Here is a 144,179-nt window from a genome sequence, read left to right as displayed (position 1 = left end):
ACGCATATGTAAGCATATATAGATTTTTTAAAAGAAATAGATAGGATTTAAATACATGTTGTAGTTTTGTGAAACATATATGAAAATGGACTTGCCTAAATAATTTAATTGTACTACCTCTGTAAACATGTACTACCTCCGTCCCATTAAATGTGTCTTATTTTGAATTTTCAAAGTCTTTATTTATAAACTTTGACTTTAATTATATATTTTTGTGTTATATAAAACTTGATGAAAATTAACCCGATAAAAACACTTGTAAAACACCCTCAAATCATATAACTTTCATCAAGTATTATCTAACACAAACAAAATTATTTAAGGTCAAAGTTTACAAATAAAGACTTTGAAAGTTCAAAATATTTAAAAAATCTCAGTACATCATGTTGTGTTATTTTACTTTCATCTACATTGTGATATAAATGTGTTGTATTTGTTCTCTTAATATTAAACTTGTAGGTGACAAGACAATGATCAAGAAGCGATTCATGATTCTCTCGGAAGAGTTTCTAAAGGAAAATCCCAACATGTGCGAGTACATGAGTCCGTCTTTGAATACTCGTCAAGACTTGTTAATCACTGCCGTCCCAAAGCTCGGCGAGGAAGCTGCTATCAAAGCCATCAAGGAGTGGGGAGTCTCAAGATCTAAGATCACTCATCTCATCTTTTGCACCACCTCAGGAATCGACATGCCTGGTGCTGACTTGCAACTGACCAAGCTACTTGGTCTTTCCCCTTTGGTTAATCGACTCATGATATACCAACAGGTAGTGGTGTGCATGGATCGGTTCTGGTCAGTTAAAAAAAAACGTTCAGTTTCACTTTTTGTTTTTTTTTAATGGGCCTAAAAATGGGTTCGTTTTCAGTTTTATATTTTGGCTTGTAATATTTGGGCCTAAAAAATGGCTCAAAATATCTTTGAGCATAAAGTTTTTGGCCTATTGATAACCACCTATTAATAAATGAAGCTGGACATAAAAGTTTAGGTAAAAATTAATAAATCTGTAACATAAAACCAATAACAAACATTCAAACATGAAACAAGTTCCATGCAGTTCAGTTTTAGGCTATTAGTTTGGGCCAGTTATTTCGGTTCAATTTTACTAAATTTTAAGTATCGGTTTTGGTTAATCAGTTTTTTCTCGCCCCTATCAACAGGGTTGTTCAGCAGGGGGCACGGCCCTTCGTCTAGCCAAGGACATTGCCGAAAACAACAAGGGTTCACGTGTTCTTGTAGTCTGCTCAGATAGCATGGCTTCAATTTTCTGCGGACCGAATGAGAACCACATTGATTCTTTGGTCGGTCAAGCACTTTTTGGAGATGGAGCGGCTGCAATCATCGTGGGTTCAGACCTGGATTTATCGACTGAACATCCATTGTTTGAGATTGTGGCTGCAAATCAAACAATCATACCGGACACTGAGATGGCTATGAACTTACACTTGAGGGAAGAAGGGCTCACTTTTCACTTGCACAAGGATGTACCCAAGATGATCTCCGAGAATATAGAGAGTGTGTTAAAGCGTGCGGTTTCTCCACTTGGTTTAAGTGACTGGAACTCATTGTTTTGGATAGTTCATCCAGGTGGTAGAGCCATACTCGACAACGTGGAGCTAAAGCTTAAACTCGATAAGGTCAAGTTGAGGGCTAGTAGGCATGTGCTAAGTGAATATGGAAACTTGACTAGTGCATGTGTGTTGTTCATCATCAATGAGATGAGAAACAAATCTGTGGAGGATGGAAAAAGTACGACTGGTGAAGGGTTAGATTGGGGTGTTTTGTTTGGATTTGGCCCGGGTTTGACAATCGAAACGGTTGTTCTTCGTAGCCAACCGGTTACTATTCCTGTTGCCACCATAACAAATGGTGCAAAATAACCATTTAATCATCCAACTTTTGTTGATAAGAAATAGCGGTTGTATAAGAATGTTGTGTGGTATGTTTCATAAAGTAAACTGTCTTGCAAATGGGGTTTGATTAACAAGACTTAAATGATGTACCAACAAGATGCATAATAATTACTAAGTAATGTAACTGGTTTGATTAATGCCATTTAATAGTTTTATTTCTCTCTTATAACTTTCCTTTCTTATTATATATAAAAACTATATATGTGGTTTTGTTTTTTTTTTTTTTCTAACATTCCAATATAAATTTAATCGAAACTGAGTTATACTTGAACGTTCGTTTGTGTTCATTTCTATTCATGTTTATGTTCATTTGTGTTCATGAACGTGTGTTTTTGTCTGGTACCTAAAATTAACGTGTTGCCCAGAATGATCTTTGATCTCTAGATCGCAAATGATAAACGTAACTTTATTGAATACTGAATGTTGAATACAATGGAATTTACATGAACATGAATGAGATCTACAAATGAAAATCTAAAGGCCTATTTATACTAATCTAATGGGTACGAGTGTAGAGACATGTCCCTTCGTGAATAGACATCTCCTTTGAATGAACGGTTGTGATCACATATGAAGAGATGCGTCTTTTCCTTCTTAATCACAGCCACTAATTGAATAGATGTGTCTCTTGGTGGTGCCCCTTGAAGCCATCGATCAAAGAGAGGCAACCCTAGGGGTTTCACACCCTTTGGGGTGGAAGTTACAAATTTCTGAAATGTCATAAACAGCCCCTGAACTTTGTAACCGCCATGTAACCGCCATATAACTAACTTTATACTAATAACTAATAAACCCTTGTACTTGAAGGATGTGTAGAGATTAAGGATTTCATTCACCCCCCTAATCTTGAACATCCTTGAGTTGTTGCAGATCTTGAACTCCGAGCAGTTCTCGCATTGTAGCAAACTTGACCCTTGCTAGTGCCTTCGTTAGTATGTCTGCCCGTTGTAGTTCTCCACTTATGTGCTCCACAGTGATATCTTCGTTCTCCACGCATTCTCTTATGAAATGATAGCGTGTATCAATGTGCTTGCTTCTTCCATGAAAGACTGGATTTCTCATGAGTGCTATTGCAGAAACATTATCCACCCTGAGTCTTATCTTCTCTTCCTTCCAGCCTGTAATTTCACTTAATAGTCTTTTAAGCCATAGTGCTTGGCATGCTGCTGCAGTGGCTGCCATGAATTCTGATTCACATGATGATAATGCCACTGTCTGTTGCTTCTGTGTACACCAGGTTATAGGTGATTCTCCAAAGTAGAATACCAGACCAGTTGTTCCTTTTCCTTTGTCTGTATTAACTCCAAAACTGCTATCACTATAACCTGTGATCTTACATCCTCCTTGATTCTTGTATATGATTCCATGCTCTTTAGTTCCTTTGATATAACGTAGTATTTGCTTCACTGCTTTCAAGTGCTGCTCATTTGGTTCTTGCATGAATCTACTAAGCAGACTAACTAGGTAACATAGATCTGGTCTTGTATGCAATAAGTACCTGAGAGAACCTATCAGGCTTCTGTAATGTGTTGCATCTACTAGATCTCCTTCTTCAGTCTTCGTTAATTGTGTTCCTGGATTCATGGGAATCTTTGTGTCGTTGCAGGATAACATATCAGCGTCTTTGAGTATCTTGTTGATATAGCCTGTCTGCTTGATGGCTATCTCACCCCCTGCTTGGATGACTTCTATTCCCAAATAATATGCTAGCAATCCTAGATCGCTCATATCAAACTTTTTCTTCATCTGAGATTTGAAAACATCTATCTCCTTCCTTGATGTTCCAGTGACTATCAAATCATCAACATAGACTCCAACTATCAGCGTAGAAGTCTCACTCGTCCTTGTATAGATTGCATTCTCTAAAGTGCACTTCTTGAAGTTAAGTGACTTTAGGGTTTGATCTAACTTCGTATTCCAAGCTCTTGGTGCTTGTCTCAATCCATACAGTGCTTTTGATAGTCTATAAACCTTTCCTTCATCTCATGGCTTTACAAATCCTTCTGGTTGTAATACATAGACCTCCTCCTTGAGATCTCCGTGTAAGAATGCAGACTTCACGTCTAAATGATGTACCTCCCAACCTTGATATGCTGCTAAAGCCAACATTAGTCGAACTGTCTCTATGCGTGCTACTGGTGCAAAGACTTCGTCAAAGTCTATTCCGTGTTGCTGAACATATCCTTTTGCAACCAGCCTTGCTTTGTGTCTGACCACGTTTCCGTTTGCATCTTTCTTAGTCTTGAATACCCACTTTAAACCTATTGCCTTGTGATCTCTTGGCAACTCTGTCAATCTCCAAGTGTTATTCTTGTTTATCGAGTCTAACCCGGCCTTCATTGCTTCAATCCATTTTCTATCACTAGATGCTTCCTTGTAATTCCTTGGTTCTTCTTCAGCAAGTAATAATTCTTGTGGATCTACTTGAATTTCCTCTGTCTCTTCATACAGTTCTACGGGACTTCTCAGTTTTACTGGAGTGTCACTAATACTCTCTGATGTACTTTCAGATGTAGATGGACCTCTACTTGATAATCTGCTTGAACTTCCTGCTGAGTTCTGATTGTACGAATGTGCTGGCGGGGTTTCATAGGAGTCTTGTTCTTCTGTCTGACCTACTCCTGAATCTTCATGATGTGGCCCGCTACTACCAGGACTTGGTTCATTTTCTTCTAACTCTGGTGGGTTGTTATCTTCTTGAATGACAAAGTTTGTCCATTCGGGATTCCCTGAATCTACCGTCTCCATATAAGTACTCCAGTTCCATGATTGACCTTCCATGAACTTTACATCTCTACTGACACATATCTTGTTCTTTGTCGGATCATATAATCTGTATGCCTTTGATCCTTCTTCTATTCCAAGGTAAACCATAGGTGCACTTCTATCATCTAACTTCTTTTGTTGAAGTGGTAATACCTTAGCATATGTTGTGCAACCAAAAACCTTTAAGTGTTCCAGATTCGGCTTTCTTCCTTTCAATGCTTCATACGGGGTCTTGTTTACCAAAGCCTTCGTTGGAATCCGGTTTAATACATATAACGTATGTCTTATTGCTTCTCCCCAGAAATTTTGTGGCATGTGCATTGCCTTTAACATACTTCGAGTAGTTGACAACATCGTCCTGTTTCTTCTTTCCACTACTCCGTTTTGTTGTGGGGAATATGACGCTGTAAGTTGTCTCGCTATGCCATTGTCCTTGCAATACTTGTTGAATTCAGCGGACGTGAATTCTCCTCCTCTGTCCGTCCTTAGCATTTTTAACTTGGTTTGAGTTTCTGTCTCCACCTTTTCTTTGAGCTGCTTGAAAGTTTCGAATGCTTGATCCTTGGAAGTTAGTAGATATGCCCACATGTAGCGAGTACAGTCGTCTACAAGTAGAAATATATACTTCTTCCCAGCATGTGTTAGTGTGGATATAGGACCATACAAATCTCCATAGACTAAATCCAGAGGGCTTAAAGATCTGAATTTCGCCTGGTTTGGAAATGGTGTCCTACTATGTTTTCCTAATAAGCATGCGTTACATACTTGATTGGCATGACTTATTTGAGAAACTCCATGTACCAAGTTCTTTCGAGTCATTTCCTTAATAGCATCGAAGTGTAAATGGCCTAACCTTGCGTGCCATAACCATGCTAAATCTTCTGTGTTTGAGAGCAGGCAGATTGGCCTTCCAATCTTCAACTTTACTTTATACAACCTGTTCCTCATTCTCCTGGCTCGCATTAGTAACTTTCTATTTATGTCGCGGACTGTTAGTAAGTCTCCATCCATTACTACTTTGCACCCGATTTCTGTAAGTTGTCTGAGGCTCAATATGATGCTTTTCAGACTTGGAATGTAGTATACTTGAGAAACAATCTTCTGGTCTTGGTTCAGACATTCCAGCAGTATTGAACCTTTGCCTTTAATTTCTACGTGCGACCCGTCTCCGAACCGAACTTGCCCTGTCACCTTTTCATCTAATTCTCTGAAGTGACTTCGCACTCCTATCATGTGGTTGTTGGCCCCGTTGTCTAAATACCATAGACTTTGTGAAAGCACCGGATCGATGACGAACATCAAACATTGCACTTGATTCAAGACATGAAGAACAAAATATGAACAAGATAGAAATATGTAGAAGATGAATCTCTTTATTGATGAATCAGTCATCACAGATTACACAAACCAAAGGAGTATACATCATCTACAAGCTGGTTTAGATCACAAAGATCTAAACCTAGCTTTCTCTCACTAACACATAGTCTCCATCTCTCTCTAGAATACACACAGTGATGGAGAATAGAATGGGATCTTGTGAGAGGTGCACCAAGCACTCAAGGGTTTCCCTAATCTACACAATACACACATATATATAGGCTAGGGACTAAACCCGGACAAAACACATTGTCCAGGATACAAAACAATACAATAATCTGAAACACTAGAAAGTCGTCCGGAATGCCTTCAGCAATTCTGATAATCTTCATAATCATTGACTTTAACTTGGACTTCTGCTTTGGTTGACACAGAACTGATAAGCGACAGTTACCCGGCAGGAACTGCACTTACAGTCTCCCCCTTAACTGTTGCATCAGTTCTGTGTGGCATCGATAATCTTCAATCACCGGATACTGCACTTACAGACTCCCCCTTGACTGATGATATCATGCATGCTTTCAACTTTAGTGAGACTTGATCTTTTAGGTAGAGCACAGCGATCTTCAACCCTTCTAATTAAAGACTTGCTGACGATCACTTAAATGGCCGCTTTGAGAAACCCGAAGAATCCGACATCAAACACTGCAGATCCTCCCCCTCAAACTACTCCCGAATCAAGTTAACGCTAACCGGCCTACAACCACATGTAGGAATATCGCTAGATACATTAATCTTCAAACTTAACCGGTAGAAGAACGAAACGTCGGATTTCCAATGCCTAACATCAAAAACTTCAAATTCCGCAAAGACATGAAGTTTGGTTCGATAAGTTAATAACAAACCAGACTTTGAAAATGTACATCCACCATCTTGATCAAGGTCTTCAACTGAGTGTCTGAGATCATTTCATATCGAATCTTCAAGATCCAATCTCGTATCTTCATAAATCCAACAATTACCCGATGACTTTCCTCTCTGATCTCCCCCTCAATGTAAGAACCCCTATTTCGAGAATCCGATCAGTCACCAACTTGGAAGAGGTACCAAGAAGACTAATCTTCTCTACTCTAACCGGCATACGATAAAGGCATGACCTTCAACTACTTGCCAAACGAACAATTTGCTTCATCACGTCAACACTTGATTGAACCTCGAACAAACTTGACAAAACTCAATCATACACTAGCTCTAACTTGCTTCATGTTATAAACACTTCGCCACCGGTAAGATTAACACTAAGTTAATTTCAAAGATAGTAAACATGAACTTGTTTCGATGTAGCACCACGAGCTTTATATTTACGAAGAAAATAGGAAATTTTTACTCCCCCTTTTTCTTTGTAAACTATACAAAAGTCCAACCAAGTCTTATTCTCTTCACCTCCTCACTTGATCCGGACAACATAAGTACCATAAAACTTTTCGATAATCCGAAACCGACTTCAAGTTTCCAAACTACACATAATTCTGACTCTTAGTTAGTTATCCGGTACCTTCGGAATAACTAGAAAAACTCGGAACATGCACAACTCGAAACTCCCGAACAACACAAACTTCTAAATTTAGCTAAAAATCCGGTACCCCAGTTAACCCGGAATTCTTAGCAAATTTGGAACCCGTAAAACCCAGAAGCTCTTGAAACCTTGGATCAGATCATCAGAACAGTATGTAAAATACAAAGGAATTCGAAACAAGCAAAGAAATAAAGGAAACTCTGAAGAAACAGATGTGTCAGTTGGCAAAACTCGGAACAATTAACACATATATCAAAACTCGGCCTATATATCAAAAGTCGGACTCGTGATTGAAGTTGTTGATTCAAAAACCTCGGAACAGAACACAGCTGGTTAAAAACTCGGAAACACAGTAGACTCAGAATAATTAACATGGTTTCAAAACTCGGACTCTCGTACAAAACTCGGAACAACTAGTCGGAGTAATTATTCTGAGTAAAAAAAATCGGACTGTTGTTGAACTGTTTGAACCTCGGAACAGAATAAATAAAGGTCAAAACTCGGAAACATGAAGAAACAGATGTGTCAGTTGGCAAAACTCGGACGTGTTTAACACTAAGAAAAACTCGGACAGGAATAAAGGAAAACTCGGATCTGGTAAAAGTTTCTAGACACAAACTCGGACCTAGGGATCTAGACTTAAACTCGGATCTTCTAATAAAATATCTAAAATTCGGACAGGATTTTAAAACTTCGGACCTAAAATGGGATGTTAAAAATCGGACCTAATTGAAGAAATGGAAAACTCAGACATTAAAAAAAAAACTCAGACATTAAAAACTCAAACATTGAAAAACTCAGAAGGTTTTTTTTATGCATTTCTTGAATCAAGTTTTAAAACTCAGACTACAATGAAGTTTTAAAACTCAGACTCACAAAGTTTTAAAACTCAGACTACTGAAGTTTTAAAACTCGGACTCACACAGGGTTATGGAAACTCAGACCTAATAAGAGGAGACTTAAACTCGGAGTCTAAAGAAACTCGGATAAACAAGATAACTTGAAACTCGGACCTAATAAAAAAGTTAAAATTCGGACAGTATTCAAAAATCGGAGAGAAGCTAAATATCGGACAGGATCTAAAAATCGGACAGTAGCTAAAAGTCGGACAGGAGTTGAAAATATGAAACTTAGAACAAGTAAGAGTTTCTCAACCTCGGATCCAGTAACCAATCTCCGGACTATCTCCCCAGTGTGACTTCACACTGGTTCACCAAAAACCCCGGAAACACAAACACAGAGTTTTAAACTCAGACAATCTTTTTTTTTGGATCAAAACCATAGATCTCCAAAAACCCAGCAGTTCTCTCCAACACAGCTCGAATATCTTCATATCTGGACCAAAATCTTCACGTCTTCAAGATGTTTGGCGGAAACAAACATAAATCAAGAGCAATGGTGATTCGGAAGGCGGTTAGACCATTCCGAATCGGTAACCATGCTCTGATACCACTGTTAAAGCATTTGATCGATGACGAACATCAAACATTGCACTTGATTCAAGACATGAAGAACAAAATATGAACAAGATAGAAATATGTAGAAGATGAATCTCTTTATTGATGAATCAGTCATCACAGATTACACAAACCAAAGGAGTATACATCATCTACAAGCTGGTTTAGATCACAAAGATCTAAACCTAGCTTTCTCTCACTAACACATAGTCTCCCCCTCTCTCTCTCTCTACAATACACACAGTGATGGAGAATAGAATGGGATCTTGTGAGAGGTGCACCAAGCACTCAAGGGTTTCCCTAATCTACACAATACACACATATATATAGGCTAGGGACTAAACCCGGACAAAACACATTGTCCGGGATACAAAACAATACAATAATCCGAAACACTAGAAAGTCATCCGGAATGCCTTCAGCAATTCTGATAATCTTCATTATCATTGACTTTAACTTGGACTTCTGCTTTGGTTGACACGGAACTGATAAGCAACAGTTACCCGGCAGGAACTGCACTTACAGACTTTCATCTTCTGAGGCGTAACTTGCTGGTTCTATGCGTTCTTCGTTTAGTAGACCCCTTTCTTGAACAACGTTTTCTTCTTGTATTGCCGTTAGCAATACGGGTGCTTCGTCTTCCTCGACAAGATTTGAATGCTCTTGTACAACATCTTTCTCGGGACAGTCTTTCTTGAAGTGTCCATACTTCTGACACTTGTAGCACTGGATCTTACTTATGTCTGTTTGGTTTCTTCCAAAATTCCTCCAATTCTTAGACCTTCCACCTCTAGGTCTATACGAAGATCCTTCGTTCTTAGTGCTTTGCCTGTCTTTATTGTCTCGCCAGTTTCCGCGCGATTGGTTGAACCTGCCACGCCCGCGGTTTCCAAACTGTCTTCCTCTGCCTGAGTTGTTGTCGTGATGTGTAAACATCAACTTGTCTTGACTTTCTCCTGGGCTTCCTTTCTTTTGCTTAAGTCTTTCTTCTGACGTTTTTAACCTTCCGACCGCTTCTTCTAGCGTCATTGTTTCTAGATCGGAGTACTGTTCCATCGAGGCGACAATCTGAGTAAACTTATCTGGCACTGCATTTAGGAGTTTGCGTACCAGAGTCGGTTGACTCAGTGTTGTCCCTAATTCGCTTACCCGGGTAACTACACTGTTTATCTTTGCGGTGAAAGGAGTCTATAGTGTCATCTTCCCTCATTTGCATTAACTCGAATTCTGATAAAAGTGTATGCCACCGAGCCTTCTGTACCCGATCAACACCAACGTGTCTAGTCTTGAGATTTTCCCAAATTTCCTTTGCAGTTTTACAACTTACAACTTGCAATACAACATCCTCCGGTATTGCTTGGAACAGATAAGCAATTGTTGCCTTATCTTTCTTAACATCCGTTTGCGTATTTTCTGCCGGTTCAATCGTTTCCCAAAGTCCATTCGCTTCCAAAATCGTTTTGATGCGAATTGCCCAAACCGTATAGTTTGTTGCTGTAAGGCCCACTTTTGGTTCTAGTAAAATAACGACCATAGGACACTAGAAACATAGATTTTTAAAAGCGTCCAATCTTTTCGTAATTAAACATAAAGATATTAATAATATTTGTACGCTATTTTAACAAAAATTGGGCATGACCCGTCCGTAAGACGAGTGTATCCCTGTATTAACCATCATCAAACAACAAGTTTACGACCCGTTCGACTAGACACGACTAAAAACCATACCAAGTGTTAACAAGTGTAACTACTAACAATGTCATACAAAAACAAGCAATTGACCCAAAACATTAATACATAATAGCGGAAGCGCGTGATGATCTAAAAGTGTGCATGTGCTCGCTCCAATTTGCCAAGTCACCTACATTGAGGATTTACCTACATTTGACATAACAAATAGGTTAGTATTTCGCCACTAACAATTTTCGGTAATAAACCCATTTATTTCTTTCTCGGATAAGCATCATTCATTTACTTCGCTAACCGTTAAACGGTTCCTTACATGCTTGTCTCAAATAGAGGCTAAGCATACTTTACTTAACATACCCGTTAGGAACGGATACTAGCATCATTACATCATTTTCATTCGATTTGTTCATAATGAACAATCATAGTCATTTCATTCTTACATCATACTCCAATCCGAGAAAGACGGATCGAGTAGACTTTCGTCCAGTGCATACATAACTTCCCATACCCGGTTCAACGAAAAGTACCGGATATGATGCGTTAACTTTCGTAACTTCTTCATTCCTCACAATCCGTTATGACGGATCTTACTTTTACTTTCGAAAAATCATAGAATTCAAGTCTCACAATTTTAACATAACAACACAATTCGATTAAGATTATTATGCATATATATCATAATAGAAATAGGGTGTACACTAACATACCTCGATCTTGTGAACTTTCCAATTTCCTAGTGTTGGAACCTTCTTCTTTCACGCCTATAACAACACATTCATTCGTTTATTTAGTACAACTAAATCTCATTCATTCACCTTCCAAATTGTACATATTATTCTTTTAAGCATTTCCTCAAACACTTGGTGGGCATCATATTTTCTAGTATTATGTACAAGTATACAAAGCATGAATTCCTACTAGTTTATCTTATAATTCATCAACAATCAATCCATGTACATAACCTTCTTTTATCCTACATAAATCTTCTAAGATTCAAGCATTACTACATCATCATATTTCAAGATTCCACATGATTATAGCTACTTTGATCATCCTATTCATACCACAATTTCACAAAGTGGGTTTTTACCAAAATCTTTCAAATAACCTAAAAATCAACATGATTCTTGTCCTAGAAGGTAACCCTAACTCAGATTTCTCACATTTAGAGATAAAAATTCGAGATTGGGTTGAACCCCTCATTCTACAAATCATGATTTCAGAAAATTAAACTTACCACTTCAATAATCGAGTTTAGATGAGTGTAATTTCGAGTTTATGCAGTTGATTATCTTCAATTCTCCTATCCAATTGATTGAATTTAGTAAACAAGGGTTTCACCCTTGTTTCCCCCTGCTTGTTCGACCCCAGGCACGCATAGATGTGTGATTTTGGGGTTTCCTTCCTTCTAATATCCTTACTTAACAGTTTGACATGTTTAACCCCCATAGAATTTCATTTATTTCATTAAACACTTACCACCCTTTAACTAGCTTTTGTAACATTTTACTAACTTAGTTAATTCTTTTAATTATTTGAACTTAGTTTCATGTTATCCTATTTTGGGGTGTTATAGTTGCTTTCAAAATAGGACACTGTAATTGGGAAAGAGAACTTCCTTCCTTTTGAATTATGACTTGTGAATTTGGTCCAGTTGTTCCTGACATGTCTTCTGACCGAACAATCTTCACTTTCAAAAAACTTTATCTTTCTTGGTTTCTACAAACCTCTAATCCTTAACCCCCGCGTATAACCCAAGGCGTAACAAACAATCAATCTAATTCGCACTAAACCCCGGAATCAAAACCCTAGATTCCTAACCCCTGGTTCGACCCTGAACCGAAAATAAAAATAACTTGTGAATTGATAAAGAATAATAAAACCTGATCGCGAATTCCCTGCGATGCCTTAGAGCCTGATGCTCTGATACCAATTGTTGCCCAGAACGATCTTTGATCTCTAGATCGCAAATGATAAACGTAACTTTATTGAATACTGAATGTTGAATACAATGGAATTTACATGAACATGAATGAGATCTACAAATGAAAATCTAAAGGCCTATTTATACTAATCTAATGGGTACGAGTGTAGAGACATGTCCCTTCGTGAATAGACATGTCCTTTGAATGAATGGTTGTGATCACATATGAAGAGATGCGTCTTTTCCTTCTTAATCACAGCCACTAATTGAATAGATGTGTCTCTTGGTGGTGCCCCTTGAAGCCATCGATCAAAGAGAGGCAGCCCTAGGGGTTTCGCACCCTTTGGAGTGGAAGTTACAAACTTCTGAAATGTCATAAACAGCCCCTGAACTTTGTAACTGCCATGTAACCGCCATATAACTAACTTTATACTAATAACTAATAAACCCTTGTACTTGAAGGATGTGTAGAGATTAAGGATTTGATAACTAACTTACACGTTTATTTCCTTAGTGAACGAACACAAGCAGAAACTCTCAATCCGTAAGTGTTCATGCTTGTGAACACATTCCTTAATGAATGATTCGTGTTCGTTCGGTTCATTTGTGGCCGTAGTTATAACAACAATAAAGGAGAGATTGTATTGTGGATTTGTGGTGTTGAAGTGAAGCAGGAATATGGAAGGTGGAAGTATCAGGTGAGGGAGAAGTATCCTAGCCAATTATTTTTTATCCCATACATACATACACACATTTATGCTTTACATCTTGATTCTCTTAGATCGAGTTTAACAACCCTTCTCCATACCCCACCCTATCAGCCCAAACCCTCCCCTTTAATGTCTTCCACTCTTTACCCCCCTCATTGTCCTACAACACATCTCTTTCTATCCTTCTACTCCTCTCTGGCTTCTTTCACAACAGCCTCAAAACAAAACCCAAGAGATTACAAGTGTTCATTATGGTCATCCAAGCTCACACAACCAACCATACTATCATTTCATGTTAGTTTCAACTGCATTTTTTGAAGTTTTGCAAGCTTAAATCAACCAAAACTAAACACTTATGATCTTGACAGCAACATAAGCCACTCTTGGTGTGAAGTCTCTTGAAGTTGTTCATCTAGCAGCAATGCAACATCCAAGTTTCGGACCGTTTGGTAAGCCAAAAACCGCTCAAAAACCCTCATTTTCTAACTTAAATAATCACATACATGTGTGATTTATGTTCAACCATGTTTCTAGGTTATTTTGGAGTTGTCACAGAAAAGGAGGCTGGTCTCTAAGCTGCAACCCGCAACTCTTTTGCAAGGAGGTATAAAACTTAAATCGTTACTCCGTTGATACATAACCTAATAACCATTTTAACTAGTTTAAATGAAAGATCCATGAAGTTTTAGACATATAAACTAAAGATCATGTTTTACAGAATAACAAGGTTAAAATAACGTAAAACTCTTAGAAAGTTTCAAAGGTTTAAACCATAGTCGGTTATAAACCAAAACCGACAATGTATTAAAACTCATATTTCTGAAAATTATGTAATAACCCACTGGTGTTAACTTGACCTTATTAGTTGGATGTGCAACCCGTTAAAACTGCTAGAATTTCGTTATGACGCGTGCGTAGTAACAAGGCTTACCAAAACCGAACCCGAACATCTAAATATTGCGTTACTCGTTATGATTTTCACGTAACAATTTGGGGATTTTACACCCAAAAAAGGTATTTCAGATCTGTAAATATTTATTAAATTTCAGGTAATTAAATTACATTTTTTGCGGTTATTCGACATGTTTACAAAGTACTAGGACTAGAACCACCAAGTTAAAGTAGAGCGTCAAGACTGATTTTGAACTTAAAAGTATTTACACGACATATAAATATAAAACCTTAACGATTCTTCAAAGCTCAATCACACACGTAGGATAACATTACCCTAGTATCAAATACTTAAGCTATGCTAATTATTGGGATTACATGGTTGATTGCATGCATGGTGTAATAGTAAGTTCACAACTTTGGCACATAGTATACGTGTACGAGAACACATGTGAGTTTTGCGGGCCCTTTATATTTGTAACAACTCTCAAAAAAGGATCTAGAACGACTCGTAATTCGAAACCCCGAACGCACGCCAACAAAAAAACCAAAACAAAAAGGGTTAAAAAGGGATTACAAGTGTTCATTATAGTGATCCAAGCTCACAATACCAACCATACTATCATTTCAGGTAAGTTTCAACTACATTTTTGAAGTTTTGCAACCTTAAATCAACCAAAACTAAAAAGAGTTAAAAAAGAAACTGTGGCACATAGTTTGCGAGACGCGACAGGACCTTTGAGGACCTTCGCGTGGTGTGACGGTGGCAGATTCATTGAAGGCCACGTGGAGCCACGTGGCAGGTCTACGTGGATGAGACAGCACACCTAACCCCTAGCTTGCACCCTCGCGTGTCACGACGAGGAAGACTTGGGTTGTCGGGTGGCGCTTCTGTGCCAGATTTCATCTGGATAAAGATGGTCTCTTCGCGTGACGCGACCAGATCAACCGAAGCCGTCGTATAGCGGGACGTCGTCATTTTTTAGATACAAATAGAGGGGGTTATAGACATTGATCACATTGCACAAAAAGTTTTCGAAAATTTGATCGCTGCAACATTTGTTTCTCTATTCCCGAACCTCCATCTCGATTCCTGTTGACGAAATCCTAATCACTGAAACAATACCTTGTCCGATTGATCGGAAACCCTAGAAACCGAAAGTAAGAAAAGTTAACAATAGGGTGTGGAGATTCCGCTTAAATCAGATTCCGACTAGAAAAAATTTATGTAACAAAGGTATTGACATTCATAGCATTTTGTTCTGATTTTTTTCATTTTACCTTTATGTTTATTCGCACATGTTTGGATTAATAACATTGGCGGAATATAATTATGTACTTCGACTTTTACATTTATGTTTAGTCAACTAAAGTTTTTTTTTTTTTTTTTTTTTTTTTTTTTTTTTTTTTTTTTTTTTTTTTTTTTGTATCATGAACGGCTTGAGCCTGCTTAGATTTATAATTTCGGTGCAACTAATCATTTTTATGGTTTTTCGGTTTTGTCTCAATTACCCACAACGATTAAGAGTAGATATTATTTTTTTTTCCTTTTTGTATTTTACCTTTATGTTTATTAGCACGTGTTTGGATTAGTAACTTCAAGGAAATATAATTATGCAATTCAACTTTTATGTTTATGCACTTTTTTGGTGTCCTAAACAAATTTTGTTTAGATTCGTAACTTCAGCGGAATATAATTAGGCAATTCGACAACCCGACGATGAAGAAGAGTAGATATTTAATATTTCTTTGTAATTTACCTTTATGTTTATTTGTACATGCTTGGACCGATAACTAACTTTGGCAGAATATAATTGTGCACTTCGACTACCTATTGACAACAAAGAGTATATATTTATTTTCTATTTATTTTACATTTATGTTTAGTTTAATAAAGTACTTTTTTGATATCGTAAACGGCTTTCACAAGCGGTTGGAATGGTAACTCCGGCGAAATATAGGGGTTTCTAACTTTTTTTCCCCGTTTATATATGTTTATATGTAAATAAAGTAGTATACAGGTTTTCCAATGCATCGCATGAAGAAAATTTTTTGTTGATTATAGGTTAGATTGCAAATATGCATGTACAAATCCTCGTCATTTCATGCGGGCCAAACACCTAGTCGATATATAAAATTTATGAGTGAATCACAGAGATAAACATTGTTATTTTGATAACTGAGGTGAGGATCAAATAGAAAGTTTGGTTTGAGTAGAAAGTATAGGAATCAGTAATAGAAGAGACATGTGGCAAATAACAAAAAAAAAACATAGGGAATGACATTTTAGTCAACTACAAATTAGTTTTATATAACCCTAGATCTAAAAGAAAACTCATTTCTAAAAAAACCCAGTACGTCTTTCTCTCATCTCACCCCACACCATCACCACCACCGCCCACCGCCACCACTCCATCATCCACTGCCACAACAACCGTCACCCTATGTACCCTCACCACTCTGTCACCGTCCACATATCCCAACCCCAACCCCAACCCCAACCGTAACCCTAACCTAGCCCTAGATCTCTCAATCCAAATTCAAAATGAACACATCCACCTACATAAAAAGGTTAACAGAATGCCATCGGTGGAAAATAAAGCATGAGTATACCACAGTGAATTTTGTTTTGTACCACAGTGAAAAATAAAGCATTCTAGTGTATTGCATTTTTTAATTATGTTTTATAACACAATGAAAAAACACATTCTTTTGTATTTTCAGTCCATTTCGTTTTAAAAAAAACACATTTATTGTGTTTTTACTTCATTGCGTTTTAGGAAAAACACATTTTTATGTGTTTTTAGTTTATTGCGTTTTAGAAAAAAAAAACATGTTTTTAGCCCATTGTATTTTAGAAAAAAAACACACACACATTTTTTGTGTTTTTAGTCCATTGTGTTTTAGAAAAAAAAACCACATTTTTTCTGGTTTTTTCCATTGCGTTTTAGGAAAATACACATTTTTTGTGTTTTTGTCCCTTACGTTTTAGGAAAATACACATTTTTTTTGTTTTTAGTCGATTGCGTTTTACGCATCTGGGTTTATGATTTTTTTTCAAAGTATAGCAATAGTATACTCGTTTTAAAGATAAAAAATTCTCGTTTTTATGGTACAATTTTTATAAAAAAAAAAAACAATGTCGTATGAAAAAATTATTAACGTTTTAAAAACGAGGGGAAATTGGAGTAGAGAGAAACTATTGATTTGGATAGACTTGAATACCCCTAAACAAACTCACGCGTGTTCAATTCTTGTTTAATTTCACACATTTAATCGAAGCCCTTGATTAATTAATAGATAGTTAAGATTGCTTATTAACCTTCTTATCCAAATATACTTTCTAGTATATGTTGACCCTTGATAACCATATTTTGTCAACTTTTAGTTTGGGTCTATTCATGTAGGTCAAATATTCACATGTTTTTCAATGGGGCACCTGATTATGGATTTTTTGGTGGGTTAATCAGGTAAGGCAAAATTGATTTTCATTTGAAAGAATCTGATGGAACATTATTCAGATCAATTTGTTAGAAGTAATATTATTTAAAGATGAAGATTCAAGGTTCTAACATTGAACTTCTTAGTTTTAAATAAAATAGATCATCATACTACATTAATATATTTATAACATTTTATAAGATTATCTATATAACGTATACGGGCTCGAACGGACTTGTTGGGCTTTGGCCCAGCCCCTATTAGGCCTGGTAAATCGATGTCGTTCTAAATATATATATACACACACACACGATATAGACTACCAATGTTGAACGATGCTATATTCATGTATGTTACTCCTAGAGTTCCTATTTGTAGATCTATTTTTGTAGACTCCAAATAACAACTTGATCTATACATTAAAACAAATGCTATATTCATGTATGGTTACTCCTAGAGTTCCTATATATAGATCTACTTTTCGTTACTTCAAATAACAACTAGCATTTGTTTCAATAATATGCAGATCAAGTTAGACGAATATGGCATCGTTTCAGAAGATCGTAGATGTTGAAACAATCAGAGAGACCCAACGAGCACGAGGTCTAGCCACCATTCTTGCCATTGGCACCGCAACTCCTTACAATTGTATTTATCAAGCTGATTACCCTGACTATTATTTCCGCGTTACTAAAAGCGAGCATATGATTAATCTGAAAGAGAAGTTTAAACGTATTTGTAAGAATTTACTCTTACTAATCATGCAATTGTAGTTCATCCATAACATCGAATACGTCTCATAGTTTAACACAATATAAAACTAGTAGGTGACAAAACGATGATCAAGAAGCGATTCATGTTCCTAACGGAAGAGTTTCTGAAGGAAAATCCCAACATGTGTGAGTACATGAGTCCGTCTCTGAACACTCGCCAAGACTTGTTGATCACCGCAATCCCAAAGCTCGGCAAGGAAGCCGCCACCAAAGCCATCGAAGAGTGGGGAGTCTCAAAATCTAAGATCACCCATCTCATCTTTAGCACCACCTCGGGAATCGACATGCCTGGTGCTGACTTTCAACTCACCAAGTTACTTGGTCTCTCCCCTTTAGTCAATCGGCTAATGATATACCAACAGGTAGGAGGGTGTACATGGTATGTTTGGGTCGGTTTTGGGCTCAAACTGAACCAAAATTGAATATGAGTTGGTTTTCATTTTTAACTTACATATGGGCTTGAAATGTTTGGTCCTAAAAAATGGCCCAAAATAACGAATTTGGGCATAAAACTTTTGTCCTAAGTTTTCTGATAACCACCTATTAATGAAGACTGGCCTAAAATTTTGGTCCATAAATCCAAGAACAAACATGTAACCAAGTTTGTGCGGTTTGGATTGGTTTGGTTTGGTTTCGAAGCAAGACATAACCGAAACTGAACCATAATATTTGGTTATCAAAGAAAAAAAATATACCGTCAGTTATTAGAACTTAGGTTGGTTAATAAGTTTCTTTTTGTTTCGGTTCGGTTAATCTGTTTATATTGCTCACCCTTACCAAAAGGGTTGTTCGGCAGGGGGCACAGCACATCGTCTAGCCAAGGACATTGCCGAAAACAATAAGAGTTCACGCATCCTTGTTGTCTGCTCTGATAGCATGGCTTCAATTTTCCGTGGACCTAGTGAGGACCACATTGATTCTTTAGTGGGTCAAGCTCCTTTTAGAGATGGAGCGGCTGCAATCATCGTGGGTTCAGACCCGGATTTATCGACTGAACATCCATTGTTTGAGATTGTGTCTGCAAATCAAACAATTATACCAGACACTGAGATGGCTATGAAGTTACACTTGAGGGAAGAAGGGCTCACATTCCACTTGCACAAGGATGTACCCAAGATGATCTTTGAGAATATAGAGAGCGCGTTAAAGCGGGCCGTTTCTCCACTTGGTCTAAGTGATTGGAACTCGCTGTTTTGGATAGTTCATCCTGGTGGTAGAGCCATACTCGATAACGTGGAATTAAAGCTTGAACTAGATAAGGAGAAGTTGAGGGCTAGTAGGCATGTGCTAAGTGAATATGGAAACTTGAATAGTGCATGTGTGTTGTTCATCATCAATGAGATAAGAAATAAATCTTTGGAAATTGGAAAATGTACAACCGGTGAAGGTTTAGATTGGGGTGTTTTGTTTGGATTTGGCCCGGGTTTAACAATCGAAACGATTGTTCTTCGTAGCCAACCGGTGACTACTCCCATTGCCGCTATAACGAATGGTGCAAAATAGCTAGTTAATCATCCAACTGTTATTGATAAGAAATAGCGGTTAATGTAAGAATGTTGTCCGGTATGTTGACATATAATAAACGGTCTTGCAAATCTGGTTTGATTAACAGGACTTAAATAAATCTTTGTATTCTTGTGTGTTCATATTTCTTGTAGTGACCCAAAAGAACACTATGTTGACCGGTTCTGTTTTAAACATAATGGAAAACATGAAAACATACCTGATTGCATCAGTACAGGCCAGCAGAGAATCCAGATGTAGTCGCAGCATTAGGTTTGACATGATTGTCAGCTTGATCTGGTTCCTCCTTAGGGTGCAATCTAATGATGGTGATAAGAGAAACCGATAAAGGGTAATCGGTTGGGAGAAAGAGGTTGATTGATGTTATGAGAGTAATCAAGTTGTCTAACCTTGAAACCTCTACATTAGTCTCCTTATATAAGCACCCAGGAGGAAACCCTAATTAGTTAATAAGGGTAATTAGGCCCATCAACAATTACCAACTAATTATATAATAGGATTGTTATATATTTTGATCCATATAATGTAAATGATTATAATGGCTACTAGATTAAATATAATATAAAATATTTAATCTTACATTCTCCCACTTAGCCGAGTAATCATTTACTATGAGCGTTAGATAAGCCTGATCAGGAGTTAACACTCATTTTAGCCTTAAACAAGTACTATAGCAGAGAAATACAGCCGTTGAATCATTATGCGACTCAGGACCCCCATTAATCATACTATAGCCTTAATTTAAAACCTAATCGTCATGATCAAAATACGCATAAGCCCTTTGTTTGATTTGTAACTATATTTGTCTATATGCCATTATGTCGACTTAACATATTCTTAGAGACGTACAAAATCAAACTAGTGAGGAAAATTAACTAATACTTAGACATTCATAGTACGATATGCAATTGCGCATGGCCATTAATTAATACCCGTCTATGAGCTCTCTTAATAAGACTTATGGGTAATAGCCCTTCAGTTATAGGATCCTTAAGCATATCATGAATGTATTCGATACAAACTTAGTTTCCTCAATTCGTTCATAAACGAATAATTAATTGCGTATCGAAATTTTAATGCAGCACCTCTTGAACTGTTACTGTTCAAGGAGTTATGGTAGCTGACTTTATCACACTAATTCTTCAAAAACATTATATGGAGTTAATAAACTTATGAGTCCACTGATAAATTTCTAACAACATTTAATGACTATATTATGTCGTTATAACTTAGGTTGTTATTATCAGTTTATTATGACTCCTCTATGAGATAGATTTTGTCTGCTGACATAAGGACATACCCGAAATTACATTTTTGTCATCTTTGAATATCACAAAGTTAGAGTAATAAACCGGTTTTTAGTTCTCACTTTTCTTCAAATTTTAGCCTCTCGTTTCTTTAAAGATATTGTAATACTCCATTAGATGCTTCACATTAATCTAGACATATCTAGTGTGTTGCAATGTGAGTAATATCTAAACGAGTATAGACTTAAGCTTACATAAGGCTTCTAATTAATGAAGCATAGATAAATAATCTCATTTACCATATTATCCTCTGAAGGAGAGCAATATTGTTACATATGTAAGGACCCATTTAATGTTAAACTTATGGAACGATACTATTATCCCATTGGGTCTATCTCGGTATGTTATGATATCAATTACGTAAGAGATATCTCTGAGATCTATTATATCAAAGTTTGTGTCAACAATGCTTTGACTTATGTAACATATACTTGTCAAAAGAATATCATCTATATAGACAAGTTTATCTTAGTTGCTCCCACTCATCTTGAGGTAGGTACATTAATCCACTTGATTGTTGATGAAAATAATTACGTTAAGATTTCATCACATTATGATGTTTGCATTAACCCATACATGGATTTTATTGGCTTACAAATAAAGTGTTCTTTAACCTTCAGTTTGGAACTTTCAGGTTGTTTTATGAACATGTAAATATGTCAACCATTTGTTAAGGAAAATTTTATTTAATGTTCATCTAATGTAGCTTTAAACTATTATAAGCTACTAGAACAGTGATGATCCTCAAAGAAAACTTTGATAATTTATCTCTTCCTAAGTATAACCTTTGACAATCAATCATGCTTCTTAGTGTCTTAACGCTTATTTCAGGATTTGGTTTAGTTATGAACACTCTTAGGTAATTCAATCAAATCCCAAACGTTATACGAACATATAAAATCAGTTTACTAGAAAACTGTTTTATTCCATTTAGAAGATTGACTGACACTAATGGCTTAATTAGAAGAGATAGGATCAGTAAACATTTCCAAAATCCATTTCAACTTCATAGGGAGGTTATGTAATCATCAAAGTTAGTAGGCTTTTAAACCTAGATGACCTCCTGAATTGATTATTGGGTTTTAAAAGTTTCAGCTTTATGGATTAGCTCTTGGTTAGGTTGCTATCATTTTCAGGATTCTAAGTTTGTAAGAGTTGGTGCAGTATGGTGTACAAGAGGTGTCATCGGAGTTAAATTTGGAGTGAACTTTAGTAATGACACTCTTCCCCCCGCCTCTTGTATTCCTTGCAAGTCATAATAAGGACTTTGACTTCTCCCACTAACCTTAGAAATCTTTAGGAACTCAGCATGCTTAGGGTCAATATTTAACGACCAACAAAATCTAATAGAGAAAACAAATTAATGACGTTAGTCGTTGTGATCTCTCTTGTTGAGGATTACGTTAGTTTAGGTAAGAAATCTAAGTGTGCCCACAATTAAGCAACAATGAAACTTTTGTAAGAGTAGCATTAGATTTTAATGAGACAAGTTATGATAGAACAGTGTCAAGATGGAGCAGTGTCTTGTAAAAAGAGGTGTAAATTGAGGTAATGTGAAATTTTCACTCCCCCACCTCTTGCAACTTAAGACACTTAATGCTCCCACTGATCTTTAATATCTCTAGAATGCTACAAGAGAAGTTTCAATGTGCTACGTGACGTAGGAACCTATCATATATACATTAGACTTTATTTGATTTCTTTAATGTCCAGATATCATAAGAAAACTTAGGGACACTTTTAATAGAAATCTTATTAAGTATATATATGAATAGATTTCTTCTAAGACCGTGTGCCATATGTGACAAAATTTAGATACAAGTTGATAGCCTGTTAAATGATAAATGAATTATGTCTGAATATTCCATTTGGAATAAGTTCCACGAATGTCAATGAATGACTTATCATGGACCCATGCTTATTCCTTAAGCCAAGTAATATTTAGGGCTGTAACGTCATGATTTAAAATCACTTAAAATGAGATTAAATGAATGATCATCCTCATTAACCATGTCATGATTTCTCATGAATTTTGGTCGTAATGGATGGAATTTATAAGTCTCATTTTCCTTTTGTCAAATTCTCATTTACATGATGACAAAAGTTGTGAAAAAATAAGGTATCATCTAGTTTCATCTTAGTAATGTTTCTACCCAGATATCTAGAACAAATAAGAAGAGAGTTTAAGATAAGTGTGACTTTATGTTGACTATGCAAACCTCACAATCTTCATAACGTTGCTTAATTATGATACTATATTCTGATTAATCTTCAGAACATATAAGGTATCGAAAAGCGTTGTTGGAAGACTGTTCATTATGGTTCTTATAGTCTTAACATTTAATTATGTCACTAACTCTCATGTTAGTTATTTGTCGAGTTCTGGTAAGGAAACGTATGGAACTAGAGTCAACTAATCATGTGTTAATTGGAATATTAAAATTATCAGACTTAAATATCATTAGTAAGTTACTATCTAATTAGTTTATCCAACTGTTCTTTAGAATAATGGATAGTCTCGTTGCTTATGCCTATTCTAATGACATAATTATACAGTGAGATTTTCCCTTGAATAACCTTAACGTTGGGATTAGCACTTGTAATTTGTCTATGGACCTTAGAACAATCCTCTCTTAAGGTTTTAGTGGTTGTAAGGTGAATAACATCTTACTTTCCAGTTTCAAACATTTATTTCTATGTACATATGTTGCTTATCAACACACTCGTTATACTTTGGTATTTTTGAGTGTTATAGTTGATTTATAAGGCATCAAATTGTACAAGTGAAAATCTTAGTATGTAATGTACTGGAAAAATGTACTCATTTCCATGCGTAAGCCCTTAACTTTATGGGTCATGGTATTGTACATTATTATGTATTCACATATACCACTTAGCTTATAGTTTAGAACTTTAAATGAAGGCATGCATATTAGGAATTCTTGTGATTATTCCACAATTATAGATTAGTCTTAGGAAAGACTTAATCTGGAATAACCTTTTAGTGATAGCACTTATGTTAAAGAGTTCTTGATTATCATAAGAGACATCATGTTCGATTTATCCTATTCATCATGCTCTACTTTTATTCTGTAGTGCTTTATCAGAAGAGAGCAATAGGATCATTGCGTCTTAAGAGATAATCAAGGATTTAATTTAGGAGCTAATTCTTATAGAAACTTTAAATAAAGCAAAACATATTAGATTTAGTAATTAGAGTGGATGAGATATAGATTTATAGAAGAAAACTATAGTGAGTAAAATTATGGGTACTAAGAATAAGGCAGACGAAATGATCATAAAAATTAATTGAGGATCATTAGTATAAGGATCATTATGTGAAGAGGTTGTGATATGTCTATTACTAACATCAAAATAATAGACTACTTAAAGTTCTACTTAAACGAAAACAAAACAGCTTTGGCCAGAAGTGTAATCATTTAAGCATGTGTGCAAAGTGGTTGTAACAAATCAGCTTTGGCCAGAAATTGAGACAATCACTTTAGTTATGCACTTGTTAAGTATGCCATCTATGAAGGAATTAAAACAGCTTTGGCCAGATATTAAGACATTCATGTTTATGATGCACACTTAACATAGCTTCCGTAATACTTGAACGATAAGTAGATGCATCAAATCAGCTTTGGCCAGAAGTGATACATCAGAAGCTCATTCAAGTTAAGCCATTTTGGTTTTGTAAAACATTATTTGATCCTCATTAATTAACTAAGTAATTACAAAAACCAATCATTTAATAGCAAACCACCTGTTAGCGCGGTGAGTGCGCAGGGGAACAGCGTGCCCCTAGCTAAATTTTAGTTCATATTAACTGCTTAATAAAGTAATAGGATTTTGAATAAGTCTTGAAATTTTATGAACACTCAAGATTTCGGATGATCTCGGATGATTTCGGATTGTTTCGGATGTGTCCAAGACGCATGATTATCTCTTGGATTCATCCGAAATGGTGAAGCTTAGTCCGAAATGATCCGTGACACTAAGTCCGAGATGGTCCGAAATGATCAGGCAGTTAATGAACCGTGATGGATGAAACTTAGTCCGTAATGCTCCGTAATCCTTAGTTCGAAATGATCCATAATGATCAAACAGATATTGATTCGTGATGGACGCTTTGTCCGAAATGATCTGTAATGATCCGGAATGATCATCCAAAATGCCTATCCGTAATGTGTTCCACAAGCTACAAAATCCCTAATTTAAGCAGTTATTAATTGATAAGGTTCAAATCCGAAATCTTAGGGATTATGGGATTAAGTTTCCTGTTTAAATATTCTTTATATTTATCTGTTTATTTCGAAAATTATATCCATTAATAAAATAACAGATTTCGAAAATTCTAATTAGATAAAATAAATCAAAACAGGAATAAACACCCAATAATCCTAAATTCATTTCAAAAGTAAGGGAATTTTCGAACTTTCCTAATGAACATGTGATGAACCCTAAAACAAAATTTAATCACTTTATCCGAAATCTGGAAATTTATTAATCAATTTCTTGAAAAAATTATGATTTCGGAACAGTAAAGTTTGATGAATAAATAATCCGAGATGATCCGGTATGGAGGATTCTAATCCGGAATGGCATCTCGGGTAAAAAAGTTTGAAGTTGTTCTTCCGTGATGCATCCGTAATGGATCCGTGATGATCCGTAATGGATCCGTGATAAAATTAATTGAAGGTATTCATCAGTGATGTATCCGTAATGGATCCGTAATGATCCATAATGATCTGTAATGATCAAAGATGATCCGTAATGATCCGAGATGCATTCGAGATGATGAAAACCCAGATCCGTAATCATTCGTGACGATCCGTAATGATCCGTAATGATGATTTCGGATGGCAAAAAACGGAATTTTATTAAAGTTTTCAAAACTGTTTTTCCTGTTTTATTCCAGATTTACGGATACAAAACAGAACCGACTAATCAACATACGCTCTGATACCACATGTTGACCGGTTCTGTTTTAAACATAATGGAAAACATGAAAACATACCTGATTGCATCAGTACAGGCCAGCAGAGAATCCAGATGTAGTCGCAGCATTAGGTTCGACATGATTGTCAGCTTGATCTGGTTCCTCCTTAGGGTGCAATCTAATGATGGTGATAAGAGAAACCGATAAAGGGTAATCGGTTGGGAGAAAGAGGTTGATTGATGTTATGAGAGTAATCAAGTTGTCTAACCTTGAAACCTCTACATTAGTCTCCTTATATAAGCACCCAGGAGGAAACCCTAATTAGTTAATAAGGGTAATTAGGCCCATCAACAATTACCAACTAATTATATAATAGGATTGTTATATATTTTGATCCATATAATGTAAATGATTATAATGGCTACTAGATTAAATATAATATAAAATATTTAATCTTACACACTATGCCCATAAAAGGCTCAAAAGGGTTATGGCCTTCCGCTGATCAAAAAATGGAGATGAAGATAATTTCAGTAGGAATGGAAGTGTCTGTATATATGATTCAGAAAGGAGCTAACCTGGTATAATATTGATTGTACTCTTTAAGATAAATCAGTTTTGTTGCAACTGTATGAAATTAACCAACTATTGCTAGGCCAATAAAGAATTGAACAGAGACGGAAGGGGTTTGTTCGTGTTTATTCGCTTAACTCTGATCAAAAAATGAATTAACACGAACAATTCAACCAACGGATTTTTTGATAGGGTTCATTAATTAAGAATATAAACGTGTGTGTCTGCTTATGTTTGTTCGTTGATATTATAAAGAAATATAAACGAAGATAAGTGAACATTAACAAACACAAAAAACCATAAATGAATGTAAACAAACTCCAATAAAAATAAAAACCTAAATCCTATGAGTATCTCATGTAAAACCTAAATCCTATATTTGTGCAAAATTGCAGGAATTGACCTTTAACTATCGAAATTGCAGCTTCTTATCATGTGGTGTCATTTGCGTTAACCAAGTTATTTTTTTATGTTAACTTTTAACAGGTGCCACTCACAGGAGGATATAATGGTCATTTTCACTTAAGAGTATAAAGGACATCCAGTGTAATTTTCTAGTTAAAGGAAAACGTCTGTAATTTTGCTCAAACTTAAAGAACGTAAAATGCAATTTACCCTAGTGAAAATCACCAAACTAGAAATGACTTTGAAATTAACATAGACATAGATTTAAACTCCCCGAACCGAGGATCTCAATTGTTGGATTTACTCTTCAGCAAGTAGTTCATAATAGTAATATTCAATCATACACAACGGAAAACATTTAACTCTTTACAAACCAGAGTAAATAAAACAATGTCTTATAGCATTAAAGCGGTATCATATATAGGATGTAGTCATCAGCGGGGAGCCTTGCCTCGAATCAGCTATCACCTGCTCAATTAACCTGATGTGAATACTAAAAGTCAGTTATGCTGAGTGAGTTCTAGTTTAAATAAGGTAACTATAACTTTAACGAGCATTAAACACACAATGCATATAAAGAACATTACATAACTTATCACACGTACAATCGTAGCATTCTACACGATCATGGCATTCTTTAAAAATCATGAACACGTTTGAATTATGCATGCAGCCTATACTATACGTAGTTGTACAACCATCGGCAAGCAACAAATGCACACTGCTCATGCCCTACCGATAGCCTTCACTACCGTGTCATAACATACCATTAGTCATAACTAACGTCCTAATGCATATCATTAGGCATAGCTAACTTCCCATATCGTGCCGTTAGTCATAGCTAACGTTACATATTATTGTTACGCATATCCACATCATTGGTCAAGACTAATGCTAGTCAAAATCTAATCACATACTCGTACCATTAGACTTAGATAATGTTCTGTTGATGCAGATTTTGTGTCCGATGCTTGTCGAATAGATTAGTTATTATTTTACGCTGAATTTGTAATAGTTAGTGAAACGGTCTATCGAACGTGTATAGACCCGCTCGTTTGAAGTGGTCAAATGAGAGGGTTATTCGGTTGACCGTGTGTGTTTGCAAGACAAGGGGTGTGACTATAAATAGAAAACCCTTGCCATTTGCAACACAAGAGAGTTAGAGGAGGTTTGAGACCTCACCGGGGGAGATCACCACTTGGTCTCTCCCCGGATGTATACTCCTTTGGTATTAGTTCGGTTGTCTTGTAACCGGGCCGATTTGTAATGTTATACTACCGGATTAATACAAAGTTGTTTGTTTATCATCTCTAATCTCTTCCGTCTTTGAACATAATCACAAGAATCACGGTTTCGGTCCCGAAACCCGGTCCTACAATTGGTATCAGAGCCATGGTGCCCGATTTAGTAAATCTAACCGTTTACTAAGTCACATGTGCTCTAGATCTGTGATTTTTGTGCTTTTTGTTCAAGATGTAAAAATGGTGAAAATCAAGAAAAACCCAGATCTGACCCGAATGGATGGGTCTGACCTTACACGAAATGCATCAGAGGGTTATGTATTATGTTTTACACCATGTCTTTCAAGTTTTCATCATCAAATGTGTGATTTTCGTCAAATCTGGAAAACTAACAGTGGCTGTGTTCTTGATGTTCTTGGTGGCTTCATACCCCAAAAGATGAAAAAGATCCAGTTGTTGTATCGAAGGATCATCAGTGTATCGAAGGGTCATCTTGAGGTTTTCGAAGGATCATCTTTTTTTTCGAAGGATCATCCTCAGATTTCGAAGGATCATAGAGATCAGACAGATTTTAAGGATCGAAAGATATATCTTTCGTTCTTGGCACGAAACAGATTTCGAAGGATCCAGATGTTGTGTATCGAAGGATCCAGCATGTTTCGAAGAAATTTGTTAACCGAAGGATCCAGATGTTGTGTATCGAAGGATCCAGCATGTTTCGAAGAAATTTGTTAACCGAAGGATCCAGATGTTGTGTACCGAAGAAATTTCGAAGGATCCAGATGTTTCGAAGGATCCAGATGTATCGAAGGATCCAGCATGTATCTTCTGTACCGAAGGACCTAGATCAGACAGATTGTTGGGGTTGCTCATTTATTTCACTTGGAGTCGGGTCGGGTGTTCGCGAAGATTATTTGACCGGGCTTCCAAATCTCAACATCAAATTCGTACGAATTTGGAAGCGCGCGGGATGATGCGGCATGATGAAAACAGGAGATGATGAAAACTTGATTTTTGAAAAATGTGGGGTAGTCACGGTTACCGATGAAAATGTCAAAAATGGTGACGTGACTACTATGGGCCAAAAACAAAAACGGTATGTTCACTTCCGCACGTCAATATTTATGATTGTTATCGGTTATTCGTAAATGTTCGAAAGCATTTTGTTTATTGTCATATTCTCGCATTTGAAAACGAACGTATGAACCTGGAATGTCAATACCGGTCCTAACGAGTTCACAAAGTCTTTGGAGGGATACAAGTCGGATCCTACGGGGTACTAGGCGAAATTTCTTTATCCACTAGAATATGCAACGAAGAAATCTTTTTGTTTATTGTCATATTCTCGCATTTGGTAACGAATGAATGAACCTAGAATGTCAATACCGGTCCTAACGAGTTCACAAATTCTTTGGAGGGATACAAGTCGGATCCTACGGGGTACCAGGGGACGTTCTTATTCAACTAGAATATGCAAAGAAGAAAGTCATTTTCGTGATTTTTCAAACAACCGAGAACATTCAATGAAGATTGATGACAGTTCCGCTCAGTGGAGGGAATTGGTGAACATTTGAAGATAAATTCTACTCAGTGGAGAGAATTTGTTATGTGAAATTGACGACAGTTTCTTTGAAGTGGAAAGAATCTGTTAAGGTTTAGAGATTTTACCAAAGAAATGGGGGGATAAAAATTTTCATATGTTGAATTTCTTCGGTAAATTTCTAAACGCAATCACAGGTGGTAGAGTTTGTGATTTTCTAGTGATACAAACGGTTCTGCGTGGAATGTTTTGCACAGACACATATTTGAGGATTTTAATTAATTCTCCAGCCAGCGTGAAGAGTTTTGCACGGAAACATACAGGTATCTAAAGTCGACAGTAGTTTCAAAGCGCTGTTTACTGAAGACCTGGGGGAATCTTCATGAAAGTTGATAGTTCAAGGCTGAAGACCTGCAGGATTCGGTTTTGGGTTTGATGTTTCTTTGGGATTTTACAGGGATCTGGGGGTAACTCAATTCGTTGAGTTTGCAAACGATGTACTTGGTCAAGCTGACTTCCTGAGTACTGATGCTGAAGATCCGTAGTGCATTACGTGGTCAACTTCACAAAGGCGAGACAATGAGATCTGGATGTAGTTCAACTAAGCGTGCCATTTGGTTGAGCTTGCAAGGGATACACTTGGTCTAGCTGACTTTCCTGAGTGTTGATGCTGAAGATTAAAGTGCATTACTTGGTCGATTCCACAAAGACGGTTTACAGAAGACAGTTCACCAGAAATCTCTATCAATGTAGTATGCTTGAAGATCAAGACTTGATGCAGTTTTTAAAGAATGGAACCCTTATCAAATGCCGGTTGGAGTATTGGAAGATCAGCGGAAGATCGGTCAATTGAGCCTTTTGAGGAAATTGCACAACACCCAACACGGATACGCGTACTTTGAGGGGGAAATATTATACAAGGAGCATCAAGATACTACTTACCTGGATCATCGGTCAAGGGGGAATTTGTTAACACAGAGAAGATGAATACTTGACTGAAGATCGATTGCAGTTGCATTTTCAGCATTCGACAGCAACGGACAAGGGGGAATTTGTTGATGCAGATTTTGTGTCCGATGCTTGTCGAATAGATTAGTTATTATTTTACGCTGAATTTGTAATAGTTAGTGAAACGGTCTATCGAACGTGTATAGACCCGCTCGTTTGAAGTGGTCAAATGAGAGGGTTATTCGGTTGACCGTGTGTGTTTGCAAGACAAGGGGTGTGACTATAAATAGAAAACCCTTGCCATTTGCAACACAAGAGAGTTAGAGGAGGTTTGAGACCTCACCGGGAGAGATCACCACTTGGTCTCTCCCCGGATGTATACTCCTTTGGTATTAGTTCGGTTGTCTTGTAACCGGGCCGATTTGTAATGTTATACTACCGGATTAATACAAAGTTGTTTGTTTATCATCTCTAATCTCTTCCGTCTTTGAACATAATCACAAGAATCACGGTTTCGGTCCCGAAACCCGGTCCTACATGTTCATCATTTCCATAACGTTAACCTTTTCAAAACGTTACCCTTTGAAAACGTTCAACTTTCGACAGATTCGTAAATGAATAGTTTATACTTTAATCCTTTAGTATTTAACATATTACTATATCCTGCCTTCAGAACCCACGAGCATGTCATAATTGTAGTTCAGAGAATGTTAACCTTAGACATGTCCCCTCGTCACCTCTGGGTCCATAAGTAATATTATAACTTCCTTTATGAAAACATGCTTTACTTTAATAAACATAAACATTGTTTAAACATATGCTTTGATTTGAAAACTTTAAAGAGTATGCACACTGCCCCAAAACAGTAAAATAAAGAGGGGTCTAGTCGTCTAGAAACTCACTTGTTGGTAATGCTAAGTGAATACTCTAAGTTGTAATGGTAACCATAACCCTTCCGAACCCCCAAATAGTCAACTCAAATCTATACAAGGTTTCAAATGTGAAATGGTTACTAAAACTATGAGCATAAACTTACTCCAAGCGCACACGTAGTGCATTAGTGAGCTTTCATGCGTATACTTTGATCCATGAGCATACGTACTTTCATAAGTGAACTGTCATGGGTATATTTTGGTTTACTGTATACTCTCATAAGTAAATAGTCATGTATATATACTTTTGTCATGCGCAGGGGCGCAGGATATGAGGGGCCGGGGGGTGCCCGACCCCCCGAATTTTTTGCGGAGTAGTGTTACGTATCTATTTTTCGTATAGAAATTTTTAGGTTTATACGTTTTCGCCCCCCCCCCCCCCCCGGTTTAAAAAAAATAGGTATATATTTTTTTCGACCCCCCGATTTAAAAAAAAAAAATTGGTATATACGTTTTCGACCCCTCCGGTTTTATAAAAAAAATATTTATATAACCTAAATAAAATTATTTATATAGCCCATTATAACTTGGATTGTATGTTTATTACTTAGCCCATTAATGATAAGCCCAAAAAAATTACCCAATGTAAAAGAGATTGGGACTTGGGACAGGGGCGGATGTATAGTGTATCAAGGGGTAGCCTCCGCTACCGCTTGGTCGGAAAATTTTTTACATTTTTAGTGTAAACTTTGGAAAAATTTGACGTTTTTTCGATTTCGTTACCGCTTATTTATAAAACGTTCCCGCTTGGTCGGAATCCTAGATCCGCCACTGACTTGGGAGTTAAAAGCTGTTGCTGCTAACCGGTCAAAAAAAAAAACAAATTGTTGCTTGCTTGCTGCTAACTGGGGACGAGGAGAACAGAAGAAACAAAACGCAGGTGCGGCTTCAACTCTTGCTTGCTTCGTTCGACTAATCGACTTTGAGGAGACGAGGTTGGGCTGCTCTAAACGATTAATCGTCTTCAACTCTTCAAGGTATGTGTTTTTTATCTTTAGGTTTAAATTAGGGCTTAATTTATGTGATTTAGGTTTAAATTAGGGATGAAATTGGACCAATTTTTTGCCATAAACTTGTTGAAATTAGGGATTTAGGGGTGAAATTAGGCTGTAACCATGCTAGATATTAGAGTTCGATGCTAGATATTAGAAAAAGAAAATGCCTTGTTGATGGTTAATTAGGCTGTAACAGGCTGTAACTTGTTGAAATTAAGGATTTAACTTGTGTTGTTGACTTGTTTCTTGTTAGATTACGCTATGGGGAAAAGCAAAATCATAACTTCTTTTTTTAAAAGAAAGAATGAAGAACAAGTTGATGGAAACAATGAGATTAAACGGCAAAAAGCTTCAACAAGCGAACCGGTTAATGAACCGAATAATAATGAACCGGTTAATGAAGCGAATAATGAACCGGTTAATGAAGCGAATAACGAACCGGTTAATGAAGCGAATCAAAACATTCAACAAGAGCATCATGATATTCCTTAAAATCCGATTAACATTAATGAAGTGGATGTTAGTAGTCTAGAAAGAGATCCCGCTAAGCGACTTGGAATGTGGAAATATCCGGTTAATATAAGGGAGCAAGTAAGACTAGCTTATATATCATTAGGAGTGTATCAAATAAAGCTTGATGAGTATAAGCCGAGAGGTCCAAAGAACAACCTTCGTAGATTTAGATATGCTTGGTTTGATATGTTCCCTAATTGGTTAGAGTATTCTCCGACGAAACACAAGGCTTATTGTTTCCTTTGTTATTTATATAGTGATAAACCGAATGAGAGCCACGGTCATAGTGCGTTTACTAGTGAAGGATTTGACAATTGGAAAAAAGTTAATGATGGGGATAAATGTCCATTGTTGAACATTCAATCTTCAACTCATAAAAAAAGCTTTTCTATTATATACGAACTTGTTGAATCAAAAAGCACACCTTGAAACTTTCATAGAAACGCAAAGTGAAGAGACAATTAGGAAGAACCGGTTAAGATTAAAAACCACAATTGGTGTAGTTCGTTGGTTGACATACCAAGCTTGTGCCTTACGAGGACATGATGAATCTTCCACTTCTAAAAATCAAGGTAACTTTCGTGAATTGCTAAAACTTTTAGCCTATTATAATGATGATGTTGCAAAGGTTTTGGAAAATGCTCCATTTAATTGCAAGTATACATCTTCCGATATTCAACAAGAAATTCTTAGTATCATGGCAAATAAAGTCCGTAACCATATACGTAGTGAAGTGGGGGATTCATGGTTTTGTGTCATGGTTGATGAGTCACGGGATGAGTCAAAAAAAGAGCAAATGGCGATAGTTTTAAGATTTGTTGATGTTGAAGGGGTGATACAGGAGAACTATAATTCTTCATCCAGGAGAACCGGCCACCGGGTACCCACCTTCATCTTCTTTTTAATGTTTTCGTGTCTTTGTTCAATTGTTTGTTAAACAACGTTTACGTTTTAATGTTTGAGAACGTATTTTATTTGATATTAATATTTGACCCGATCTGACCCGAATCGAATCACCGACGTCCGACCCAAACATAGAATTTTTTTTTAGGTCCGGTACCTTCCCCCCCCCCCCCCCCCGAACATTTTTTTCAAGCTTCGCCACTGGTCATGCGTACACTTTCTTAAGGGAACTATCATAAGAATACTTTGGTCATGCATACACTTTCATAAGTGAAATGTCATAAGAATAATTTTTTCATGCGTACACTTTCATACTTGAACTGTCATGAGAATACCTTAGTCATGCGTACACTTTCAAAAGTGTTCTTTCATGGGAATACTTTCCACCTACTTTTTCTCAAGAAAAATCCTAGATCTGGGTTGTTGATGTTTGTTGTGATTCTTGACCCGAAACAAGATTCCAACTATATGAATCCTTATGGTCCGATTTACACCATGAAGGTGTTCGCATGCAAAACCACTCATTAAATCACAAGCTTTATTTGGTTTTTATACAAAAATCAAACTCATCTTTACAACCCTTAAAACCATCTTAAAAGAGGTTAGATTCTTACCTTTGAGCTTCTAAAATCGAGCCCCAATGATCCTTTTGTATTCCTTTCGATTGAAAACCTAATTTCGGCTCAACGCTGATTTCTCTCTCTAGATTTCCAAGTGAGGAGGTGGTTATGGAGGCTGATGTGTTTTAAAACACATACATTTATCCTATGTATCTTGTACACTTTTAATAGTTTTAGTGTCATTTATATAAGATTTATAAGCTAGTTTATTCCAATGTTATTTTTCCCTTTGGCATAATCTCAATACGATTACAAACTAATGGTAGGTAGACGAGCAACAAGCTGCGCCGCTACTCCTTTCTGAATAGCAAACCCTACCCTGCTAAACACAAAATTCTGCCCTTTAACATGTGCGGTGTTACTGCTTACCACCTGTTGAACCCGCTTAAGGAACCACACCGCGTCAGGGGCGAGAGCGCCAAATGTATCGAAAGCGAACGGGACGAACACGTGCTGATTCTCGATGCAAGCTTTTTCGTGTTTAGCTACTTTGCCCGCCTCTGCCTTGGTAATCGCATGTCCCGCCACAAACCCGTGGTCCCTTAACCCAACGAGGGAGGACACACCTGTCAAATCGACACACGCGTGTTTCCCTCCTTCCCATCCAAAAACAAGAATGTCCGCGGGCCGTAGCGTAGATCTCCCTTCTAATGGATCAGTCAAGAAGTTCACCGGAGCTTCCTTTTTTGCCGAGATACCTGCTCGCTTAAGGACATCATACAGCACATCTCGAACTAAATCATGTCGATACTTAAAGCCCGGTAATTCTTTGCAATGTACTGCATGCTCCCCAAAAGAATCCAAGCAACACTTCCGACATACAGGACACGGGTCATCAGCCGGGAACAGGGGTATCATTAAACGGTACTTGAGCCGACATACATTGCCAGTATCATTAGCTTGTATTTGATTAACTTTGTGTATGTGTAGGTCCCAGTACGTAAAAGGAGCAAAAACAAGGAAAAATAACTGTGAAACAAGTAGTCGTGAGCAAGTAATGGACTCTAGGGACTAAAAAAACTCTAAAAATTTATTTTATTGGCGTGTCCAAGAGAGAATGGCATAAGCTATCGGGACACACCAAGGGGAGTTTGAGTTTGACTTTGTTTAGGATTTGTTGACCGATTATTTTGTCTTATTTGATAGCTAGGTGTGTTGCGAGGCAAGAAAGAAGCCTCATCGCGACACGCCAAGGACCTATTTGACGGCCATTATGAATTCTCACCTATTTAAACTCGTTTTTCAACCTTTAGCTGCACTTAATGCTATTTAAACTTGTTTTCCGCCACTGAGAGAAATAGAGTAGATACATAAATTCAAGAGAGTTAGAGAAGAAAGATGAAAGTCAATGCTAGATTAATATTAGATTATTGAAAATTGTTTGTTAACATGTTTAGGGAATATGAATATCGATTTATCAGAACTTGTTGCTAGATTAATTTAAATAGCACTTAATGCTATTTAAATTTGTTTTCCGCCACTGAGAGAAATAGAGTAGATACATAAATTCAAGAGAGTTAGAGAAGAAAGATGAAAGTCAATGCTAGATTAATATTAGATTATTGAAAATTGTTTGTTAACATGTTTAGGGAATATGAATATCATTGAACAATTTTTCTGAACTTGTTGCTAGATTAATTGTTAGATTATTGAATTAAATATTCAGCCAAAAGTGGTTAATGCGTGTCATAAGAATAATAATCAAAGGAGTTTTTTGCCTTGTAACAGAAAGTTTACGGGGTGTTGAAATAATATTGCTAAATTGATTTTTAAATTAAAATTAAATGGAAAAGCCATCAATCAGGTGATTATAGGAAAAGTGGGGAACGGGGGAAGATTCGTTTTTGGTTAGACACATGGATGGGGGATCTTCCATTCGTGGAAAGATGGCCACATCTGTTTGTTCTGGAGTCTAATAAATCTTGCAGAATTTCGAAGAGATTAGGACCGAACCCAGATACGGGAGAATATTGTTGGAGTTGGGTTAGAATTCCCGAATCTGATATTGAGCGAAAAGAGTGGAAGGATTGCCTAGAAGCTATCAACACGATGAGACTATCAAATGATAAGGATACTTGGATCTGGAACATTGATAAAAAGGGTGGTTTCTTGGTGAAGTCGGTGAAGAAGGTGTTTATTTTTTATAGGGGAAACAATCATCTTCCCTATTTCGAATGGAGCAAATGGGCGCCTATCAAATGCAATATTATGGCTTGGAGAGGTAATCTGGATCGTCTGGCTACGAGAGTCAATCTGAGAAAAAGGAACGTGGATTTAGCTTCGGTGTTATGTCCTTTTTGTGACGAATATGACGAAACGGTGGAACATTTGTTTACTGCTTGTTCGATAGCGATTAGAGTTTGGGTGGAATTCAGTACTTGGTGCAACATACCACCGATATTCGCTTTCGATTTTAAAAATCTGATGGAAATCCATAAGTCTAATCAAGGAGATAAAAATATGAAAAAGATTTTACGGGGATTGGTTATTATTTCGTGTTGGTGCATATGGAAGGCTAGGAAAGAATTGGTGTTCAACCAAATTAGGAGAAATTCTCAAGAGATTATGATATATATCAAATCGAGAGGTTTTGGGTGGCTAAAAAATAGATCTTCATGTAACTATTTAAGTTGGAGGGAATGGTGTAAATATCTCATGTATATGTTGTAATTTGGCCCTTTGCCCGTTTGGGTCGGGGGCGTTGTTGTGTATTGGCCTTTTGCCCGTTTGGGTCGGAGGTTGGTTTTTTATGAAGTTTTATTTTCAATATATATATATATATATATATATATATATATATATATCCAGCGAAACCAACCCCCCCCCCTCCCTCCCCACTCATGAAAAAAAAATTCTTAGATTCGCCACTGCCATACGTGATTATGTACTTGTTACGTAATTACGTAACACTACGTGATTACGTCCTCTCACTTCTTGATTAGATGGACGATTACACTATTGGCTTGAATAATTTTATGGCTTCCTAGCCCTCTGTATACGATCCAATGCCTACATAAAATTTATTAATCTTGGAATCTTTAAAAAAACATTACAATAATCAGATTCAGATGTACTTAACAAAAAGGAAATGATCAATTTCCCCGTGAAACATGCATGACATATTATATTACATTATGATTAGAAACAAGTTACATTACATTACTCCAAAGTTAAATGGTTGCACAAAGTGGAAAATATACTTTCAGAACATGCAAATCAAATGCATGTGGCCAGCAATTAGTCGAGTACACTTTGACAGCAAATAGAGAATAGTTCGGTGCTTGTGCATAATACTTAGGGTGGAAGGGGCACCATTCGGTGACCCCTTCGGTGAGTGTTTTTCCCGAACAGTGAAATGCCGCCACCTTGTTTTCGGTGAGTGTGTTTGTTTTTGAACGGTGACTAGTCACCGACAGGGGCGGACCTATCCATAATGGTGGGTGGGCGGCCGCACCCCTTGAAAAAAAATTTTAAGTGCTAATTTTCGTAAAAAATCGTAACCGCACCCCTTGAAAATTTTCAACCGCCCTCATTAAAAAAAATATTATGAATTTATAAAAAAAATTAAACACTAATTATTATGAATATATAAGTATATAAGACAATTTATATAATTATTATTTAACCACTTATTCACTTTACTTAACCAAATCTACAATCTAATTTTATTAATCTGATTACCCAACCCAAAGATTTAGCCTTTTTTATTAATTGTTTTTTGTTGTTTTATGTGGTGATTAGGAGAAAATATAGATTTATAAAAGTTTTATCTTTTTTATGTTTTTTGATGTTTTTTTTAGTTGTTCTAGACTTGTAGTTAATTATTTTATTGTTTTATTTTAATCTTTGTTTGTTTATATGATTACTAATCAACATTTAAAACTAGGGCTTAAATGTTTGAAATTTAAAATTGAAAATTATGGACTATGATATTGGTTGAACATGATTATTTATTTTGTTTAAGTGTTTAGTGTTGTTTTATAAACTTATGGAGCAATTATATGTGATAAGAACCATGAGAAGAGAAGGTATGGCGCGTTTTCTCAGGAGGAAAAGAGTTGGACCACTTTTTTTTGTTTGATTCTTCTAATTATATATAAATCTAATTTGCAACACATCTATGCATTATGGTTTGTACCATAGTGCTTAGTGACTTGTATCCACTAAAGACAAACTTGTCTTTCATTTAAACACTATAGATAATTTTGCGAATTAACACGACGCAACGTGCGTGTGTGGTTAAACGTTTTTACGTCGTCTATTTTTTTCCCGTTTGACAGGTTCATCGTAACGCTCGGGGTCCTAAATCAACTTAGTTATTTTTATGTATTTTACGTTTCGGTTTAATTTCTTCGCATTAACACAATGACAAATTTTTATTTCATTTAAATACTATAAATAATTTTGCGAGTTAACACGACGCAACGTGTGTGTGTGGTTAAACGTTTTTACATTGTCTATTTTTTTTCCGTTTGACATGTTCATCGTAACGCTCGGGTCCTAGATCGACTTAGTTATTTCTTTATATGTTTTACGTTTCGGTTTAATTTCTTAGCATTAACACGTTGCAACTTCAGTGTTAGAGGTCGTTGATAATAGTGTGGCATTGGTGTTCGCCCCCGCCGCAACGCGGGGGTTGCTTAATACTAGTTAAAGACCAAATTATGCCTTAGATAAGTTTTTTTTTTTTTATTTAATGATTAGGATAAATAGAAATAGGTAGGGTTTGAACTTTGATGGATTTTTGTTGTTACTTTACTTACTTGTGATGGTTTTTTATTTTGTTTATTGTTTTACTTAAAACTTTATTTGTTAATGTGATAGGAAGTTAGGAAATAGGATTTGATTGTTTCAAACCTGAAATTGACCCAACCCGACCCACGGAACTTTGTTTATTTATGTTTACTTGTTTTACATGACCCGACCCGACCCGACCCGATCCGACCCGCTATGAACCGAATTTTTTTATGTAGCTAGGGACCTAAAATTTTTAATTTTTTTCCGCACCCCCAGAAAAATTGCTGGGTCCGCCACTGGTCACCGACGAAAGAGAGGAGAGAGAGTGGGTTCCAACCAATCACACATTTATTTAGTTTTTTATTTTTTTTAAAGAAAAACTTGTTTTGGTGAAACACCCCTAGTGATTGAATGCAAAATGGAGAGTGAAGAATAGAGTTGACATGACATGAGATTATTGGCTATGAGAAAAGTTCATCACTGCCCATTTAAAGAGAACCCCTTCCACCCTTAATTAACTAGTGATACATATACATATATACGCGTATATTAATTTAAAAAATCGCAATAACCACGTAAATACGTACTCAAGCATGCAACTGAGCTATATTAGAGATTAAAAAAAAGTTAGATCACAGACATAACTTTTATATATTGTGCACGGTTCGGTTATTAGCATTATCCGTAACCATAACCGAAGTCATCGGTTAATCAGTTCGGTTAATTCGGTTAATTTGTTGGTTTTCGGTTCGGTTCGGTTAATTTTCGGTTAATAACCAATTCAAACAAGGGCTAATTTTTTTTGCTTAGAAATACATGTAATGGAGGTATAAATACATGAAATAGATGTATAAATACATGAAATGGATGTATAAATAAATGGAATGGAGGTATAAATGCATAAATAGATGTTTAAATAAATGAAATGAAGGTATAAATAAATGAAATGAATGCATAAATAAATGAAATAGAGGTATTATTACATGAAATGAAAGTATAAAACATGAAATACATGAAATAGAGGTATAAAAGCTAGAAATATAAAAAAATAAATGATTCGGTTCGGTTCGGTTAATTTCGGTTAATCGATGGTAAAAAAAATATCTGTTAACCGACTTTCGGTTAATTCGGTTTCGGTTAATTTCGGTTCGGTTTTGTCGGTTTTCGGTTCGGTTTCGGTTAACGGTTAATGGTTCGGTTATTGCACATCTATAAATTTTTCCTAATTTTCTAATTATTGGTAGAGTAAGGGTGGTCATCACTTGTAAAAATTTCATCACTTACAACATTCAATCAAGTTCCGCTATATCATCAACCATTATTCCATCACTCACAACTTTTGTTATTTTTTTTAAATTATAAATTAACAATAAAACACTAAAATTATAAATTATAAATTTCATTTAAATTAAAGGGGAATTGGCCTGTAATAATCCCACCTAGACCTTATTGGCCATTAATAATCCCACCTCAGAATATTCCCCCCACCAGTCTCACATTTCACCTATTTTTCCTACAATGGTCCCCCATTAAAAAAACTTAACGGAGTTAAGCTTTTTTCCAAATTACAAACAGATTTTTTAGGGCTTTGGATCAGAACGACGATACGAGTCCATTGATGTAAAACTTGCCTCGAAACGGTGCTCAAAGTGACTTGATTTTGGTTAATTGGAAATTTAAACACCCGAATTGAAGCGCCGTTTTCATCGTTTGGAGCACCGTTTCGGGGCAAATTTTACATCAATGGACTCGTATCGTCGTTCTAATCAAAAGCCCTAAAAAATATGTTTGTAATTTGGAAAAAAGCTTAACCCCGTTAAGTTTTTTTAACGAGGGACCATTGTAGGAAAAATAGGTGAAAGGTGGGACTGTTGTGGGGAATATTCTGAGGTGGGATTATTAATGGCCAATAAGGTCTAGGTGGGATTATTACAAGCCAATTTCCCTAAATTAAAACATACTAGCTCAATATTTTAGACTACAATTTAAAAAAAAAACATACATAAAGAAACTCTACTCCTTGTTCGAATTAGGAAATTCCAAACCTAAAGAACCTACTAGTTCGATTAAATCATATCTCAACCGAAAGTGAGTTTCTTCATCACGCAACTGTTGTTGAATATTTTCGGGAACGTGAAGTTGTGTAGGAGGATCCGGCACCCAATCTGGAGATATTGCACGTCCGTCTTGTTTGATTAACATATTGTGCAATATGATACATGCATATACTATGCTATGTATTGATTTCTTGTTCATCGCACGAACCGGTCAGCTTAGAATGCCCCATCTACCCTTTAAAACACCAAAAGTCCTCTCAACATCTTTTCTTGCCGATTCGTGCAACTTTTTGAACGCCTTTTCTTTAGCCTCGACAAGAAACGAAGGAGCTTTCACAAAAACAGACCATGATGGGTAGATACCATCCACAAGAAGAAAGCCTCGTCTATAATATCGTCCATTAAAATAGAATGGACAGAAGGGTGTGGTACCATCCGTTACGGTTTGGAACAACGGCAATGTGTGCAAAACATTGATGTCGTTGTTTGAACCAGGAACACCAAAATATGAATGCCAAAACCATAAATCATTCGACAACACCGCTTCAAGTATGATGGTTGGTCTTTTGGCGTCACCCCTAACATACGCCCCTCGCAACTCTCTTGAACAATTTCTCCACTCGATATGTGTACAATCGATGCTACCGAGCATCCCAGGAAAATGCCATCTAGCCTCATGTGCGGCGTAAATACGTGAGATGTCGTGTCTCGTCGGTTTACGTAATAACTCTTTACCATACAATTTAATGACCGCATTACAAAAAAAATTGTAGACATTCACGCGAAGTTCTATCCGACATACCTAGGTATTCATCAAATTGATCAGGAGGGTTACCTGTCGCTAGTTGGCGAATGGCGGACGTGCATTTTTGTATCGGCGTGAAACTTGGTTTGCCCCTCGCGTCGTAACTTTCTTGAAACCATTCTTCAGTTGCTTCGATGTCTCTAACAATCTTTAAAAATAATTCTTTTGGTAAACGAAACTGATCTCTAAACGTTTCGGCATTGTAGACCGGATTCTCCACCAAATAATCGTTCATTAACACTTCGTTGGCATGTACCCGACCACGATCCACCATTTTCTTCTTTGGGCGGTTCGAACTTCCTTCAAGATCGTTATACACCGACACGAAAAATTTAAGCGTCTCATTGTCGGAAGACGATTGGCTATTGCTATCGTTGTCCATCGGAAACATCTAATCCATAGGAAAATCCATTTGTGAAATGGTATAAAAATTGTAAAATGTGTGATATGTGTTTGTGTTTTGTTGTGAGTGAAATGGTTAAAAATTGTAAAGTATATATAGATTGTTTTAGGTTTTTTATTTTATTAAAATAACGTTCCAAAAAACGGTCAAAAGGTGCAACGGTCGAATTTTAAATTGTTCAACGCATCAAATTTATGACGCGATTAAAGATCCACGCGTGAAATATATGGGGTTTGTTAAGTTTCACGAGTGAAACTTTTTTATAACGTGCAAACTTGTAACCACCCCGGGTGGCCTTATATACGTGTATATGTAACCTTTTAAAACTCAGTAACCTTCTTTTAAAACAGAGTTAAATGCCATTCCCAAACCACAGTAGAGATGGGCATAATAACTGGTTCCAAACCCAACCCGGTAGACCTGACCTGGAACCGGTTTCGGTTCCTAGCCGCTTTATTGAAGAGACGGTTCCGGGTTGAAAAAAACCCGTAGATTCTTACCCGGTTAGACTTTTTATAAAAAAAAATTGGTCCGCACCCAGTTCCTACCCAGAACCGGTTCCTCCGTAACCAATTCCGACCCGGTGCATTAAATTCTTGATGATGTTACCGTTAGAATCGATACCTAACTGTTTCAACCAAGCTTTTCATACAACACTAAGTTTTTATTAAAACCGGTTGCATTACATGATAACATTTATTTAACATAAAACACACTAAATCCTACATTACATAAGACACTAAACATTCGAAGAACCGGTTTTGGATGCTTCACCGGCTTCATTTTTCTTCGTCTTTGTAACCAAACAATGACGATCAGTGTGTTTTTTTTTTAACGCCGACTTGGCCGTAGCCTTCATAAACTTGCCGCAAGCTTTGCACCGTGCCATCTCGTGGCTATCGCTCATTAAGCACAAATCAAAGTGCTTCCAAACTTGAGGGTTTCTCTTGGTTTCCAAAACCATAACAACCTCATCGTTGCATGCCATGACGAGCTTTGAAGATATAGATTACAAGGTGTATGTTATGTATTTTTGGAGTAGGTGTAAGTTATGTTTGAAGGTGTAAGTTATATATATATATATATATATATATATAGTAGAAACCGATTTTAATGGCTGTAAATCGATTTCTAACGGCATTATAGCCGTTGGAATCGGTTCCAATAGGTGTTGCAGCTTTTTTCTGTGAATTACCCGAAGAAGCCGGTTCTTCCGAGGAACCGCTTACAACCCTACCCGGAATCGGTTAGTATCGGTTCCAGTAATTATGGTCTAAAATTGGGTAGGAACTGGAATCGGTTCCTACAAAAATCGGTTTCATTCACACTCATTCAAGAACCGGGTACGGTTAGGAACCGGTTTCGGGTATAAAAAAACCGATATGCCCATCTCTAAACCACAGGGACTAAAATGGCATTTAACTCTTTAAAAAATTTAAAGCCCAATAACCTTTTTAAACAAATAGCCCATCTAATTATCTAAACCCACTTAAAAATAAAACTTAAGTAACATGTGTATATCCACTTAAAAAATAAAAGTTAAGTAACATGTATATATATATATATATATATATCAGTTCCTATTTAAAGGTCTGTTTTACAACATGACGCATAGGGCATCCAAAATCTCAAGTACGAACCTTAGAAATCTGTACAGTTATGTCATAGATAAATCACACTTATGAGCCATATGTAATACCTCATTCCCAATCGTGTATTAGATTTTATTGATGTTATTGCACATGTAATTGCATGTGACACGCGACTAGCGTTGAGTACTTCATTTTCACGTAGCATTAGAATATGTCTTTCCGATGGTAGTTAGTTGACAAATGTTTAATATCTACGTGACCTTGACCTCTCTTGTCATCTATCATTGTTGCATATTAGTATCAATAATGATAGTCTAATCCTCTGAGATACCAAACATATTTAAACATAGGGTCTGATCCTCCTCAGACCCTACCTTAGCTTTGCTACTGATGGGATTTACTGAGTATGATGATGATGATGTGTGTGTATCACAAAAACCTATATTTTATGTGTGTGTGTGTGTGTGGAGAGAGAGAGAGAAGGAGGAAAGACCACCAAATCAAAATCGGATATAATTTCACTGAAGTAATTTGGAGGTGTTTGTGATCACATGAGTATCGTTTGTTGATCGTGGTTGGCTTGTAGTGATTGAATGAGCTACTAGGTGCATTTCAGATGTTCATCCATATTACACAAAACGAGAGTAGTTCACAACTTCGTGCCACTATAGTCTAATTAGGATTGGTGTATGAATTAATTCTCATGAGAGACTCGTTGTCATCTACATTATTTTTTGGGTCGTTATGCTAGACCAAAAATCGCACTTTTGTCTCCATGTTCTCAACTTTGCTAAAGACAACACACGTATGCATACAACATACCTTTCTAACATTAAATTTTTTAATAATATGAGTAAAATGCCTAGATAGTCCTTGTGGTTTTGTAACGTAACACCTATAGTCCTTAACTTTTGGAAATTACAACGGTGCTCCCTGTGGTTTACTTTTTGTTACTCAGATGGTCCCTGGAGTGCATAGGGGTTAGTTTTCTCCGTTAAATCCATCTGAAATTACTTATTTACCCCTTTCTTTTATTAAAATATAAAAAAAATCACATACAAAACACACACACTCTGTGCATAACCCATAACATCAGATCCCTTTTTCTCTGATCTCAAACACACACCGCACCATTACCACCATTCACTCCGAACCACCCCACCGTTCACTCCGAGCCACCGCTACAAGAACCCTTTCCGGCAATGTGCAGACGCAATTTGTAGGTTGTTTGTTGACCGGTGATTTCAGACGGGATCTGCAAATTGTTGGCCGGAGATATTTGTTGACTGTAGTTTGCAGGTTTGACCGTAGTTTGCAGGTTTGTGATTTCGGATTAATGAGGATTGTAGTTTGCAGGTTTAGAAAAAGGAAGATTGTATTAAAGTAACTTGGATTCAGGTAGTACTTTAATGGGTTAACTTTGATTTGAACACGACTAAGCCTGAGATCTTGTTGGATCGACACTCCGAAAATGTTAATTTCACGAAAAAGGAAGTCAAATTATGTCCAAACTCCGACAATGAAGGTGGGGTCAAAGGTGAAGGAGGGGATAGAGGTGGGGTTGTTATGGTGGGCCGCACTTTACTTAGAGAGAGATATAGAGATAGAGAGAGTCAGGGTGTGTTTTGTATGTGATTTTTTATATTTTAATAAAAGCAAGGGGTAAAATAAGTAATTTCAGATGGACATAACGGAGAAAACTAACCCCCATCCACTCCAGGGACCATCTGAGTAACAAAAAGTAAACCACAGGGAGCACCAATGTAATTTCCAAAAGTTATGGACTATAGGTGTTACTTTACAAAACCACAGGGACTATCCGGACATTTTACTCATAATAATATAGTGATCACTTCTAACATATGACACAACATCCGCAACACAATAAGCTCATTTGTAAAAACATACCGAAAAGCAAAAGAACTTGGTTGGAAAGACAAAAAATAATGAATTTACTCAGGTTCTCTTGTTAAAATAGGTTGGTACACAAAACTAGTAAAGTGATTATTTTCAGCTTTTTTCTCTCTAAGTTCTTCCTTGTAGAGAAAATGATTACAACAAAGCTTTGTTGTGTCACACCCCGACCACGTAAAACAACAAAACGTGGCAGAAACGTCGGGGAGTGTTGTAACAGAATCATTGTTTCACAACCATGGAATAAATAATTTTGTTTTATTGAATAAATGAACTCATTGTTTTAATACAATCAAATAAGTACAACTATTATCTTCCAAGTTTTAAAGTCGCTAAGGCACGAGTCCATCCTATGTGTAGCATGTATCAACAATCATCACAAAGCAGCACCTGAAACATGTGTAAAAATAGGTACGTCAGCATAAGAATGCCTGTGAGATACATAGGTTTTTTTTTTTTTTTTTGATTTTAGGATTCATGACTTATAAGTTTAAAGAAAATGTTTTAAGAAAAGTGGTCATGATCCTTGAAAAAGGTTTTCTTTTATAAATCATTTGTAAGAAATCAGATGATATAAAATAATAATACATAGGAAATTGAATAAGTAAATAGAATAAGTTTGTATAAAAATATATTGTTTGAAAAACAATATTTTGATAAAAAGATTCGTAGTATATATAAAAGTATACTTTGGTTTTAAGAAAGTCGAATAAGTAATATATTAAAATATATTTCAGTTTCAAAACCGTTAACCCAAGTGTACTAAATAACGCCACGGTATGTAAAGTGATGAAAACACTTATATATAAGAAGTACCAGCGGCCTATCTACCATGTTTTCATCATGTTACACCCGTCCCGTTATCTAAACACTAACCAAAAGCCAGTCATTAAGTAAATAGTATATTAACCATACTTTAGTTGGTAAAATAAATAAGTTTTCAGTAGTATATCAAAAGTATACTTTGGATTTACAAATAACATATTAAACTATGTTTTGGTTTGAAAATAACATATTAAAACTATGCTTTGGATTATGAGAATAACATATCAAACTATGTTTTAATGAATAACAAAATATATGTTGGTTTTTGTACAATATCCCATATGAGAGCATATCAAACTATACTTTTGGGAGTATAACTCAATACAAAAATAATGTGATTTATGAATTCATTCAGACCTAGTGCATCAAAATACACCTTTGAGACTATAGAAATACCACAAAGGCAATCCCTATTTAGATGGAGCAACAAATTGGTTTCAGACATTCCATGACAACAGGAATGGGGTGTCAAATCCTATAGCGCTATATCATACTACCAACCGGTCTGGTGAACAAAAATAAGTACTATTCCAACAATTAATTTTATAATCTTTGAAAAATTAGTGTTTAAACCACAAATAATCATTCAGTTTGTCAAAAGATATGTATAATCAATTATACTTTGAAATCATGAAAATAACAGATAGGTACACATGCTTCACCCCAAAACAGTTGAAAACAGTAAAAGAGGGGACTATGTACTCACACATGAGATTGCTTAGAAGTCCTAGGATAACCACCAAGCAAAGCTAGAAGATCACGGAATCAAACGGCACCTATATAGGTATCTACATTAATAAACGGACCTATCGGAGGATCGGGTAGTACGAGGGTTCGTAAACCAAATAAGTGTGGGAACTTATGTAATATGGTTTAACAAAGCCTACATACTAAAACGAAACCTATCCTAAGTGCCTTTGACCCGTTACGACCCGTTTAGATAGCTTATGCTACTTTAATGCGTCGTTCGCGTAAAACGCGTTCGGAAAGCTTAACTAGTCCTATGACAAGTAAGATATGCCTTAGCATGCTTAATATTGTTGCTAAATCAGTTTAGATGTCAAAAATTATGTTACATAGGTTTAAAATGAATTTTGGCGCAAAAAGGGTATTTTGGTAATTTTCCTAAGGCATAAGAACTACTTATCATACAACTACTTAAACGATGTGATCATAAGGTATAACCTCGAAAGGTTATTCCCTATACAACTATGGTCACCTAATATGTTTGTTTGGATCCTAAAGATCGACCAAATGGGTCGGGTTCGTAAGCATAAGCGATTGTTTAGATCGCTTACCTTTACGACCCTAGACAAGCACAATTCTAAAAGCGACGAGCTAAACATGCTAGAACATGTTTAGTAAGGTTAGAAAACAGGATTTGGTATTAGAACAAACGGTTTTAATACCCTAGAGTAGTTTGGTTACAAAATACGCAAGAAAACGTACTTTGGCCGAAACTACGACTCGTCACTGAGCCTAGATAACGTGGTAATCAGTAGGTATAGTCACTAGGGACTATAACCATCGTGATTACGCTCAAGTTATGAAGTTCAAACGAACTTCGCGTTGACCATAAACTGGTCAATGCATAAAGTCAAACACAGTTTGACTTTAACGCTAAAACGAATGGAAAACGCGAAAGAATACTTACAGAAGGTCCCCGCAAGATTGATTTCCGAGTATTTCTCAGGTATGAAGTGTTAATCACTCCAACTTAGAGAAAATCTCAGAATCAAGTGGGTTTTGAATGAAATTGGGTGGGGTATTTATAGGCATGGCACAACCGTTAGGATCGTTCATCGAAAAACGTGCTTTGATCTAGGCCGTCCACATGGGCCCATTGTTTTGAAAAACCATTTGAGCCCATAGATTCAATCCCCTGATTTGAAAATACCATTTGCAATGGGTTTTGAAGTGTATAACTGCTGTTAACAGCTATAAAAATGAGTTTCCGCATCTGGAGGGGCCTCGCGTGACGCCAAGGGGGCTAGGTGTCACGCTAAGGTCCTTCTGATCAGCAACAGTTTCCAAAGTTTCCATTTCAGTCCCCGTTGTGTATTAAGGCCATTTCCGACATTTTTAAGGCTCGTTAAGTCAACTTTAAGGCCCTAAAATGATGCCTAAACATTGTGGACATGAAACATGCTCAAAAATATACCGGATGTCGGTTCGTTTGGTCGTACGATCGCGATGTTCGCTTAATTACGACGGAATGCGCATAAGCGCGAAAGACGATCCAAATTGCGCGACGAATGGATTTTTCTCATGCCAAACACTAAAATATAATATTTTAATGCTTACATAAATTTTTGGATGTCCGGAAGTATTCAGAACGTAAGTTATGCGCGAAAATGCAAACTTATGCACTTTTTGACGCTTTTAGTCCCTGAATGAGCATAAAGTTTATTTTAGCACACCGAACCCCTCAAAGCCTATTTCTAAGATATGTAAAGGATATTTAAGGTGTGTTTAACTTATGGCCATGTTCCGGAATGTACGTTACAGTTCATATTGGCATACTTTCGCAGTTTGTCAATTTTAGTCCCTGTAAGCGAATAAACTTGATTTTGCCATACCAAAGCCTTCAAAACTTATTTCTAAGTTATGGAAAGGTTATTTAAGGTATTTTAAGCATAAATTGATGTTCCGGAGTATTTGTCACGTTAAACTGATTGCGTTTACGCACCAATTTGCATATAATTCTCCAGAAAGCGATTTAAAGCTTGAAATCGAATAAGAGTTGATATGTGTAAGCGATACACATATTTTTACAAATCCCAAGTATGAAATACAATATTTCATTGATTTGGTATTTGTTTGATGATTGAAGCGACACAGATGTCACATGTTGTGCCGCCAAGGTCATAACATGTTAATGTTTGTCACTAAGTTTTCCTAAGGTTAAAACACTGTGTAAAGGTTATCAACTTAACGCTATACTATATTGTTTGGCCTTCAAAAACATGTTTGACATGATATTTTTAGAAGGATAAAATGAAGGAATCGTGAGGTGTGATAAGGTATTTCTAAGGAAGATGTAACACCCCAAAAATGACTTTTAGACATACAAGCTAAATTAATTAAAGGTCTAACCTAGTAAATGTAAATGTTACAAAATACTAGTAAGATAATGAGAAAGCCTAAATTAAATAACAATACAAACTAGAAGGGCCACATGTGGAAAATAACAAAAGGAAGGGATTAAAAGAAATCAAAACCCAAACCACACTCCTGGTGTGTGCGCTGGGTTCGAACAACACAGGGGAACAAGGAGAAAACCCTTGTTCTTGCTAAATTCAGCAAATTGACAAAGGATTTCAAAGATAATTGGTTGCATGATTCAAAAATTCGATCATCTAAACACACATAGTGAAGTGGCGTGAAGGAAGAAAGCTCAAGTGCTAGGAAAACGGATAACGCACAAGATCGAGGTATGTTGTACTCCGACATAAATTATTAATTGTTCTATGTTTTGTTTAAAAGTTAGGCTTTACCATCATTAGTGTAAAAATGAAGTAGATAGCCTAACTCGTGCAAACGGGTTATTGGGAATGAATGTTTATGAACGGATAGTAGTATAGTCGGCTTGTTTTGAACAAACCGAGAAAATGAATGTTATTACGAAAGGTAAAGTATGAAATTAAATCCGTTACAACGGATTAATGGAGATGAATGAAATGATGATGTAATGGAAGTATTCGGTTCGTTATAAACGTTCCGGATGGATGATTATGTATGCTTACAAATGTCCGTTACGACGGATTAAGGAATGGTATGTTTTATCTCAATTATGAGATGGTATGTTTTAACCCGTTTCATCGGGAAAGAAAGCGTATGTATGAAATGAAAGTATGGATCGATTCAGTTGAATTATTAGTCACGAGTTAATGTAACTAACAAAATTTATTTATATGTTGATGTAGGTAAATCCTCAACTTAGGCGATTTGACGACTTGGAGCGAACACACGCACAAACCATGACCATTATGCGCTTCCGCTATTTGTTTTAAAGCTATGGGTCGAAAATACTTTGTTATGAATAACCTTGTTAGTAGCTAGACTTTTAAAACATGATGTTTTGGTTTTCGGTCATGTCTTTTGAACGGGTCGTAGACTTTATTGTAATGATGTTGGTTAAAACAGGGATACGCTCGTCATATGGACGAGTCATGCCCAAATTTTGTTAGATTTGCATATAAATGTCGTTAATATTTTTACTTTCAAATGTTGAAAGAATGGACGTATTTAAAAGTTCAAATCTCTAAGGTCTTTTGGTCGCCATTTGGTTACGTTGGTAAAGCGGACCTTACAGAAGACTAGAAAAATAGCATGTCCTCATTGTAATAGTTGTAGATTGACATTATTTTAGGTGTTGTTTGTTTTTAAGAGGTAAAATGTCTGCAGTCTGCTGACCACATCTGCAAACATCTGAAGAAGAAGATGTGGACCAAACCTCTCCAGTCTGCAAAAAGAAGACTGTATTTTTTTAACGTATGCAGACTTCTAAAATAAACTGGTGGTGGTGTACAGATGGTGGTGGTGGTGCTGGACGGTGATGGTGGTAGACGATGGTGGTGGGTGGTGGACGGTGGTGGTGGTGATGGACGGTAGTGGGTGGTGGAGGTGGTGGACTGGTGGTGATGGACGGTGGTGGGTGGTGGACGGTGGTGGTGAACGGTGATGGTGGTGGTGATGGACGGTGGTGGCAGGGGGTGGTTTTTAACCCTCTACAGACCTTAGAAGATTTTAGAAGTGGTTGGGCCAAGTCTGCACCAAGAAGAGCTCACGCAGACTTTTTTAATGAAACGTCTTCGGAAAAACAAACAGTCTGCGCGTGACAAAGTCTGCGCATGACAAAGTCTGCACGTGACAATGTCTGTGTGTGGTCTGTGCGGCGCAGACAGAAAAGCCTACGCAGAGCTTTTAAAAAAAAAACAAACAGCAACTTAATGTTGGGTCATGAGGTGTAATAAGATGTTTTTAACAATGACATAATAAAGATTAATTTCTCAACAACGAGTACATTAACAAATATAATCATTTATAAACATTATATTTCTTAGGGTACACAGGGTGGGTGGGTGATGGCGTGGCACGCGTGATGGGGATGGAAATGGTGATGAGTATCACGTTGGTGTTTAAGTTGTGATTGGGTGTTACGAGTGTGAGAACTATTACAAATGTGATAGAGTGAAATGTAATGGAATGAAGTATCAAATGGTAATTCAGTGTGATAGTGTGATGGAATGTGTTTGAATGAGGTGTCAAAATACTTTTTTTTTGTTTTTAACAACAGTTTAATAATTAGGTTATTGGATTAATCCTAACTTTCACCCATTGGCCGACATTAATCCAAACTTAAAAAACTCCCCCGGACAATCCCAACTTGTAAGAATTTGGCCCCATCGATCCTTTTTCTAACCGTGTTATAACCCAGTTAGTTTTTTGCTAACGTAGCACAAACCTAGTTATTGGCTTATGTGGTTGCTTATGTGGCACAAACCTAGTTATTTGATTTTAATAATCCTAATTTTCACCATCACCATCAACATCCACCACCACCACAACTATCAACAGCCACCACCATCAGCTGCCATGGTGGTGGTGGCAGCTTATGGTGGTGGTTGTTGATGGTAGTGGTATGCTGGTGGTTGTTGTTGTTGATGATGGTGGTGGTGGTGGTTGTTCTTGTTGTTGATGGTGATAGTGGTGATTATTGATGCTGGCGGTTGTTGATGGTGGTGGTTGTGGTGGTGGTGGGTGATAGTGGTGGTGGTGTTAGCGGCTAATGGTGGTGGTTGTTGTTGGTGGTGGCGGCTGATGGTGGCTATTGTAGATGGTGGTGATTGTTGATGGTGGTGGTGGTAGTGGTGGTGAAAGTTAGGAATACTAATATCTAATAACTAGGTTTGTGTCACATAAGCTGCCACATCAACCAATAACTAAGTTTGTGTCATGTAAACGGTCACATCAGCAAAAAAAACTAATTGGGTTATAACTCAATTAAAAAAGAATCAATGAAGAATAAATTCTTACAACTTGAGATTGTTAAAGGAAATATTTTAAGTGGGAATAATGTTGGCAATAACCCTTGATAAAAAAATTTTATGTAAGTAGCATAATCTGTAAGAAGTAAAACAAAAGTTCAAAACAAATATGGTGGATGATGATGGGCGGTGTTTGTGACGTAGGCTGAGAGAAGGAATGGAATTGAAAAAAACAGGGGGAATGGATGGAATGAATTTGAGGGAATGGAATGACTTATGTAATGGGTGATTCCATTACGCTGACCAACCAAACCCACTTTTTTTCATTCCCTCGTAATAGTTCATTCCATTCCACCTCTCATATTCCTGCATACCAAACACTACCTAAAACTTTTTTATGTTTTTGTGTTTTTATGTTGAGATGATGATTTTATCTTTTACATGTTCCTAGGATTTCACCAACCAACAACCAAAGACTGGATTATTTAAATCGATTCAAACTTAAACTATTAGTTCAAACTACTAAACAAATAATCTCGTCAAATAAAAATAAGTAATTCATGTTCATAAATTTGTCTAATTGGCCGGTTACAGCATAAATTCAAAAAACCCACGTGGGTCAACGATTCCATGTTTACAAACATTACATCAAACGAGCAAAACATTAAAAAGACCAAGAAAAATCAGCTTTTGAACTCTCAATGTCCCCACGTACCGTCCACTCACCTACTCTTCCACATTCCTTCCCACACATTCTCCCTCTTCAAATGCACCTATATATATACATACATACACATGCACAAATACATACACATCTAAGTACTTGCCACAAACATTTAAATCACAACCACTAGTTTTAAGCCAAAAACAAAAACACATTATTTTTCTTCCAATGGCTGCCGCTTCAGCTTCTCTACAATCAATCCCATCATCTGTCAAGCTGTCATGCACCACCCGCGCCACTAGTGTCACAGCTAGTAACTGTCTGTCATTCAAAAACTCAATTAACCCAGTTTTCTCTCAGAAACTAGCCACCACTTCCAAGGCTTCGGATAGCCGAAGAGGATTTAGCGTCAAGAGTCAAAGCAACCCGACGGAGTCTTCGAGACCTAGTAAGTAACAACCTCGTGTTTTTTTAAGATTTTAGGAAATGACTTTTCGGGTTTTAACTTTTTAATCTTATTCGATGTTGTTTTGTGTTTTTTTTACTTTGTAGCGAAAGTTCATCAGCTGTGTGTGTATGAGATCAACGAAAGAGACCGTGGAAGCCCTGCGTATCTTCGATTGGGTCAAAAACCCGTGAATTCCCTCGGTGATCTTGTTCCGTTTACCAATAAAGTATGGTCTCACTCTCTTTTTAATTTTGTTTTACATTCTCCATTCAACTTGTCACATCAGTACCAATTCTCCATTTACACGCTAAAACACACGCACACAAAAAAAACTATCAGTTTGATCAATGTGTACCATAAAGTAAATTACCAAAACAACTAAAAGTATACGATTTTGTTAGCTTGGTACCAGTATCATTGAAAACAATGTTTTAAAATCCGGTTTTTATACCGTACCAGATTTGACTTAGAAACGGTTTAACTGAGTGTATCGGGCGGTTCAACCGGGTGTATCGGGCGGTTTAACGGGTTCTACCGAACAGTTGAAACAGTACAACCGACTGGTTTGACCGGTTTTTAAAACATTCATTGAAAATACTTAAAAGTCTTGAAACCTAAAGGTACTTAAACCAAAAACATAAAAAACGAATACCAGTACCAGTGGTACCAGCACTCATGGTGTCCCCTGTTCTTTCGGTATCAGTTTGGTATAGTACGGTACCATACATAAACAAGAAAAGTATTCATCCCAGTTTAGTAAAACGAATGCCAGTACCAGTACCGATAATGTTCGATATATTTTTTTATTTATTTATATTTCTTTTCATGTGCAGGTATATAGTGCGGATCTTCAAACAAGACTGGGGATCACCGCCGGAATATGCATTCTGATCAAGAACATGCCGGAGAAGAAAGGTGACCGGTACGAAGCTATTTACAGCTTTCATCTAGGAGACTACGGGCAAATATCGGTACAGGGTGCATATGTGACGACGGAGGACACTTATCTTTCCGTCACCGGCGGTACCGGAATCTTCGCCGGAGCGTACGGTCAAGTCAAGTTGCAGCAGCTGGTGTTCCCCTTTAAGTTGTTTTATACTTTTTACTTGCAAGGTTTGTCTGCTGATTTGCCGTCGGAGTTGTTGGTGACTCCGGTTCCGCCGTCTCCGGCGGTGGAGGCGTCGCCGGCGGCGAAAGCGGTGGAGGTTGGGGCTACTGGTCCAAACTATTCTGATTAAAGTGATTAGTTGTACCTTTGGCTTTATGAGTTGTACCTTGGTGGTAGGTAGTGTTTGTGAGTTGTACTTTTGGCTATGTAGTTTGTACTTTGAGGGGTAAAGTTGGAAAATTAAAGCATTGAATGAGCCAATGAGGTCCATGTATTGAGAGTAGCTTTATAACTTTTTTGGTCATAAATAATGAAAATAATAATATTTGTTGGATTGATAGGGTGTACGACTTTTAATAGAAAATCTTGAAAGTGTTGTCAACTTTTAATAGAAAATCATGAAAGTGTTTGCTTTTCTTTTTTTTATAATGACTAGAGGGAAGGCTCGTGCGATGCACGGCATGATCGTCATTTAAGTGTCATTCGTTGTGTTGTGTATTTAGGAAAAGTGTTTATGTAAGGGTAAAACATAATTAGCCAAAAGACAATGTAAGTGAAACCATACAAAATGTGATAAGAGTTTGGACCATAAACTGGCTTCACAAAATTCGAGACGTGCATAGCACAAGAAAATCGGCAAGTCTAAAAAAACACATTAAAGAGGAATACTCAAAGTAGTTCACAAAGCCTCCTTTTTTATTCAATGCTCAACTAAATCTTCCGTTGCTAATGCATGACCATGCAACCGTCGTTCCCATTAGCTACCCACCGAACCATCTGAATCAGAATCTTCATAATTAGGGCTGTGAAAAGAAGGGAAATGTTAGGCCGAACGTTAATGTTGACCATCTATGTATTTCCATTATTTTGCACTAAAAATTGAAAGAATGTAACTATGTTCAAGTAAATCGCCATGTATGAACTACAGTTCAAACTCATTGAAAATCAATTAATTCCATTTAGCTATCCAAACGGAATAAACATATCAAGTCGGAAAGCACATATCAAAAAACGATGGTGTCACTACAGCCATAAAGAAGTAAACATAATGTTTGTAGCATATATTATTGATATTTGAACAGTTTCTAAAACACAATACAAATGAACAGGTAGCTACGTGGTTTATGGAATTTCGTAATTCAAAAGTATGTATACAAACTTACATGTACTTGCTGACTGTTTCTTTGAGCTTAACCGGCGTTGGAATTGTCATCACCCCTTTACCCTTCGTAGTCATAGGAGTAGGAGTGGTAGATCCAACGGATTGATAGTTGGGTTCGTCTAGGAGCACACGTTTGCAGTTGAAACTCTCAAAGGCCCCATGATGGTAGTATGTGGATGTATCAACTTGGATGGTTCGGGCGGTGCCTATAAGTGAATGTAAGCAGTTTGGGAGCGTCGAGATGTTACCGTTACAGGTCCGTATCATGACTGGTGTGAAGCTGTCCTGGTTGATTGCGGAAGAAACGGTGTAGATGTGCGAGAGACCCGATTCCACATTCAGTATAGACTGGGCAGTGGTGTTTGTTAGAAGTTGTGCAGTGTCATCGAAGCACACGATGACCACGTTAGCCGTGGAATCGACCACATCAAGTTGAAGATGGAATCTGTTGGTAATTTTTTTTTATTCAGATGTGGAAATGTGTAAAGAGGTTTGCCAAAGTACATAACTATAGAATACCAAAGACGAACCTTGCGCGAGGAATCATAACTGGGTTTTCACAGCCTTCACACCACAACTCCCCGTGTTCATGCGATATACCTTTCATGCATTTCCCTCCTCCACACGTAAGTTTGAACCACTCTTCGCTATTACGTACGCCTTTAATCACAACACGGCAGTTGAACTCAACATTCTGCATGGATTAGAAGAAATACGTTCAATGTATGGATAATAATAATAATGGGGGAAACATTCGAAATTTTAGAAAGTGTTTATACCGCGTGTTTCTTATTTTCTCGCCCATGGGTTAATATCTCTTCAACAGTTGCCAGACTTGCTGGACAGTTAGCAAGAGTAGTAGTTTTCTTCATGATTGCAGGGGTCTTTTGGATATTCAGCCACACGTTGTATAATGAAAGGTAGGATGCTTGAATATGGTTGTGAATTTATAGAAACATCATAAGCAGCCTCTTGGGATGACCTATGGCAGTTTTCATTTGAATGGAAGTTAAAAAGCAAAGATGTTACAATATCTGAAATGATAACCATTAATAATAATTTGATGTTATGGAAGTTGAATATGAGGAGTCTATACATATATAAAACTATATTATTAAATCTATATATAAATCTATAAATCTATATTAGTTTATATAAATATACCCTATATGCAGAAAATATATATAGATATATACATATATATACACGTATATAATTAGATATGCATACCATACTAACACCAAGCTCGTATGATATATAACCGGCTGGAGCGAGCCAACAAACAGTAGATAATGGTCTGATGAATCCGAAATCATAAGGACCGAAACATTTCCAACCAATTAAATTCTGAACGGGAAAAGACAGGATGTATAAGATGGTTCAAAACTGACCGTGTGAAAATACGCCAAAGCCTACTAAGACGAAGCACAATTCGAAGAGTTGAAGTAACAATAGCAGCAGCTCCTTGAGTCCCTGTCATATTCGTGTCAATATGCAGAAAATATATATAGATATATACATATATATACACGTATATAATTAGATATGCATACCATACTAACACCAAGCTCGTATGATATATAACCGGCTGGAGCGAGCCAACAAACAGTAGATAATGGTCTGATGAATCCGAAATCATAAGGACCGAAACATTTCCAACCAATTAAATTCTGAACGGGAAAAGACAGGATGTATAAGATGGTTCAAAACTGACCGTGTGAAAATACGCCAAAGCCTACTAAGACGAAGCACAATTCGAAGAGTTGAAGTAACAATAGCAGCAGCTCCTTGAGTCCCTGTCATATTCGTGTCAATATGCAGAAAATATATATAGATATATACATATATATACACGTATATAATTAGATATGCATACCATACTAACACCAAGCTCGTATGATATATAACCGGCTGGAGCGAGCCAACAAACAGTAGATAATGGTCTGATGAATCCGAAATCATAAGGACCGAAACATTTCCAACCAATTAAATTCTGAACGGGAAAAGACAGGATGTATAAGATGGTTCAAAACTGACCGTGTGAAAATACGCCAAAGCCTACTAAGACGTAGCACAATTCGAAGAGTTGAAGTAACAATAGCAGCAGCTCCTTGAGTCCCTGTCATATTCGTGTCAATTCTCTATATAATCTTCAGCATGTCGGAGTCAATTGGTGGTAATATTGAACTAAGCACTATAAGCTTTATAAAACGCTGATGTGGAAGTGTGTAACGACCTTTTGAGGTTCCACAGTGGCACTATGTTGACCAGCCAATCTGATTGAAACAATAGTAGGCATGAAAGCGTATGACCCCCCCTCCCCCCTACAAAATGACAGATTGCAAACGTGTCAAAATACGTGTTTGTGTCAATACTGATAAGTTGAGGTTATGGAAGTTGAGTATCAGGAGCGCATACATTTATAAATGAACATCATTAAATATATATAAAGTTATAAATTTATATCAATGTATATACATATCCCCTGTATGAAGAGAATATATATACATACATACACATATTTAGATATGCATACGAAGGTAAAACCAAGCTCTCATGATGTATAACCGTTTAGAGATGCCAATGAAACTGTAGGATGTGGTCGCATAAGTCTGAATCTATAAAACAGAAACATTTCCAGCCAATTAAGTTCTTAATTGTAAAAGATAGAATATGTAAGATGATGCAAAACTAACCGTGTGTCATTACGCCAAAACCAAGTAAAACGAAGCACAATTTGTAGAGCTGAAGTAACAATATCAGTAGTTTCGTAAGCCCCTCTCATAGTCCTCTAAATTTTCTATATAAGCATCAACATGTGGGAGTTAGTTGGATGTAATATTGAGCGAAACACCATAAGTTTTATAAAAGGTTGATGTGCAAGGTTGTAACCACTTTTTGAGGTTCCACGGTGTCGCTATATTGACCTGTCATAATGATTTAAACAGTAGCAGGCACGAAAGACTATGACACCCCCCATCCACAAAACGACAGATGGGAACCGTCTCGAAATACGTGTTTGTGTCAATGTTTTCAAACCAGCTACAATCAACAGTTTTTGGAGCAGCGTTGTTTTTCCAGCCTAAAATAGACAAATAAACCAACCATCCCATGTCCCTGAATAAAATTAAGATAAGCTAAGAAATATCAAAGAGTAGGAGATTTCAAAATGTAGTGGAAGGTGTAAACACTTACATTCCCACCACTTGTGCCACAAAAGTAGCTGGTGCGCTATCGTTATTGGCAGGCTATGTAGAATGTAGTTGTCAGGTGGCGTGTTTGGAGCGTAGCAAAAAAAAAGTGTTTAGGACATGCATTGCTTACTATGTTGGGTTAACGGCAATATAGATGATAAAAGCTGCTTGCCATAATCTAAGGCAAGCCAATGTCAACACACATAGTACCCTGCAAAATCTTAAGGAAGCATGTAAAACAAATTTTTTTACGCATAATTAGCAGCAATCTATATACATATCCCCTATATGCAGAAAGTATATATATATAGACGCACGTATTTGTATATGCATACCTAGGGCATGCCTACCTAGGGCAAATCAAGTTCATACAATCCAACCTCAACACATTTAGCAACCTTCAGGGTCAACGGAGTCGCTATATTGACCACCCAAAATGATTGAAATAGTTGCGGCCACGAAAGCGTATGCCACCCCCCCCCCCAATGACAATTGGCAACCGTGGCTCAATATGCGTTTGCGTAAATGTGTCCAAACCAGCAACAAACAACAGTTTTTGAATCATCGGTGCCTTTTCCACCTAAAATATAAAAAAAACCCAATCAGCACATGCATCGGAATAAGATCAACAAACCAAAAACAAAGAAATTAAAAAGACTATTAGTTTTCAAAATTTGCAAGAAGCTATAAAGAATTACATTCCTACGACCTGTGGCGCATGAATAGTTGTTGCGGTGGCGTTACTGGAAGAATACGGGGATAGTTTGTCGTTGGAGGGCAGATGCGTAATACTCAACGTGGTATGTACATAGTTGTTGTGGCTGGGGCAGAACAAAAAGAAAATATGGGTTTAGGGTGTGTATAAATTATTATGTTGGAGTAACAGCAATAAAGGCGATAAAAGTTTCTTGGTGGTCTAAAAGATTACGGTATGCCAAGTATTGTTTATTGTGCCTCATCTGATGGCGCCAAATTGTTAAATGTCTCTTTATAAACGATGTTTCTGGTATGGTTTTTCATGCTACCGTTGTCGTCTCCGACGATGACAATCTTTAAACCTTCAGGTGTCGTAACCCTTGAAAGCGCGACATATAGCTGGCCATGGCTGAACACAGGGCGAGGCAAATACAGACCAACGACTTTTAATGATTGGCCTTGACTTTTATTAATGGTCATTGCATAGCATGGTTTTACTGGGAACTGGCGTCTTTTCATAATAAATGGCCATTTTGATTTCGTCGATGAAAGGGTTATTCTCGGTATTAATGCAGTATCTCCACGATTAGACCCAGTAAGTATTCTAGCCTTGATAACAAATTTACCAAGGTCTGTTATAATAAGGCGGGTGCCATTACATAATCCTTGTGAGGGGTTCACATTTCTTAAAAGCATGATAGGGAGGCCTTCTTTTAAATGCAAAGCGTGTGGAGGCATACCTGACAATGGCAAATAATTAAAGAATTTAACTGGGTACATTTTTTTTGTCTGCAAATAATTTTTTATGCCAGGTGAGGGAGAGGGGGGGGGTTACCTGGGAATGTCAAAGAGTTTAGAATTCAGACGGATAGAGTTGTTCCTGTTCTAATACATCTGTGGACGCGCGACATATCTCATCAGAACTCTTGTAGATCTTTGTGTTTCGTCTCAGTTGTGAAAACATGTAATCATTGATTTCGTCAGCATCTATATTGCGCGGGGTTAGTATTGCTCTTTCACACAAATAAGCGTCATCAACCTGCCTTTCTGTAAACGACGGGAAGACAGCGTTAACAATCGATTCCACAGGAAGACCAGAACCAGGTACGATGAACCTGGTGGGTATCTCGATCCAGGTAGGCTCATCCTCCCCTTCTTTGGTCTTTGAGGGAACAATTCCATCGCCGATTTCTAATAACCATTTGTTGAAAAGTTGCCTATCCATGTCTAGCACACCTGCTGAGGTGTATTCGTTGACACGCATACTGCGGTGGAGTCTGAAGAGTTTACAACTTTTCCACAGGTACGATTTATTTATGCATGCCTGAACAACATCTTCTCTTTTTCCTTTTGGGATGACGGGCAGGATTTGTCTGAAATCACCACCAAGTAAAACAGGCATGCCACCAAAAATGCGTTCCCTGTTTGCGTGGGCAGGAAACCCCAAGATATCTCTAAGTGTTTTATCAAGCGCTTCAAAAGCATATTTTTGCATCATTGGTGCCTCGTCCCAGATGATTAACCTTACCTCTTGTAATAGGTGTGCCAAATGGGTATTTTGTTTGATGGCACACGTGCTATTTTGAAGCAATTCTAAAGGGATAGCGAAGCGGCTATGAGCTGTCCGACCACCGGGTAACAGAAGGGACGCGATACCTGATGTGTAGAGAAAGATAAAGTGAGTAAAAAATAGAGTTGCGTACGTGACCACAAACATCATGTTGCATAAGAATAATAATACAACATTCCAGAACTATTTTTTTACCTGAAGATGCAACCGCAAGGGCAATCATGCCCATAGATCTTAAGCGTGACAGAATGGCTTTGTACAGGAACGTCTTGCCTGTCCCACCCGGACAATACACGAAATAGAACCCGCCTTTTCGAGTGGTAACAGATTCAATGACTGTGTCGTATATGGCCGTCTGTTCCGTGTTCAGTGATGCATATAATCGATCGTGTTCGTCTGTTATCTTTTTTTTATTGTAACTCAACTCTTCCCTAATTAGACGATTATCCATCTTATCGAGGAGCGACGTATCTGGCTGAGGCATATCTGTGAAATCCGATAACGATTTTCCATTTTTCTCTAATAGTTCATTTAGTTCGATCAGGCAGTAGTTCTTAAGTTGGTCGTCAGATAAATGTAACCCTGGGAACATGAAAAGCCTACGTTTTTGGTACAAAATATCATCAGATAGTATCTCCCAATTTTCTTCCCAGAGTTGCGCCGGACGATTCACTTCGCAAAACAACAACATGGTAACAAACAATTCCCGTAGTTGGGAACCGGACGCCCATAATTTAGCCTCTGACAGGGCGTCATTCCACTCCTTGTCATCATTAAGCAAGCCATACGCATAGCAGGCTTCTTTGAACGTTGCATATACGACTCCGTCGACCGTTTTTATTTCTTCAAAACTTCGAGGCCCTCTCACAATCCCCAACAACATTCTTAGATAATACTTTGGCCCAGCTGCTGGATTGCAATACACAATCCGCCCAATGGCTGTCCGTTCCAACCGCGTTTTCCAAACCTTGTTATCCTCTTGCCACACATACCTTGTCGGTATCTCGGCGTACGTTAACTTTCTTGCCGCTTCATCTCTGTTGTTTAGCGCGAACCATTGGGTGAACATCGTGTCTCGTATCCCGTCCCGGTTTAACAATGCCGGTAAGCTGTCTGAATCACGTAACGTGAGCAGATGTTGATCAGGTGTATGGAACGTTAGTTTCATGACGGATGGGAATGAGTAATGTATAGGAAATGCAAGCATCCTCCACACAGCTTCACATGGTGATAAGTACCGGCAATCCAGATAGTTTTTAATCTCATCAACCTTAACAATCTGTTGTGTACCCTTTTCACCGTTATTGCCAATGTTTTCCTGAACAACCATTGTAGCCCTGTCTGGCCCCTTGTTCAAGTATTTAAACAGGTATTTTATCGCTCGGGATTGGTTGCACCATTCGACATTGATGTGAGATTCGTACTTTAAGAGGAGGTAGCGGTTGTATGGGACGACAAACCGGTTATCAAGCTTCGTTTTGCCCTTCTTAAAGAAGATCTTGGTATCTCGTCGGCAATAAACCGGGTAACCGTCTTCGTCAATTGTTGTTTCTCGGTAAAATGGTTTCGGAAAGTGTTTCATGCATTTTCCATCTGCTGTACATGGAGCACTGCGCGCATCGTTTCCACATGGGCCATGCAACATGTAATCTGTTACGGCCTTATAGCCGGATGGATCGTCCATTTCCGATGGGATCTCTGCAGAAATCAAATCATCTATGCCAGCCGGTGTGCGTGACTCGGCAGAATGTTCAAGCCACAACAAAAGGTGCGCGTGCGGTAGGCCTCGTTTCTGAAACTCAATTGTATAAACAGCTGTATACAACCAAGGGAACAAATATTGAAGTCAGCAAGGGGAAAAGGGGAAAATTAGAAAGTTTTTAAAGGTTAGTATTTGTGGGAGAATTGATACCAAAAGAAAGAGGCGAGGTATTACAAATTGTACCTGCTTCGCAGCTACCAAAGATTTGTTTCTTCATAATATCTTCAATCAAGGAGGTAAGCTTTAGTTTAAAAACGCGTGATACAACATCTGCACGATCATGAGACTTTTGGCCAGGTATGAGAGATACCATGTCATCGATTTCAGGCCATTTTGGGTTAGCTGTAAATGTTACAAATAGGTCGGGGTTCCCAAAAGTGCGGCATAGAGCCATGGCGTCTTGGTAATTTTGGATCATATATCTTGGACTGCCCGTAAAGGTTGCCGGTAAAACTATACGTTGGCCGATAGCCTTGGCATTTGTATCCCCACGCGTCACAGCGTCACAAACATTATGATAGAGTTCAACACGCAGTTCGTTTTGGTTATTCCTCATCCAGCGCAATCTTTGTTCTTCGATAGCTGCGTATGAGTCAACTAAGTATTGTTGGAATAGACGACCGCCTCTTAACAGGGTGGTGCCTTCGGTATTGCGATAATGGATTCTGTAGCAGTAGTATTCCCGCATTGTGACACATTGTCGTTTAGTGGCTCGGCGTCCTGTGTTGTCATGGTAGTGTATTCGTTCGTGGAACCCGGTCTCTCCGTACGGGAACAACAACGGATATTGCAAAGGCATGTAAAGTTGATGTAATTCCGATATGCGTTGAAGCGCGCCGTGCTTTGGGCTAACGATAACATCACGTGGTTCAGGGTTGTCCCCAAAGTCGTTTGTGATAAGAACAGCAACTTCAGACACATTAGGGCGGTTGTATTGTGGATTGTTTATTATCTGGCCAAGTAAGCGTAGATGACAATTGTTTCTTTCATTTTGAGTGCACCAGTCACGTGCCATGCGGAAGGCGTTAGCCAAAGGACTGTGGGTGTCTAACATTCTGATTAGGGACGCAACAATTGCTTCGTCACATGTGTCGTGACAATGGGTCTGGCCAAACAAAGCAGTTATACGGTTTTTAACTTCGTTTTGCGTGTCGTAGAAATACAGCTGAGCATATCTTGGTTGCTCACCTTCAACTGGCAACATGGAGCCTATTCGATGGTAGTTCTGCCCACTTATTCGGAAGGTGTATAGGCTTCGACCACTGTTTATAGCATGATCAATTCATGTAACTCTAATACGTTTCCAAATCTGATTTTACGTTGTTCATTGGTATTATTCTGTTGGAATATGCATGATTCTGAGCAAACATTTATAGAACCCTTTTACAGTGTTTGGAAGTTATTTGTGACTTTAACGATGTAACAAAAGGGCTGGGTAAACATATTTGGGAGCGTGTGTTCCGAGGTGGCATATTATGATCCTATTTGGACTATACCATCCCTTTTTAAGCGGAGTATCTTGATGCGATGCAAATGCGTGTTATTATTGTTTTAAGAATTTCAGAGAGGCTGATCAGGCGTGAAAATAACATATATTGCACAATAGTAAAGCAACACAGTTTTCGCGTGGGCACAAGTTATATATTTTGCAACATTATTTGGATCCATAAAAGGGAAAGTCATAAGAGCGCAAACAATTGAAGAAAAACAGAAATGACCACCGCCATGTCAGTGAGAGCCCTTCTTAGCATCCCCACTATTGTCAACCACACCTGTAACACGTGTAGGATCAACGGACACCCCCTCATCATCGTCATCTGATTCTTCAAGGTAGCTGCAAAGAAAGATGGGAACGTATGGATTGGTGCAAAGTTCTAACATGTAAACATTTGAAACCGGGGACAATTAGCAGGTGGAACTTACAGTTTTCTAAGCTTGCGTCCAGATCCGGGTGTCGGAGGCGGGAGGCTCGAACCACGCTTTGGGGAGTCAGATGGCAGGGAACCCAAATCCGACGCCACACACTTAGAGTTTCCATCTGTATCATCCAAACCAGGGCCGACAATCTTCGCACAATTGAAGCTTTCATATTCTCCATAACGGTAGTATGTGTGGCTCTTTATCTCGAAAGTGTGTTTTGTTCCAATAAGGGATTCGAGGGCGGAGGGTAATAGGGGAGCATCTAGAGAAGTATCCTGCATACCAAGTACAAACCAGAAAAGTTATCGCAACAATTTCCCACACGCTTCAAAATCAGCTTGTAATGAGGAGTGCGCATACATTTAGCTGCTCTTCTACTAAGGATTTTGCGGTCCTCTTGACCAACTGCTCAGCAACCTCATCAAAGAGGGTGACAACGGTGCTCATCGTTCCATCAGTTACATCCGCTTGAATCCGAAACCTAGCACGGTAAAGTAGATCAATAATAATGGCAGAACGGGGACAAAATTGTTTGGTGGCGAAGGTAGAAGGGTATCATATCACCCTGGACAACAAAGAATCATCACATCATATTGGTAGGGGAACAAACCCATGAAGTTAGGCATGAGATGTTGAAGCGTATACCTCGTCCTTGGATAGTCAACCTTCGATTTGCACGCTTTGCAAATGAAGTAACCGCCCTCTCTTGTTAGTCCCCTACGACATTGGCTACCGGAACACGCGAAAAGATACCAGCTGTTCTTGGTTCTAATAGAGGTAATCTCGACGACGTTCCGGAAAAGAATGGCCTACAACGAACAAAAACACAAGTAGGCATATGGGCAGGTTGTGTTGGCGAGGATAATCCCTATTTCCATACAATTGATAGATTAGGCAGTTCTGTTTAGTAGGAGGTCAGTTTAAAAAATAAGGACCCCAGGTGTTTTTTTTTTATTTTTTTGTGACAAAAAGCTGGAGAAATGAGATCGGTATGGTCCCAACGGTGATGGGTCACAATGGTGGTGGGGTGGCGTTATCGGTAGCGGTGGTGGTAATTATCGGACTCTGAAGCATACGTTAAGTATGTTTTTTTAATTTTAAACAGAATAATGGTTGCCTGAACATACTCTGGGCACTGGTCATTTTCTTATGTTTTAATCTAAGAATGGCGAACGTAGAATGATTTATTCATTATCTTATACTAACTTTTAAAACAGTAAAAGATTTTAAAAAATAAAGCAGGATATGGGTGTTTATTATATTACATTTAACAAAAGCTGGTATGAACGAATGGTTTTAATGCAGAGTGTGTGTAGTAGTTTAGTAATCATTCCCCCGAACAAACAAAGCGAGAACCACCAGTTTGTCGTTACCATAACATCAACATACCCTTCCTCAAACATATAATTCTGAACCTATGGAAGATGTCTTGTTTAATTTAAATTGTCACTTTCAAACAAACATTATGGTGGGTTGAAGCTCATAAAGTGGGTTAATCTTTTATTTTAGTTTCTTGGTAGCTGTCGAAGTTTTTTTTTTTAGAAAAGAGTTTGAGGAGTCTGCTGGGTAAAGTTCTGGGTTGCTGGTTGAAGTGGTCTAACGGGAGAGACGTATGTAAACAGTTAGTTGGAGTGAATACCTTTTTCTTGGATTTGTCAGCACGAACTCTGTCCACAAGCTCTTGTAGAGTTCCAACACTTACAACTTCCTCGGTGACTGGATCGCTAGTATCTCCCATAGGAACACAGCTGGAAAGCATAGCTTCATATTCAGCAAGAGCAACAAACGGGGCGAAAATAGATAATTAAAGTGCGTGCGACAAAGGGTGTAACAGTACCTCACAGACGACTTAAACGTCTGCAGTGCGGGAACCTCGGATGAATCAATAAGAATAGTTGACGATGAACTGGACAAACCAAGGACACCTGCAATATCTTAAGGTAGGTGAAGTTTTTTAAAGTAATGCGCATCATAATTTACGTGTCGGAAAACAAACGTACCCAGGTAAAACTTTGCGCTCATGGAAGTCAGGATTAGACAATAGACAGCCGGGTTTTCGGCCTTCTTCTTAAGCATAACATCACCGAGATCACCCCACAGTGTTACTCTAACTCGGCGATTGCTGGGTGAATTTTGAAAAGGTCAAAAAGACAGAGGGTTAGGTTACTGAAAAAGAAAGAACAAACAGGGGATAAGGATTAGGTACATACCGTTCGTTGTTTAGATTGAACTCAACCGCGCGTGCACCCGATGATTTCACAGACTGCGGCCCCACCTCAGTAACATATCCGATAACATCTGTAGTGTAATGAATATTCGTCTGAATTATAAATATGTCTAATAGCCTAACTGAGCCAATGTGGAGCCAAATTCGCCGGAGTAAACTAATTTATTCGGTGTAGGTAGCTGATTGAACCATTCGGGGTTAAAGGATTCTGAATTTATATGCTATCTTACATGTATATTTAACAAAAACCTAGAATGCAGCGTTTATTCGGTGTAGCTACCCAATTAGTTTACCCAGTTGGTTAAATATACATGTAAAATAGCATATATAACAGGGTACTTTTGATATTATATACATATAAATTCGGATGAGTTAACTAATTGATTCGGTTTAGTATGTATATTTGACATGTATATTTAACCAAACCCGGATAAATTAGTTTACGGTTTTTTAGGAATTCCAACCAACAGGAGACATATTTATCGCTATATTGGTCATGTTTGCGGAACCCGGTTTCTGAATTTATACTGAAACACGGCTAGGGGCTGAACTGAAAACCGGATTCACCATTCGTTCAGTCATTTCTCTTAGCCTGTTATAGTAGACTGCAAACTAAATAAAAGCTCAGTTTCATACTATGTGGGGTTAGTACTGTTTTTTGAGCCTGATTTCCCCCCCAAAACCGTTACACCAGCATCAGGAGAGTAAACATACCTACAAAGTACTTGCCCTCTGTTGGTTCGAGCTCCTCAAACGGCGTAAGTAAAAACGGGTAGCGCGTAAATGAACTACCGCCATCCTCAACCTTTTTAACTACCGTGGAGCCATTTAACCCGATAACAAAGGGGTTGTCTTTCAGAATCCGGTATTGATCGGTACGTTGGACTACAAAACCCTTGAGTAAATATACCCCACCCTCTTTTAGCTTGTCAAAGAAGTAATGTGCAATGTTATTCCGGGCGGTACAATGCATGACACCTCCCTGCGTAAACCAAACAGTAGACTTTCAATAACGATGAAGCTCGTAAAAGGGAAAGGGTATGGGGGGTAAAAGGGTGATAGTTACCTTTACATCACTGACAACATAATCAGTGCTCATGAAGCGGCCATTGACACTTGTGACGTCCCACTTTCTACAAACCATCACCGTGATGGGGCCGGTAGTCCCCTCACGGAGGTCAGCAAGGACCAATTGTTTGGCAACACCAAGTTCTGATGTATTAACATTGAGAGAGCTAGACATGACAGCAGTTTAACAACTCTGAATATGGGTGAACAACAATAGGGAGAGTGGAGGTCATATAATAGAAAGTAAGACCATTCACCTTCTTAGGAAGAAGTTGGGTAATTATTATCAATGCAATTAAATCCTACCATAAATCGACCCATTGAATGTTCATGCAAATGTGGTATATAAAAGGCCTCATTAATCAATATCCCTAGCTAAAACCCTAACCAATTTTTTTTTTACCAATTTTGACACATTTAGCAACCTTGAGGGTTCCTTACTGTCCCTTGACTAAGGCAGCAGACAAAAGGGTTGTATGCCTCAACTTTAAAACACCGAAGCACCCAACCTGGTGAATATCACGGCAGGTTTAAATGATAAGACAAAAAAAACTTTGAGAAGGGTAAAAATGGAAATCAGCACCCGAAGATTGTCGAACAATCAAATATCCAACAATGTCGTACGCTTGCAAGACCAAGGAAAAAGGTTGAATGCTTCAATTTTGAAAGGCCGACATCCCCAACCTGATCAACATCATACTATATTAGGCTGATTCTTTATTAAAACTAACACCAATTAACAAATATCAGATCATTTAAACAGTGTATGCAGTAAAAGTGTATATTATCTTGGAACTCATATTCTGAATTGACTAATTTCAATCTGCTAACTAAATGTTACTGTTCGTTTGAAGGTTCGTCACGAAGCACTTCATGTGCTATCCATTGAGGCTGCAAAAGACATAACTAAAATCAGTTTTTTTTTTACCCAGTCTTCACACTTCATGCAAATACCCAAAGAGAATAAAACCAAATATAAAACCCTCAAATTAACCCAACTAATTTCTTCACTACATATCCAAAAGACCAAAACTAAAATTTGAAGTGAACATGTAAGATCAAACGAATTCTAAAAGTACCATTTTTAAACGAAACGCACCATCGTCAGTGGTTTAGGGTTCAGTGTCGTCACATTCAAGCGCCCATCACTGCCGTCGAGTACCGCCTTCGCACACATCAGCGACTTCATTGCCGTCGGAGTTTAAGACAGTGAAACACTACCTTCAACCTAAACCAAACCAAATATAAAACCCTCAAATTAACCCAACTAATTTGTTCACCACACATTCAAAAGACCAAAACTAAAATTTGAAGTGAACATGTAAGATCAAACGAATTCAGAAAGTGCCATTTTTAAACGAAACGCACCATCATCAGTGGTTTAGGGTTCAGTGTCGCTACATTCAAGCGCCCTTCACTACCGTCGACTAACTAAACAACATACAAAAGAGTTAGACTTTGAAATGACATACAAAGTTTATTGAAAGAACCAACCTTGAACATCGTACTGAAGTGATCATTGCGAAATAACACACAAAGCTCGCGATCTTTTATACCGTCTATCAAGCAATATAAGCTGCAAACGATGCAATAATCGAAGATATCAGAACTTTGTTTTAACAGAAATATATAACGCGCTGAATGAGAAATACATAGTTACATACCCATGCACAGTTAAGTGACTCGCATTGTTGTCGAGAAAGTTTTTTATCAGTTCCCCTTGTCTTGCAGTAATTCCAACCTCATCTTCATTCTCGTTAGATGATGAAGTTTAAGAACCGGATATCATTTCCGTCATCTCTATCACTGATCCACGAACGATATTAACTGCAGATGAGCTTGCTTCATTTGACGTTGATTCACCGAAAGTTACCCAAACACCATCGCGCCTGATCCTTGATCCGCTACACTCACCACCCGACGTATCTGTTTCTTTCACTACTTCATCACTTTCATGATTCTCAGGATCTCTAGTATTCATAGAAAGAGTTCTCATATTTCGAATTTGTAGATCCGTAAGATCCTCCATCAGCGTATCATACGACTTTGAGCAATGGCATTTGAAGTTTCGATATCCTGCCACCAATGTAAAGACAAAATTTATTTATATTCATGTTGATTGTTAAACATGTTCTTATTGCATATACAGATTTACATGCTTAAACGGATATACCTGTGGATCTATAATCCAACCGTGATATACGGGAATGTCTACCTTCAACCTAAATGAAACCAAATATAAAAACCCTCAAACTAACCCAACTAATTTACCAAATATAAAAACCGCAAATTAACCCAACTAATTTCTTCACTACATATTCAAAAGACCAAAACTAAAATTTGAAATGAACATGTAAGATCAAACGAATTCTGAAAGTACCATTTTTTAAACGAAACGCACCATCGACAGTGGTTTAGGGTTCAGTGTCGCCACATTCAAGCGCCCATCACTACCGTCGAGTACCGCCTTCGCACACATCAGCGACTTCATTGCCGTCGGAGATTAAGGCAGTGAAACACTACCTTCAACCTAAATCAAACCCAATTTAAAACCCTCAAATTAACCCAACTAATTTCTTCCCTACACATTCAAAAGACCAAAACTATAATTTGAAGCGAACATGTAAGATCAAACGAATTCAGAAAATACCATTTTAAAACGAAACGCACCATCGTCAGTGGTTTAGGGTTCAGTGTCGCCACATTCAACCGCCCATCACTACCGTCGAGTACCACCTCCGCACACATCAGCAACGTCATTGCCGACGGAGATTAAGGAACTGAGGCAAACGGAGAGTAGGGTTTCAAAAACTCGAACCGTGAGAAAGACAGATGATGCAAGATTGAGGATTTCCCTTAGAATTCGTCGAGCAGGGGTTTGTTTGCGGAAGATGGATTCTCCATCTTCAAAAGTCGAAGTGTGTGATGCCAGTTTGGGGATTTCCCTGAAAATTCGTCGAGGATTGAGATAACCCTAATTAAAGGGGATAACGGGGATGGAGGGTGATATTGTTTTTGTATTATATTATTGTAATGAATTGTATTTTAAAAATTGCATTTAAAACATTCATAAATTAGGTTTTAAAATAGAAGATGTAACTAAATTTTAGATTATATATAGATAAACCAGATGACTCTCACGTTACGCATTTGGAGCGACATATCGTATTGCGATACTTATTTTTAGTAGTTTTTGTATTTATATAATATTTATTGTAGAATCATTGGGATAGATATACATAAAAAGCGAAGTAATTAGGTAACCAATTTCATTGTGTTATGCATGGTTTTATTGGTTCGGTTATTGTCCTCAATCGAAGCCGAAACCAAAGTCATCGGTTAGTCCATTTTATTAACCAATCGGTTTTCAGTAATCACTTCGGTTTATTCGGTTAGATTGACAGCATTTGGTTTGGTTCATTTAATTATAGTTAATAACAAAAATCAAACTTGAGCTAAAACTTTTGATTAGAAATTTGTAAAATTGAGGTATAAATACATGAAATGAAAGTATAAATATATAAATGGGGATATAAAATATGAAATATGTGAACTTATGAATGATTCGTCTCGGTTCAGCTAATTTTGGTTAAACGAGAGTACAAACAATTGATAACCGGTTTTTGGTTAGTTTTGTTTTCAGTTCTTAGTTAATTCAGTTTTTAGTTGATTTCGATTCACTTTCGTCCGTTTTCGGTTTGGTTTAGGTTTAGGTTATTGCTCACCGATAACTAGTTTTGATTAATAATCAATAGGTGCGCACGCCACGCAATGCAACGGGAAACACAGACATTGGCACTATGTGATGGTTCGGTTTGTTAGATTATTATTCTCAACCGAAATCGAGGTCATCAATTAGTCTATTTTATTAACTAATCCGTTTTCAGTTAAACGGTTTAGTTTATTCACTCAGATTGACGGTTTTTGGTTTGAATCCTTATGAGTTTCAATCACACCATGTGCAACTTTCTCAAATTCAAATCATAGATTAGGAAATAAAACACTACATCTTAGATGTGCCTTGATCTTGAATGTAATAGTGATCCTATATATACATATACATAGGTTACAAAAGGTTAGCAATTTCATAAGACCGATATGAAACGCATCAAAAGGCCTCACACGTACAAAGGTCATCAGCGGTTACAATAGACCGATAAAAGTCATGAAAGTAACATAGAATTTGCTCCTAACATCAACAAAATGAGCAATCATTTCACACCGAACACGTCCCCTAGTTTTTGTAGTATTTCCTAAACCGCGACCTGCGCAATAACACCACAAAGATGTTTAGCAACTACTAAACATGTCCTCAAAAAAATGTAACACTTTATTTTATCGCATTAATGAGGATTTTCTAAAAACAGTCAGCTAAATCAAATTGCGCCTTTTAGAGGGGGGGGGGAGGGGAAATAGAAAAACAACAGTGTAAACTATCATAAATTATTAGAGGAAAAAAAAAACTTGGTCAAGATAGGCACTCTAGATGCATCTAGACATTTATATGCTTTAAAAAATGTGTTTTATTTATCCATCAATAAACGCATTAGCAAGGCGTTGATCTATGTATAACTAAAAGTCGCATCTCCCACATCTCTTTTACGTATCACTCTTTTAATCAAGTAACTGTATATAATATTGACCCACGTGTACATGAAGCGCATCAAGGCCGTAAGGCGTTTTATACATCGCCTTGCACATGAGGCGCACTTCTAAAAACCGAGATATGAATGTAACCTTCATATAGTGGTCTATAAAATATAACATTAATTATTATTAAGTATTAAGTATTTATTTAGTATTTATTAAAAAGTGTGGTATGATGAATAGTAATGTTAAGTTTTTAATTTTAAATATTTACACCTACACCCACTCAACTTTGTAAAATGTCATTTTAACCCCCCCCCCCCCCTTAAGTTTCTAAAGTTTCCAGTTTACTCTATACTTTCATTCTCAAACTAAAAAAGACTAATTTTTTACGTGCTTGTTTTTATACATGTGTCGATATAAATTCAAGTTGGTTTACGTTTTGACGTAAATTTTTTCGGATACGAGTCTGCTTAAATATAATACATTTTCATGTTTTTATGTACATTTTTAGTTGGTCTACATTTTGATGTAAATTTTGTTCAAAAACGATTCGGGTCAACTGTAATACGCTTTTATTCAACGGTATAAATTCGAGTTAACGTACATTACTAGTTTAAATAAAAAAGAGTAAGAGTTACCTCATGACATTTATATGTTTTTCAATCAAATCCATTTGTTCATCATCATACTCAAACCATTTGTCAGCTGCTTCAACTGTATGATCCCCACTTCCTATATCTGAATATTGAGTAGCAATAGCAGTTATAAGTAATGACAATATAGGCATTACAAGCAAGGTTTAAAAAAACAGAAACGAGTTTCGAGGCGTTTTCCCTTCGCCTCACGAGGCGTAAGCCTTGAGGCGAACCGAGGCGTAAGTCGAGGCGGAATTAAAAATGTAAATATAAAATTGTATATCTTATAAAATAATAATACTAACTAAATTCAGCATCAAATTCATCAAAATCATCAAAAACACACATAAAAAAAAAATAAATTGCGTGAAATTGACATAAAAAGTCAAAAACATCAAAAACAATTATCAGAAACCTCTGAGGCGCAGCCTTTTTAGCGCCTCAGCCTCTTTAAGGCGCATGTACACTAGAAACCCCCTGAGGCGCCTCAGAGTCGTTTTTTGGGCGTTTAGCCTTGAGGCGCGTCTCGAGCCGCACGCCTCAGCCGTTTTTTAAAACCATGATTACAAGTTTTAAAATCCAATTAAAACTTTAACGAATTACATTTAGAGCTCACCTTGAAGAATACCAGGCTTCTCAGAACACCCTTTTAGCCTCCAGTACACATGCCCTTTGTTGTCTCTGAAAACCGGCTCAGTTCTTACGGCATCAGGCCTCTCTTTATCTTCATAATCACAAAATAATTAAATTATATAATCAACAAATTTTAAGGTTTTTGGGCATTGGGTCTAAATGGGATGAGATAGAAGTTTATTTTATTTTTTATTTTTTTTGAATTTAAAGATTTTACTTTTGGTATATAAGTGTATCCAAAGTTTAATAGTACGGAATTGTGCCTCACGAGGCGTACGCCTGGAGACAAACTGAGGCATAAGCCTGAGGCGGAATTAAAAAATAAATATGAAAATTATATCTTATAAAAAAATAAAATACTAACTAAATTCATCATCAGACTCGTCAAAAAACACATAGAAAGGACACGAAATGTTTAAAATTGACACAAAAATTGAAAACAGACATCAAAACTAGGCCTGGCATAGCGTGTATACCCGTACACGATAAAACACGACACGATACACGAAATCCCATACACGAACACGGCACGATAACTTATCGTGTCCTTTTTTTCAAACACGAACACGACACGATATACATGAAAATTACCTGTTAATACCTGTTAACACGACTGTTCGACTGTTATAAACGAAAATTACCTGTTAATACCTGTTAACACGAACAAAAACACGAACACGACATGCCATCTGAGAGTTACAGATGGAGTTTAGGGTTTTATTTTTTTTAATTTAATGAGGAATGAAAATAGAAAAGAATTAAGGAACCCACACGTACATGGCTGATGAGTTTTATTTAATGTAATTTCTTATCGTTTACTAACGGGTTTTAACAGGTAAACAGGTATTTAACCTGTTTATACACGAAAATTAACAGGTAATCTCGTGTCTACCTGTTTGGTACACCATGCCTGTTAAGGCCATACACGATACCTGTTAACTTCGTGTAGGTTCGTGTCGTGTATTCGTGTAAAATCGCCAGCCCTAATCAAACCCCCTTGAGGCGCAGCTTTTCTTAGCTCCTCAGCCCTACGAGGCGCAGGTACAAAAAAACCCCAGAGGCACCGCCTCAGACTCGTTTTTTGGGCGCCTTGCCTTGAGGCGCACGCCTCAACCGTTTTTTTTAAACTGCAAGTGTATCAACCCGCCTACATTGGTTATACTGTTGAATCAGAAAAGTCAGAACTCACCTAATGGGACCAGTTTTTCACTTGCAAGTATCTCAGCATGTGCTTCAGCTGCTTTATCTTTGATCTTAGAAACAATAGCATCATGTTCCTTTATAGTTAGAGGAACACCTTCTTTCGCTGTTATTGCTTTTGCAATATCATCCTGCATTTTCTGCTTCAGACTCTTCTCCTATAAATAAATAAATAAGTTACTGTTAATAATAATATGCCACAACAACAACAACAATAATAATAATAATATAGGTATCATAATAATTAGGGCTGCAAACGAACCAAACGTTCGGCGAACAGTTTGTGAACCGTTCGGCAGGAAGTTCGTTTGTGTTCGTATGTTTATTAAACAAACGAACACGAACAAGAAATTTCGTTCGTTTAGTTAAACGAACAAGCATGAAAAGAGGTCGTGTTTGTTCGTTTATGTTCGTGAACGTTCGGTAACGTGTTCGTTTGTGTTCGATACTTCATTAGTGTTTTTAGTTTTTATATTTATTTAAATACTTCAAAATTCCGACAGATTAAATATCTAATAAGTGTCGGTGTATTATATATTCTGTTCATGAATGATTGTCTGTGTTCGTTTGTTTCCATTTGTGTTCATGAACATTAGTTTGTGCTCATTTGTGTTCGTCAACATTCGTTTCGTTCGTTGCCTAAAATTAACAAACAAACAAACACAAACGAACACGAAAAAGTTCATTTCCTTAACAAACGAACACAAACATAAAATCTCGTTCGATAAGTGTTCGTGAACAGTTCGCGGACACATATATTTCTTAACAAACGAACACGAACAAGGCCTTGTTCATGTTCGTTCGGTTCGTTTACAGCCCTAATAATAATCATCATCAACTTACATAAAACAACCAAAGCAAAATAAAGAGTCATCTATACCTTATCTTTTGCAACAGAAAGTTTATCCTTTGCTTCCTTTCTCTTTTCGGAAAACATGGCATTTTGTTCATCAATCCAATTTCTTATTTTTCTGTTGAATATGTTTAAGCATTAATTTACTAAATAAAAATAGAGTTAATTGCCATTTTAGTCCCTGTGGTTTGGGCCATTTTGCCAGTTTAGTCCAAAGGTTTCATTTTTAACATCTGGATCCAAAAAGGTTTCATCGTTGCCATTTTGGTCCAACTGACTTAACTCCATCCATATCTGTTAAAGCTGCCAAGGGCATTTTTGTCAGATATGGATGGAGTTAAGTTAGTTTGACCAAAATGAAATGACAAAAATGCCCTTGGCAGCTTTAACAGATATGGATGGAGTTAAGTCAGTTGGACCAAAATGGCAACGATTAAATCTTTTTGGATCCAGATGTTAAAAATGAAACCTTTGGACTAAACTGGCAAAATGGCCCAAACCACAGGGACTAAAATGGCAATTTACTCATAAAAATAACTTAACATAATACTTTTAAACATAAAAAAAAGTGTAAAATAATCTTACTCGGTTCCAAGAACCTCATCACACAGGAAAACTAAGAGCCTTAGCTTCGTCGACGAGTCCAAATCGTCATATCCACCAGCTAACATGTCTATAAAGTCAACATCCTTTGACTTTGATTTAGCAATGCAGGTTTTAAGATCTTTCAACCATGAATCGTTGCCTTGAGTCATATCCGATGATCTGGAAGATTATGCATGTATATAAATATAAATGATGTAAATATTTACAGAAGCATACAAAATAGGTAATCATAGTTGTCGATGGCGAATAACGACAAATAGCGACAAGGCACCTATAGGTTACGTAGCGAATAGCGACGGCTATTTTATAAATAGCGATTACACTAGAAAAAGAATTTTGAAATTTTTTATATGTATATTACATCAAAATACCCTTGTATATATGCTATTTTACATCTATATTTAACAAAAACCTATAAATCCAGTTATTTTATAGCCATATCTAATTGATATTAACATCAAAAAAAAAAAACTAACTGTCGCTAAGTTCGCTATTTATCGCTAAGACCCATATAGCGACACTTGGTCGCATGGCCACATAGTGCGCTATAGTGGTCGCAATAGCCGCTTTAACAACTATGTAGGTAATAGCAGTAAAGTCTATACTCTGATTCCGATTCAGATTCAGATTCCGGTTTCTCTTGTATAACAGACAGCAACTGGATATGAAACTGGCTTACGGAAGTAAATTTCCCACGCCGTGTACTTCGCCCTTTGATTAGGTCTCGCAATACCGCTTCTGCCTGCCCTTTTTTCACATCAAGAATCTGTAAAAATGGAATTTATAATATAATGCATCGAGTAAATTTCGGAAGACACTTAGAGGTTAAAATTTATGTTAAATCAAATGAGCCGAAAGTATAAAATTACCTTTCCGAAAGTAGCAATGAATTCCAACAATTGCAGTGCATTGCCAGCGTCTTCTTTCGGAAGGTCAACCCCGGCTATATTGACCAACTCATTTCCTGTTACCAAAGGAATAACAACTTCAAACAAGTCTAACGCCTTTTTTTCAACTTTTAAACATTGATTATCGTCTAAACGCTCTTTAACTACGTTTTCTGGTTGTTGACCACCATTGACCTTTGAAAGTAGATTAGTAAACACGTCTCCTCGAACACTCGCGTTTGACCCTTTTGACTTCAGTTTCTTTTGCTTCTTATTTGGGGTATGGTTAGTCTCGGTCACTGAAACATCATTAACTTCAGACCCTTTTCGCTTCGTTTTCTTTGGTTTCTCGTTAACAGTAGATGAGACAGAAACCGGAGGATTTGTGTTTAGTCTTGTCTTGCCATCAAACAGATTTTCTTTCCCCGGTTTCTTGTAGTTACTAACGTTTTGAGCACCTTTTGCAACGATCAAATCTGAAACCGATGAAAATCCGCTTGCCTTTGCCATTCGTGTAGCTATACCAGTGGGCTGTTGACCGCACTTTTTCCTGTTTGTTTAAACGCCTCTTAGATTTCATGGTAATCGCAACAGACGTAAAAAAACAAAGGAAATGTGGTCCCGATACTTACATACAGATGCTGCAATTGCAGACACCTTTGCACTTCGGACAATCCCATTTGTCCAATAACGACACGTCTTCAACTTTCTCACCGTACCTAAACAAAGATGAAGCATATGCATCAACAACATAGACTGTATGTAACACCATATATACACAATGTTAAAAGGCGAATTGGAAATAAATAATCCAACCTAACTCAATTTGGCCGATAATAATCCCAAGTCAGTTATTGGCCAATAATAATCCGAACTGGTCATTTTTTTGTAAAATAGTCCGCCGTTAAAATAGCTTAACGGAGTTAAGTTTTTTTTTTCCAAATTACAAACCGATGTTTTAGGGATTTTTATCAGAACGAGAATTAGGGCTGGCAAATCGTGTCTTAGCAGGCTTAACAGGTATCTGATAACGCGAACAACAAAAATTTTAAACATGAATACGACTCGTTTAACTACTTTATATCCAATGTCTATAAGACAGATGTATATTTTATGCACCTAGAAGGAGAAATAATGGATCCTAACTTTCAAATTTTGATTATTTTTAAAAACGTAAAAAAATCACATGGTGTACTTTTCTGTTATCGTGTCTTAGCATGTTACCTACAGGTTAGCTATTGCCAGCCCTAACGAGAATACGAGTCGGTTGATGTAAAACTTACCTCGAAATTGTGCCCGAAATGGCTTGATTTTTGTTAATTGGAAGTTTAAACGCCCGAATTGAAGCACCGTTTTCGTGGGTTGGGGCAGTATTTCGAGGTAAGTTTTACATCAATCGACTTGTACCTTCGTTCTGATCAAAAGCCCTAAAACATCGGTTTGTAATTCGGAAAAAAACTTAACTCCGTTAAGCTATTTTAACGGAGGACTATTTTACAAAAAAAAAAAATTGACCAGTTCGGATTATTATCAGCCAATAACTGAGTTGGGATTATTATCGGCCAAATTGAGTTACGTGGGATTATTTATTTCCAATTTGCCTTAAAATCTTAAGTAATGGTTATCGAGTTATTTAACACGAAAGCTCGAAATAATTTGAAGTAATCAGCAGTGTAAACATGTATGGAAGTATTAACAAGTGACAGAAAAGCTAACCTGTTCAATAGGCATGTGCCGCAATATTTGATGGGGCATGGCTTAGTCTTTGCTTGATTTTTGCAGTTAACGTATGCAGCGTATGTCTTATGCCGGCACTTTAAAGCATGCAATGTGTTAATAAGAGACTATTCCATCAACAAGTAAAGGGTACTTTTAAACCATTCACAGTTTGGAACTTAAAACTGCCGGTGTAGACCAAACTGTCGGTTTAACCTTCATTAATTATTATTTTTTCTTCATTGTTAGAATATCCAATTAAAGGGGAATTTATTATAAAACCAAAAAACCTTTAAGACCGTGTGTTACTATGTTATCGTTTCACAAATTTTCGCTGTCACATAGGCATGAGCTCGAACCCTTTTCTTTTCACCTTTAGTGTGTATCGGTTTTACAAGTTTTCATTATCCAACACCTATTAAAATAATATTTTTATTGAAAAGTTTTAAAAAAATAAAAAGAAAAGAGGGGATTTAACTGATCGAGAGTTTTGTGGCCCACCAAACCCTTCTCCTTCACCAAGTTTCACTGGCGTTAACAACCTCACGCCCCTCCCCTTTAAGACCATGTGTAGTGAGTAAATGAAGTGGCGTGAAGAGGCCAAATTCACGCCCCATAATCTTGGTTTAAAAATGTGCACCTTAGGCGCGAGGCGACCGAAGGCGCAAAACAAAACGCCTTGTGTGACATAAGGCGCACAGTGTACAAAAGGCGCAGGTGAGGCGTGCTTTTTAGGCTAAAATTTGACCTGAGGTACAGGCTTGGTTTTAAAAAGCGATAGGCGCACAAAAGCGACGAGGTCTAAAATTGAGGCGCAAAAGCGGTGGGCTTTTCGTACCCAAGGCACAAGGTGTTTATATAATTTTTTTATATATCACATACATATCCTATAGGTTTTTAGCTTCTTTTAACTAGGGCTGTTCACGAGCCGAGCCGAACCGAGCGGACCTTTGCTCGTGCTTGGCTCGTTTGCAAACCGAACCGAGCAGAGCGGCTCATTTAAAACCGAGCCTCAAATCAAGCGAGCGTTTTTCGAGCAGTAAATATTTCGAGCGAGCGTCGAGCGAAATTCAAGCAATTTGGACAAACATGTTGCCCGATTTAAATTTACTGAGAGAGATAGTGACAATGTTTGGTCTCAAGTTTTTATGTCTTTAAAAACATGCACATTTCATGGTATAATATTTTTCCTATGAATACCAATGTTGTGGCCGACGAGGCGATGATCATATTGAACGGGAACAATTACGTTGAGAGCAGGAGACGATCGACTTAGGGTAATGACATGAAACATTGAGGCGATAAGCAGCCTATCGTTTATCGGTTTAGGGTTTAAATTTTAGATTTGATATTAATTTTTTTATTGGCGTGGTTAGTTTAATACGTATAGATGTAGTTGTAAATTTGTATATAGTGAACCAAAATCTAATATAGTGGTATATATAAAACTATAAACTTAATTTACATTAAACTATATCTGTATGTGTAATGTGTGTATATATATAGGTGTGTGTGTATATATATATGTATATATGTATAATTTATATTTGTGTATAAGTATGTGTATATACATGTTTAGGGTAAGGATAGTGTAAAAAGTGCTCAAAGTGTGAGAAGTGTAAGAAGTGTATTATAACACTATATATAATACTATATAACACCATATAAACATCGTATAACAATATGTAACACCATATAATACCATATAATACTATGTAACACTATATATCATTATATAACAAATATAACACTATACATCTATAATAGACATGCTATCAGACAACCTATAGTGTTATATTTGTTATATAATGATATATAGTTTTACATAGTGTTATATGGTATTATATGGTGTTATATATTGTTATACGGTGTTTATATGGTGTTATATAGTATTATATATAGTGTTATAATACACTTCTTACACTTCTCACACTTTGAGCACTTTTTACAGGATCCTCTACCTACATGTTTATATATGTATGTGTATATGCAGATGTATATGTATATGTATATGCATACTAATTAAAAATAATAATTCGAGCCGAACCGAGCCGAGCGGACCTTTGCTCATGCTTGGCTCGTTTACAAACCGAACCGAGCGGAACGGCTCGTTTACAACCGAGCGTCAAATCGAACGAGCATTTTCCGAGCAATTTCCGAACGAGCGTCGAGCGAGCGACGAGCGGCGAGCGATTTGAACGGCCCTACTTTTAACCAAAATATAGCTATAAATAAGGCTTTTATACCATTTTACTTACATGTAGAAGTCAAAAAACCCAAGGTACAACTTTTTTCTGCAAAAAAAAACGCCTTAGATGCATGAGGCGCGCACGCACCTCAGGCCAAAAAGCCCCCAAAAAACCCAAAAATCTGTGTCTTTTGGGCGCTTCTTGTAATTACACAATGCGCTGAGCGAAAAAGCCTCAGAAGCTGCTCCTCGCGCCTCAGGCACGCTTTTTAAAAGCAATGGCGCAGGTGAGGCGCGCGCCTTTTGTACATGGGTTATTTTTGCAGACGAGTGTTGTACAACAGGCTTTTTATGGTGTACATTTATGTTTTATTTTTCATTTTAAAACATATATAAAGCTTAATTATAGCTAAATCATAGGGTAGGGGATCCTAAAAACCTATGGGATGTATAAAATAATTAATATAATCACTTTGCGCCTTGCGTACGAAATGAAATTAGACATAGTTGATGTTTTTTATCATTAATTTGAACTCATTTATGTTTAATAAAAACCTAAAGCTGAACACAGAAGGTAAACAACAATAATGAAATTAGAAGACATACTTGATGGCAAGTTGAGCCGTTGTGAGAGTCGTAAATTCGGCCATGAATAAGACGAACAACTGGATTACTGTTTCGTTTGTGTGGTTGGGGGTTTGTATCAGCGGCCTTCTTCTTAGATTTGGAATTGGGGCTATGAGAAACCGCCATTGATGTAAGATAGATAGCTAGAGGTTTTCACCGTCAAGTAATGAAAGACTTTTAATGTGATTTGTTGTGAAATTTTGAATTATGATTTGGGAATTAAGGAGGGAAATGTTTGGAAGTGGCGGGAACTCAATTTTGAAAGGTTTTGTTTTGTGGGAAAAAAGTAAAGAGTTAATTGCTCGGATGGTCCCTGTGGTTTCACGTTTTTTCACGTTTAGTCCTCAACTTTTGAAAATAGCATGTATGCTCCCTATGGTTTGTCATTTTGTTACTCGGATAGTCCCCCAACATTTACTCTGGGGACTATCCGAGTAACAAAATGACAAACCATAGGGAGCATATCTGCTATTTTCAAACTAACTAACATCTACTCAGGGACTATCCGAGTAACAAAATGACAAACCATAGGGAGCATACATGCTATTTTCAAAAGATGGGGACTAAACGTGAAAAAACTTGAAACCACAGGGACCATCCGAGCAATTAACTCAAAAGTAAATTATAATTTTAGTCTCTATGGTTTGTCCTAACTTGTCATTTTAATTTAAATAGTTTTTTTTCCTCTGTGTCTCCGAGTTTTTCATACAGAGGCTTATCTGGCATTTTACCTATTTGTTTTATTTTTCTTTTTTACTTACTTATTAAAAAACCAAAATATTTTTTTTATTACAAAACCTACCCCACCCCCGTTATCTCTCTCTCCTTTCAATATAAACCACCACTTCTTAACACCCACAACTACCGACCTCCACCAGCACTGACTTCCACGACCGACTTAACCAAAACGATTAGTTGGAAGTTCTCCCTAGGGATGGGTTTTTTCCCAAATACCCGTATCGTACCCCTACCCGTACCGATTTTAGGTATTTGGTACATGTATCGGTACCCAATTTTATTGATTTTGGTATTCGGTACTTTCGGTATTGGTACGGATATGGGTAAAAATGGGTACTTGTACTGAATTTTATGTAGACCTTTAAAAGTTTTTTTTTGTATTATGTTTTATTTCGTATTATGGTATTATAGTATTCATATTGATTTACCTACATGGTACCCGTATCGTATTGGTACTCGTACCAATTTTACCTATTTAGTACTCGTATTATATTGGTAATCATGTCAAATTTTACTTAATTTAGTACTAGTACAAATGCTCAAAAACTAAATAAAAAAAATGGAACAAAAGCGGGTACCGTACTGAAAATACCCGTACTTGTATCCGTACTGTACCTATATATTTGGTACGGTATTTGGTACTCAGTTTTGTTCAAATTCGGTACCGATATTTTCGGTATCAGTACGGATATGGGTACGGGTACTGTACCAATCCCATCCCTGGTTCTCCCCCGCTGGCACCTTTGACTATGGTTTAGTTTAAAGGTAAAACCAACCCATACACAACCCTACAACGATCACCCACACTCCTAGTTTCTACCAACTAGATTCCTATCACCATTGAACCATTTAAGATAATTGTGAACCAGATTTAGTTCTTCCTTAATTTATAATCCACGTGAAATGTCAATTTTGGCTCTAAACCTTTTTAAGTGGTTAAGATGATATATGGAATGGGATCAAATACAAACACTTAAGTTTGTAAGAACCATAAGAACCAATACATAATTGACAAGTGTCCATCAATAAAAAATTAGTTTAGGGGTAATTTAGACTTTTTGACCATATTTATTTATAACTAATTAAAAATAATTACAAAAAATATAATCAGCACAACACTATATAATTAGCACAACATCATTAATCGTTCTTCATTATCAGCACATCGTCATCGAATCGTTCTCCATTATCAATATAAACGACATTAGCACAACATCTTCAATCGTTCTCCATTATCAGCACACCAGATGTGCTGATTATATCTACTTTTGGTGTTTGTTTGTATTATTTTGTAATTAACACATAATCAGCACCTTATTAGCACAAATATAAAACAACTTTTGTTAACTTTTTTTAAAAAACACTTTTATAAATACAAAAAGGTATAGCAATATGGTACTCATATTAAAGATAAAAAATACTTGATTTTATGGTATATATTTTTAAAAAAAATAATGAAGTATATAAAAGTTATTTTAGTTTAAAAAACCTTGGTGGAATTTGTATTTAATAGAAAATGGTCAAATGACTAGCAATTTTACAAAATTACCCCTAATTTGTTAGTAGTAATTTTTAATTATAAGAGTTTTATTTATAATCAATATCAACCCTTGATTTAAATTAACAATGGTTCAGATCTGTTCTTACGGTTCTTATAATTAGCACTGTTTGTACAGGATCTCAACCCGATGATATATTACATCTCATGACCAAATTTTCTCTGATGACCCATGGACTAGGGTTCGAAATAGGGAAAAGAAGACCGAAACAACAGTAGATGTAGGGTCGCCTATCCAGGGTTATTTCACGGTGGTTGTGACAAGAGAGTCATAGTTCGTCTTCCCCAGACGCTTGTGGTTAAGAGCTGGTAGTGTCACAAGTGTCGTCACCACATTTTTAACAAAGTAAAATGCTTCAAATAGTTATAAGTCGGATGCCAGTTAAACAGAACCAAAATGCCACGGTTTTTGAAAAAAAAAAAAAAGGATTTATTTGTTTTAGTTCCTGGAAATTCAAATGACCAGTTATTTATCAAGTACAAAGATTTTAAAAGAAAGAAGCCACCAAACAGCTCTAGAAACACAATGATCCAGAATCTGATTAACTGAAAAAACGAATTCAAAGTTTTACGCAGATAACAATCAGGAAGCCACAACTACTTGAAAACCCGACGATTGTGCAAATCATTCCGTCCTCATTCAGAACAGAACAGCTATAATAATAAAGTACACACAATTGCTTCCTAAAAAACTCATGTAGACCAATCATTGTGTTTCCTCTGCTTTTGCAGATTCCTTGATCTCGTCACCAGCCTCATCCTGTAACACAAACCAGAAACATTAACCACACGGCCCCAATAAATTTTTAACCATGGGTACTTTAGACATTTCATCAGTAAACGGTTCAGTTAAACTTTGACAAATGTGAAAGTGTGTAAAATATTCAAGAACAAAAGAGAAGAGACCAACCGCAATATCAGATGTCCACAAAGTGAGATTGTCACGGAGTAGTTGCATGATCAGTGTGCTGTCCTTGTATGAATCCTCACCTAATGTATCCAGCTCAGCAATAGCTTCATCAAATGCCTGCGATTGTACACGGTTTTAGCAATTTAGCTTAACGCATTACCGTATGTGTGATTAAAAGTAACCATTTACATTGGAAAGACATAAAAATATAGAATGTAAGTATATAATGCACAGCTAGATGCATTACAAATGCATGTATGCAAACACAGTATACGATTTATACAATGTACAGTACATATATGCTTTAGGGTGTTGTATCATTTGCTTTATAAATTGTACCTTTTGGTCAAATAAGCAATTATGTTGGTATACCACCTCCTTAAGATAAATGACACGCTTCAATACATTACAAATGCATGCATGCGTAATATGCTTTAAGGCGAGATATCATTCATGGTTTTAAAAAACGGTTGAGGCGTGCGCCTCAAGGCGAAACGGCCAAAAAACGATTCTGAGGCGCGCCTCAGGGGGTTTATACTGTTTGTGCGCCTCAGAGGGGCTGAGGCGCTAAAAGGTTGCGTCTCAGGTGCGCCTCAGGGGTTTTAGATATTTGTTTTTGATGTTTTTGCGTTTTTGTGTCAATTTCAAGCAATTTATGTCTTTTGTATGTGTGTGTTTGATTATTTTGATGAATTTGATGAATTTGATGATGAATTTAGTTAGTATTACTATTTTTATAAGATATATAATATTTATATTTATTTTTTAATTCCGCCTCGGGCTTACGCCTCGGTTCGCCTCGAGGCTTACGCCTCGTGAGGCGAAGTGAAAACGCCTCGAAACTCGTTTCCGTTTTTTTAAACCTTGATATCATTTGATTAAAAAGTTGTACTTTTTGGTGTGCGATCATATTTTGTTGGTGTACAAATTACCACCTAAAGGTAAGTGAGATGCTTTCAAGAAATGCTCGTTACTCAAATCAACTGCTGAAAGACTGTTAGGAATAGTAACAACCACATAACAGAATTTAAGGCCATGACAAAAATACCTGTTTGGCAAGGTTGCAAGCACGGTCAGGTGAATTGAGGATCTCGTAATAAAACACTGAGAAGTTAAGTGCAAGCCCAAGCCGTATCGGGTGAGTAGGAGCCAAGTCAGATAGAGCAATATCCTACAACACAATACCATGGATACAAGTCAATGTAAGAAATTAACTCCAGATACAACAAAGACCAGTGTATGGAGATGAATAAAAATCACCCACCTGAGCAGATTTGTAAGCTAATAAAGTGCTCTCAGCAGCTTCCTTCCTATCAGCACCAGTCTTAAACTCAGCCAAGTATCTAAAGTAATCACCCTTCATCTTCAAGTAAAAGATCTTTGACTCTGCAGTTGATGCAGATGGAACCAAATGTGAGTCCAGAAGAGCCAAAATGCCGTCACAAATTTTGCTTAGTTCGGTCTCGATTGTCGCCCTATAATCCTTAATTAGCTTGACATGATCTTCGTTCCCACGGCTCTCTTCCTTCTGCTCGATAGAAGATATGATCCTCCATGATGCCCTCCTGGCTCCGATCACGTTCTTGTAAGCCACAGAAAGAAGATTCCTTTCCTCCACGGTCAACTCCTCAGAGTCAACGATCTTCACGACCTTTTCCATAAACTCGACCATTTCTTCGTATCGTTCGGCCTGCTCTGCCAACTTGGCCATGTACACATTGTCCTCACGTGAAGCTTCGGTTGATGCCATTTCTATTACTTAATATATACCTGAATTTACCCCAAAAAATACAAAATTTGTCAATGTAGGAAATCAAGCAAATAGATAGACACACAGGGCCAGATCTAGATGAATAAGTATAAGAGGAAACACGTGTTCTTACTTCTTCCAAGGTCATTAAAACAACTGGATGCTTGAGTCTAATGCTATATGCAAATAAGTTCCATACATGATGAACAAACCTAGATGATTTCTCTAATCTTTGACACATCAGGCATCATGACTTGCACAGTACAAGTAACTGATGCACAGTTGACAAAATTCAGACTAAAACAATTTATTAATTCACAGTTTACATCCAGTTTTGGCTCATACACATATCAGCATTTGCAATCTCTTATCACATTTACAATCAAATCGTAACATAAACCAGACAACTACGCAGTCTTTAGCTCATTGCAACAGTTACAGATCCGCAAGCACATCTTAAGTCTTAACAACTTACAATACCGAAATCATTGTTCAAATCAGTTTACCTCAGTCTTTAGCTCATTGCAACAGTTACAGATCCGCAAGCACATCTTAAGTCTTAACAACTTACAATACCAAAATCATAAGATCATCCAGATGTATACACAGTCTATAGCTCATTGCAACAATTATATATCCGAAAACATGAGATTTACAGATCGTAACAGCTTCCGATACAAAAAACATTGTTGACATCAATCAGAAACTAACAGATTCAAATATAAACACGATGATGTGATTAACAGAATCGAAACACACACACATAACAACTTACTGATATAGAATGAACAATCAACGATACCAATATATCTACATTAGACCTAAAAATTATGCATCATGATTTGTACAGTACAAGTAACTGATGCACAATTGACAAATTTCTGACCTAAACAACTTATCGATCCACAGTTTATATCCACACATTCTATCAAATCATAAGACAATACAGATACATACACAGTCTATAGCAACAGTTACAGATCCGGAAACACGAGATTTACAGATCGAAACAGCTTCCGGTACCGAAATCATTGCTCAAATCAGTTTACATCGATCAGAAACTAACAGATTCAAATATAAACACGATTAAGTGATTAACAGAATCGAAATACACACACACATAGCAACTTACTGATCAACTTACTGATATAGAATCAACAATCAACGATACAAATATATCTACATTAGACCTAAAATTTACGCATCATGACTTGTACAGTAGAAGTAACTGGTTCACAATTGACAGATTTCTGACCTAAACAACTTATCAATCCACACTTTCTATCAAATCAAAAGATAATACAGATACATACAAAGTCTGTAGCAACAGTTACAGATCCGGAAACACGAGATTTACAGATCGAAACAGCTTCCGGTACCGAAATCATTGCTCAAATCAGTTTACATCGATCAGAAACTAACAGATTCAAATATAAACACGATTTAAGTGATTAACAGAATCGAAACACACACACACAGATTCAAGTATAGCAAGTAACTGATATAGAATCAACAATCAACGATACGAGTATATCTACTACATTAGAGCTAAAAATGATATGCAAATGAAGAATGAGATGGAAAAATACCTTGATTGATAGGGCGGATTGTGAATGATCGGAGGAGGAGACGGAAAAGAAGCGGATTCTAGGGTTTTTATAAATAGAAAACGCGTGAAAGAGATGAAGAATTAGCCAATGAGAATATGACAGGTGTACTGCTAGGGTGGAGTTGGATACACGTAGGTCAAGTGATGATACACACGAGTTTCTCCCCACCTTTTGCCTCACGTTGACCGTCAAAAAAGTTCAAATTTCAAAATTAATTTTCGTGGTAAAAAAGTGGAGATTTTATTTGATACTACGGGTTAAACGGATCATGCTTAAAAAGTCAGAGGTGTCCTAATTTTTATTTTTTGATTAGAGGTATCATTTTTATAAAACCGGAAGAAAATTGTATTTTTTACACTATGAAAACGATACGGAGACAGAATTGAGTTGAGGGGTAACCCGTACGACGGAAATATTAAAATTTGTAAAGCTTGGTTTTGATGACTAAAAAATACTTATTTAGAGTGATTTTATTACAAAATAGGTGTATGGTTAGACCAAAATATAAAGTCGTGTTTAATTAGGTCGAAAATCAAAATAGGTGTATGGTTAGACCAAAAATATAAAGTAGTGTTTTGTCAATGAGCTAGTGGTGGAGTGGTAAGGGAGAGACCTTGTGTTCCAAGTGACCCAAGTTCAATTCCTACCCCTAGCATTTAGTTTCTGCGGCACCTGGTGATGATGGGAGACTAGGCGAGTAGGCGGCGATCGCTAGTTCGATCCTTGAACTGAGCGGGTTTTACCTCACCGCACTGTCGTGCCTTCGGGCGAGTGTTCACGGGCTTCGGCCCTAGGTGAGGGTTTTCCCCGGTTCGGAAGGCGAGTGTATCCCGATGTGGTGAATTTCGCCAGTAGCCCATTTGGAGGATTCGTTGGCCGTTCAAAAAAAAAAATAAAGTAGTGTTTAATTAGGTCGAAATCATAAAATTGAATACCTATATTGGTCGTCATAATAGCGATGCTGATACCGATGTTGTTTGGTTGGTATTAACTTGGTTTGTCATTGTAACACCATTTTAATACAACTTTGTTTTTAATAAAATTTATATTGAAATGTCAAGAAAAAAATAAACATAGTTGTGTATTTAGTTTTATTAAAAAAAAATTGACGAACAAAAGTTGTAAGAGAAAAATAAAATTTTGGATTAAAGACAATATTATTTTAAGTATAAATATAAAAGTGAAACTAAAACAAGAAAAACACACAAATCAAGTAAAAATCTTTAAAATTAATTTTTATATGCCAATACTAATTTGAATAGGATATCAGATATGACAAAACTTATTTATACGATAATGCTATAGGGTGTGGTTATGACACTTATGATCACTATGACTCTTTACATCAACGTCATGTCACATATTTCTAATCCATCATCTAAAACCACTACCCTAAGGGTGTGGTCATGACTCAAACCACTATTATCTTATTTTAATTTATTTTTATAAAAAGGAAATGTAATATTAAATAAGGAAAGAAGGACCATAGTTGTCATGGTTTAATCCATGAGAATCATGGTGGATGAGACAATGAGGTGATGTGTAGCAATCTATTAATGGTCCTACGTGGCTATTGATGACCCAACAATGCCCTTCACACCCTATCGCCTAAGAGATATTTGTCAATAGTTAAATTCTCCTTATATGTATATCTACTTTTTATATACCTTTTAATTTCTTAAAAAGTTTTAAAATACCCCTTTACAACCTTTTTAACCACCTCCCCATTGGTAATAACAAATATTAAATAATGAAAACAAATCAAGGTTATGTTGGATTAAAATTAAATGTCCGAATGAGATTTTTGTGATATAATAAATTAACTCAAAACTAATTACATACTTTATAAATAACGAGAAAGTGTAATGTACATTACGCCTTAACGTACATCACGTACGCGACCAAATTACGCACGTTCATTTGAGAATTATGCACGTTTATAAACTCAACTATGATCAAAATCAACGATGAATTTTGAATTTCTACTTTGTTATATATAACTGTACTCTGTTCTACGGAACGATGATCAAAATATAACGATGTTTCTGCATACTCTGTTCGAAAGTCGAATATGGAAATAGAGGTGGAGGAGACGTGGTTTCGATTTCATCGAATAGGTGTTGCCTGATGAAATCGAATGCTAATAGTTCGTCGTTCATGTCCATTGTTGAAACCAGGTTGGAGGTTGAAGATGATAATGATGATGGTAATCACGCATGTTATAAGGAAAAATCACGCATGTTGGTTTTTTGAGATCATAACATGCGTGATTAATTATCCATACGTGATAAGTGACCATGCGTGATAAGTTGATACATGCGTGATAAGTTGATACATGCGTGATTAATTATTCATGCGTGATAAGTTGATCTGACGGTCAGGATTGTGCCGTACGTTAAGTACGATTACTCATAATGTATGTTAACCGCTCTCTATAAATAACAATTATAGAAAATAACATTTTTGAAAAAATCACGAAACAAGTATTGTTTGAAATATGAAAATCGTTGTTAGGATGATGACATGCAACATGTGTCGCATATCACATGTTCACATCCTGTTACTATACACTCTTAAATGATTTTTCTTGTTGTTGTGGAATATATGTAGGCATGTGGCATATCACATGTTCACATCGCATAACTTCTTCTTAGACTGGTGGGTGTGGGCGTGGCCAAGGAGCATTTTTGGCCCTTTAACATCGGGTGCTCCACCCCAGGTTGACGTTTTGGTGGGCGTTGCCCGCTTGGCGTGGCAATAGTGCTTGGCGTAGGGCACTAGCCTGGGGTGACGTATCTGGCAATGGTTGGTTGGGTGTTCAAACCGTTTGGTTAGCCCCTTCCACAACACCGGCCTGACCACACCCCACTTTTTTGGGTGTGGACTAGTGGAGCCCACACCTGCCACGTGTCGAGCAATGCCCCTAACCCAAGCCCCTCCACACTCTTGTCGGTTGTCACGTATCACCTTATATATGTCGCATATCACATATTCGCATCCCATAACTACGTTCTTAAATGCATTTTTTACACTCTAGTCTTGTCAGTTGTACTTGTCGCTTAGTAAAAAGCAGTGGCAAATTCATCCTGAAATTTTTAATTACTGTTTTTTTCCATATCATACAAGATTCTTATTAATTTTTTCCGTTTTTTTATCAAACTCAGTGGGTTTATGTGAACCCACAAAACAGGGTTAGATCCGCTACTACTGAAAAGTACACACCTTTTTAATAAGGTTCTAAAAACCATATCACCTTTCTAAAAAAATACTGGTTTCGAAATTATTATATATATCAATTCATATCGTCACTTTGCGCCAGTGCCTTCTTGACTTTTAGGTTTTGGCCATCTTAGGTTTCCCCTTTTACAAGTTGACACAACTTACTTCTCTTCAAAACAAACCTGCGCACCATCAAGATCTGCCTTCTCCCCCATCTTCTCTCTGGTCTCTCACACCTCCGGTCGACGGAGGAGGGATTGCAGCGCCGGTATACTCGGTCAGGCGAGACGCACACACCCCCAACACTCTTCTCCTTCCTATGACACCCCCACCGCCTTCGTTTTCCTCTCTCTCGCACACTGTTTTCGGCCGGAGAGCGGCAGAGCGGACGGTGCTCCGGCAATGGCGTAGCGGCGATGGTGAATTTGACGGTGGTTCAGTGACGGAGACCCTCCAAATCGACCCTTCTGAACCTACTTCTGGTAGTCGCTGAAGGTAACATGGCTCAAGTCAACAAACTCAGGTATGATTTCTGATTTATGGTTGGGTATAACAGAGGGTAATTGCTTATTAGGGGGTTGATATTTGAATGATTGTGTCGACTACAGGTCGCCAATTGGCTTCTTTCCGATTTAACCACCATCCTCATCGGATGAACCGACGGTAGCCACCCTCGACAACTTAGGTAACTCTGACAACAAGTTTTCCATCCTCTTTTTATTTATGATGTATTTTCTTTTTATTTTAATTTTTATTGATGCTTGACGTGATGAAAAAACAGGTAATATAATATAATCTAATAGTCCATTTGATTATGTTGAGACGGAGGCTCGAACAGAGAACTGTATGATGTACTTCATGTGTCTCCTGAAGCTTCCAATGAAGAAATCCGTAAAGCTTATCATCAGTGGGCGCAAATTTATCATCCTGATAAGTATCAGGATCAACAGGTGTTGTTTATTGTGTTAAGTTGTTGATTACTGGTTAATATGCTATATTGGTACAGGATATTGAATGGTCTTATAATGGAATTACTACTATTAGTAAAGTGATTATACCATAAATCATGAACATTGTCTTTTTGTTTTATAACGTGATTATTGCCCTTTGTTGTGTTTTCCTTTTTTATTTCTGTTACCAGTTTGTGTAATTCTTTTCAGATGAAGGAAGATGAAGGATGTAGGTACAGAGAACTTTCAGAGGATATATGAAGCATATGAGATATTAACCGAAGAATATAAACGACAGATATATGACATGTATGGTATGGAAGGGTTAACCTCTGGTTTAGAACTTGGTCCAAAGTTGAACAAAGCGGAAGAACTTGAAAGATTAAAACGCAAAAGAGAAGAAAAAAAAGCGGCCCATTTTCAACCTTCTGGTGTAATTCTTGCACAACCATCAGTTCCAAGCTTTCTATCCGGGCATGGTATAATGAGAGCGTATGACTCCTAATTCTCGACTAAATTTAATTTTCAGGTTAAACTGACAAGTATCTACATTGACATTGATATAGCTTCACTCCGGTGGTCACTGACGAACGACGGCGGTGGTAAATCCGCTCGAATCAACCACGACGTCCATGATTAGGGACGTAATGTATTATGCAGCATAATAAATTAAAGCATACTTCATCAGCCGCAACGCGGCGGGATCATCCTAGTTTCCTAATAAAAGCATTCACATACCATTCCTCTCTATTTAAAAAAATAGGCTAACACTGTGTTCCAGAGTTTACTAACGGAAGGAAAGGAAAGGAAACAGAAAGAAAGTAAAAATATTTTGTGTTCCAGAGTTTCATTTAAGGAAGGAAAAGAAAGGAAAATAAAATATGTCGTGTTCTCGAGTTTCATTTAAGGAAGGAAAAGAAAGGAAATGACAGGAAAACTAGGCTAAATTCTTTAATTTTTCTTTCCTTCCGATTTGGGAGGAAGCGGTGGGAAAGTCATCTTTTTTCTTCTTTCTCATCATTTCCTTTCTCACTTTTGCTTTCTTTTCTTATCCCTCGTTAAGTTAACTCGGGAACAGAGCGTAAAAGTACGTTTTGCTGTTAAATTTATTTATTTTTCAAAAACCTCCCACATTCAAATTTTCATCTCTATCTTACTCAATACACCTTTTTGTTACCTCGTGTTTTTGTACAGTTATAATAAAATATAGAGTTTAATAAAATCCACTAAATATAGAAATATTAAAAAAAAATCCAATATAGTGATGTTTATGTTGTTTCCTCTATTTCTTAGGGCATGTTTGGCTAAGCTTTTTGAAACAACTTATTGACTTATTGGTTTTTTGGAAAAGTCAGTATGGAGTAGAGATGGGCATAATACCCGGTTCCAAACCCGGACCCATAGAACCGACCCGGAACCGGTTCCAAACAGTAATATTCAGCTTTTGGTTTGAAAGTACCCGACAGAATCGGTTCCTGTCAGTACCCGGAATACCCGGTTCCAAACTGTACCCGAACCTGGTTCGAAAATACCCGTAACCGGTTACATCGGTTCCGTTTTTTTATACTTATACCCGGGTTCAACCCGGACCGGTTCCTTAGTGTACCCGGTTTCGCTCAGTAACGTCAGTACCCGGGTACGGGTAGTACCCGGTTCCGGGTATTCAGAATACCCGATTATGCCCATCTTTAGTATGGAGTGACTTAGTGACTTATTAGCATTTTCCCCTCACATACACTCTCATTGCCAAACATCATTTTGGAGCTTATGACTTTTCAAAAAGTCAATAAATTATTTCAAAAAACTTAGCCAAACATGCCCTTACTCTGTATTAATATTAGTTAGGTATATAGGCCTTAATGTAATGCTCTTATATATAAACCAGTAGAGCCATAAATACTAAATGTAAAAAGAAGTGTTCTCGCTGTAGAACACCCTCCCCATTATATATTATATAATTATATAACTGTTATGAATGCATCATAATGTGGTGACTTTCCACAAATATGTAACCTCCATATATTTATTACCTTTGTATTAATGTTAAGCCTCTATAAATAGAGGTCTCATGTAATTGGTATTATAGATCTCAATGAATACGAATTCCATATTCTATATTTCTCTCTACAATACATATAATCCTTGTTCTTGTCTGTATGTTAGTTGCTAGTAGGTCGTTGTTTCACAACACGTTATCAGCACGATTCGCATTTGAAGTTAGATCATATTATCGTATGTTACAATAGTCCTCAATTTCGCTACACCCCAAACAATTTTTTTTTCTGCATTTTCGTTTCACAACCGCTTGAAGCCACTAAAGACCAATTGAGTGCATCTAACTATTTTGCAATTAAGGTATCTTCTGAACCATCCCTTGATCTTATATGCAATACAACACATAATTTTAGGTTTGTCGAAGTAAAAAACAGTCTTTTTATGTTCTTAGTTAAATTTTAATTTTATTTTCATTTCTTTATTAGTGACCGTCACCGATAGATCCCCTCGTTGGTAAAAGGAAACTTTCTAGTTGTTAGTATAAAATAAATGACATAAATGCTAGATTGAATATATTTGAAAGTGGCCTAGAGGGTAACATGATTTGGTAGGAAATGCTACATACATAATGTCAACGGGTATTTTGTTTTCAACTTACCAAAACCTTTTACATATGATAACGACATATTTAACTTAACGTTTCTTAATTTAATACAATTCAACAATTAACAAACGTAAAATGAGTTATTAAAATCACTAATTAAAGAAAATAAATATTGTTATAAATACAGATATATTCCCTCCTAATTCTCCTCCTAAGTTATTATGTTTTCAGTTACATTTTGACTACATAAATTTTCAGTTATATATATATATATATATGTGTGGTTGATAAATGAAAGATAATACGCTTCTCATTTTTCTTATTTCATTTCACGTTAATAAAACCATCAAGTTGAAAATAGTTTTTGCTAACAACCAAAAATTGTTGTTGGATAAGATTATTAGACTAGATTTAATGAATGGAAGGGTCTGTTTATTATCTTATTTAAATTGAATAAATTCTTTTTATTGCCTAATTAATTATATTTAGTCAATTGTAACTAACTCAAAATGTGTTCAATCTTCAATCGTCTATTATTTATGTGACTCTTTCTTTATTCAAATTTAAAGAGTAAATTTGTAATTGTTGAAGATCACCATATCACATTATCCTTGTGAATATTTATATTAATATACAAAAGCTTTTATATTGTAATAATATTATTTTATTCATATAAACTTAATTAACCAAGAAACCGTAACATTATTTATTGCATTCAATTATATAGCTATAAATGCTACTTTGTTTTAGAAAAGAGGATTTCGTAACTGAAGTTTGATTGAAACATTAAATGTTTTTCAAAGTTCGTAACTGAAGATATTTAATAGATATTTAAATGAGTTAACTAATATTTTAAAAGCTCATTAGTTGAATATTTTTAATTAAATATTTAATCATTCATCAGGTTGTTAGACCTGACAATTAGTAAACATTTACATGATGCTATACATTATATGATGCTATGATTATTTATTTTATGTAGACTGTAGTTACTAGAAAATGAACTAGTTTTCTTTAAAAAAAAAAAAGAACTAGTTAGTGGTATCCATTAGCTCAGATATCGTATTATTGGTTTTCATAAATTGAGTGGTATATGTTAACAAAATGAAAAATTATTCCAAATTATGGGTACCATATGAAATCATTAAATTTAATTCAAAGTAGTTGGTGGACTTCCATTAGCCTTGTCTTTGTTAACCACGTTTTATCTTTCACTATGTATGTGATTTGAGTTTCCTACGGGTCGTTCTTTTTAATGCTTTACAAATTCGACCTTTAATTTTTTATAATTTAATTTTTGTTAGAGCTTATTATACAACAATTTACAACAAAATAAGGTTATGTGAGTATGTTATATCCCCAAAATGAATTAAGGAAACTTTATATCGATGTATATGGAGTTTCTGGATCATGGGTTTTTTGATATTACAATTTTATAGGCTTGTATCGTATAACTTGTCTCTATCATATACATTGTTTGTGAAATTTAATTAAATATTTATATAGAGATAATTGGATAAAGCCAATAAAAGACCAAATTTGGTTGATATCACGCCTGAATTATCATACTTTTCTAAATTTCATGATCAGTTTATAGAAGGTCGTAAGGTGTTAAATCAAGAAATATTATATAACTCGGACATGTAATTACTTCTTAATTGATGTTATATGCTGAAAATATTGTTTATATGAAAATGTTAAATAAAACAATTCACATTCGTCAAACCTCAAATATATATATATATAAGGTTTGAAACGACCACAACGAAAGTTGAGTGGTTCTAATCCATTCGTAGAAGTGAATGTGATGATATAATGATTTGTGAAAAGGTCACGATTATATACATAGTTAAGAAAATTGTAATTATGACACCATGAAAGTTGTCCGATTATAATCCATTCCTTGAAGTGAATGTAATGATATAGTGATCATTGTAAAGTTCACGATCATGGTAATGAGGAAATTGTTATAATACTCATGTTAATAGTGAGACCAACCTTTTTAATAATGTGATGACTATACAATGATCAATATAAAGGTCGTAAGATATAAGATGGATAAATTTTATACGACTCAACTACTTCTCAATTGATAGTAAGAAAAGAGAACATTATTTACAAGAAAAATCGATTAAATTCTTTTCATTTGTCACACTTGAGACATATGCTCCTAGAGTAGCAAAATCATTATAAGAGTTATGAAAAAAAATGAAATGATTTTATACTCATGTGAGTGAGTAAATAATAAAAAGCTATGAAGTTTGTTTTGGTTCTACTCCATTCCTTAATATGAATGTGATGATGATCAATTCAAAGGTTATGATCATATACATAACTAAGAAAATTGTAATGATGCCACCATGAATGTTGTATAGGAGTATAGCAAATGTGGCCAGAAGACTATATTAGAAGTTACTAGAAATGATACTAATTTTCCACAATATTCCATTAAATCAAATATGGTGAGTAACCAGAAGTTACTAGAATATTTATACGTTCACCACATGGCATGACCAAATAGGTCATCAAGATAGCATCATGATATGCTAAACAATCAAACATGCTAACCGGCACCTTAGCACCTCTAAGTAATCTAAAAACATTGCTCCCAAAATGCCTTATCATATGTCTAGTTAGTTTTTTTTTTTTGTGGCAAATAAATTTTTATGCCCTTCCAATCAATAAACTCCTACAAGCAATCCCTCTTATATGGGACCATTGAAATGTACAGTTGTGTGGATTGTGGCATTCATACATGGTTACATGTGAGTTTTAGCTACCCGTATGTAGCATATGCCCAACACTATGGAACGTTGTTTTTTTTTTTTTTTTGACATAGTTTAACACTGTTCTTTGACAACCCAATTGTAAGGACCATTGTTGGGCATAATGTGAAATATAGTGAGAGGCATACGTAGTCGAGACGGAATTTGTCGATTGATTATATCAATTCAAAACCAACTGCTTATCACAAATACTCCCCATTACAACTGGTCTCCTGAAGAGAACCAAGTTTCCGTTTTTTTATATATTTTGTTGTGCAACCTATGTACCAATAGCACCACCATAACATATAAAATGGGATATGTACATCGTATTCAGTCTTAGGGGGAGACAAGAAAATGAAAGACTGGTAACATAAAAAAATGCATCATATTATATATCGACCCCTGAAGTGGTCAATGCAAATCTGAAGTCCAAAAGAAAGAGCGTGTATTTGCAAATAATAACAAATGAAATACAAGATGCATTCACTAACACAAATAAGGTGACAAAGTCACATATACCAGCTTAAACTTATCTGCTCGAATGGAAGTACTCACAAAATGATTATCATATTAATAAATTGTGAGAGATAAATCGGTTCCAAAAAGATAAAACCCACAAACATAAAAAGAGCAGAGTAACGCAGTTGGTGTAACCCAAAAGAGGTGGCACATAAAACACCATAAGTGGTTACATACAAAACCCCAGAAGTGGTTGCATACTAAACCGTAAAGAAGGTTGTTGTCAAAACCCCAAAAGAGGCTAATGGAGTTCTAAAAGAAACTCTAGTACCAAACAAATATGAGATCGCGATGAATTATGTACAAAATAAGTACAATATGGAACCGTAATGAAACACGTGTAAATTGATATATTTGATTATGCTATAGCAATAGATGTAATCGATAAAAAAAAGATTACGTATATAGAAAGTGTGCAAGAGTGTACGCACACAAATAGCCAAAATGGCTACATGACTTAAGGTTGAACTAAATTTGCTCGACAAACTAAACGTTTTCGAACCAACAGTTCGAACACTATAGACGTCAAACCAATAGGTTATAAATGGGTGTCTTTAAATAAAAGGAAACGTAAATAATGAGTTTTTGCGATGTAAGGCACGCGTTTTAACATAAAGATTTTTCCCAAATCCTAGTAGTTGATTACGAGGAAACGTATACCGGCCCTGTAGTGGATGCGATAATCTTTAGATGTTTAAGCGGCCTCGCAATCTCAGAATGACTTCAGATAAAACAACTTATGGATGTCATCACCATATACATGTATGAGATAATTGCAAATGACAACTGTATGAAAACCCCCTGAAGGATTAAAAATGCTCAAAGAATTATGAAACAATAACGCCATAGGTGTTATATATATATTAATCTTAAAGGAAACTACTCGTATGTGGTACAGTCCACTATATTCTGAAAAGAGAGTTATAATTTTGATAAAATGAGCTACATCTATTTAAACAAGATTTCACTCTTACAGTGATAATGTAAATATCATCGAGAGGGAACTCTCAAACTAAAGAGGAAAATTTTGAATGACCTTTACAAAGTGTAGTTATTCTCGACCTGTAGTTCGAGTATATATGTACTATTTTTGCTCATCAATCTGACTACATCTAGAAGATGTTATATAGAAAAAGCTCATTCGTTGAGTACATGAACGATTGTCTGATCGATTGACATAGAAAAAATATTCTTATCAACCCCAAGAAATGGATGTTGAACTACTTAGTCAAAAAGTACCATGGCTAAAGTGCAATTGTGCATTAACTTAACTTTCTAGCTATGCAAGATAATATATATTTTTTTATTTGAATTTATCAACATGATATAGCACATGTCCAATGAGGAGACATTTGAACGGTAAAGCAGATATGTCGATACCCTAAAGGTAAGAATGATATGTGTCTATATTTTACTAACCCATGAAAGCTAGTTATGTTAGTCTTGTAGATATAAAGAATGTAACACAAATAGTCTTGGATCTTATGGTATTTGTTCGCAAGAGCAAGCACTAGAAGTCTCACAAGAAGATTTTACAATATTACTCAACATAAAGGATTGCACTTCAAAGCATCAAACGACAAATCATTCTACAAAAGTTTTGAGCAATTTTCGAGGATGATGGACACACTTTACTTAAAGGATACATATTATAACGAGGGGGGATTTATTCAAGTTGCACTCTTTTTCCTTTAACTAAGTTTTATCCCAATGGGTTTTATTAGTAAGGTTTTTAATGAGGCAACACATCTGATCCAAAAGTATCAGGGGGAAATACGCGCTGCACTCTTTTTTCCTTAGCTATGGTTTTATCCCACTGGGTTTTTCTAGCAAGGTTTTTAACGAGGCAGCATCACCTAGCGTATTAAAAGAACAGTAGACTATTATATTTCAACATGTGGATAGTCGAGGGGGAGTGTTATGAATGCATCATAATGTGGTGAATGAATGCATCATAATGTGGTGACTCTCCACATATATGTAACCTCCATATATTTATTACCTTTGTATTAATGTTAAGCCTCTATAAATAGAGGTCTCATGTAATTGGTATTATAGATCTCAATGAATACGAATTCCATATTCTATATTTCTCTCTACATCATCATCATCATCATCATCATACTCAGTATATCCCACCAATAGCAAAGCTAAGGTAGGGTCTGTATGTTAGTTGCTACAATACATATAATCCCTGTTCTTGTCTGTATGTTAGTTGCTAGTAGGTCGTTGTTTCACAACAATAACTATATTAATTGATAACATAACCGATGAATAGTGAGTTAACGTTAACGCCGTTAGTCTATTGATATCTAGAAAGTAGATCGACAAAGGGATACGGAAGAGAGAGAGAGAGAGAGAGTGGGAAATCTCTATAGAGCGAGGGAGTGATGGAAGAGCTCTGGCCGGCCTCCACTTTGCCGGTGATGATGATGGTAGTGGTGTCGTGTGTGGGTGCGAAGACGTGGATATCCGTCCTCCAGCCGGATGCTCTGTTGTGAAATTACAGAAACCTGCGTAATCCCTTCAACCTTCTCTCTTCGCTTCTTGTTTCGCACTCATCTAGGCATGGCTATGTCTGAACATCACCAATTCCACAACTACCTTCAGCAATCTAAACCCTTCAGGTATTGTTATTATTATTATTCCCCCCTTTGCGAAACCCTAGAACGTGTTCTATGACGGTTAATCTTTTGTTGTTTTCATGTTTAGAGATGTACTCAACAACATGGACGCTCAAATTGCAGCGCCGGTTAGCTATATCAACGCCAATCATCCTCCCTACATTCCTCAATGTAAACCCCCCTTTTTTTCTGTTTGTGGATGTGAAATATGTTAATTGGAGTTGAAAGTTTGTTGTGTTTAGAAAATAAAGGGTACACCACCTGATGTGATTCGTATAGTATGGGCTGTATGACGATGGTCATATACTTTTAAAAAGCCACAGGGTCTTAAACTGATTTTGTGCCCAACTAATTAGATATTTTTTTATATAGCTTTCTAGCATCATTTACCCAATGTTTAGGCGCAAATAAGCTTTGTATGTGTTTTAATATTAAAATTACAACCTGAAAAGCATATTGTACTACAATATGTTGCACAAAAATGTTGGAAATACGTGAGGCGCACACCTCCGCGTCAAGTTTTTGCCAACAAGGTGCGCTTCATCTAAAACCGTTCCTTGTGTCATCAGGCACACTTTTTTAAACAAAGGCGCTGTCACATGATGTCAGTTTTGTGTCTGTCTAACTAACACATCATACGGCCCATATGATTTGGACGAACACCAACTCATACGGTCCTGTGTAAACATTATGGCTCGTATGATGCGTCGGTATAACATCTTATATGACTCCGTATGACCTATCATCGCCTTGTATACAGCTCGTATGATTTGTCAAAGATGTGCTTTTAGTCTGACCCACAATAAATTGTTTTCTATTTTGTTTTGGTGCAGTTCATGTGGTAGGATTTGCACCTGGTACGGATGTTAGCGATGGCGGATTTGAATTGAAGAGGAATTATGATTTGGAATTGAGAAACAAGAGGCCGAAAGAGCAGGAGTTTTTTGAGAATAATAATGTAAATTCTCAGATATCATCTATTGATTTCTTGCAGCAATGATCAGTCTCAACAGGTTTAGGGTTGTCTCCCTTGACGGGAATAGTTATGTTATTTGATTTGCCAAAAGTGGCGGCCCTTTTAGCCCAAAAAGGAATCTTTTAACATCTGATCCCCCAACGTCTTTTTTCCTAACCCTTTTGGCCCCTAACACTAACCCCGTCCATTTACTTTTAGGGGTCAAAAGTGTTAGAAAAAAATACGTTGGGGGCCAAAAGGGTTAGGAAAATTTTTTCTCTTATAACGTTCGTTCATTAGTTCTTTTTACAAAAACTAAATACGTGTATAAAAAAATTATATAGTATCGGTCCTATTAGAACCATTACTGGTATTTTTTTACTATTGTCTTTTATCGATGTAAAACACGTGTCGACATACTTTTGTACTTACGACGACTTTATTTTGTAAGTTTTCTCATTCAATTGCTATATCGAATCAAAAACCGGGTTGCCCCACCGCGAAGCGCGGGTGTATGCCCCTAGTTGCAAACTAAAATGTAACACCTCAAAAATAGTACAAACGCAAGACTCTACAGTTGAGCCAAAAGACACAGCCTAGGTTGGTCAAAATTCAAAAACAAAACCTGTTGGGATCCATTCAAACACCAAAGAACAAACCTTGATACCCACCCACCTGCAACAATCATAGACTAAATCAAATAACCAACCACCTAACTAGGCTTTCTCATGTTCCGGCCAGCACGAATCACTTCATCCACAAGTAGCAGCTGTGATGCGATTACAGGCCTGCAAAAAAAAACCCCACAAAATTCACTGAATATAAATCTAAAACATCCCAAAAAGATCTTTAGCTATTTGCATACCCTGAGTTGATGATCTGGCGCTTGACTGCGTAATTATCAAAGATTCCCTCCATCTCCGGGTCGATAGCATCCCCCGTGTGTTGATTTAGTCCAACAACGTTCCCGTTGTCATGCTCATTCTAATAATAATACAAGTTATATTAAAAGTTTAAAACACATCACAAAATCAATGTAGCCACTACAGTGGTTTTTTAAGTTTCAATCAACTCCTTACGCAATAAATAATATACGCCTTTAACCCAATAGTTTCATTTCACTCTTATAAGTTTCGGTCATTGGTTTTTTTTTTTTTACAAAAACTTAATATGCGATATAAATATTTTTGAAAACGGACCGAGACAGCAACCACCGAAAAAGTTTATTAGTTTATTAGTTTTTTTTTTTTTTAACAAAAACTGAATACGTTTCCTTTTTTTCTATTTGATACATTTTATGTCGTTTTTGGTTGTTTTACACATTAAATATTTTGAAGCTTCATACTGGTCTTTACCGTTTGCCGTTTGGTTCGTATGCGGATTACCCGCTGCAACGCGCGGTGGAGAAATCCTAGTTATATAAAAACCAATAAACAAAGTTGAAGAGAAAAAAGGAATAGAAGAATTACAGTCAAAGAAATTATAACGTCTTGAGTGTCGAGTCCAGAATTTTCAGCCAGTGTCTTTGGCACAATAAGGAGCGCATCCGCAAAAGCTTGAACACCAACTTGAGCACGCTGGTAGCAGAGAAAAGCATCAAGAATATGTAAAAAGAATGCTTAATCGGGTTGGAACCGTTTAGCCATTTTTTTCATTTTTGAAATATTCAATTGTGAATATCAGCATATGTATTGTATGCCAACCATCTTTATCATTTTAACTTTTTAATTACAAACTGGGGGGGGGGGGGGGGGGGGGGGATAGTGCACGGTCCTCCCAACCGCGGAGCCGCTACCCGACCAAGCTAGCTCCGCGGTGACTTCCCTATGCCGAGTTCTTACCCTGGGCGACATATGCCACTCCCAAGACTCGAACTCGGTACCTCTGGGAAGAGGTGGGTGTCGGTGGCCAACTGGGCCCAGTTGGTACAAACTATCAATTTTGAAAAATATAAATTAAAAAAATCGATTTAAACTGTCGAAACTCTAGAGCCGACTGGTTTAGTTTGTCGTTTTTTGAAACCGTAGTTTGTGGTTTGGCACAAAATTTTTGTCAGAATTGACCAAACCGAACCGAACCGAACCGTGACCCCTAAAATATGTGATGTATGGAAAAAGTTTAACTTACGCCTTTAACAGTTTTTTTCACATTATTAACCAAATGTTGTCTAGCTGCAACCTCAAAAGCACCTGCACCCTGATACACATAAAAAATGGCAATTTTACATGAATACACGACACGAACCTACACGAAGTTAACAGGTATCGTGTATGGCCTTAACAGGTATCGTGTACCAAACAGGTAGACACGATATTACCTGTTAATTTTCGTGTATAAACAGGTTAAATACCTGTTTACCTGTTAATACCCGTTAGTACACGATAATAAATTAAATTAAATAAAACTCATCAGTCATGTGCGTGTGGGTTCCTTAATTCCTTTCTATTTTCATTCCTCATTCAATTAAAAAAAAAAAATAAAACCCTAAACTCTCTCTGTAACTCTCAGATAGCATGTCGTGTTCGTATTTTTGTTCATGTTAACCGGTAATAACAGGTAATTTTCGTGTATAACAGTCGAACAGTCGTGTTAACAGGTATTAACAGGTAATTTTCGTGTATATCGTGTCGTGTTCGTGTTCGTGTTTGAAAAAAAGGACACGATATGTTATCGTGTCGTGTTCGTGTATGGGATTTCGTGTATCGTGTCTTATCGTGTCGTGTCTTATCGTGTACGGGTATACACGATATGCCAGCCCTACTTAACATTTAGAAGTTCAATCTTAATAAAGTTGATGAAAGCTCGCGTTGTAAACCACCAAAACAAAATAATCAAACTCTTTGTAACGTTAAAAAAAAAAAACTTACTCTAACAACGGCCTCGTCTTCAATGGTATTTTTTACTGCTCGCAAGCCATCTCTAATAGCATCCTTGATTTGCGCAATCGTGTGGTCATTTGGTCCTTCAATAATACACAAAATACAATAAAAAACCGATATACAAAACAAAGATTAAAGCTCAACTGGTAGCATAGAAACCGTAGCGTAACTTTACCTTTAATTAAAATCGTACACGAGTTTGGATGCTTTACGTTTTCAACAAACGTATACTTTTCTTCACCGAGAACGTGCTCGTACACCAGCCCCGCCCATCCAAGACAATCGGGTGTTAGGTCGTCCACCGAGTTCACCGCTTCCCCACCACATGCCAAAATCAATCGTTCCATATTTCTCCTTTTGGCTCTTCGAAGAGCAACTATCTGCATAATTACCGATGTGAACAATGCATAAAATAAAAAACCGAGTTCACATAAATTGGATCTTAAATTCTTAATATAAATCTTGGTTTAAAAAAGCATGTGACGCTTACTGCTCAACATACAAGTACAACCATGTAGGGCTGCAAATGAACCGAACGTTCAGCAAACAGTTCATGAACCGTTCGGCGGGAAATTCGTTTGTGTTCGTTCGTTTAATAAATGAATGAACAAGCTTGTTCGTTTAGTTAAATAAGAACACGAACCGAGGCCGCGTTCGTTCATTAATGTTCGTGAATGTTTGGTAACGTGCTCGTTTATGTTCGATAGTTCAAAGTGTTTTTAGTTAATATTTTATTTAAATACTTCAAAATTCCGACAAATAAAATATTTAATAAGTATCGGTGTATTATATATTCTGTTCATGAACGCTTGTTTGTGTTTGTTTGTTTCCATTTGTGTTCATGAACGTCTGTTGCCTAAAATTAATAAACGTACACAAACGAACACGAACACGTTCATTTCCTTAACGAACGAACACGTACATAAAATCTCGTTCGGTAAGTGTTCATGAACAGTTCGTGAACACACATATAATTCCTTAATAAACGAACAAGACGAACCGAACGAACACGAACAATTGAATTTGACCAACTTTGACCCAGAAACACATGAGGTGCCGCCTTAAAGAACTCACGCGATTTCCTCACACCTCAAGTACGCCTTTTAAAACCAAAATATCAATCTACGATCGACTTACCCCTGCCCTAGCAAGAAGATCCAACGATGGAGGATCGATCCCTTTCTGATTGATAACCACAAAGTTGTCTTCAGTACCCTTACACACCTGCACACCGCGAGATCTATTAGTATTCGAACTTCCAGCAAAAAACGTCTTTTCATGCGAATAATACGTATACCTTTTCTTTCAGGGCAATGATTTTTTTCACTCTCTCATCAACAGAACGTCTCTCTGCAGCAACCATTGCTTCTCTCTGCTCAGCATTTGAGTAGAAAAATCCAGCATTTATTTCACTACAAAATTAATAACAAGCTAACTTAATACTTATATAGATCATAATTCCAGAAAATAAAAAATCTATGAGCTGGTTCATTTTTACGTAGGGGTGCAAACGAGCCGAGCCGAGCCCCTGAGCTCATTTAACTTATGAAAGCTCGAGCTCAGCTCGATTAGAGCTTTGTTTTTAAAGCTCAAGCTCCGCTCGTATGTACTTTTTCAAGCTCGAGCTCGGCTCATTTATTATTTATTATTTAATTTAGATTAAATATAAATATTTTTATATACAAGGAAAAATTACAAGTTTTGTCCTTTATCTTTATACCACTTTTCAGGCGGTGTCCTTTTTAACGAATGTTGACAGGCGGTGTCCTTTTATTTTGTTGCAAGTTTAGTCCTTTACACCCAACCCAGTTAAAAAACCCTGTTAATTGTTGACAGGGCGGTTTGCAAGTTTAGTCCTTTACCTAGGTATTTTGTTGCAAGTTTAGCCCTTTACACCCAACAATTAACAGGGTTTTTTAACTGGGTTGGGTGTAAAGGACTAAACTTGTAACAAAATACCTAGTAAAGGACACTGCCTGTCAACATTCGTTAAAAAGGACACCGCCTGAAAAGTGGTATAAAGATAAAGGACAAAACTTGTAATTTTTCCTATATATAGTTTAGTTATTTTTTCATAATATTCTCAATAATAATTATTCATATTTCGATAAATGTTTAATATATCAATAAATAAACTATATAAACAATAGGCTCGTTTACGTTCACGAGCCGGCTCGGGCTCGTTTGCTAAACAAGCTTGTTTTTAGGCCCGGGCTCGATCGCGTTTAAGCTCGGCTCATTCGAGCTTTTTTTCGAGTCGAGCTCGAGTAGCTTGCAAGTAGCTCGGCTCACTTGCACCCCTAATTTTCGCAATTTGAGAAATATGAAACTCTATAAGAACTATGAAATTGTAAGATACCAAGAACCGTACGAACCAAATTAAAAGAGTAGAAAAAATAAGTGATAACTCATAATTTTACCTTTTTTCATACTCCAAAGATACGTTACAGGTCAAAATGTGGCAGTTCTCTGCACGCCTCTTCATGTCGGGGTGTCGGGACCCGTGATCAAGAACAAGACCCTCAACCTATTTAAGAAAATAATCAGAAAACAATAAACGAAATCATCATCATCATCATCATCATACTCAGTAAATCCCACCAATAGCAAAGCTAAGGTAGGGTCTGAGGAGGGTAAGATGTAGACAGCCTTACCTCTACCCCGTAGGAATAGAGAGGCTGCTTCCGGTGAGACCCCCGGCTCGATAGTAGTTTTGCATCAAGCCTTGGACATAAGGCACATAACACTCAGCACTTGAGACAACTGCCGATTAGTGCATGTACCCCTTGTCTTTCGGCTATCAACGCCACCACATGATGCATGATTAACCATCCCCTCTTTTAACGTTATTTCCACGAAATTAGTAAAATAACGTTAAAATTAGTGCACTTTCACTTTTGCCCCCCGAGCGCCCACACATATATACATTATATGCGCATACCGCAAGCGGGGCGTAAAACAATAAACGAAATGATAATGTCAATGTTGATGAGATGATCCTATATAACGTACCAAACGAGTGTCTACATCAAACTTGTGGCGCATGTGCATGATCTCAACCATGAAAAGATCAATAGCTTCTTCAGGCTTGCGGACACAAAGCACCTACGATACATAAAATACTTTTTTAGCTACAACCTACACAAAAACTAGAATATTTATGATTTATCTATGCGGTAAATTTAAAATTGAGTTAATTGCCCGGATGGTCCCTGTGGTTTCACGTTTTTCCACGTTTAGTCCCCACCTTTTGGAAATAGCAGGTATGCTCCCTATGGTTTGTGATTTTGTTACTCGGATAGTCCCCTGACATTTACTCAGGGGACTATCCGAGTAACGAAATATAAACCGTAGGGAGCATACTTGCTATTTTCAAAAGGTGGGGACTAAACGTGAAAAAACGTAAAACCACAGGGACCATCCAGGCAATTAACTCTTTAAAATTTAAAAAATATAGAATTCTCACCGCATTCACGACTATGTCGGTCAATTGATCTGCTAAAGCGTCATACAACTGCGTAACAATATAAAATGAAAATATCACACACCAGATATACAATCAATTATCAGCCAACCAAGAACTTAACCGAAAGAAATAAAATAGCGTGTAAATTAAAATTAAAATTTATAAAGACCTTAGTTCTTAGTGTCGTTCTTGCGACCATCTTTAGCACCTCTCTATCGGGACCATCACCCATCACGACAGGAGTCTTAAACTTTTCGAGAAATTCCAGTATAGCCTTCTTGGCAATGTCGAAACCGTCAACCACAACCCGTGGATGCATCCCTGAATAAACAGCAATAAATATAAACATATTTTTCAGCTACCATAGTGCTCAAATGATGATAGCGGCTAAAATGACTCACTTAACATCTAAAATTTAATAAAATTACAATTTTGAAGAATAAATACAAGATTACAGGGATTAAGATTAGTTAATAAATAGAAAACAACACATGGATAATAAAGGATGTTTCCTTGCATGTAGGGCTGCAAACAAACCAAATGTTAAGCGAACAATTCGTGAATCGCTCAGCGAGAAGTTCGTTTGTGTTCGTTCGTTTAATAAACAAATGAACACGAACAATAAATTGTGTTCGTTTAGCTAAATGAACAAACATGAACAGAGGCTGCGATCGTTCATTTATGTTCATGAACGTTCGGTAACGTGTTCGTTTATGTTCGATACTTCATTAGTGTTTTAAGTTTTTATATTTTGTTTTAATACTTCAAAATTCCGCCAAATAAATTATTTAATAAGTGTCGGTGTATTATATGTTCTGTTCATGAACGCTAGTTTGTGTTTGTTTCTTTCTATTTGTGTTCATGAACATTAGTTTGTAGTTTATTAGCGTCATCAACGTTTGTTTTCGTTCGTTGCCTAAAATTAACAAATGAACACGAACAGTCGAACACGTTCATTTCCTTAACAAACAACCACGAACATAAAATCTTGTTCGGTAAGTCTTCATGAACAGTTCGTGAACACATATATTTCTTAACAAACAAACACAAACAAGGTCTTGTTCATATATTACTTACATGAGCTCAAGTCCTTGTAAATAATCATAGAAAACCTGAGTTCTTGGTTTAAAAAAGCGCGAAGCGCTCCGAAGCGTTTTGGTTCCAAAAGCTTTAAGCGAAGCTTCAAGCGCGAAGCGAGAGCTTCACGTATACGAAGCGCTCAAAATTAAAATATATATATATATTTTACACATCAATATGACCTATTCTACTTGTTAATCAATGACAAACACAAAAACATGATTAAAAAAACACTTAATACATAAAAAACATAGTTAAAACATAAATTAAAGTCGAAACACACTTAGGGTAAAGAAACAGGCCTCATTTAACCCTATTTAAAGATTGTTGGGCTTAAAAAATGGCCCAAATGTGACCTGATTGGGCTGAAACGTTGCTTCAAACCATCATCGCTTCGCGCTTAAAGCTCGCTTCACAGCGCTTCAAGTAATGTAACGCTTCAGACCAAAAAAAGCGATGTTTCCAGCGCTTCAGCGCTTCAAAATTAAAGCTCGCTTTAAGCGCGCTTTTTAAAACACAGCCTGAGTTAGCTAGCAGGACAATAATAACAAGTAGAAAAATAAGTAACCTTCATCAATACAACGCTCAGCCTGTTTCATGAGCTCGCCAATAAAAATGACCGTAGAAGTTGTTCCGTCACCACTAGTATCATCCTGCGCCACAGCTGTCCTTGCGATCATAATGGCAGTAGGATTTTGAATTTGCTGAAACCATAAAACAAAAATCAATCACTAATAAATAAGCATAGCTGGTGTAGTAAAACAAAAGTAATGCCGATGAACTTGAACACTTGTATTAGAGATCCGAACTGTATGAATCTCTTTTAGAGCTAACAGCCTATAACTTTTAAAACCATGATTCGTACATCACCAACATTACTGTACAGTATTTATGGTTGTAAAAATCCCGACTAGTCTCTGATTAGTCGCCGATTAATCACTAATCGGATGTTCACCGATTAATAGCCGATTAATAGCTAGGCAGTCAATGGCGGTCCTATTCTGGCCAAATTTTGACCAAACCATATAAATTCCTTCCAATTACTTAAAAATGGGTTAATGAGGGGTTAAACATGTCAACTTTGAAAAACTGCATATAAAAATGTGTGTGTGTATGTAACTAAAAATTACATATAAAAATCTCAATCCGATTAATCCCTATTAATCCCGATTAATCGCTAGTCGGTACCCCACCGCCCGACTAGCGCCTAGCGATTCTTACAACACTTCACAACCATTTACAGCATAAACGGCATACTGTACAGGTATAAGATATTACGTAGCGTATTAGCACGAGTGATGAAGTATATAGTAATTTTGGTGATGTTCAAACTTCAAATCACCTCCAATAACTTTATGACCTAATTGTGCGGTGAGTTGAAAAACGACATGTATCTGTAGGTTAGGTTGCTAATCGTTTAAATATTCTTGAAACAAAAAGTAAAGGCAGCAGTTTTCTCGGAAAACGAAGTTGCAGCAAGTATAAGAAACAGGAGTACAAATATCAATCTCCTAAAAACCTGATCTCATGTTCAAAGTAGGAATGTTCACAGTCCGATTCAGCCGGTTATAACAAAAAGTTTTGCGTTTAGCTGCTACGCTAACCATGGTTTCGGGAAACCACAAACCAAGCCGTCTTGGTTGTGAGTTTTTTGGCAAACCGCCAGTCGTAGTGGTTTGGCAATTAGGTTTCGCCAGTTTGGCAGTTTCAACGTAATCAAAACTTTTTTTTCAAACTGGTTAGTTTGTATTATAAAACTTTAATTTGCTATAAAAAAAAGATTCATGAATATGACACATATACATTACAAAAAAAAAATCCAAAATATGAATATATATATATATATAGTGTGGGGTTCAAGAGTGAACTCTAGTGTATTTGCGAACTGAGTGAACAAATCCTGGTCATTGATTTACACACGTGTATGGCCAGGATTAATTCGCTCAGTTCGCAAATACACTAGAGTTCACTCTTGAACCTAATCCTATATATATATATATAGAGAGAGAGAGAGAGAGTATATTGTACAATATGCCTTAACATACATTGTGTACGCGATGGCATAATCGCACGTTATATTATAAAAAATTGAAAATCGCATGTGTATATATGTGTATATATGTAAGTCGCATGTTATATTTTATATGAAAGTGGATGTATTTATAAATGAAATCGCATGTTATATGTGTGTATATACTTTTTCTACAAACTAATAAAATCGCATGTGTATATACTATCGCATGTTCATGTATATGTAAACCAATTTCGCATGTTGATAATGCCTTGCGTACGCAATGTACGTTAAGGCATTTTGTACGTTAACCGGCAAACAAAAAAGGATGAAAGGTGCCAGTTCCAAACCACCAAAACCAAACCATAGTAATCTCATACTGGCCAATCCAGATGACTTACTTCGGATCGGTCCGTTACAACTCAATGGTTTATAGGTTTATAAACAACCTAGTTAAGAGTCTAATATTAACCTAAATACATCAAAACAAAAGAATGGCAAGATATATGTACTTCTAAGTTCTAACTTGTCACATGTACTTAACTACTTTGTGTTTCAAGTACATGGCTACCCTTGCAAGGTTACAACTTATAACTACCAATTTGTCTTATTATTAGCTCTTAAATCAAGCAACTCTTTTTGTACATACATACATGTCATCTTCTATGCAAGTATTATCTATGAAGGGTAGGGTTCATGCGAGAACCACCTTTATTGCGAGAACCAATGTGAACACAACAAAATAAACTCACTACACCGCCCAAAACCTAACCCCCCCCCCCCCCCCACTCACCCACCCAAGCTAAATGCTAAAAACTAAACCGTAAATCTAAACCCTCAAAACACCTAAAAAAAATCTAAAAAACACACAAAAAAAAAAATTTTACTATTTTTTATAAAATATCGCTAGTTTTCGTCTCCAATTTTTTTTATTGACGAAAAGTAGCGATTTTTCCTGACTAACCCCTTAGAGGGGAGGTCCACTTTACGCCCGGCGAACATCCTTGTGTTTGAATGGGAAGGGGGGAAACACGCTTGTGTAGATCTAACTGGAGTCTCCCCCCTTGTCGGGCTCAAGAACAAGGGCTTTGTCGTAGGGCAAGCGGTGCTCAAGGCAGAGGCGAGCAAAGTGGCAAAACATGAGAAAGCCTGCCTGGAGAATCAACATGTGTTTGTCCCGTTTGCGTTTGATACCTTTGGTGGTCTCGCTCCTGACGCTGTGAGACTTTTGAATTGGGTTCAAAAAGTCGTTAATAGTAATTCTTCGTCGCTAAAGGTCTCAAACTTTGTATTTAGTAGAATTGGTTTTTCTATTCAAAAGGGGATGGCGGCGCAAATTGTTGCCCGACTACCTGCCATTGCTTTGTAAAAAAAAAAGTAATTTGATTTACTTTCAAAATTCTAATATTAAAAAAAATGTGTTTTTTAGATTTTTTTTTGGTATTTTTGGTTTTGTTATATTGGTTCTCGCCGTTCTCGCAATAACGCCGTTCTCGCAATAAAAGGTGGTTCCTACGGATCCTTCTCCTATCTATGAAAACCTTAAGTTGTCACAAAAATGACTATATAAATGTTGCAATAATATTATTTATTCTGACAAAATACTTCTACAATAAATGAGATATAAAACAAGCTGACTGACCATTTCTTTCAGTAATGTGTTGCCATCTTTGGTTAATTTAATATCTCCAGCTCCTCCAATAAGCCTGTAAAAAAATAACATTTAAAACAGATCATCAAAATAGAAATATAAAAAATCATAAATGACAATAAAAGAAAGAAAAAAAAAAGAAGAAGGTAACATCTTAATGGTGCCTTTAGGGCCAAGGTTGCTTTTGAGAACGTCTTGTAAGCCCTTGGCGGCATTGATATTCATGTGAAGTGCAGCCGATTTGTTAAGCACTTCGGCATTAGGGTTCAGAACCCGTACAGACATCTTCGATCCTGATTTTTGAAACAACAAAATCACAATTTTTATAAGTGAAAACTGTAACGGATCCAGAAGCTACCTGATTAGCTAAAAGCAAACTGGATCTTTCCTAGAATAAGCTCTACGACGCCGTTTTTGTTTTTTTTGTTTTTTTTTGTTTTTTTTTTTTTTCTGGCATACGTTGTATTAACCGGGTTAGTGCTAGAGAGTCCTTTTGCACAATAGATCCACAATTTAAACCTTTCAATGAAAACCCCTATCACCCAGACTCGAACTTGAGACCTGGAGGAGAAAACTCACTCGGACCCACCATAAGTGAAACTTAAATACTCGTGGCCACCACTAGAGCACTAGTGATGGTTCTACGACGTTGTTTTCTGATTTCAGCATTTCAATCATATCATCTATTTAATAGAATTGTGCCCCGTATGATGTAGGGTGAGTTGTTAGGACGTGTGTAGTCTAGTCGTTTTGGTTATTATCCTCAACCGAAGTTGAAATCAAAGTCATCGGTTAATCTATTTTATTAACCAATTAGTTTTTGGTTAATCAATTTCAGATAGGCCAGTGTTGTAAAAGTCGGCCTACTCGGCGAGTACTCGGTCCTCGGACCACCTCCGAGGCGAGTTTACACTAGTCGGACTTGACTAGTCGGCGGCGGTCAAAATCGGCCTACTCGGCCTGTACTCGGACTCCTCGGCCTTGTACTCAGATTAGTCGGCCTTGTATTCATAATACTTTGGACTTGTACTCGGCCTACTTAGCCTTGTACTCGGACTACTCGGCCTACTTGGCCTTCTACTCGGACTACTCGGCCTTATACTCGGTGAGTTTTGAACTTCAAACATGTTTCATTTTAAATTATACTCATTTTGACATGAATTACGTTTCTTTTAACATATATATATAATATACACCAATTAATTTTCTTTATATTTATCATGTCTGCGTACTCCCCGAGTACTCCGATTACTCCCAACTCCCCAGTCGGCCGACCAGGGACCGCCTAGCAACTTTTGCAACACTGAGATAGGTTAACGGTTTTTTATTCAGTTCATTTAATTTAGGTTAAATATATGAAATAGATGTGTAAAATATGGAACTATGTCTTCAGTCTCTGATATTTTGGCATGCCAGCTCTACCCGAATTGAGGTGTTACAGGTGGTGACCCGATATTTACATTTGTATATAGTTTTTTTTTTCTTATCGGATTTTTCGAATTTATAGTGCTTTGGATGGGAAATTTGCAGGATTCTCGTGTATGTTTTCGATTACCCTTAACTTTATGATGTGACCTCTTTTACATAACATCGGTGGACGTGAGAGCGAAATTAAGAAATTAAAAAAAATCTTAAAAATTTAGATTTTTCTTTGTATATTAGAAAAAAAATCAAACAAAAGCTATCAATTTTTTTAATTTAAACCCTAACTAGGGTTAAGACCCGCTCACATTGCGGCGCGGGTACATCGTAAACATTGAATGAATTAGTCCAAACGTTATATGATGCATTAACCATATGAAAACACACATTTCGACGTATCCAGTTGAACTCAATGTAACTTGTATAAGCATTGTGATTGGATCAAACGTAAAGTAAATCAAATTCATATCGAACAATCATAACGTATTATATGTGACCCAACTCATACACAGAAAACGTAACGGGTATGAAGGAAAATATGCACATGTAATCGAAAAGGATTAATTAGAGCTTTCGATAAAAAGGAAGAAAAAAAAAACCATAATTTGACTTCACTCGGTTCGAAACAATCTTTACGAAACATACATAAAATAAAGACGAAAGCATATTATATTTGACATGAATCGTTTCCCAAAAATGTTTACATCGAAACGTAGAACAACTTGAATTTATACGAAAACATACATATAAATATGCACGTAAAAATGGTTTCTTTAAACGAAAACATATTATATTTGACCTGATTCGTCTATAAAAAAAAGTTTATATCAGGATGTAGAACAAATCATATCGTTGAACCACGCACACCCGTTACAGTGTGTTAATGTGAAGAAAGTAACCAGAAACGTAAAACGTAGAAAATAATAACTTAGTCGATCTAGGACCCGCCCATTGCGGCGAACTTTTCAAAAGAGGAAAAATGGACGCGTTGCGACGGGTCTGTCAAATATGAAAAAATAGAGCAAAAAACGTTGAACCTCACATGCACGCTACGACATGTTAACTCGCAAATTTATAACGAAATGTAAAACGAAAAACTTGCGAAAGATAAAAAGTATGGGGACCAAAGTTGTAAATAATAAAGTGTTGTGTTAAATTACAAAAGATAAAAAACTTGAGTTAAAAGTAAAAATTTCAAATGGGTTAAAATGTAAAAGATAAAACTTTTAGGTTGAAAGTGAAATATCAAAGTTTTTTTAAAAAAACTCTCAAAGCTTGGGGTACAACTCCTAATGCACAAAAAAGTTGTTAATTTATGTATAGAATAATAGCTTCAAATAAAATAAAATAAATAGAGAAAAGTACTTATTGAGTCCTTGTGTTTTAGGGGTGTTAACCCTTTGAGCCCAAAATAAAAATGTTTAACACTTGGAGTCTCTAAACTCTCTTTTTGTAACCCTTTGAGTCCATTTTCTTAACCCTGATTGAATTTTTAGTTAGTTTTTGATTAAAAGACTAAAATGCATCTGTATTATATTATTATTATTATTAATATATATTCTCTCTCTCTCTCTCTCCTCATTGTCTTTATCTCTCAACCACACCACCACCACTGCGCCCCTACCAACGCACAACCATCACCACCACCATCACCACTACACCTCCACCAACAACTCCGGTAGTCAACACCATCACCAACTCTGCCCCAACAACGCCGCACCACCATCACCACTGCACCTCCACCACCGAAACCCTAACGCCACCTAAATCGCCCCCGACGGACCTGTTAAAGTTGTAACATCAGTGTTTCGGGAAGCTGCTACTGAATCGAAACCCCAAAGCTACAGTCAATGTGCGATTTGAATTCGATTGACCTATTTTCGTTGTTTCAGGTTTTTAGGTTACGGAAGTCGCTAGCTTAGGGTTTTATCTGACGGAGAGTTCAACGAGTCAATCTTCGCCTGCCGGTATTATCGCCGACACGTCGTCTGCTTCACGATTGTTGTTTCCGTTCATTAGTTTAGTCGACTAGTTTGTAGGTTTTTTTAATCTGAATATGGGGTATATTTTAAACAAATAATATGATATGGCTTGATTTTAGGATGATTTGGTGGTAGTGGTGGTTAAGGAGGTGGGTGTTGACGTAGAGAGAGAGACGAGAGAGCAAGGGATGAGAGACAGAAAGAGATTGCAGATCTTTTTATGTGTATAAATATATATAAAAAGGTGAAAGAATACCTTGTGCATAAAGACTTGTACTTTGTGTGTAAATGATGAAATTGTCCTTGTAGTTAACACACTTGGTGAATAATGTTAAAAATTTAGATTCGAATAGTTAAAAAATGAGCCTTTAGAAGTTCCGGGCGTTAAAGATTTAATTCTGGTATCAAGTGATTAAGCCCGAAACACATCACAATACAACAAGTAATTTTCCCAATAAAATAAAATAAGAGTAAATTACAAGTTTTGTGATGGAGGGTGTGAAACCCGAGTGTTAACATGCGTATTTTGTGTGAATTATTGTAGTTTAAGTGATAATGCGCCTTGAATATGTTAACTACGTGTGTTTGTGATTTTTCAGGTAAAACGTGTAATTCGATGAAGTTAAAGTGGTTAGAGATGATGCGAAACGTTCGAAGATCATAAACAATTGAATTTGTATTGACCAGGCATTTAGAGACACTAAGATAATAAAGGCAGATATTGATTGGGCGAATTTGAGGTACATAAAAGAAAAATCACAACAAACATCACGGTCGACTTCGAGGGGATCATTAATTGGAAAATAAAAAAAAAAGACATCATCAAATATGATTCTTAAGATACATGTGTAGAAAGAAAGGAACAATAGGAATTATATCCTAACATCATCGATCATCACATATCATCCACAACTCACCAAATCATCATGACTTCAACCTTCAACCAACCTTCGGAGGAGCGCACGAACATCATGAGCGGCTAGGTTTCCTGTGACCGTCTCCGGGACTAGGGTTTATGTTTGAACATTGGGTTTGCTTTTTGTTACAACTTTTTGGATTAGGATTCGGTTAAACCTTCGGTTAGTCGTTCCTATTGTTTTTGTTTTGATTAAACACTATTTGATTATCGTAATCATTCTTGTTCATCAATTATTTGGTTTGTCATCAACAACCGGGATTAAATTCTAGGATGTCATTGTTTTAAACCTTTAATCATTGAACTAGATTATGTTTATGAAATCTTAAATTGGTAATTAATTGGATTACTATTCATTTGCATCAATCTTTCGGTTTCGATCGTGGATCATTGCAATCAAATATATTGTCCGTTAATTATTTATCAAAACAAGTTTTACAAATCATGTCTATGTGATTTCCAATTGGTCGTAACTAAGTAACCTGATCTTTAGCATAACCTGAAAACCCGGAGATTGGTCCACTTTCTCACAATTGTTTACAACTCTAATTTACATTTGTTTTCGCAATCATTCTCAAAACTGCAAAAAGCAATTAGTTTAGAATTAGATGATAATTAAAGCAACGAACTTTTACACTTTCCACTGATTCCCCGTGGATTCGACACCCTACTTGCCCTTTACTAGTAAAAGGTGAATAGGACACTTTTTAATTGTATTTTTGATCGAGCTTACGACATCGATCAAAATGGCGCCGTTGCCGGGGAGTCGGTGCGCTTAGTTTAGTTAGTTGTTTTTGTTTCTAAAAAAAATAAAAAAAAATTAGAAAAACCAAAAAAAACAAAAAAATCCAAAAATATTTCCTTTTGTTTGTTTCTCTTGTTTCGTTCCATATTACGCTTGGTTTCTTGTTTGTCTGTGTGCAGGTGATCCTCGTGTTACATGCATACCAGGTTTTCAAAGAAATCATCACCGCTTTTGTTTGATTCAGAGATAGAAAAGACTGCTCGACAGAATCGCGTTCTTCTACGTTCAGCAGTGAAAGCTAAAGCTCAGTCGTCAACAGTTGCTCAAGATCTTGAACGAGCAGCTCACGAGATGGCTGATCAAGAGCCACAAAACCAAGCCCAAAACGAACCAATACCGCCCATTCCAGATCCACCAATCCCTCAAAACCAAAACCAAAACCAAAACCAGAATCAACCACCACCACAACCCTTTCCACAATTCAACCCAGTCCCACAAAACCAACCGGGAAATCTGAATCTCCGACATGGGGAAATTATTCGTCTCAACCAACCACAGCATCAACACGGGTATGATGAGGGTTTTCAACACAGAGAAGGCAGTGTGCATACTTGGGAATCTGGTTGGGAAGAAGATGATTATCAGAATCAGTATGATGGGAGATATGCTGGTTACAGATACGATGAGGGGTACAATGTGAATCAAGGCTATCCAGTACAACAACAGGTCAATCAAAGAAATCACATCCTGCGCCCGATTCCACAGAATCAAGTTCAACATGGAGTCCCGCAATTCAATGCGGGGAATCAAAGAGCTAATAATCGGGTTGGGGGCGATCAGATACAGTTTGTGGATGGTGTCCCACAAGTCGTTCAAGGGGCACCCATTCAAGGGGTTGAAGGTCACTGTCGACTAGTTGTAGCACCGAACTCGTCGGCTATAGTGACACCGATTGGAAATAATAACCGACCTTTTGAGGTAAGGCCTCAATACTTAGGCCATTTGCCCGAGTTTTATGGAAAAAGGACCGAAGAACCATACTTGCACATTGCAAGTTTTGATTCAATTTGCCAAACAATTGGGGTTCCGGGGTTTACAAAGGATGAAATGAAGTTGATGCTGTTTCAGTTCACCTTGAAAGACAAAGCTCGACAATGGTTCGCAACATTACCTCCAGGTAGTATATACACTTGGCAAGAGATGCAGCTGGTGTTCTTGGAAGAATATTACACCATGAATAGAACCAGTGAAGCTCGGGATGCAATCAGAGCCTTCCAACAGCATTCAGGGGAAGCGTTCCACGAGGCATTTACAAGGTTTAAGGAGTTGCTTAGGAAATGCCCCCACCATGGCATTCAGACATGGGAATTGATTAAAGCGTTCTACGATGGGCTACTTCCGGATGATGTAAGAGATCTCATAGCCATCAGTAATGGTACGTTTCTCACGAATACAGAAGCTGCAGATTGGGCATATTTGGAGAGACAAAGTGCCACTTCGAAGAGACAGGCACAATCTAGCAGGAGGGCAAGATCGAGTTCAGCAAAGTCGGTTGATTATGAAGCTGAGGAGCGGGTCGAGAAGTTGAGGCACCAAAACTTATTGCTTGAACGACAAGTGGCTCAGATGAAGTTGGGAAAGGGAGCCGAAGTTAAAACCGCCAATACGTTTTCGGTGTGTACTGAGTGTGGAGAGTTAGGACATCAAGTTGGAGAATGTGCTGTACTGGTGGTCAGACTGATGAAGTGAATCAAATCTATGGTGAACGAAAGCAATATGATATGAAATCGAATACATATCATCCAGGTTTGCGAAACCACCCCAATTTTAATTACGGTAATTTTGCTAATCAAATGAACCCTAATTTTCAGGTACCTATGCAAGGAGGCCAGCAGTATCAGAGTCGTCAAGGTAATTACTCGCAAGGTAATTACCAAAATCAGGGCCAATATAATCAGGGTAATCAGCAGGGGAACTCCTCAAGTGCTAGTGGTGGAACAAGTGATGACAAGTTGGATGCTATTATGAAGTTTATGAAGGACATCCAAAAGGATAATGAAGTTCGAGACAAAACTTCGGAAGCAATGGATAAACAATTGGGGCAGCTAGCAGAAGATCTAGCTCAGCTGAGAAGAGATCCAGGTAAGTTGCCAAGCACTACCACAGTTAACCCAGCACATCAGTCATTGTCACACCCCAACCGATGGCGGAATCATCGGGGCGCGGCACTAGGCGAATCAGATTGCTCAAGAGAATCCATAACAACTATATTGCGATAATATTTATTACATTTGTCATCCCATACTAACAAACAATACAATCACATAAGTTATCACAGATTTCTTGTCCTCTCGAACAATTCAAATCCGACAACCTATAATTTAGATGAGTTTCTAGACTTCCTAGCTTGATTTGATGTAAACTTCGGCTAAACCTGCAACATACGTTAAAACTTTGTCAATACAAAAGTATTGGCGAGTATACAGGTTTGATATGTGATAGTGTGATAGATTAAAAGTGCTGCGAATTTCCACATGCATAAACGTAATACCCAACATATATACTCACAAAACTGATACTACCAGCTAAGTCCTCGATGCTCGACTCTTGGTGGCATAACTAGACCCCGTCGGGCGAAATAGTACTATACTAGTCTTGGTGGGACGTCACGAGTATAAGTCCTAGCATACATGTACTAGCATCACGTATATTTATGCAAACAGTTATTCGCAAGTGATAAATAGTCCAATTAAATCATTCGTTTGATAAGTTTGGTTCTTATGGAACGTATGTTACACCCAAAATTCGATAAAAGGGGTCAAGTATACTCACAGTGCGTATTCGGTTAGGTTTGCGGAATCGGTGCCGGAGAATATCCTGATTTCAGATAATTTACATGAGTGATAGGTTACTATGCGTTAACGGTATCGATTTGCGTGAAACCGGGCGAAATTGGGTTAAAATCGGACAAAACGGTGAAATTGGGCTGGCCCAGTCGAACAGGCCACTCGATCGAGTGGGCCTGGTCGATCGGACAGACTTGGTCGGTCGGATGGGCCTGATCGGTCGGACGGCCTGGCCGGTCGAATGGCTGTTCGATCGATTAGCTGTTCGGTCGTCTAGCTGTTCGATCGACTAGCTGCTCGATCGTCTAGCTGTTCGATCGACTAGCTACTCGATCGTCTAGCTGTTCGATCGACTAGCTGCTCGATCGACTAGCTGTTCGATCGATTGGGCCACTCGATTGACCATCCTGCTCGGCTGTTTTTGATGACTTTTCGAGCGTTTTTCGGCGTTTTGGGTTAGGACGTTACGATGAGGTGTTAAGCAACTGGAATCCCGTCAATTCCGACCTGTTTCATCGGCCGGGAATCACCCCGTTCGTCAGATTTGGTCGTTTTTGTCGGTTTTTCCGTGTTTAACCCGAAATCGATCATTTTATTGCTAGAAATCAGATCCTAGACCAACACGACACTAAGAAATGTGCAGGAGGTCGGTCTAAGTTCTGGTTTTACCATTTTTATGTATAGATCTGATGTAAAAACCTTGATTTTACTTAGGAAAAGCCCTAGATCTGAGTTGTTCTTGATGATATGAGGTCAACACTTGAAGTTCATAAGAACTTTGTGATGAAATCTATCCGAACATCCCAAATCCGTGGCCTTTTGACTAGAAAAACATTGATTTGGTTGAGATTCATGAAGAATCGTACGTAAATCATCCGAATCTGAGTTGTTCTTCATGGGATGACATCACCTTTGAAGAACTTTGGGGTGACATCACCTTAGAACAGCCCAAATCCGTTGATTTCACGGTTGAAAATTGGGATTTGAAAGATAGAAAGATGAAGGATTGCATTTGGATCAAGAAAGTACAAGATTCGGGTTGAAAACTTACAAGAATCGGAAGAAATCGAGAGATTTGAGGGCTGGAACGTCTTGGTCGGTTAGGAGCAGCAACACAAGTGTTTGGGAGGGAATGGAGGGGTATTTATAGGCAAGGAAGGGGAAAGGAAGGCAAAACTGCAGTTGGATCGGCTGGCCCAGTCGATCGGCTGGCCCAGTCGATCGGCTGGCCCAGTCGATCGGCTGGCCCATTCGATCGGCTGGCCCAGTCGATCGGCTGGCCCAGTCGATCGGCTGGTCCATCCGATCGGCTGGTCCATCCGATCGGACTGGCCTATCTGATTGGGCCGGTCTGACCAATTGGACTAGTCTGATCGAATTGATCCGTTCGGAAGCCTTTTGATCCCGTTTTTGGTGCGATTTCGACGGTTTAAGCCATATTTTTATATATTTATATAATTATTAATTTATTTATTATAATTAATCACAAAAGGGCCGTATATACGTATTTATGTATCCAATTCTCAGTGCGGTGATCGAGTTACGCGTGCCTTCGAGTGCGTTCTTCGATGTGATGTGCCACAATGATTATCGGGGCACCACTTACTCATATTGCCATCATCGTCATGACGGTTAGAGTCATAGTACTCACCCGATAACCCTCGTTAGCGTCGATTACTTACATTTTGACACCTCACGCTCGTCGAGAAGGGTAGATTAGGCCCTTATTCGACATCATCGTGAGTGTTATGCAAAATAGGTTTGTAATAGCGATAGAATATGCGTAGTTATTCGATTATACTTCGATTTAGCGATATAACTGGTATGATTTCATTATGATCCGAATCTCCGGTGCTAGGCGTAACGAGTGTGTCGAGTAGTAACAACGCACGAAGGTGCGGGTTGTTACAGTATCCCCTCCTTTAGGAAATTTCGTCCCGAAATTAATCCAATAGTAGGGTCGTAAGGGTTGATGCGATTGAGAGTAGAGATTATTAGCGTCTAGATAACGAGCGATCGATTATGATTTGGCGAGTGAAAATAGAGAGAGCATACGATTCGATTACTTAGAAGTGATAACACATACAAAAAGCAATTTTATAGCGTTTTAAACTTACCAATACTCGATTAATTTCCGAAGTTAATTAAGAAAAATCTCCTCATGGCGCGGTGTCGACCGTTTTGATGTCCACACCAGCGCTATGTGGAGGGTTTTGTTATTTGATAACAGGTTTTGAGTTTTACATTAAAAGAATCAGGTGGCAAAATAAGTTTTAAGAAAACTTTCCTACAACGTGGGTTCGAGCGGAACTCGACTGCCGAACCCTCGTTCTCGGGAAGATTCATGTCGGTCATTGCAAAGGTTTTTAAGAAAAGAATTGGACTTATGAAATTTTCATTGGGCACGGAGCCAAACTGATTCAATGTTTTCTCCATGTTGTAAGGAATTTCATTTGTCCAACGGTTTTAGTAAAAATTTTATAAAAATAGGTTTTCCTTAATACTATGGAAAAATAACTTACATCGGGCCCCACGTGGCACCTTCCCACAAAAGTTCGTTAATATGGTTAAAACACTTATATATAGGAAGTACCAGCGGCGTATCCACCATGCTTTACCCATATTAACTCTGTTTCATGAGGCAGTGTCATGCGTGCCGATAAGACACAGATAGAATTTCGATTCCCTTGATCCTAGCGATGAGGTGCTAGACCGAGTTTTGAATAGAAATAAGTTGGATGCAAACCAAGCGTAGGCAGCGGGTGCGAGTAGTCCGGTCGCACAACGCTGATATGGTATGCTTGGTTGGGCAACGAATGACACGATTTTGATTCGGGTAAATGAGATTTCGATTTGATTCCACACGAAGTTCGCATGGCACGTTTCCACAAGACTTGCTAATATGACAAACACCATGTTTCCATATTAGTTTTATCTTGTGAAGCAATGTCATGCACCCTAACATTACACCACCTGCGATGACTTCCAAGTAACATTCGAACATCGATAGACAATAGATTTCAACAGATTGATAAGCGACGATTGTTGCGTTGCGAGTGATAGACGATTGATTGAACTGATTACACCACGAATAGTACTAAGGCTAGCCCACACGGACTTTTTCCACAAAGTCAACTAATATGGTCAAAACATCACCATGTTTCAACCTTGTTAGTTTCGTCTCGTGAAGCGAGGTCTTGTGCGCTAACATGACACGTAGAATGCGTGCATTGATAAGTAATAGCGAACCATGATAAGAGTATCGAGTTGGTGGATTAGGTGCGAGGCGCGTTAAGAGTGGAAGGCGGCGAGTGATTCTCGATACTCGTCTAGCGAATCCACACCAGCTGATAGAAGTTCACACAATTGACAACAACTAGCGTTAGAGATTTCTAGACAAACACATGTTGCGATTGCGATTTCGAGCCACTTATCGAATGATTTGATTGCGAGATTGATCCGGCAAAACTGCGATTAAGTTGCGTTCTAGACTTTACGACCAGTCTCGCGTTGCTCCAATTGCTCTTCGGGGTGAACTTACCTAAGTTCATCGATGTGGCAATTTGTGTACGCGGACTTACGAGAAGCCTCGCAGTGATGCGGTTTAGTTTTGTTACGCCTTGTGATTGATGGTAGAGTGTCAAATTAACCATAATAGTATAATAGGTCTAATAACGTCCAACTCCACATGGCACTTTCTTCACGAAGTTTCGGTAGTATGGTAAAGCGTACCCCCGCGTCACCCCTACTACTTATGCCCCGTGCTTTGGTGTCACACTTTGTTGACACGGCCTTGACCGTGCTTTTAAACGTTATGGCACCATTAGAACTTCACTACGATCTCCGTGCACTGACCAAGATAATCCCGTGTGCACCCGTGATTAGTTGTCCCTTGCACGTATACCGTACCTCGTTCTAAGAGTGTTATAGGGATAAAATACATAATATAGTACATAGTGCTAGCGTCTAGATAGTGCTCGATTGTAAGAGAAATAGAATCCACACACGATGATATATGAAATAAGTTCCAGAAATGATAGCGATAAGTCGGATTATTACAACAACATTAGGATCAAAATAACGTTGTTGTGGATACTTGCGGAGACGGCGGTTGCTGATGACTTCCTTCCAGGTCACGGTCCTGTACGGCACTGCGACGTATAATGCCCATACCAGTTGCAATTTGCGCAATAGCGACATTTTGCTTCTAGCGGGTGATGATACGTGCATGTGAAACACAGGGGATGAGATCCATTGTAAGCGCGTTGTGACTGAACTGGGACTGATCGGAGAGGTTCGGGTTGCGGCAGTCCAGTTGTTGAAGAGTCTGGGCTCACGGTCCTTCGTTTGCGGCTCGGTTAGGCTTCTTGAGTTGATGCAGTGTCGTCTTCGGATTCGCCTGACGATTTAACGGAGGCATTGTCGGAGCGATTCTTGGAAGAATCCTCCGAGGCGCGGTCAGATGAACCATCGACCGATTCTCCAAAGGAATCGTCGGATGAGTTGATGATGATTGCTTGATGAGCTCGTTTGACAGGCTTCTTGGAGAAGAATCCGTCCACGACTCGTTTGCTGTTGAGCTCTGCGGCTAAACGGTAGGCTTCTTCGATGGCAATAGGTTTTGCAGCTTCGACAAAATCGCCCACACACTCTGGCAAGCCACGAATATACTTCGTGATAGCTTTCTTTGGAGTGTCGACCTGACTCGGGCAGATTACGCTAAGCTGTTTGAACCTTGCTGTATAGCTCGCATTGTCACCTTCGGTTTGCTTGAGTTCCCAAAATTCGTTCTCTAGCTTCTGGGCTTCGTGAGGGGGACAATATTCTTCCTTCATGAGCTCCTTCAGCTCACCCCATGAGAGGGCGTAAGCTGTGGAGATACCACGTTTGTTGCGTTCGGCGGTCCACCAGTCGAGTGCTCGCGATTGAAATACTCCGGTGGCGCAAGTAGTTTGAAAGTCCTCGGGGCACCCACTCTGACGAAAGGTAACCTTGATGGCATCGAACCATTGGAGTAATTGAGAAACACCTCCTTCACCCGTGAAAGGTATTGGATCACAGGCTTTGAAGTGTTTGTAGAGGAATGCAGATTCCGTCTTGACGTCTTCCGGGGCTCGAGAGTGGCTTTGAGAGTGCACTTGCGCGACAATTTGAGGAATGAGCTTGACCACTTCTTTGGTCACAATCGAGGCAATCCTCTTATCGGCGCGTCGTTGGGCTCTTCTCCTAGCTACTCGTCTCGAGATCGAGTTGTTGGAAGGCATCTAGACAGAAGGATTCGGAATGAGATTCGATCATAATGATTTTTGAGCTTTTGATGCGATTTGATTCGATCAAAACTTGTTATAGAATTTAATTTAACACATAGGAGCCACATAGGAAAATTCTAGGTTCCTAAACTCTCACATAATTGATTCGTTTTGTATTTAATACATATATAGATATAGTTGTGGGTTATACATAGATATTGATTCAGAATTTGTGAGGACGTGACAAGAGAAATAGCGTAAGCGAATTCGAGTACTTAGGCGTTTGTTTTGTTGCGATCATTCGGTCTTTGTTTTAGATTGCGATGGCTGTGCAAGTTGTGCGCTTTGTAATTCGAGGTTCGTAACTCCGATAAATCGAGAAATCGGTAAATCGTAAAGCTTAAATTTGAAAACTCATAGACGTAATTGATACCATATACGTAATAGTTTAGATAGAATGCCTTGGGTGTTTAGGCGTTGACTACCCAAGTAACCCGACTATACCCAACAAGTTCGGGCATACGCGTTGACCTAGGGGACTCATGCTTCCACTGGGATGCAGCTCCTGACATTCGTCTCTCTAGTCTTCGCGTAGCCTGAGTCGTTGTTATGGTCGTGACCTTGGTGAGAGCTTTTGTAAACCATTTTATGGAGTGGAACAGTTGATTAAGGTATGGGTTTCACCCCTGGCTTAACAACTTCGTTCCCATTTGTGGTTGTGCTCATCGAATAAATCCGAGAGTTCCACCAGAATTTCGAAATGGAGACCTTTTGTCGAGATGTGGATGTCACTCCTAGCTCAACAAAGAGTTCTCGTGCTAGAAAAATACGCTGAGTGAGTGATCCTATCGAGAGTTATTGGTTTTCACACCTGGTCTCGACTAGATCACTCGGTTTTGTTATGCGAGTAGTTTTGAAAACATGTGTATTGTGTCAGCCTTAGGAAAGGCTAAGTAACCTTCTAGCCTTAGGAAAGGCTCTTTGTGTGAAGCTGTAGTATGCGGTGTTCACACAATAGTTGTAACTTTCAACAAATTGGATCGAGGGTAGCAAGTTGGCCCAAACAAACCCTAACGAGTTCGTAAGAGTCGGCCTGTTGGTACTTAGACTATAGACTAGGTCACTTTCATAAGACATCGACCCGGACTAGGTCGAGTCTCAAACTTTGCCTAATTCACTATAGTTATGGCTCTGATACCAATCTGTCACACCCCAACCGATGGCGGAATCATCGGGGCGCGGCACTAGGCGAATCAGATTGCTCAAGAGAATCCATAACAACTATATTGCGATAATATTTATTACATTTGTCATCCCATACTAACAAACAATACAATCACATAAGTTATCACAGATTTCTTGTCCTCTCGAACAATTCAAATCCGACAACCTATAATTTAGATGAGTTTCTAGACTTCCTAGCTTGATTTGATGTAAACTTCGGCTAAACCTGCAACATACGTTAAAACTTTGTCAATATAAAAGTATTGGCGAGTATACAGGTTTGATATGTGATAGTGTGATAGATTAAAAGTGCTGCGAATTTCCACATGCATAAACGTAATACCCAACATATATACTCACAAAACTGATACTACCAGCTAAGTCCTCGATGCTCGACTCTTGGTGGCATAACTAGACCCCGTCGGGCGAAATAGTACTATACTAGTCTTGGTGGGACGTCACGAGTATAAGTCCTAGCATACATGTACTAGCATCACGTATATTTATGCAAACAGTTATTCGCAAGTGATAAATAGTCCAATTAAATCATTCGTTTGATAAGTTTGGTTCTTATGGAACGTATGTTACACCCAAAATTCGATAAAAGGGGTCAAGTATACTCACAGTGCGTATTCGGTTAGGTTTGCGGAATCGGTGCCGGAGAATATCCTGATTTCAGATAATTTACATGAGTGATAGGTTACAATGCGTTAACGGTATCGATTTGCGTGAAACCGGGCGAAATTGGGTTAAAATCGGACAAAACGGTGAAATTGGGCTGGCCCAGTCGAACAGGCCACTCGATCGAGTGGGCCTGGTCGATCGGACAGACTTGGTCGGTCGGATGGGCCTGATCGGTCGGACGGCCTGGCCGGTCGAATGGCTGTTCGATCGATTAGCTGTTCGATCGTCTAGCTGTTCGATCGACTAGCTGCTCGATCGTCTAGCTGTTCGATCGACTAGCTGCTCGATCGTCTAGCTGTTCGATCGACTAGCTGCTCGATCGACTAGCTGTTCGATCGATTGGGCCACTCGATTGACCATCCTGCTCGGCTGTTTTTGATGACTTTTCGAGCGTTTTTCGGCGTTTTGGGTTAGGACGTTACGATGAGGTGTTAAGCAACTGGAATCCCGTCAATTCCGACCTGTTTCATCGGCCGGGAATCACCCCGTTCGTCAGATTTGGTCGTTTTTGTCGGTTTTTCCGTGTTTAACCCGAAATCGATCATTTTATTGCTAGAAATCAGATCCTAGACCAACACGACACTAAGAAATGTGCAGGAGGTCGGTCTAAGTTCTGGTTTTACCATTTTTATGTATAGATCTGATGTAAAAACCTTGATTTTACTTAGGAAAAGCCCTAGATCTGAGTTGTTCTTGATGATATGAGGTCAACACTTGAAGTTCATAAGAACTTTGTGATGAAATCTATCCGAACATCCCAAATCCGTGGCCTTTTGACTAGAAAAACATTGATTTGGTTGAGATTCATGAAGAATCGTACGTAAATCATCCGAATCTGAGTTGTTCTTCATGGGATGACATCACCTTTGAAGAACTTTGGGGTGACATCACCTTAGAACAGCCCAAATCCGTTGATTTCACGGTTGAAAATTGGGATTTGAAAGATAGAAAGATGAAGGATTGCATTTGGATCAAGAAAGTACAAGATTCGGGTTGAAAACTTACAAGAATCGGAAGAAATCGAGAGATTTGAGGGCTGGAACGTCTTGGTCGGTTAGGAGCAGCAACACAAGTGTTTGGGAGGGAATGGAGGGGTATTTATAGGCAAGGAAGGGGAAAGGAAGGCAAAACTGCAGTTGGATCGGCTGGCCCAGTCGATCGGCTGGCCCAGTCGATCGGCTGGCCCAGTCGATCGGCTGGCCCATTCGATCGGCTGGCCCAGTCGATCGGCTGGCCCAGTCGATCGGCTGGTCCATCCGATCGGCTGGTCCATCCGATCGGACTGGCCTATCTGATTGGGCCGGTCTGACCAATTGGACTAGTCTGATCGAATTGATCCGTTCGGAAGCCTTTTGATCCCGTTTTTGGTGCGATTTCGACGGTTTAAGCCATATTTTTATATATTTATATAATTATTAATTTATTTATTATAATTAATCACAAAAGGGCCGTATATACGTATTTATGTATCCAATTCTCAGTGCGGTGATCGAGTTACGCGTGCCTTCGAGTGCGTTCTTCGATGTGATGTGCCACAATGATTATCGGGGCACCACTTACTCATATTGCCATCATCGTCATGACGGTTAGAGTCATAGTACTCACCCGATAACCCTCGTTAGCGTCGATTACTTACATTTTGACACCTCACGCTCGTCGAGAAGGGTAGATTAGGCCCTTATTCGACATCATCGTGAGTGTTATGCAAAATAGGTTTGTAATAGCGATAGAATATGCGTAGTTATTCGATTATACTTCGATTTAGCGATATAACTGGTATGATTTCATTATGATCCGAATCTCCGGTGCTAGGCGTAACGAGTGTGTCGAGTAGTAACAACGCACGAAGGTGCGGGTTGTTACAGTATCCCCTCCTTTAGGAAATTTCGTCCCGAAATTAATCCAATAGTAGGGTCGTAAGGGTTGATGCGATTGAGAGTAGAGATTATTAGCGTCTAGATAACGAGCGATCGATTATGATTTGGCGAGTGAAAATAGAGAGAGCATACGATTCGATTACTTAGAAGTGATAACACATACAAAAAGCAATTTTATAGCGTTTTAAACTTACCAATACTCGATTAATTTCCGAAGTTAATTAAGAAAAATCTCCTCATGGCGCGGTGTCGACCGTTTTGATGTCCACACCAGCGCTATGTGGAGGGTTTTGTTATTTGATAACAGGTTTTGAGTTTTACATTAAAAGAATCAGGTGGCAAAATAAGTTTTAAGAAAACTTTCCTACAACGTGGGTTCGAGCGGAACTCGACTGCCGAACCCTCGTTCTCGGGAAGATTCATGTCGGTCATTGCAAAGGTTTTTAAGAAAAGAATTGGACTTATGAAATTTTCATTGGGCACGGAGCCAAACTGATTCAATGTTTTCTCCATGTTGTAAGGAATTTCATTTGTCCAACGGTTTTAGTAAAAATTTTATAAAAATAGGTTTTCCTTAATACTATGGAAAAATAACTTACATCGGGCCCCACGTGGCACCTTCCCACAAAAGTTCGTTAATATGGTTAAAACACTTATATATAGGAAGTACCAGCGGCGTATCCACCATGCTTTACCCATATTAACTCTGTTTCATGAGGCAGTGTCATGCGTGCCGATAAGACACAGATAGAATTTCGATTCCCTTGATCCTAGCGATGAGGTGCTAGACCGAGTTTTGAATAGAAATAAGTTGGATGCAAACCAAGCGTAGGCAGCGGGTGCGAGTAGTCCGGTCGCACAACGCTGATATGGTATGCTTGGTTGGGCAACGAATGACACGATTTTGATTCGGGTAAATGAGATTTCGATTTGATTCCACACGAAGTTCGCATGGCACGTTTCCACAAGACTTGCTAATATGACAAACACCATGTTTCCATATTAGTTTTATCTTGTGAAGCAATGTCATGCACCCTAACATTACACCACCTGCGATGACTTCCAAGTAACATTCGAACATCGATAGACAATAGATTTCAACAGATTGATAAGCGACGATTGTTGCGTTGCGAGTGATAGACGATTGATTGAACTGATTACACCACGAATAGTACTAAGGCTAGCCCACACGGACTTTTTCCACAAAGTCAACTAATATGGTCAAAACATCACCATGTTTCAACCTTGTTAGTTTCGTCTCGTGAAGCGAGGTCTTGTGCGCTAACATGACACGTAGAATGCGTGCATTGATAAGTAATAGCGAACCATGATAAGAGTATCGAGTTGGTGGATTAGGTGCGAGGCGCGTTAAGAGTGGAAGGCGGCGAGTGATTCTCGATACTCGTCTAGCGAATCCACACCAGCTGATAGAAGTTCACACAATTGACAACAACTAGCGTTAGAGATTTCTAGACAAACACATGTTGCGATTGCGATTTCGAGCCACTTATCGAATGATTTGATTGCGAGATTGATCCGGCAAAACTGCGATTAAGTTGCGTTCTAGACTTTACGACCAGTCTCGCGTTGCTCCAATTGCTCTTCGGGGTGAACTTACCTAAGTTCATCGATGTGGCAATTTGTGTACGCGGACTTACGAGAAGCCTCGCAGTGATGCGGTTTAGTTTTGTTACGCCTTGTGATTGATGGTAGAGTGTCAAATTAACCATAATAGTATAATAGGTCTAATAACGTCCAACTCCACATGGCACTTTCTTCACGAAGTTTCGGTAGTATGGTAAAGCGTACCCCCGCGTCACCCCTACTACTTATGCCCCGTGCTTTGGTGTCACACTTTGTTGACACGGCCTTGACCGTGCTTTTAAACGTTATGGCACCATTAGAACTTCACTACGATCTCCGTGCACTGACCAAGATAATCCCGTGTGCACCCGTGATTAGTTGTCCCTTGCACGTATACCGTACCTCGTTCTAAGAGTGTTATAGGGATAAAATACATAATATAGTACATAGTGCTAGCGTCTAGATAGTGCTCGATTGTAAGAGAAATAGAATCCACACACGATGATATATGAAATAAGTTCCAGAAATGATAGCGATAAGTCGGATTATTACAACAACATTAGGATCAAAATAACGTTGTTGTGGATACTTGCGGAGACGGCGGTTGCTGATGACTTCCTTCCAGGTCACGGTCCTGTACGGCACTGCGACGTATAATGCCCATACCAGTTGCAATTTGCGCAATAGCGACATTTTGCTTCTAGCGGGTGATGATACGTGCATGTGAAACACAGGGGATGAGATCCATTGTAAGCGCGTTGTGACTGAACTGGGACTGATCGGAGAGGTTCGGGTTGCGGCAGTCCAGTTGTTGAAGAGTCTGGGCTCACGGTCCTTCGTTTGCGGCTCGGTTAGGCTTCTTGAGTTGATGCAGTGTCGTCTTCGGATTCGCCTGACGATTTAACGGAGGCATTGTCGGAGCGATTCTTGGAAGAATCCTCCGAGGCGCGGTCAGATGAACCATCGACCGATTCTCCAAAGGAATCGTCGGATGAGTTGATGATGATTGCTTGATGAGCTCGTTTGACAGGCTTCTTGGAGAAGAATCCGTCCACGACTCGTTTGCTGTTGAGCTCTCCGGCTAAACGGTAGGCTTCTTCGATGGCAATAGGTTTTGCAGCTTCGACAAAATCGCCCACACACTCTGGCAAGCCACGAATATACTTCGTGATAGCTTTCTTTGGAGTGTCGACCTGACTCGGGCAGATTACGCTAAGCTGTTTGAACCTTGCTGTATAGCTCGCATTGTCACCTTCGGTTTGCTTGAGTTCCCAAAATTCGTTCTCTAGCTTCTGGGCTTCGTGAGGGGGACAATATTCTTCCTTCATGAGCTCCTTCAGCTCACCCCATGAGAGGGCGTAAGCTGTGGAGATACCACGTTTGTTGCGTTCGGCGGTCCACCAGTCGAGTGCTCGCGATTGAAATACTCCGGTGGCGCAAGTAGTTTGAAAGTCCTCGGGGCACCCACTCTGACGAAAGGTAACCTTGATGGCATCGAACCATTGGAGTAATTGAGAAACACCTCCTTCACCCGTGAAAGGTATTGGATCACAGGCTTTGAAGTGTTTGTAGAGGAATGCAGATTCCGTCTTGACGTCTTCCGGGGCTCGAGAGTGGCTTTGAGAGTGCACTTGCGCGACAATTTGAGGAATGAGCTTGACCACTTCTTTGGTCACAATCGAGGCAATCCTCTTATCGGCGCGTCGTTGGGCTCTTCTCCTAGCTACTCGTCTCGAGATCGAGTTGTTGGAAGGCATCTAGACAGAAGGATTCGGAATGAGATTCGATCATAATGATTTTTGAGCTTTTGATGCGATTTGATTCGATCAAAACTTGTTATAGAATTTAATTTAACACATAGGAGCCACATAGGAAAATTCTAGGTTCCTAAACTCTCACATAATTGATTCGTTTTGTATTTAATACATATATAGATATAGTTGTGGGTTATACATAGATATTGATTCAGAATTTGTGAGGACGTGACAAGAGAAATAGCGTAAGCGAATTCGAGTACTTAGGCGTTTGTTTTGTTGCGATCATTCGGTCTTTGTTTTAGATTGCGATGGCTGTGCAAGTTGTGCGCTTTGTAATTCGAGGTTCGTAACTCCGATAAATCGAGAAATCGGTAAATCGTAAAGCTTAAATTTGAAAACTCATAGACGTAATTGATACCATATACGTAATAGTTTAGATAGAATGCCTTGGGTGTTTAGGCGTTGACTACCCAAGTAACCCGACTATACCCAACAAGTTCGGGCATACGCGTTGACCTAGGGGACTCATGCTTCCACTGGGATGCAGCTCCTGACATTCGTCTCTCTAGTCTTCGCGTAGCCTGAGTCGTTGTTATGGTCGTGACCTTGGTGAGAGCTTTTGTAAACCATTTTATGGAGTGGAACAGTTGATTAAGGTATGGGTTTCACCCCTGGCTTAACAACTTCGTTCCCATTTGTGGTTGTGCTCATCGAATAAATCCGAGAGTTCCACCAGAATTTCGAAATGGAGACCTTTTGTCGAGATGTGGATGTCACTCCTAGCTCAACAAAGAGTTCTCGTGCTAGAAAAATACGCTGAGTGAGTGATCCTATCGAGAGTTATTGGTTTTCACACCTGGTCTCGACTAGATCACTCGGTTTTGTTATGCGAGTAGTTTTGAAAACATGTGTATTGTGTCAGCCTTAGGAAAGGCTAAGTAACCTTCTAGCCTTAGGAAAGGCTCTTTGTGTGAAGCTGTAGTATGCGGTGTTCACACAATAGTTGTAACTTTCAACAAATTGGATCGAGGGTAGCAAGTTGGCCCAAACAAACCCTAACGAGTTCGTAAGAGTCGGCCTGTTGGTACTTAGACTATAGACTAGGTCACTTTCATAAGACATCGACCCGGACTAGGTCGAGTCTCAAACTTTGCCTAATTCCCTATAGTTATGGCTCTGATACCAATCTGTCACACCCCAACCGATGGCGGAATCATCGGGGCGCGGCACTAGGCGAATCAGATTGCTCAAGAGAATCCATAACAACTATATTGCGATAATATTTATTACATTTGTCATCCCATACTAACAAACAATACAATCACATAAGTTATCACAGATTTCTTGTCCTCTCGAACAATTCAAATCCGACAACCTATAATTTAGATGAGTTTCTAGACTTCCTAGCTTGATTTGATGTAAACTTCGGCTAAACCTGCAACATACGTTAAAACTTTGTCAATATAAAAGTATTGGCGAGTATACAGGTTTGATATGTGATAGTGTGATAGATTAAAAGTGCTGCGAATTTCCACATGCATAAACGTAATACCCAACATATATACTCACAAAACTGATACTACCAGCTAAGTCCTCGATGCTCGACTCTTGGTGGCATAACTAGACCCCGTCGGGCGAAATAGTACTATACTAGTCTTGGTGGGACGTCACGAGTATAAGTCCTAGCATACATGTACTAGCATCACGTATATTTATGCAAACAGTTATTCGCAAGTGATAAATAGTCCAATTAAATCATTCGTTTGATAAGTTTGGTTCTTATGGAACGTATGTTACACCCAAAATTCGATAAAAGGGGTCAAGTATACTCACAGTGCGTATTCGGTTAGGTTTGCGGAATCGGTGCCGGAGAATATCCTGATTTCAGATAATTTACATGAGTGATAGGTTACTATGCGTTAACGGTATCGATTTGCGTGAAACCGGGCGAAATTGGGTTAAAATCGGACAAAACGGTGAAATTGGGCTGGCCCAGTCGAACAGGCAACTCGATCGAGTGGGCCTGGTCGATCGGACAGACTTGGTCGGTCGGATGGGCCTGATCGGTCGGACGGCCTGGCCGGTCGAATGGCTGTTCGATCGATTAGCTGTTCGATCGTCTAGCTGTTCGATCGACTAGCTGCTCGATCGTCTAGCTGTTCGATCGACTAGCTGCTCGATCGTCTAGCTGTTCGATCGACTAGCTGCTCGATCGACTAGCTGTTCGATCGATTGGGCCACTCGATTGACCATCCTGCTCGGCTGTTTTTGATGACTTTTCGAGCGTTTTTCGGCGTTTTGGGTTAGGACGTTACGATGAGGTGTTAAGCAACTGAAATCCCGTCAATTCCGACCTGTTTCATCGGCCGGGAATCACCCCGTTCGTCAGATTTGGTCGTTTTTGTCGGTTTTTCCGTGTTTAACCCGAAATCGATCATTTTATTGCTAGAAATCAGATCCTAGACCAACACGACACTAAGAAATGTGCAGGAGGTCGGTCTAAGTTCTGGTTTTACCATTTTTATGTATAGATCTGATGTAAAAACCTTGATTTTACTTAGGAAAAGCCCTAGATCTGAGTTGTTCTTGATGATATGAGGTCAACACTTGAAGTTCATAAGAACTTTGTGATGAAATCTATCCGAACATCCCAAATCCGTGGCCTTTTGACTAGAAAAACATTGATTTGGTTGAGATTCATGAAGAATCGTACGTAAATCATCCGAATCTGAGTTGTTCTTCATGGGATGACATCACCTTTGAAGAACTTTGGGGTGACATCACCTTAGAACAGCCCAAATCCGTTGATTTCACGGTTGAAAATTGGGATTTGAAAGATAGAAAGATGAAGGATTGCATTTGGATCAAGAAAGTACAAGATTCGGGTTGAAAACTTACAAGAATCGGAAGAAATCGAGAGATTTGAGGGCTGGAACGTCTTGGTCGGTTAGGAGCAGCAACACAAGTGTTTGGGAGGGAATGGAGGGGTATTTATAGGCAAGGAAGGGGAAAGGAAGGCAAAACTGCAGTTGGATCGGCTGGCCCAGTCGATCGGCTGGCCCAGTCGATCGGCTGGCCCAGTCGATCGGCTGGCCCAGTCGATCGGTTGGCCCAGTCGATCGGCTGGCCCAGTCGATCGGCTGGTCCATCCGATCGGCTGGTCCATCCGATCGGACTGGCCTATCTGATTGGGCCGGTCTGACCAATTGGACTAGTCTGATCGAATTGATCCGTTCGGAAGCCTTTTGATCCCGTTTTTGGTGCGATTTCGACGGTTTAAGCCATATTTTTATATATTTATATAATTATTAATTTATTTATTATAATTAATCACAAAAGGGCCGTATATACGTATTTATGTATCCAATTCTCAGTGCGGTGATCGAGTTACGCGTGCCTTCGAGTGCGTTCTTCGATGTGATGTGCCACAATGATTATCGGGGCACCACTTACTCATATTGCCATCATCGTCATGACGGTTAGAGTCATAGTACTCACCCGATAACCCTCGTTAGCGTCGATTACTTACATTTTGACACCTCACGCTCGTCGAGAAGGGTAGATTAGGCCCTTATTCGACATCATCGTGAGTGTTATGCAAAATAGGTTTGTAATAGCGATAGAATATGCGTAGTTATTCGATTATACTTCGATTTAGCGATATAACTGGTATGATTTCATTATGATCCGAATCTCCGGTGCTAGGCGTAACGAGTGTGTCGAGTAGTAACAACGCACGAAGGTGCGGGTTGTTACAGTCATCTAGCTTGAAAAATGGAAGAAATGTGCATATCAACGCGGTAAGTATTCTTCCAACTTCTGAATTTGGTAGTGTCACAATTACTCCACCATCACAATTAGTTGAGGAGGTGGTGGAGGATGTTGGTAATAGATCGGACTCTCAACATGATCGGGACCCACCAAGGGATGAAAGGTGGGAAAGCTTTAAACAAGCTAAAATTAATCTACCCTTACTTGATGCGATTAAAGAGAGTCCCGATCAAGTTGAGTTTCTGAAAGAGTTAAGTACCCAAAAACGGCTTCACAAGTTTCCTAAAAAACTTGATTTGACTGCAAATGTGAATGCCGTTTTGTTGGGTACCCTTCCCCCAAAACTCCAAGATCCAGGAGCACCCATTATTTCAGTGCAAGTGGGTGAATTTAAAATAGACAGGGCACTGTTGGATCTTGGAGCGTGTGTTAGTATCTTACCAGGGAGTCTGTATGACCAATATGATTTTGGTCCGCTACAAAAGGTCAACACCACCGTGGTGTTGGCTGATCAGACTCCCATGTGTCCGAGGGGGACTGTAAGGGATGTAATTGTGAAGGTAGAAGAGTGTTACTACCCAGTTGACTTCTTAGTGCTTGATTGTGCCACAAGTTCAAAGAACACGCACCCTCCAGTCATTTTGGGTAGACCGTTCTTAGCGACTGCTCATGCCATTATCAATTGTGTTGATGGAACGGTAAGTATGAGGTTTGGTGACCGTGAATTGCGGTTAAATGTGTTTTCAGATGCGACTAATCCTTCCATTTCAGGTGGACACTCAAAAGCTGAAAGTGGTGAAGAGAATGTCTCTCCTGCAAAGGAGATTCAAACAAAATATGAGTGCTTTTTGGTTGACAGGTTTGAAGTGGCAGGGAGCAAAGCAGTAAGGAAAAAAAAAAGTGTGGCGCATGAGGAGTTTAAAACAGACAAAGGGAAGCCACGAGGGAAGAAGAAGAAAAAGAAACCGCCTGAATGTGATAATGCAAAACGAAGGTTAAAGTTATTCGGTCCAATGTGGAAAACAGTGGACGACTTACTAGAGCATTGGCGGGGTACACACTTAGAGACCATGGGATGCAAGCATCCCACTCGACCACCATAAGGGAACATCAGGTACGGTCTGGCTGAAGACCTATAAACTTAGCGCTCTCGGGAGGCAGCCCGAGGATGTAGAGTATTGTGTATTTGTTTTGTTTTTGCGTGATTATTTTTGCAGGTTACCAGGTTATTAATCTCTACGGATGCAATGGCCCAAGTGTGGGGATGTTTGGTGAAGTCCCCGTATTTTCTAGTTGCAATTGCGAACAATGCATGGATTAGAGTTCAGTCAGAGCTGTCCATACTCAATCTCCATTTGGACGGGGATGATCTGAACACTAATCGTAGAGATTGACCCGAGTACTTGTGAACACGACCGCGAATGAAATGCTATACGGTCGTGGTGGAACATGGCGCACGAGGATTCTACGTTTTAAACCAGGGGAGTCTGTTCCACTTTTATTATCGCATTTTTATTGCATTTTTATTCGTGTTCTTGGTGGTGTTAAACTTTATGTGCTAGGGAATGTGTTTTTGCTTATTGTGTTAGGAACGGTCACTCATGAGGTTTGTTAGTTGGTATTCCCGGGTTTTGTTTTTTAAAGCACTATACATTGGGGACAATGTCGCCCAAGTGTGGGGATGGGAAACCCGGGAAGGGAAAGTTTTGGGACAGAGCTTGAAAGAGGTTGAAAGTGATTGAAAACGATGAAAAGCGAAAAAAATTGAAAATTTTAAAAATTTTAAAGAATCTCATCGCCTTAAGTGAACTAAATGGATATGAAAACCGAATGTTTCAATCACTAATGGGTTCCTTGCCGGTAGTAAACTAACATAGTCCCTTGTCATGGTCGTTCCTTTAAGTTTCATGAGAGTAGGTCCGACAGGTGTTTAAAAAAAAAGAATTGAAAAGAGATGTCTATTCAGGGGTAACATGCTTTAGATTGCATATGCTACATGTCGGCAGCCTTCTTACCCTTCTTTGGTGAGAATTTTGAGCCTGTAGAATGATAGAATGATTTTACATAATGACTTCATTTGTTGAGAGCAGGCCGCATGTTATTATGTGTTAGAACTTGTATGATTTGATACACGCTGAGACTGTGGTTTGACATGTGCACGTAAATGATAAAGGCATTAGGATATCCCTTACACCAGTTGTGTTTGTTTTGTGTTTACCGAACCATCACCCTTAGTAGCCCTGTTGAGCCTATTTACCGTTCGTTTGTCCACCCAATGTGAATTGTTTGATACCGACCGTGAACGACAAGTTATGAAAAAAAAAGAGAAAAAAAAAGAAAAAAAATTAGAAAAAAGAAAAGAACAAAAAGAAAGTTTTGTGCATATTGTTCATGTCTTGGGTATAAACCAACCCACAAGTATGTTATGTTTGCAAATAAAGTTGTCACGGGTGGTCATTTGTTTATTCACCACGAAAAAAAATATATATATAAGCCAAAAATCTCCTACGTTTAGCCTAAGCCCAAAACCGAAAGTCCTTTTGAAGTGCCGTGTTATATGATACAGTGGAGGTGTGATTGTCATACAAGCATATGATTACAGAATTTCATGTTTGGTTTTGAGTGTTATACATACTAGCACATTACACGCTAGTTCAGTTGTTAAACCGAGAGGAGAGTTGATTGTGAGGGGCGTGTAGCATGTGTTAGAATCCTAAGCATGTTAGTTTTGAATAGACAAGTCTTAAGTTTTAGAAATTGCACCAATTGCTTGTCCGACTGTCAACCTCGATTGTGTTAGTCTATGGGACGGGTATGACTTGGGACTTAAACTATTGCACCGGTTAAGGGGTTTAGAGGTGTTGTTATTATGGTGAGTAGTTCCGTATAGGTTTGCTTGAGGACAATCAAAGGTAAGTGTGGGGATGTGATGGAGGGTGTGAAACCCGAGTGTTAACATGCGTATTTTGTGTGAATTATTGTAGTTTAAGTGATAATGCGCCTTGAATATGTTAACTACGTGTGTTTGTGATTTTTCAGGTAAAACGTGTAATTCGATGAAGTTAAAGTGGTTAGACATGATGCGAAACGTTCGAAGATCATAAACAATTGAATTTGTATTGACCAGGCATTTAGAGACACTAAGATAATAAAGGCAGATATTGATTGGGCGAATTTGAGGTACATAAAAGAAAAATCACAACAAACATCACGGTCGACTTCGAGGGGATCATTAATTGGAAAATAAAAAAAAAAGACATCATCAAATATGATTCTTAAGATACATGTGTAGAAAGAAAGGAACAATAGGAATTATATCCTAACATCATCGATCATCACATATCATCCACAACTCACCAAATCATCATGACTTCAACCTTCAACCAACCTTCGGAGGAGCGCACGAACATCATGAGCGGTTAGGTTTCCTGTGACCGTCTCCGGGACTAGGGTTTATGTTTGAACATTGGGTTTGCTTTTTGTTACAACTTTTTGGATTAGGATTCGGTTAAACCTTCGGTTAGTCGTTCCTATTGTTTTTGTTTTGATTAAACACTATTTGATTATCGTAATCATTCTTGTTCGTCAATTATTTGGTTTGTCATCAACAACCGGGATTAAATTCTAGGATGTCATTGTTTTAAACCTTTAATCATTGAACTAGATTATGTTTATGAAATCTTAAATTAGTAATTAATTGGATTACTATTCATTTGCATCAATCTTTCGGTTTCGATCGTGGATCATTGCAATCAAATATATTGTCCGTTAATTATTTATCAAAACAAGTTTTACAAATCATGTCTATGTGATTTCCAATTGGTCGTAACTAAGTAACCTGATCTTTAGCATAACCTGAAAACCCGGAGATTGGTCCACTTTCTCACAATTGTTTACAACTCTAATTTACATTTGTTTTCGCAATCATTCTCAAAACTGCAAAAAGCAATTAGTTTTAGATGATAATTTAAGCAACGAACTTTTACACTTTCCACTGATTCCCCGTGGATTCGACACCCTACTTGCCCTTTACTAGTAAAAGGTGAATAGGACACTTTTTAATTATATTTTTGACCGAGCTTACGACATCGATCATTTTGTCCTTTATGTTTACATCAAATTGCAGTCGCTATCCTTTTGGCCAAAAGTTTACAGGCGGTGTCCTTAACCTTTCAAAATCTTGCACGTTTTGTCCTTTAAGCCAAACCTGGTTATAAATCTCAGTTAAAAACTGTCATGTGCAATGCACATGAGGGTAAAATGGTAATTTCCTCTTAACCCTTTCTATTCCCCATTTATAACACACCCCCTGTTTCTTCAACATTATCATCAATCATCATCCAATCCATTTATTACCCTTACCCCTCTTTCACTCAGACAACAACCACAAATTCATCATCATCGCCCAAAACATGGTTCCAAAATTGATTGCAAGGTGAAGAATATTATACAAAGTGCAAAATTAAGAAGACCGGAGAGAATCATTTTGTAGTCTGATTTTGTTGAAGAACAAACTTTACCTAACACACAGTAAAGAAATTTAATCCACTTTAGAAACCACATAAATTCAACAACTCAAATTAATGATCAAATATTAAAAAATGGTAACATCATGATGAACGACTAAGCGACGAAAATAAGAACCCGCGGTAAATAATCTTCATAAAACAAAGCAAACAGGGCCGGAAATATTTTCTTTTTTGGCGAGATCACCTGAAGCACCAACAACGGTTACACTTAAATTGGGTTCGGCTTGTTCAGTTAATACATTTTCTTTACCTAAAGGCTTCTCTATCTCTGCTGCTGCATCTACTCGAAAGCTACCAGAAAATGATAACAGGAAATCAAGAACAGTCGTCTGAGTGAATAGAAAGAAGGCAGATGCGATTGATTCATAGCATTGTTCGATATGACTGCAATGAGGTGTTTGGAACCATGTTTTGGGCGATGATGCTGATGAATTTGTGGTTGTTGTCTGAGTGAAAAAGGGGCAAGGGTTATTAATGGATTAGGTTAAGAGGAAATTCCCATTTTACCCTTATGTGCATTGCACATTACAGTTTTTAACTGAGATTTATAACCAGATTTGGCTTAAAGGACAAAATGTGCAAGATTTTGAAAGGTTAAGGACACCGCCTGTAAACTTTTGGACAAAACTTGTAATTATCTATATAACATTTTGCAAGACGCATGTACAGTAGTCATAATATTATTTTATTTATTTATTTATTTTTTTTGCATATTAGTCTCTTATGCTTTTCCACTTTGGCCCCTTTAGGTTTTAACTTTTATTGCTCCAGTCCTTCTTCTTTGTTAAAATAATTATTATTATTCTATCCTCCTCCTCCCCCCCCCCCCCCCCCGCGGAGAAAGGCAGGCGAAAAAAGAAAAGAGGATTGCAACAACTTCTTTTCATTTTTGCTACCCCTTTATTTTCGTAATTACATTTTACATTTTATACAAACTAACCCCTCAAATTTTCAACATTTTAGCTTTACCCATGTATCACATGTAATATACGTTTTTAACCTATTAAGTCTTTTTACTAACTTAATTTTCGTTCAGTAACTTTCGTTCGCTAATTTGTCGTTGTCTTTAAAAGCTTTGTAAAACCTTTTTACTCCCTCAGGTGTCTAAAGTTTCGAGCTTACACCTACAAGTTACATTGAAATCATCAAATATGTCTAAAAGCGTTTTTCATATTTTTACGCATTACGTAACGATTGGACTAATACATTCGATATTTGCGATGTACTCGCACTGCAACGCGCGTGGGTCATATTTTTCATATTTTTAACGCATTACGTAACGATTAGACAAATACATTCGATATTTGCAATGTACCTGCGCCGCAATATTC

The 144,179-nt window shown here is 37.7% G+C and overlaps 10 protein-coding genes and 2 long non-coding RNA genes across 19 annotated transcripts in view; 5 read left to right on the top strand and 7 right to left on the bottom strand.

The window, feature by feature from the left end:
* The window catches only part of LOC110889411 (chalcone synthase), a 2,395-nt gene extending 268 nt beyond the window's left edge, over window positions 1-2,127 (top strand). The window contains exons 1-3 of the mRNA XM_022136928.2: window positions 1-8; window positions 460-767; window positions 1,159-2,127. The exon at window positions 1-8 is cut by the window's left edge and continues 268 nt beyond it. Of these exons, the coding sequence (XP_021992620.1) occupies window positions 1-8; window positions 460-767; window positions 1,159-1,878 (1,036 nt within the window). The 3' untranslated portion in view covers window positions 1,879-2,127. The remainder of the gene's footprint in view (window positions 9-459; window positions 768-1,158) is intronic.
* Window positions 2,128-10,643: 8,516 nt separating this feature from the next.
* On the bottom strand, window positions 10,644-12,482 carry LOC110889415. The gene is made up of 3 exons (XR_002563585.2): window positions 11,954-12,482; window positions 11,424-11,477; window positions 10,644-10,905 (listed from the first exon to the last, which is right to left on the bottom strand). It is a non-coding gene; the product is annotated as an uncharacterized LOC110889415 (long non-coding RNA).
* Window positions 12,483-13,429: 947 nt separating this feature from the next.
* On the top strand, window positions 13,430-26,922 carry LOC110889412 (chalcone synthase). Of its 4 annotated transcripts, none has more exons than XR_004871955.1 (8): window positions 13,430-13,644; window positions 13,719-13,799; window positions 13,885-13,954; window positions 18,209-18,420; window positions 18,510-18,817; window positions 19,239-20,002; window positions 20,114-20,132; window positions 26,695-26,922. XR_004871955.1 is itself a non-coding variant. In XM_035979540.1 (7 exons), the coding sequence occupies exons 5-7, from the start codon at window positions 18,225-18,227 to the stop codon at window positions 19,956-19,958; spliced, it is 1,224 nt and encodes a 407-aa protein (XP_035835433.1). In that variant the 5' UTR covers window positions 13,435-13,644; window positions 13,719-13,799; window positions 13,885-13,954; window positions 17,649-17,711; window positions 18,209-18,224; the 3' UTR covers window positions 19,959-20,101. The 4 variants fall into 4 exon arrangements, 2 of the variants coding, with proteins under 2 accessions (XP_021992621.1, XP_035835433.1); XR_004871954.1 differs by having other exon boundaries at window positions 19,239-20,018; window positions 26,695-26,723; XM_035979540.1 differs by lacking the exons at window positions 20,114-20,132; window positions 26,695-26,922 and adding an exon at window positions 17,649-17,711 and having other exon boundaries at window positions 13,435-13,644; window positions 19,239-20,101.
* Window positions 26,923-54,025: 27,103 nt separating this feature from the next.
* On the top strand, window positions 54,026-55,805 carry LOC110889417 (allene oxide cyclase, chloroplastic). The gene is made up of 3 exons (XM_022136932.2): window positions 54,026-54,333; window positions 54,438-54,559; window positions 55,167-55,805. Exons 1-3 carry the CDS (start codon window positions 54,114-54,116, stop codon window positions 55,569-55,571), a joined length of 747 nt encoding a protein of 248 aa, XP_021992624.1. The 5' UTR covers window positions 54,026-54,113; the 3' UTR covers window positions 55,572-55,805.
* A 4,937-nt stretch (window positions 55,806-60,742) lies between these two features.
* On the bottom strand, window positions 60,743-61,231 carry LOC110887670 (ATP-dependent DNA helicase PIF1-like). Its single transcript, XM_022135247.1, has one exon. The coding sequence runs from the start codon at window positions 61,229-61,231 to the stop codon at window positions 60,743-60,745; it is 489 nt and encodes a 162-aa protein (XP_021990939.1).
* A 115-nt stretch (window positions 61,232-61,346) lies between these two features.
* LOC110887671 lies at window positions 61,347-65,029 on the bottom strand. Its single transcript, XM_022135248.1, has 3 exons — window positions 64,009-65,029; window positions 62,259-63,878; window positions 61,347-62,149 (listed from the first exon to the last, which is right to left on the bottom strand). The coding sequence occupies exons 1-3, from the start codon at window positions 65,027-65,029 to the stop codon at window positions 61,347-61,349; spliced, it is 3,444 nt and encodes a 1,147-aa protein (XP_021990940.1).
* A 524-nt stretch (window positions 65,030-65,553) lies between these two features.
* Window positions 65,554-69,215, bottom strand: LOC110887672 (replication protein A 70 kDa DNA-binding subunit C-like). The gene is made up of 10 exons (XM_022135249.2): window positions 69,039-69,215; window positions 68,687-68,954; window positions 67,956-68,043; window positions 67,746-67,867; window positions 67,583-67,670; window positions 67,385-67,493; window positions 66,391-66,554; window positions 66,106-66,226; window positions 65,749-66,020; window positions 65,554-65,659 (listed from the first exon to the last, which is right to left on the bottom strand). Exons 1-10 carry the CDS (start codon window positions 69,213-69,215, stop codon window positions 65,554-65,556), a joined length of 1,515 nt encoding a protein of 504 aa, XP_021990941.2.
* A 3,811-nt stretch (window positions 69,216-73,026) lies between these two features.
* On the bottom strand, window positions 73,027-83,149 carry LOC110889418. 2 transcript variants are annotated; one of them, XM_022136933.2, is made up of 11 exons: window positions 82,955-83,148; window positions 80,161-80,258; window positions 79,077-79,163; window positions 78,427-78,994; window positions 78,163-78,323; window positions 77,537-77,716; window positions 76,979-77,069; window positions 76,088-76,256; window positions 74,882-74,989; window positions 74,269-74,368; window positions 73,027-73,305 (listed from the first exon to the last, which is right to left on the bottom strand). In XM_022136933.2, the coding sequence occupies exons 1-11, from the start codon at window positions 83,099-83,101 to the stop codon at window positions 73,275-73,277; spliced, it is 1,740 nt and encodes a 579-aa protein (XP_021992625.1). In that variant the 5' UTR covers window positions 83,102-83,148; the 3' UTR covers window positions 73,027-73,274. The 2 variants fall into 2 exon arrangements, with proteins under 2 accessions (XP_021992625.1, XP_021992626.1); XM_022136934.2 differs by lacking the exon at window positions 74,882-74,989 and having other exon boundaries at window positions 82,955-83,149.
* Window positions 83,150-85,781: 2,632 nt separating this feature from the next.
* On the bottom strand, window positions 85,782-89,669 carry LOC110889419 (14-3-3-like protein). Of its 2 annotated transcripts, none has more exons than XM_022136935.2 (5): window positions 89,521-89,669; window positions 87,446-87,951; window positions 87,230-87,352; window positions 86,182-86,298; window positions 85,782-86,031 (listed from the first exon to the last, which is right to left on the bottom strand). In XM_022136935.2, the coding sequence occupies exons 2-5, from the start codon at window positions 87,929-87,931 to the stop codon at window positions 85,978-85,980; spliced, it is 780 nt and encodes a 259-aa protein (XP_021992627.1). In that variant the 5' UTR covers window positions 87,932-87,951; window positions 89,521-89,669; the 3' UTR covers window positions 85,782-85,977. The 2 variants fall into 2 exon arrangements, with proteins under 2 accessions (XP_021992627.1, XP_035835431.1); XM_035979538.1 differs by lacking the exon at window positions 89,521-89,669 and adding an exon at window positions 88,065-88,197.
* Window positions 89,670-92,839: 3,170 nt separating this feature from the next.
* Window positions 92,840-95,823, top strand: LOC110889420. Of its 3 annotated transcripts, XR_002563588.2 has the most exons (5): window positions 92,840-93,283; window positions 93,369-93,445; window positions 93,542-93,710; window positions 93,921-94,189; window positions 94,277-95,823. It is a non-coding gene; the product is annotated as an uncharacterized LOC110889420 (long non-coding RNA). The 3 variants fall into 3 exon arrangements; XR_002563589.2 differs by having other exon boundaries at window positions 92,842-93,283; window positions 93,931-95,823; XR_002563587.2 differs by having other exon boundaries at window positions 92,842-93,283; window positions 93,921-95,823.
* A 6,178-nt stretch (window positions 95,824-102,001) lies between these two features.
* LOC118483867 lies at window positions 102,002-103,556 on the top strand. Its single transcript, XM_035979537.1, has 3 exons — window positions 102,002-102,223; window positions 102,309-102,391; window positions 103,054-103,556. The coding sequence occupies exons 1-3, from the start codon at window positions 102,084-102,086 to the stop codon at window positions 103,218-103,220; spliced, it is 390 nt and encodes a 129-aa protein (XP_035835430.1). The 5' UTR covers window positions 102,002-102,083; the 3' UTR covers window positions 103,221-103,556.
* A 93-nt stretch (window positions 103,557-103,649) lies between these two features.
* On the bottom strand, window positions 103,650-114,722 carry LOC110889421 (T-complex protein 1 subunit zeta 2). Its single transcript, XM_022136937.2, has 16 exons — window positions 114,621-114,722; window positions 114,414-114,555; window positions 114,254-114,317; window positions 111,169-111,304; window positions 109,690-109,841; window positions 109,521-109,568; window positions 109,067-109,159; window positions 108,475-108,581; window positions 107,352-107,466; window positions 107,192-107,278; window positions 106,230-106,434; window positions 106,043-106,137; window positions 105,303-105,371; window positions 104,645-104,752; window positions 104,041-104,159; window positions 103,650-103,963 (listed from the first exon to the last, which is right to left on the bottom strand). The coding sequence occupies exons 2-16, from the start codon at window positions 114,545-114,547 to the stop codon at window positions 103,888-103,890; spliced, it is 1,608 nt and encodes a 535-aa protein (XP_021992629.1). The 5' UTR covers window positions 114,548-114,555; window positions 114,621-114,722; the 3' UTR covers window positions 103,650-103,887.
* Window positions 114,723-144,179: the final 29,457 nt, after the last annotated feature.

This window comes from Helianthus annuus, chromosome 11 (genome assembly GCF_002127325.2).
Source record: "Helianthus annuus cultivar XRQ/B chromosome 11, HanXRQr2.0-SUNRISE, whole genome shotgun sequence".
NCBI classification, from domain to species: Eukaryota; Viridiplantae; Streptophyta; class Magnoliopsida; order Asterales; family Asteraceae; genus Helianthus; species Helianthus annuus.
The sequence above is the reverse complement of the archived record's forward strand: the minus strand, read 5'-3'. Positions and strand labels throughout refer to the sequence as shown.

Excerpts from the sequence above, each read along its gene's own strand:
- LOC110889412 (XM_022136929.2), top strand. The coding sequence starts at position 18,225 with ATGGCATCGTTTCAGAAGATCGTAGATGTTGAAACAATCAGAGAGACC. Across the intron at positions 18,421-18,509 it reads AGAGAAGTTTAAACGTATTT|GTGACAAAACGATGATCAAG; the intron begins GTAAGAATTTAC and ends TAAAACTAGTAG. Across the intron at positions 18,818-19,238 it reads GGCTAATGATATACCAACAG|GGTTGTTCGGCAGGGGGCAC; the intron begins GTAGGAGGGTGT and ends CCTTACCAAAAG.
- LOC110889417 (XM_022136932.2), top strand. The coding sequence starts at position 54,114 with ATGGCTGCCGCTTCAGCTTCTCTACAATCAATCCCATCATCTGTCAAG. Across the intron at positions 54,334-54,437 it reads GACGGAGTCTTCGAGACCTA|CGAAAGTTCATCAGCTGTGT; the intron begins GTAAGTAACAAC and ends TTTACTTTGTAG. Across the intron at positions 54,560-55,166 it reads TTGTTCCGTTTACCAATAAA|GTATATAGTGCGGATCTTCA; the intron begins GTATGGTCTCAC and ends TTTCATGTGCAG.
- LOC110887670 (XM_022135247.1), bottom strand. The coding sequence starts at position 61,231 with ATGCCTCCACACGCTTTGCATTTAAAAGAAGGCCTCCCTATCATGCTT.
- LOC110887671 (XM_022135248.1), bottom strand. The coding sequence starts at position 65,029 with ATGTTGCCAGTTGAAGGTGAGCAACCAAGATATGCTCAGCTGTATTTC. Across the intron at positions 63,879-64,008 it reads CTTTGGTAGCTGCGAAGCAG|CTGTTTATACAATTGAGTTT; the intron begins GTACAATTTGTA and ends GGTTGTATACAG. Across the intron at positions 62,150-62,258 it reads CCTTGCGGTTGCATCTTCAG|GTATCGCGTCCCTTCTGTTA; the intron begins GTAAAAAAATAG and ends TCTACACATCAG.
- LOC110887672 (XM_022135249.2), bottom strand. The coding sequence starts at position 69,215 with ATGTCTAGCTCTCTCAATGTTAATACATCAGAACTTGGTGTTGCCAAA. Across the intron at positions 68,044-68,686 it reads AGAGGGCAAGTACTTTGTAG|ATGTTATCGGATATGTTACT; the intron begins GTATGTTTACTC and ends ATTACACTACAG. Across the intron at positions 67,868-67,955 it reads TTCAATCTAAACAACGAACG|CAATCGCCGAGTTAGAGTAA; the intron begins GTATGTACCTAA and ends AAATTCACCCAG.
- LOC110889418 (XM_022136933.2), bottom strand. The coding sequence starts at position 83,101 with ATGGCGGTTTCTCATAGCCCCAATTCCAAATCTAAGAAGAAGGCCGCT. Across the intron at positions 80,259-82,954 it reads ACGGCTCAACTTGCCATCAA|TGCCGGCATAAGACATACGC; the intron begins GTATGTCTTCTA and ends CATGCTTTAAAG. Across the intron at positions 78,324-78,426 it reads TCATTGCTACTTTCGGAAAG|ATTCTTGATGTGAAAAAAGG; the intron begins GTAATTTTATAC and ends CCATTTTTACAG.
- LOC110889419 (XM_022136935.2), bottom strand. The coding sequence starts at position 87,931 with ATGGCATCAACCGAAGCTTCACGTGAGGACAATGTGTACATGGCCAAG. Across the intron at positions 87,353-87,445 it reads TAGCTTACAAATCTGCTCAG|GATATTGCTCTATCTGACTT; the intron begins GTGGGTGATTTT and ends ATTGTGTTGTAG. Across the intron at positions 86,032-86,181 it reads TGTGGACATCTGATATTGCG|GATGAGGCTGGTGACGAGAT; the intron begins GTTGGTCTCTTC and ends TTTGTGTTACAG.
- LOC118483867 (XM_035979537.1), top strand. The coding sequence starts at position 102,084 with ATGCTCTGTTGTGAAATTACAGAAACCTGCGTAATCCCTTCAACCTTC. Across the intron at positions 102,224-102,308 it reads CAGCAATCTAAACCCTTCAG|AGATGTACTCAACAACATGG; the intron begins GTATTGTTATTA and ends TTTCATGTTTAG. Across the intron at positions 102,392-103,053 it reads TCCTCCCTACATTCCTCAAT|TTCATGTGGTAGGATTTGCA; the intron begins GTAAACCCCCCT and ends GTTTTGGTGCAG.
- LOC110889421 (XM_022136937.2), bottom strand. The coding sequence starts at position 114,547 with ATGTCTGTACGGGTTCTGAACCCTAATGCCGAAGTGCTTAACAAATCG. Across the intron at positions 105,372-106,042 it reads AAGACGAGGCCGTTGTTAGA|GGTGCAGGTGCTTTTGAGGT; the intron begins GTAAGTTTTTTT and ends TATGTGTATCAG. Across the intron at positions 103,964-104,040 it reads CGCCAGATCATCAACTCAGG|GCCTGTAATCGCATCACAGC; the intron begins GTATGCAAATAG and ends TTTTTTTTGCAG.